Source organism: Artemia sp. Qi Xiang Cuo, chromosome 16 (genome assembly GCF_049724085.1).
Source record: "Artemia sp. Qi Xiang Cuo chromosome 16, ASM4972408v1, whole genome shotgun sequence".
NCBI lineage: Eukaryota > Metazoa > Arthropoda > Branchiopoda > Anostraca > Artemiidae > Artemia > Artemia sp. Qi Xiang Cuo.
Window position 1 is genome coordinate 46,384,041 of NC_142809.1, and position 144,179 is coordinate 46,528,219.

At 35.0% G+C, this 144,179-nt stretch overlaps 3 protein-coding genes across 5 annotated transcripts in view; 1 reads left to right on the forward strand and 2 right to left on the reverse strand.

Annotated features, from left to right (window-relative positions):
* Positions 1-2,497: 2,497 nt before the first annotated feature.
* On the reverse strand, positions 2,498-120,151 carry Cul1 (cullin 1). 3 transcript variants are annotated; one of them, XM_089102016.1, is made up of 14 exons: positions 120,133-120,151; positions 98,328-98,465; positions 93,613-93,802; positions 89,301-89,410; positions 85,030-85,238; positions 83,071-83,222; positions 71,290-71,583; positions 59,058-59,321; positions 53,575-53,754; positions 45,044-45,187; positions 39,070-39,188; positions 23,576-23,797; positions 16,473-16,692; positions 2,498-2,821 (listed from the first exon to the last, which is right to left on the reverse strand). In XM_089102016.1, exons 2-14 carry the CDS (start codon positions 98,453-98,455, stop codon positions 2,741-2,743), a joined length of 2,313 nt encoding a protein of 770 aa, XP_088958142.1. In that variant the 5' UTR covers positions 98,456-98,465; positions 120,133-120,151; the 3' UTR covers positions 2,498-2,740. The 3 variants fall into 3 exon arrangements, with proteins under 3 accessions (XP_088958142.1, XP_088958141.1, XP_088958140.1); XM_089102015.1 differs by lacking the exon at positions 120,133-120,151 and adding an exon at positions 109,466-109,606; XM_089102014.1 differs by lacking the exon at positions 120,133-120,151 and adding an exon at positions 107,982-108,118.
* A 3,981-nt stretch (positions 120,152-124,132) lies between these two features.
* On the forward strand, positions 124,133-130,483 carry LOC148942962 (GPI alpha-1,6-mannosyltransferase 2-like). The gene is made up of 2 exons (XM_089102412.1): positions 124,133-124,239; positions 129,151-130,483. The coding sequence occupies exons 1-2, from the start codon at positions 124,133-124,135 to the stop codon at positions 130,481-130,483; spliced, it is 1,440 nt and encodes a 479-aa protein (XP_088958538.1).
* Positions 130,484-142,102: 11,619 nt separating this feature from the next.
* LOC148942963 (uncharacterized) overlaps positions 142,103-144,179 on the reverse strand; it is a 2,538-nt gene continuing 461 nt past the window's right edge. The window contains exon 1 of the mRNA XM_089102413.1: positions 142,103-144,179. This exon is cut by the window's right edge and continues 461 nt beyond it. Within this exon, the coding sequence (XP_088958539.1) occupies positions 142,103-144,179 (2,077 nt within the window).

Genomic DNA, 144,179 nt, shown 5'->3' on the forward strand with positions numbered 1-144,179 from the left:
ACAACATGGACCATCAAACGTGAAAAGGCCATTCCAAACAGCTAAGGTAAAGAGCATGAAAAAATGTGTGACGCAGTATGAACAAAAACGAAGAACAAAGAAATATGCGCTTAGACGACAAGCAACAGCGAGGATCACAACAAATAAAAAACGAACGTGAAGTACAAAGAAATATGTGATTAAAAGGTTTTCCCCCAGTAATTGATTTTGCTTAAATTATCTTGTTGCATAATTCAGTTTTTTGTTTGCAAATTCGTTGCGATTCTCACTCTTTATGCATCATTTTTGTTTATGATTTTAAGTGATACTCACAGTCACTTGTCTTTCAGCCTTAGGTTTTGCTGTTCATCATTCTCATTTGTTGTTCCACATGATGCTTGCTATCGCATGTCTTCTAGCTATAGATTTCGTTGTGTTTCATTTTCGTTCATTATTGACTCAGAAGTTTTCCCCATGCCTTTTACTTCAGCTGTTCGTATTCATTCACCATCTTGTAGAATTTTGAATCAAGTTGTAATTTTGATTTCTCTTCTAACTGCAGATTTCGTTCTGCAACATAAAGCGTCCTATGCAAAAGACACGGAACGCTTGTTCATGTCTTTTGCTTTAGCTGTATGGAGTCATTCGTCACCATGTATAGTTTCGTATGTATTTGCTTCTGATCGATTGATAATACTCTTTGTCACATGTCTTCTAACCACAAATATTTCTTGCGCTTCATTTCCGTTTGGGATTAGTTGTGATTCTAGCTGTTGCTTGTCTTCTAACTGCACATTGTGTTGTGAATCATTTTTGTTCGTGATTTATTTTGATGTTCGTTGTCGCAAATCTTCTAAGTGCATATTTTCATCGGTCTCTGGCACTCGGCTCACGGCAGGCTTGTATAGCCTATAAGTGATTCTCGCTTTCGCTGGTCTTCTAACCGGATATTAGTTTGACTTCTTTTCCAGCTTTTCTCTCGGCCCTTATTTTTGCTTTATTTGTCTTATTAAATAAATCAGTTTTTTTGCTAACAAATCATTGTGATATTGCTCTTTGAACGTCATTTTATTTACGACGCAATGTGATCCTTGCTGACACTTGTCTTTTAACCACAAGTTTCGTTGTCCATTATTTTCATTTGTAATTCGCTATGATGCTTGTTGTTACATGTCTTCTAGCCGCAGATTCCGTTGCGCTTCATTTTCGTTCAACATAAACTTACGACATTCTTTCCATGGATTTTGCTTTAGCTGTTTAGAATTATTCATCATCTTTCATAATTTCGAATGACATTGTTATTTTGAAGTCTTTTAACTGAAGGTTTCATTGGGCAACATTTTTATTTGCAATTCAATGTGTGCTTTGCTCTTACTTTTTCCATGTCTTTTACTTTAGCTGTTCGGAGCTATGCGTTACATTGCATAATTTTGAATGCGTCTGCTTTTTATTCGATTGTTCATGGTCGATTCCACGTTTCTTCTACCCGCAAAATATGCTGTGCGTCATTTTCCTTTGCGATTTGTTATGATTCTCGCTGTCGCTTGTCTTCTAACCATCGATATCGTTCTGAATAATTTTTGTTTGCGATTCATTTTGATGCCCTTTATCGAAAGTCTTTTAAGCGCAGATTTCGTTGTGCATTATTTTGTTTGGGATTCGTCACGCGGCAGCCTTGTATAAATGTGATTCTTGTTGTCACTAATGTGACTAAATGTGCTTTTCCCTAGTTATTATTTTTGCTTTTATTATTTTGTCAAATAGCTCGGTTTTTAGTTTGCAATTTATTGTGATTCTCTGTCATTAAGCATCGTTTTCGTTTACGACGCGATGTGATTTTCGCTATCGCTTGTCTTTTAACCACAGATTTCGCTGTCACTTGTCCCAGGCCATTGTTTTTGCTTTTCAGTCATTGGTCATCTTGTATAATTTTGTATGCGTCAAAGATACAAAAAACGATACGATTACCCTTGGAAAAAATGATGTGAGTTGCTGTTTAAATGATGTAAGTTGCTGCATGATATGAATTTGACGTCATTCACATAAAAAAATATTTTTCAGTTCTAAACGAATTTTCACTCGTAACCTATCTAGATTACTTTTCAGGCCAAACAATCTAAGTGTACCCACTTTCAAAAATATATGGAGCCGTTTTCGAGAAAAATACAAATTAAACATATATATATACACAATTACTGCTTTCTTAAAGATAACTTTATTCAATTATTGCTAGCTCTGATAGCTCGGTAACTAAAAGGATATTCACTAAAAAAAAACCTTAAAATTAGAGTTTACCCTGCCCTCCCCCTCCTAACACCTAATTTTCAACTGCCAAAGGGTAAGAGACAATCTCGATTATAAATCTCATGTACTAGATATCCGCCTGAACAATTTAAAGAAATAAATTAATTAGCGAGACTAATGATTTATCATAAAAATTTTACCAATACTGCACACTATCTTTTCTCAGAACCTCTGACTACAGCTGACAAGTGCATGCAGTTTTAATTTTCATAAAAGAAAATTTACAAGCAAACTTGAAAAACACGCTTTATTTTTGTTTTTTTTTTAGACATAAAATAGTTTCAAAAATATCTTAGTACCAAATACACAAATTCTTCCTGTTCACACTTGTTTTCTGATAATACTATATTTTCCTTGACAGTTCTTGTAACAACAGTGTAATGGACCAGGCAAGTAATAACAATACACCTCTGTCTCTTATACAAAGGCTTCTCAAGGATCGTCTGGAGAAGTAAATTCAGGCTAAATAGCTGTAAGTGTCCTTCTGATCGTCACTTCTTTCCAGGTATTCTTTTTCGATGAGCAAGTCAATACAATTCTGCAAAAGAAAGAGTGGTCAAAACGAAATAAGTAAAAGTAAAGAATACGACACTGAACTTTACAGTCCCTGCCAGCCGTGCTGATCTCCGTTTCATGGCTTTTCAGCCAGGAAGTGCATTGGGCGGCTGGGGGCTCCTGTGTTTTCGCTTCCTGTTTGCCTTCCCAGGTTTATTAAGGTACCTATTTAGAGTTGGGTCGGCTAAGGTCACACCACAGACCCCTGTTCCAAACTATATAGCCAGCAACACCAGGATTGAAACCATTGTCCTCACAGATAGAGAATTTCAAGTTTAGCATGCCAGCCCCTCGGCTAAAAAATGATTATAGGGAAAGGAAATGGTTGTAACAATACAAAAAGAATGAGGGTTAAATAATATCTATGATAATCCACACTAGAAAAAGAAAAAATGAGAGATACCTGCAAGGACTTGGCTCGGTGCCAATTGGTCCAATGGTTTATTGAGGAGCAGTACATTAAAATAAACGTAAGTTTTGGTTCAAAAAAATATACCAGGGCTAGTGAGACCATTATGGTTGGCCACTTATACATGCTAAGCAAATGAAAGTTGTACGAATAGATTCCTTTCCTGACTTAAATTTATTGCCCCTTAATTACTGACATTAATCTACCTTAACGTTTACGTTTGGATTCGGGCCCATTCATATTTTTCCGCTATGGTGGCGCTATTTGCAACTTTGATCATGTTCTATAGGTTTCACCCGGTACAGTTTATTGGTCAAAAGTAAGATATAGGGCGAACCCACGCCAACCAATGAAATTCATTCTCGTTTAACATCTAGACCTGACATTTCGCCAAAGTACGAAATTTTAGCGGAGATTTGACTACGATATAAGAGCCGACGACTTTTGGATAAGGTATATTTTGAAGTAAGATTGAAAAAAAGAAAGAAATGAAGGATAAGGAGTTTCTAGTGCCTGGTATTTTTTACTTGTTTAGCTGTAAATATGAAATGCTTATTTTAAAATCAAATTGCCAGTTTTTCCCCGTCGCGGATGCTTGCGCGATATAGTTGACTCGAGTAGGCTAGCCATCTCCGGGGTGATCAAAAAATTTCTTTCTAAAGAAAGAAAATTATTTCTTAGACCACACTGCCTTTTAATTTACAAAAATGAAAAAGATAAAAATGGGTTTAATTTAAATAAAGCTTGATCCCACTCAAGAATTACGCTGTGTAAAATTCAAGAACAAACCTAGAACCGGTTATTCTTGTGTCTGTTTTAAAAGAAAATTAGCTTATACTAAATTAAAAAAACGTGGCGGGTGACAGAATACATGAGAGTTATGTAATTTGGGCTATATATTTGCAAATTAGGGGGGGGGGGCTAAAGTATTTGGATAATATGAAATTAGAAAACAATTCTTATTTCATAATATGCAGAGTAATTGCAGGTAATATATTTTGCATGCAGACCCGCTATATTTTAACCCCACCCCCTAGTGTGTAAACATTTAGCCAAATTTGTTTCTAAAGAATTATATTTTAATCCCGTTTTTTTTTTTTTTTAGGAACTGCCTAACTTTACTTATTGAGTCGGGCTGCTATAACAGAAAAGTACTAAACTGTTTTTTATCTCTCGAGTTTTTAACCGGAGAAAACATTTTTCTGCAATTCGAAAATCGTTTCCTTTTGTAACATGAAATATTTTATTTACATACGTACCAGAACGAAAGTAATTGAAATTTGAAATGCTATTTTTAAGTCAATAGCCACTAGGTTGTTTTCCCCATCAGTTAAGCTAATACCATATTGTTGACTAGCTTTTTTGGGAGTGATAGGTTTTTTATTGCATAAAAAAGTATTTGTTCAAACATTCGTACCAGAACGCCAGAAACAGATCATTGCTTTTTAGAAATATCTAGATTTAGAAGTGCAGACCTCAAACAATGTGTCAAAGAGGGATTGACCGCATGTCGTTTCAGTGGGAGAATCTTTTTATTCATCTCAAATCATTTTCGAAAATGCAAAAATCACCTTTGTATCGTAAAAACTTGTTTACTTCATAAGAAGACAAGCATAGACGATATTGCGACATGTTATGCCTGGGACGCATCAAAGTCACGTTTGTCAACAAAAAAGCCGAATTTCATTAATGACCAATGCCGTATCCAAGCGGGGGGACTTACAGCGTTTGAATCTCTGCCCCCATTAAATTTTTGTCCTCCTCGCACAAAAGTAACAAAAATTTTATATAGTCATTTTTTTGTAACTCCTCCCCCCCCCCAAAAAAAAATACTCTCATCCCCCCCCCCTAACAACAATCCTGGATGCACCATTGTAAATCGTATGTGGTTTTTCTTTATTTTAGCGTCAAACTCGTATTTCAGAAGCAGAAACCTAATATCTAGATTTAGAAGTACTGATCCCAAACAATGTGGTAAAGAGGAATTGACCACACGTATTTCAGTGGCAGAATATTTTTTTTCAATCTGAAATTATTTTTGAAAAGGTAAAATCCACCTTTGTATCGTAAAAACTTGTTTACTTCCTAAGGAGACAAGCATAGACGATATTGCGACATTTTATGCCAGGGCTGCATCAAAGTCACGTTTGTTGACTAAAAAGCAAAGTTTTATTAATGATCGAGGCCGCATCCAAGTGGGGAGATTTGCCGGGTTTTTACCCCTCCTTCGGCCAATTTGTTTTGGCTTACTCGCAAAAATGCAACAACAATTTTTAAAAATTCAATTTGAAAGTTTTTTGTAACTCCCCTCCTCCAAAAATATTTCAGCCCCCCAAACAACAATCTTGAATGCGCCCTAGTTAATTATATATGATTTTGGTACTTGTATAAAATATAAAGAAAACTCGAGAACTAGTGCTGTGATTACCCGGTTTTTCACGCTGTCTATACCAGACAATAACCTTCGGCTTGTTGAGAAACCAAATAATAGCTGTTATTTTAGTTTAATATTCAGTTGGTATTTTGGTTAGGTTAGGTTTTGTTAGGTTTTGTTACTAAAGCATTGTATTTTCATCATATTTTGTTTTATTTCAAGCAGTCACCAAATTTCAATTCTCGGGTGTGTTTTATATAATAGACAAGTACCGTGGTTTTTTGTAATTTTAGCTTCTAACTCATATTTCAAAAGAAAAAACCTAAAATGATTCCTAAAGTTGAGAAGTTTCCACACAAGATTACCCCCTTTGGAGACACAAAGCGTAGACAGTAGTATTATTGTTAGACCCAAGATATCGAGCCTCTCTATGGGAGAGAGAGAAAAAGGGAGAGAGGGATTACAAAATTACCTTTAAAAAAGTTTCAAAAATTGATAATATAATGTGTAAAAGTGTGTCGTAAAGCTATGGGAATCGCATAAACTCAGCATTTTCAGAACTAAATACAAAAGCTAAATAAATTTAAATTTGAAGTCTGACTCGATTCCGATAGTATTATCAAATAACCTGATACTAGACTGAAGGATAGCATGTAGAGGATTTAAATAGGATTCAAACTTAAAGATTTTTTTCTAAAAAATCACTCCTTTTCTTTCATAAAGTTCACTGAAATCAGATATACAACTGGGGTATTGGGAGACGCGGCCTTACTGGTGCGCAAGGCCTTGTGCAGCCGGCACTACGCGGGGCCTGACGTTATGGTCGTAATATAGCGGGAGCAATATGGGAACTCAAGTCGTACATTCCACGGTTTTTTCTGTGAGTCCCCTCATGAAGTCACAAAATCACTCATGTGATTGTAATTCATAACATATTTGGCCCTGTTAGCGCGAGGCCCAGTGCGGTAACACCACTTGGCACCCCCAAAGGACGGCACTGGCTATCAAAGGAGTTGGACTCGAAAGTCCATTCTAGATACTTAAGACCAATAATAATCTAGTATGAAAAAAAAATTTGAGTTAAAAGATTGTCCAGCTGTGATGCTAGGTAACTTCATGTTGCTCCATACTTTCAGTTTAAAAACTTTTTTTTTAATTTAATTTCTGATTGTTTTTTTAAACAATGATGTAAAATCCAGCGGCCCCGTCCTTGCACTGTCCCTTCCCCCATGGAAAGATGCTCCCACATAACCCCCGATCCCCCCCACTACCAGCAAAAAAATCCCCCCTGAAAACGTATGTATATTTCCCAATAAACAACACTATATGTAAACAATGGGTAAAGTCCATAACTTTCAGCCCTCCCCCGGGGACTTTGGGGGATTAAGTTATCCTAAAAGACATAGGTACTATATTTTCGACCATGCGGAACAAAATGGCTGTCTCAAAATTTTGATTGGGTGACCATGGGAAAAAATGAGCGTCCGAGGGGGCCTAGTTGCCCTCCATTTCTTTTGGTCACTTGAAAAGGGCACTAGAACTTTTAATTTCCGCTTCAATGAGCCCTTCCACGATATTCTAGGACCACTGGGTCGATACGATCACCCACGGGGAAAAGAAAAAACAAACACGCATCCGTGGTCTTTCTTCTGGCAAAAAATACAAAATTCTACATTTTTGCAGATAGGAGCTTGAAACCTCTACAGTAGGGTTCTCTGATACGCTAAAATTGATGGTGTGATTTTCATTAGGGTTCTATGACCTTTAGGGGGTGTTTCGCCTTTTTTCAAAAATCAGGCAAATTTTCTTAGGCCCGTAACTATTGATGGGTAGGACTGAACTTGATGAAATTTATATATTTGAAATCAGCATTAAAATCTTATTTTTTTATGTATCTATTGGTATTCCGTTTTTTAGAGTTTCGGTTACTATTGAGCCGGGTCGCTCCTTACTTACAATTCGTTACCACGAACTGTTTGACAATATTAGTTTCAGCTCGGTGGGAAACTATCACCCCTGGGAAAAAAAAACAAAAAAATAAACACGCATCCATGATCTTTCTTCTGGCAAAAAATACGAAATTCTAGATTTTTGCAGATAAGATCTTGAAACCTGTTCGCTAGGGTTCTTGGATACGCTGAATCTGATGGTGAGATTTCCATTAAGGTTCTTTAACGTCCATGGGGTGTTTCTCCCTTTTTTCGAAAACGAGGCAAGTTTTATCAGGTCCTTAACTTATGATGTGTTGGACTAAACTTGATGAAACTTGTAAATTTGAAATCAGCATTGAAATTGTATTGTTTTGATGTACCTAGTGGTATGAAATTTTCTTGTTTCTTAGTTTCGGTTACTATTGAGCCGGGTCACTCCTTACTTACAGTTTGTTGCTACGAACTGTTTGACAATATTATCTTCAGTTCGGTGGAAAACGCCATTGTAGCTATATTTTAATTAAATTTTTAGTTGGTATTTTTGGTAATTTAGATTTTATTTTATTTAATGCGTTCTGGGCGGCCCCCTTCCATAATTTATTGTTTTAGTCTCCATAATTTTGGTACTAACCTATTATATTTACACCATATTTTGGTGCATTTCATTATGACTAGCTCATATTCACTTCTGGAGTATGGTGGCTATAAGAAACATGTACCGGAGTCACAGAGCAAACAGTAGTTTGATCTGATTTTGATTTAGCTTTTTTCGCTTATATTGAGTCTGGAGGGGTGCTGTAATAGATTTTCTCACCGAACTGCCAACCCCAGGAACGACTTTGTGATGGAGGAGTGGGGGGGGGGCTGCGGTCAATGTTATTGGTCAAATCTCATGGAAACATCTTAATAAAATAACAGTAGTACTAAAAAATGTATTTTTCCACCTAACATGGTAGCTTTTTTTTAGCAATCCACCCACCCTCAGATGGTTGCCGGTATAGTTCTAGGATATACAAAAAAAAAAAAAATGGAACAAGGTAATTATTACTTCATATTTGCAGTAATTTTCTATTAATCAGAGTTTCATGCTTCCTTCCATTGTTACCCACATAGGCTACATTGGAATGTAGTCAAATAATCTTTGGTCCTTACATGCTATAGTGACAACACCAAAGAATTGAAGTTTTGTTAATAATTTTTAAATATAAAAAAATATTAATTAAAATGAAATACTTTAGTAAAAAAAAAAAAAATAATGGAAAATAAAACCCAGAATTATGGGAAGCAGGACGGCCAGAACACATTATATTTAATACCTAGATTAGACGCCTCTATATATTAAATATTTAGTTAAAATATACCCCCAAAATTGTTTCTCTCGCTCAGGCTAAGCTGATTATCTCCGAGTGAAGACAGAGAACCGATTTCATTACAGATGAAGAACACAGTGTGGTCTCTATAACACCTAAGTACCTAATATACTAATATAGTAATTATATTGAAATTTTAGCGGAAATTGTTTCATCAGGTCAAGAATGTGATAATATTTTATTTATTTCACTTTTGTTGGTTTGACATTACGAACAAACTGTTGATGAGAAATAAGTGGAAAAAATATCAAACAAACAATATCTACAAAGTTAGTTTCTCAACTGGGACTATAGCCAGTCTAGGCATTAGATCCAATTTTAACAGTAGTTATTATTATACTTGAAAAAGCTTTAATGTCAAATTTATAAGTATATTTATTTTTTTTGAAATCTAAATTTAAAAAGATTGGCTGTGAGTAGTTATAATTTGAAAATGTATTAATTAATAATAATATATCGTTTCCACGCCGCATCTTCATTACTTTTCTTGTGTATTGGTAATAAATTCATATAGATAAATTAATGAAACGTATATAATTAAATTATAATTGGATTTGTTAAACAACTTTGAACAAAGTCCAAAGACATAATTTCCATTTTACTGTAACCAAATACATCGAATGGGACATCCAAGATTAGATACTTTTAGAATTGTCTTGAGTTTCGCTTTATTTTCTTCTTCCGTTTTTATTTCCCGTGATGAAACTGTTTAAATAACAGAGTACCATAAATTACGGAGAAGAATATTACAAAGTAGTCTAGTCAAGAACTTTGACTTGTCTATTTGTCAGACCGTAACTGTAAGACAAAACTGCATTTTGTTAAACCACCCATAACCACCTGCTCTAAAGGCATTACATTCACCCTTCATGACGGATCCGCCTTTATTTCTTTGAATGAGAAATAGCGAAGTAGAGCCCATCTAGCGGTAACAATTAATGCTTTTTCAAGCAAGTTTACATTATTTTATACAGAAAATTCAAATCAATTTAAAAAATCTGGCACGGCGAATAAATAGATCTGAAGCTAATGAACAATATGGTATAAAAATCTTGTCATTTCGGTTGAAATAGTAGCTTCAGCTTAGTCGCAAAATTCCATATTAAAAAAAAAAAATAGTTTTCTTAAAAAAAAAAACTGAACAAAATTTTAGAAAAGTAATTCTGTGAATTTATAAAGTTAAATCTCAGATATGGAATAATACCAGAATTTTTACATTTCTTTGAAACTTGAAGACGGTACGCGATCTATTAAAAATCGGCCAAAAACATGGTTGGTAAGCATAAACCTTAAATTCCCTTTCTTTTACTGGCTCAAATTTCGTACAGAAGAACCAATTAGATGGAGTCTAACTTTTGGTGAAATTTATTAGCTTAACCTTTCTCTCAGATCTTTTCAATGTGATGTTTTTTTTTTTTTTAAATGTTGGGTAATTTGTACCTCCAGAAATAAAAAATTAATTTAGGAAAATACATCGTAAAGGTACACAAATGAAATTAGAAATCCTAGTTTCCCACAAAACTACGGGAAATCACATTAATGTGCCCTTTTTCTACTTGGTATGAGATGCTGTGGTATGAGTGACTAGGAAATATTTGTTACTCATTTTTAATGTTGTCTTTTCCGATAATTATGCTTTGATTTACAGTTAGGTACACAAGGGCTTGTTTCAGCGATAGAGTCACTCAAGTCATCAGGCTAGAAACTAATTTACTAATTCAGGCAACCAAAATACCCATTATACCAACTTTTTGTCCAACGGAAGTCAGCACTCGTGTAACGTCATTGTTTTTTGTTTTGTTTTTTCCGGTGATGAAATTTGGGATTTTAGAACCTACAATACTAATGATACAGGTTGGTGCTTCCCAAGGAAAAATGCTAAATAAATGAAAGAAGCACCAATAAGAAGCACCTTATTTTAAAAATTACTCCAGCAAATTATTGATATCCAAGATCCACTATACGGATTTTGGCATGGGTATGTGTATAGTTGTTTGTTTCTTTCAATTTGCATTTTCTTTCCTATAGGGGCGATTTTACCCAGCAATTGCTCATGGAATTTTGAGATGGGTCTCATTTGAACAAAATTGCAAATTGTGGTGGCCTTTTTCAGAGCCGAAAGTGCTCAAAGAGGCACTAGGCCGCCTCCCGTCCCGCGTCACCCTGGAGGTAAATCGAAGTAAAAAATGGTGTTGGACAGAAATCTTAATCAGAAAGTTCAAAATATAAATAATATATCTCTAAGGGTGTCACAATCCGTGCAGCCCTCAGCACAAGGAACATTGAAGTCTTAAAAAATTGCACATTTCCTATAGAAGGATATATCTTCTAGAAGGATAAACGTTACAGTTCTAAAATCCAGGACACATGCAAGAAGTGAAGTTTGGTTAATGCTAATGAAATAAAACAAAATAGGATAAAAATATAATAGTTTATGAACAAATTTGGGCTACATATTTGCACATTTGGGGGGGGGGGGGAGGTGTAAAGCATAGCATATATTAAATACGTAACCTAATCTAACCTAATTCAACCTAGGTACCTTTAGTCCCCCTAAACCCCAAAAAACTAAAGCTTAAATATATAGTTCCCGGAGTGAGAAACCGTTTGTAATGCCTATCTTTACACAGCGTCTCGTATAAGTACCGGGTAGTGCATGTCGGTTTTCACAATACACTTATCACTTCTCGCATGTGTCCTAGATTTTAGCACAGTACCCGATAAACTATTCTGTATATGTGGGGGTACCCCACCACATCATTCCTGCTTTACACTATAATGTGATTTTTTATTTATTTCAAATCTCTGGAAATGAATGCTCTACAATGCTCTAAGATACCTGATACAATCTTTTTTTTTGTAACATAAAAAAAAAATACCGGGATGGCTAGTCGGCTACCCCCTCTCTGACACAAGAGCAATGCGCCAAAAAGTGCGAAAATAATTATAATGTGATCACACTACTTTGAGAAGAAAGGGCTTATTTTTTTCATTTGCGTTCCAAAAAAAGAAAAAAATGTAAAAGGTTTTGAAACTTAATTACTAAATAATACACTTGTGACAATCTGGCTATAAGTACTGCACAACAAAATACTTTCAATAAAGCCACCAGTCACAATTAAGCTCATAAAGGGAGGGGCTGTGAGGTGCAGCAAATTCCCTCATATACAGGTAATTTCAGTTGGTTTTCAGCTTTAATGTCACTCTACTTTGATTTGAGTAATGAAGTAAGGCATGGTCCCCAGCACTGAATAACCTGATTTTGAAAAATACTCCTATATTTGTATAAATACTCTACAATCCCCAGAATGATTTCCTGTGAACTACTTTGTAGAAAAATTACACAGTTTGTTCTATTTTAACAATCGGTCGCCATTTTGATATTTTAAATGTTGGGCAGTTGTGAAATTATCAGACAAGTATTTTCGTTTATCAGTGTGTAAATAAGCTAGCACCTAATTAATTTTGTGATGTTGTCTTGAAAACGACTCCTTTATTTTCTAGCCAGGAAAACAATCTAGATAGGTCACAACTTGAGGAATTCATTTAAACCCTTAGTTTCTGAAAAAAAAAAATTGTAATAAAGACCCAACATTCATATGCATTTAAAGAGCAACTTACTTCATTTTCCCCAAGGATGGTCGTATTACTGAATTATATAACAACGTAATTAAAGCAATTGCAGAGTAAAAGCTGGAAAATAAGTTTTCTTGGTATCTATAAAGCCATGCGAAATTATACAAGATGATGAATGAATCAAGACAGCTACAGCAAAAGGCATGGAAAAATATATGAAAAAATGATGAACGAAAATGAAGCACAAAGAGAGTCACATTGAATTGCAAAAGAAAATGTTACACAACAAAATCTATTCTGTTTAAGCGAGATTCCTCCCTGAAAAAAAGATCTGGATATGTCAGGACTATGGTATAATTCGTTACGAGCCTTAATTTTTGAAAAAAATATTTTCGTAAAAATGATATCACATTCATATGCATTTAAAGTGCAACTTAATTCATTTTTCCCAGGGGTAGTCGTATCATTTTTGATACCTATGACACATGTGAAGTTATAAGAGATGTAGAACAACTCCAAACAGCTAAAGCAAAAGGGACAGAACATGCAACAGCGAGAATCACATTAAATTGAAAACAAGATTGTTGTTCAAGGAAATATGCCGTTAGAAGAAAAATCAAATTACAATAGAATGAAGGACCATGTTATTCTAGCATCTGTAAGGAATAAAAATGGCAGGGATAAGATGTCTGAAGTAATGATGAAGGAAAACGAAGCCCAAAGAAAATATCATTGAATTGCAAACGAAAATGTAGCACAATGAAATCTACTCTCTTTAAGCCAGATTTTACCAGAATAAAAAAACGATCTAGATAGGTTACGACTTTGGTAAATTCGTCTAGAGCCTTAGTTATCGAAAAATATTTTTCAAATAAATGGTATCACATTCATACGCATTTAAAGACCAACTTACTTCATTTTTCCTCAGGGCTGGTCGTACGGTTTGTGGTATCTATGACGCATGCGAATTTACACAAGAACTGCCAAAGCAAAACGCATGGAACAAGCGGCAGTGAGAATCACATAGAATTTATTTATTTATTGAACACCCATCATTCACATCACATGATAAGACAGAGTAGGGAAAAAATAAAAAAGAAGGAAGAGAACAAACACATAACAAGAAATCAATTACTGCATAAACTCTTTTCATGGCACCGACACTTAACAATAAAAATAAACATGAATTAGAAACAAAATATTACGGCATTAAATATAATCATGACACGGACATACAAAAGTACTAAACACTATAGAATTAGAGCAAGATATCAATCATTCTGTAAAGAATTGAGTTTTCGGTTCTACTTGGCTATCAATTTAGAAGTTGCAAGATCAAGGTCAGCGAGTTTAAGTTTTCTGAGCAATTGAGAATTCTGATGCAAATATTTAGCAAAAAAAGCGAACCGAACGAAAATGGGCCGGACTTTCAGACAATCAGTTCTAGTAAACAGCTTCCTAAATGGAGCAATATACAAGATACGAGGGGGAAATGCGGCACTGAAAAGGCTAGCTAATAGCAGGCGGTTGAATCAAAAATTTTCTGCAACAATCGATGCATAAGCAGCAGACAAACGTCGTGTCAGATGGTCTAGGATTAGGGATCGGGTGTGGAATAGCGAGGAAATGATGGGATGTTGAATTAAAATCAAGTTGCTATCAAGCCATTGGCCAATTGGAGACAAAGCCAAGACAGGTAGTCTGAGTGAGAGACGGCAAAGCTGGCATAAGCCTTTTTCAAAAATGATAAAATGATGTAATTTCCACTTGCTGTGAGGCGATCAGCGGCTCTAATAGTGGTATCACCAAGCGCTATAAATGAAAGATCTAAAGCCGAACTGGCCAGCCATGACAAAAAAAAGAGAGAGAAATATCTCAAGATGAAGAAAACAGACAGGACTACGAAACGACAAACTAAAGCAACGCAGATATTTTGCCAGTATAAAACAAGGCGTCTTCGACGCTGAGAAACGAAGATAAAATCTAAAATAACTTAAAATGATATGAAATCTAAAAGCAAGAAAGAAAACAAACAAAATCTACCAACACAATTGTTGCTACTGTGATTGAGCACCAAAAGATGGTAAATAGCCGATATAGGACGATGACAATAGCACAGCCATTTATAAGGATAGAGGTGGGCTAGGGAGCATATTGAAATAAAAAGATTATTCTTGCTAATCTTTCAATAAATAAGGATAGAGCTAATTTAAATATTGACTCAATCCATAACATTCTTCTTAAGAGAGAACCAATAGCTAATGAGGGCAATAATAAGCATTTACAAAATCACCAGGGGACTTGATTAAATACAATACCTAGGAGAATTGCAGCAGTAAAAGCAAGCAAAAGGATTATTTCCTAACAAAATAATTAATTTCATATTCATTTTATTTTTATCCAGTCGCTCCAGCGTTTTCATTGAAGCAACTTTAGGTACGGGTGTACTATATGGGCCTTTAAAGGGAAACCAGTCACGGAAAACCCATTTTTGACGGGTTAATTCAAGAGACCGCTATAGAGTAATGCAATGCATAGCGTGGTTTTCATTGCGTTACGATATTTAAACTGTTGTTTTTTGGGGTTTAGGGGGGGGGAAGGTACATAGGTTACGTATTTAATATATGCTATGCTTTAATATACGTATCTTACAGGCATAGATCTTTCTGTGTATGGTGTTCACAGTACTATATATATATACATCGACTTCCCATCTTGGGGCAAGGGGACTTGATGTGTATCATATTGTAATATATATATATATATATATATATATATATATATATATATATATATATATATATATATATATATATATATATATATATATATATATATATATATATATATATATATATATATATATATATATATATATATATATATATATATATATATATATATATATATATATATATATATATATATATATATATATATATATATATATATATATATATATATATATATATACGGCTAGTCTAATACCAAGACGTTTGCAAGGTTTAAGGATATAAGGACAGCACCAGGAAACCATGCTACGCTCGGTCTCTGGCACTAAAACGCGGCAGGATTATACTTGTACATATGTAATTCTCACTTTCGCTTGTCTTCTAACCAAATATCTTGTTGTGCATCATTTTCATTTGTGGTTCGTTGTGATGCACGCTGTCAGATATCTTCAAAGTGTTCTTGGGATTGAGATTCGTTAAGTATCATCATCACCTCAGATTTTCTTTGCATGTCCTTTGCTTTAGCTGTTCGGATTGGTCTTATTTCCTTGGATGGTTCAGGTTGTTGACAAAAATTTCTTAAATTAGATTTTATATATTGAAACTGTATTCAAAAATGATTATCCTGAAATTTTTTCCCACTGAATTTTGGGCATTTGATTGTTCAGATAGTTGTTCTTCCAGCGACGCATCATTTCCAGCAATGGTTAATTTTCGTTTTTGGGTCGTCCTCTAGACACATTTCAAATTTACACATTTAGCACATTAAGTAATTCAAAAGTGATTACAAAGATAATAATTTTTCTTTGTATTTCTTTTTGTTTTAGTGGGTTGATACCCACTCTATAAGTTTAGTTGAGAAGGATCCACTGAAAATAATTCTTTTGCATTTTCCTCTAAAATATGCAAAGTAGCCATTGTTATAACTCCAAGACCCTGTAAAGAATGAGCTCATCTCTTCAAATGAACCCTTTCCGATCTCATAGGACCATAGGTTCAAAAAGATCACTCTGGGGAAAAAATTCCCAATGTTGTAACCTATTTATATGTTTCTTTTTGGGCCAAAAAATTTTAGTGCGCCTATTTTCAAAAAAAAAAAAAATACTTAGCCAGTTTTGAGGAAAATAACATATATAGACATACACACATATAAAACCAATTATTTCTCATTTAAAGATAGAAGATATGTAAGGATGCAAGACGCTTAATGATATACTGAAAGAAAAATAATAGCAATTTTACCTTAACCTGCTTGACGTTAGGCTTGAACCGGGCAGCTAATTGGTTAAAAACCTCTGCTAATAGCTGCTGGTGCTTCAACTGTTTCCTCATTTTCATTATTCGGACAATAGCGGCCTGAATCATATTCTTCCTATCATCTTCTACAGTCTTTCTCGTTGATTCTTGGTCAACTTTGGCTTCTGATTTCAGCTGCATACTAATGTTGACCCGTAAACGCTTGCTGAGAAAAAAAAATTACTTACAGAGCTAGGAATTAGGGATTGAGGAGTCTCTAGGGGAGAGGTAGCCCACTTTTCAGAGTTTCAACATTTCACTTGGGTTCTTCTTTAGGGCTTACAGTTTATGTGAGAAATCTGCATCAGCTACAAATTTTTTATTTGTAGCTGATTCAGGAAAGGTAGCTATCAATTTGATTAATTTCAGTAGTAAAAAAATATTTGAAGGAAATTATGGGACTTCTTTTTAAGAGTGTGGAGCCAGGCAAACAAAAAACCAAAGTTTTTAGTATTTGTATAAAACGAATTTGGATGGGGAAGATAGGGACAGAGATAGAGTTAAGGGGAAGGAATAGGAAACTGCAACAATAGAAAGGTAGATGAATTAAAAATTCGAAAGAAAAAATATTCCATTCTGCCATTAAAAAAATATCAAAAGAACACATTAAGTTGGTAATAAGAGGAATGGAATTCCAGGGTAAAATAGCATACTTTGTGACCGATTTTGAAGTCCGGGTAACTGACCCAAAAGTGACATGACAACGATGTAATGAAAACTGCAAAATATGCCTAATAGTACAAGACGAAAAAGTGAAATACCATTGAATTTAAACCAAAGTACACTTAGTTTTCTGTAATACGGTTCTATAATAATGCAAACTTATACTTATAAAGAAATTATTAGCATTTATTGTTTTATTCCTCCAGCTTTTTCTCATTCTAGGTTTTTTCTTCGAATTTTTCAAAATTTCTAGACTCAAACCAACTCAAATAGCAATAAAAAAACTACTGCGCCCTGAATAATTCTCATTCATGATTACCAACAGTAAAAAATAAGTATTTATTTATCGAAAACCCAGAATTAGACTTTGAAACCAAGCACGTGTGGGAGTCCTTGTAAGAAGGGGGAAAACACTGGCTTTAAATATACTTAGACAGCGAAGAAGTATAACCAAGGTAATCATAATTAGATAGGTGCTAAGTGCATTGGCTTATTATTGCAAAGGCTTGGGATTAGCTACAATATCGATGGCAAACCTGACTTTGTCTTTAAAATAGCAGAAACATCATTAAAAAGTTATTAAAACTGAAGCAAAATTAGAGGTTAGCTGGGCATAATTGGCACACCAGCGTATAAGGAGGGGATCAGCGCTTTTCCAGTTCTAGGTTAATTTTCCTCTAACAATACCCGCTCCCCCCCCCCCCAAAAAAAAATCCCCCACACAAACTTACCCCTCCTAGGAAAATCCCTTTCCAAAGACCCCTTGTATATTCCCCCGGCATGTAAAACTGAGTAGCAAAAAGTACATTAAGACAAATGAAAAGAATACAGAAAAGAATGGATTCTGGAAAATTCTACCTACCTATATTCCAAAATACAGGTAGAATATTCATTAATATTTTATTATTATTTTTTAATAGTATTTTGTGGCTGAGTTAACCCGTAAGCTGAGCAATAGACGTCTGCTTTTAACCCATAGAGGTACACACAAGATAAATTTCTCAAAATAAAAGAGTACACACCGGATAATGTTTTAACGGAAGTTATAAACATATTTTACTAAGGAGACAATGCGAGAATATGAAACATGGCAAAAGCGTTGTACACATGGGAAAGGATATGCCTGCTATAGCAGGCTTTGCAACGGGTTAGCATGCCAAATGCTTTCCTAAGTTTCTCACTTGGATGTGTGATGAGGAACACCCTCGTCGAATTCACACCATCTCCTATGGGAAGACCAAGGTACTTAATGTAAGAATATAATAGTATATTCTGATTTCCAAGTTGCATGTAGTCGCATTGCCTATAGGTTTACCCAAAGCAAAAACTTTCATCTTCAACACAATGAACTTCAGACCAGTTTCAACATATTACTAAGCATATAACAATTCTCAACAGACGATACGGTTCTATTTCAGTTTGAAACATCATCGGTGTAGAAAGGTCTAATCCTTAAAAATTAAATCAATTTTAATCTTTTTTTGTGGTTCAATCACACTATTATTACACAAGAAGGGCAATTCGAATGAGCAATCTTCCGACATTGGGTTCAATACAACAACAAAAACGCGTTCATGGCTATCCCAGGAAAAAAAAAAATATGAAATAGGGTATTTCGTAGATAAGTGCTTGAAATTTCTGCTCCTGAATTCCTAGGCATACTGAGTTTGGCGGTGCAATTTTCAACAAGATCATCCGTTTTTGGGGGTGCTTTTCTAGACTATGTACATTTTATTTTGACAAGCCCTTCTGCCACTTTGACAAATACTAAGTAAAAAATTATGTATATTTATGGCTTTTCAAGTAGCCTAAAAATAGATCCACAATTCCAAGCCTGAAATACTTGAGGAGCAACTACCGCCGTATTTAATTATAGCTGAAAGAGATCAGATTTTCATGTCTGAATTTTTGCTCTGGAATGCTAGCTGAAAGCCTCGTAGACTTTTTCGTATTTGCAGATGTAAACCACTGCGAATGAAAAAACTACAAGCAGAGCTGTTCAAAGGGGGGGGGGGTGTGCAAGCTGCCCCGAGCACCATGACTGGAAGCGCTGCGGCTTGGGGGACGCTGCAGCTGGTTTTTTCTATTAAGTTTGAGTCGAGAGGGAGCGCCATAATTAATCTCCCCCCGGGCGCCAGTAACCCTAGGAACGGCCCTAACTACAAGAGAGTAGGAAAAGAATGAGCAAAAAGCCTGAAAGCTTTCACGTTTGGATAAAACCCTTTTGAATTCTAATTTTGGCTATACACCACCTTGGGTCTTATTGATACAGAAACAGGTTCCTGAGAAACGCACTTACCCCGGAACATATTTTCCTGGACCTTATTCTTCAATATGCAACACTGCTACAGAGACTGTAACAATCTTGTAAGTAGTATCTTGTAACCGTAACAATCTGTATCACTATATTAGTTAAATTAAAATCCATTTTTCCAAGGGAAATTATGGCACTTAATTTCCAAGACCTGAAATTGAGCCTTAAATCTACCGCAAACGAATAAAAGGGAACAAATAGAACAGTTACATGGCCCCTTTCCACCCTTAATCACACCATGTTCTGTGATTTTTTTTTATTATTAGAGCCCCAGCACGAGATGGGAACCAATTTTTCTTACGCTTAAAGTACCAAAGACATCAAAATAAACATTTTGCCCTTAGTACCCATCTTAACTGATAGTGCAGTGAAAACATGGTTACACCGTTTCCTTTAAATACAGTTTAAAATATGGTTTACGTTAAAAATACAGTTTCCTTTAAATTACGTAAAAATACGGAATAAAATCCAATAAAAATGATTATTATACTGCTCCCTAGAGAAAAAATAGCTAATTAGCATACCATCAGCATCGCTACCCCATGGCGAAGTGGGTCAAATTTGCTCTTCAAGCACGGAGGATAAGGCAAATGATTAAAAAGTTTATTTCGTGATAAGACATAGAAGGGTGTCTTCTATGAGGTAATTAAGGTCATAGAAAACGTAAATCAAGGCAAAAAGCGTCCATCGCCGTATTACAGAGATATTTTTAAAATTTCCCTCTTAGAGTTTGAGGCGAGAGGAGTTAAGTTCAAAAACCCAAGCAATGTACTATTTCAGTGAGTAGAGAGTCCTTTCTAGGGTTTTCTTGATCGTGGTTAACAAAAAATAAAAATTACAAGACACCCACAATTGCAATATTACAGTACATAAATTACACACTTCTTACGTAGAATCAGCTGACTTTTTCTGAAACTGAAAGTCTTAAGAAAAGTCTTGTTTAAGATGGAATAATGATTTAATTATTATTCCTGTTTAATTAAATTGTTATTTAATTATTATTATTATAATGGAATATTATAATTTAATTATAATTAAAATAATTTAACCGAATAGCCTGCTCAAAAGAACAAATTCTAAGGCTTCAAGATATATAAACAGTATAGCTACATTATTTCTACTTTGTCAAACACAAAAAGGGAAGACTTTAAAGAGTTATTGGTATTAAACAAGGCCGTATCCAGGAAATCATTTCGGGGGGGGGGTTCTCTTCGGGTCGGAACTAATCCATGTCTAACGGTAAAAGAAGACCATAGATAGGAACATAAAATACTGTATATTGAAGAAACATAATAATTACAAAATGAATTCACAGAAGAAAATCAATTGGATGTGGTTTTTTTAGTTGCGAACATGTCAATAACTGTATCAGTGTTAATAGCAACATCCCTGTGCACTGACAGTAACGCTAGACCTGTCAAACGTTCTTCACCGGTTGCATTTCGTAGCCATGTCTTAAGCCGTCGCAAGGTAGAGAAGGTCTTTCCGGTGTAGCAGTTAAAACAGGCAAAATAGCTACAATTGTAAGAAGGCGGCTGATATTTGGAAAGAAATCAGGATTGCACGCATCAAGGGGAGCCAAAGCCGAGACTGGTCTTTCTTTGTTGTTAACGTTCTACCACTTCGTTTTCCACAATTTCAGTTCGTCGCTTAGGGTATCTGGCTCTGGTAAAAGGTCGGAGTAAATATCAGTATTCTCACTGATTTCTAAGTCAGACAAGTTTCTTTGGTCTAGGATCGTAGGTATGAAGCAGCTTAAAGTTGTCAAAATTGTATGATGCACCATAAATCTCTCCTTGAGTTATGACATGAAGTAGTCCATGAATGGAATGTATATGGAAGCTCTGGACGGCTCTTTCTGTAAACCGATTTCATAGTGGCCGTTTCAAGACCACCAACTTTTGGAAACGTCAATTTTATCTTCAGTTCTCTGGCATAATCTTCAATTTATGAAACAACAATTCAAATAAGGAATCTGCGTTTTCGTATAGGCCCACAATTGTGTGCACCACAGTTTCAACGTGGTCGCATGCAAGCGCCAAGTCACAGTCAACAGCTTGAAGAACTTTACACAGCGGCAACGTAAGACCAAACTTCTTTTACTATGAATAAACTGGTCAGAAACTGTCCTTACTCCATTGAGCTTGCTAACTGATGGGCCTTTGCGGAAGTCTCAGCATTCGCGTTTCCTTCTTGAAGCTCTTCCAGTGCTTCTAAAATTGGCTTATACAGGTCCACAGGGCGGTTAACGGCATCGTGCCTCTCCACCCACCGTGTTTCACAAAGGGCAATGAGAGTAATTTTCTAGATTCTGGCATGCATTGTCGAATTCTGTCTTTGAGTTCCTGGGTACGGGAGGGGGATGACCCAAAAAAGTTGCAGATCAGAGATATTGTCCCAAAACCCGTTTTCATGACTGGAATGGAGCAAGTGGAAGCGATCGCCAGGCTGAGTGTATATGCTCCACAGTGGACATAAATTGCTCTTGGATACTGCTCAGGCGCCCACTCATAGCAGCTGCTCCGTCATATCCCTGTCCTACAAGCTTGCTCAAATCCAAACCCTTTTCTTTTCAATATTGTGGTGGCCAGACCTTGTCCGGTTAAATCTGATACGGGAACAAACCCAAGAAAATCATCGCGCATAAATCTGTTTGGACCATACCGAACCCCAATGGACAGCTGCTCTGTGTCTCTTATGTCAGATTTTTCATCCGCTAAAACCGAATAGCACACACTTTCGTTTACCCTTTTAGCAATATCAGCTTGAATAATCTTTCCACAAACACCAATAAGCTCATTTTGCACAACTGGGGACAGGTACATCCCGTTTCCCGCACTATTTTCAATATGCTTTTTCAGCTCGTTATTACCACATCGCATTCTCATTCTCAAAAGAGCACGGAAATTTCCATCGTTTCAAGCTGGTTCTTTTTCTTCAGGACGCAGAGGACCGTGATAATTCTTACCACGAAGGGCTAGCTGATGTCGACCACAAAAAACAATAGTTTCTATAACCAGTTTGAGTCTCATGTGATTTTCTTTTGCTTGAGCTTTTCGAGCATCATCTAACTTGAAGAGAGTATTGTCTTGCTTGCCTTTCTATAAGGCTACAAAGCCCTCAACAAGTACAGCACTTTCTATATGGAAATTCAATTTACTGTGACAAGCGAAAACTTCAATCGCGTCTTTCCACGCTGTAAATGGTTTTAGGACCAGTGCTCCAAGCCTTTGATGATTTCCTTTACCGGAGGATTCAGCTGCAAAGATTACACAGTATTTGCAGAAAGCACCCTTAAATTTATCCGAGTACACAAGCCACGGAAAACGAGCCAACCAGCTTCGCTGACACTTTAAATTAAGTTTGCCTGATTCTGGAAACGAGTAGCTGTCGTCTGGCAGCGACGGAGATTCAAGTAACTGCAACTTCGCAGTAACGTCTAAATCCCAGACCCTGTTGACAGCTTGTCCAATGTCGTTTTATGGGATCTAAAGATGGTTGCTGCCTTGGGAAGCCTCCTGCGTTGACGAGTCGTCGTCCCTGGAGAAAACCTTCGAGGTTAGAACTGGTATAAGGCGTTTCCAAAGCTACACCTAACAGTCCTACGACAACGATCCCCGGTTCAGTAACAGTTTTTCAAGATAAAACGCTCAGGCACTCAGTACAACTAACTTGACATCTCTGAAACCAATATTTTTATCACGGGTAATAAAGCAACTTCTTTATACCAGACAATTAGGTTTGGCTTGGTTGGAAAATAAATTGTAGCAATATTTTATTTAAGTATTTATTTGGTATAAAAAAAAGGTAACAAAAGGTAACAAGATATATATATATATATATATATACATATATATATAGACATAAAACTAAAAAAGAACACATTGTAAGAGACTTTGAAGAGACTTAAAAAGGGAATTGTTAAAATGAAATTTTAAGACAGATTTTAAGATATTAAACTATGACGGGTATTTTGATATAAGATTGACGAAGAAAACAAAGTATTCAAAACAGACGCTAAAAAAAAAGAAATTAAAGAGAGAGATAGAGAGAGGGATTCTCAAAACCTTACTTTTTGTAACCACTATTTAAGGCCAGCTTTGACGGGGGACTGATACATTCTTCACTATCATCACAAAGTAGGAACTTAGACTTGACAAGTACTTGAAGGACCTGGACCAAGGTATCTGGACTGATCCCAGTTCTTTCTGATATCTCTTGACAGGTCAGTGAATCGGCTTCGTTGTACTGAAGTAGAACAGCCATTTGAGCTGTAGATGCTTGAAGGGTATACCTTAAATAAGATTAAAAAAATATACGCTTAATAAAGATTTTAAAATTAAAAAAAAAAAAATCTTCAGTTACCAGTACCCTAAAAATGTTGGTTCTAAAACAACACGATTTCTAAAATGTAGAGGCAAGTCTGTTTTGACTTTAACGGTCATATTATTATCCCGAGGCTTTTGATGAATAAAACTTTATCCTTAGGGAAAATTGTTCCATGATATTCATATTAACGGACAATTTAGATAGCTAAGAAACAAACTTGCCTCTAGTATCAGAATTTCATCCTGAATCCAAATATGAAATTCGTGTCCGTCGCAAACTCTTTCCAGAAACACTTTTAACTTTCTTGTTTTTTTTTTTTTTTTTTTTTTTTACAGAAAAGCAATTTTTTCGAGCGGCCATTTTATGTGTCATTAAATAGAAAAATACAAAATTTTGTAGAGCAGTTATCGAAATATTTAACAACGATAAAACTAACAGAAGAGAGTGCATTTAGTATTTTTCTATTTAATGACATATCAAATGGCTGATCGATAAAATGGCGAAACAAAATAAAACATGGGAAACAAAAATTGAAAATTAAAAGTATTTCTGAAAAGAATTTGCGACGGTAACAAACGTCATATTTGGCTTAAGGATGCAATTCTGATTGCAAAGGTAATTTTGTTTTCTTAGCTATCTGAATTATCCGTTAATATAAATATTTACCCAATGATCTGAGGTTGGATAGACATTGAATGTCTACCTTTTAGACAATGCTCTAAAAGCTGCTCTAACATTGCTCTAAAGGCTGCTCTAAAAATGCTCTAAAAACAGAACATTTAAATGTCCCAGACATGCATGCTAGTTTTAGCCAACCTCTGCTGAATTTGAAAATCACTGTGTTGATGACATAAAATTCCTTGACTGGCTGGGTAAATTTGGAGACCTTTCGATTACTGAGCTATGAATTGTGCAAACATATTATTTCATGTATTCAATTTTATTCAATTCTTTATACTCTTTCCAAATATAATAATCGCTTTACTCTGAAAAGCGTATAACTTTGCTAAGTTATATAGCCTACAGGCACTGATTTTTCACGATTCAATCGGATAAACAATTTATAAATCATCTAATTCTGCCATGTTTATTTTACGCCCTTGAAATTTATCTACACCTTCTTCTGTGGGCTTTGATAATTTCTTGGCAATGTTTAGCACTCAAAAAAAGCAAACACAGCCTTTAATATGAAGAGAAGGGCAAACAGCATAAAGCCCAGCAGAACAAAATTAGAAAATCTTTTATTCAATTGGATCATAATGAATCAATTCCTGTGGATTGTATAACTTTAACAAGAAGAACTTAAAATCAACTAGTTAGTATTTAACCAATACTTTAAATCTATTGGAGGGGAACTGCGCCCCCCTCGAACCCCACTATTTGCGCCAAAATATGATCTTTTTTTTTCACAATGCTTCAACAATAAATGCTTTGATAGAAGAGCAACGTAATAAGAATTTTATTGAATCTCATTTGCTTTGATCAATAAAACTTTTATTTTAAGATTTGAAAAGGCATTTGGGAGACAAAATGCCTTCATTTATTAACCGGCTATATTTTTCAACCAAATATTCTTGAACTTGATTACAAGTCAAAAATTAGCGTAAAGAAGGTTGAGGGATAAAGAGATAGATAGATGGATTTATTTTCCATAATACAATACAATTATAACACTAAAATCTACAAATCCCCACAAAAGCTCTATGGTCTGTAGGAGGGATAGCGTTCCTCATTCAAAGGATAATTCCTGTTCGTTTTGTGCTTTAATGTCACTCCTTAAAAAGGCAGATCTAGATGGAAATATTGGGAGGGAGGGTTAATGTGACAAGGGCGCCAATAGTTGACTAAATTAATAAGTTTATTTGAAAAAATGAGTAAAAAAAGAATAAAACGTAATGAGGAAATGAGAAAAGATCTTGAGGGGCAACCCCCAATCTGGATTCGTCCCTGAGTCCTTACTTCAATTGAAAAAAAACTGTTTTGACTATTATTTAATTTTTAAAATAATACTCGATTGGCTTAAGCTATCTTGAGCCATTACTGAGCCATCAAATGGCCCGATTAAACCGTACATAAAAACGTGGCAATTTTTAGACAATCATTCAAAGTGTCACGCTATCTTTCTATGACTTTGAGGTGGTAATAAAAGTTTAAGAGTCAGCAACAAGAGTGTATATGTCATAATATTAAACACACAGTAAAATTCAAATAAAAGTATAAAGCAATGGTAGACCTTAGAATGGGCATATATTATGCCTTATATAGACAATCCTTCGCTCTTTAGCGTATGGTTCAGGCTGAAGAGCGAAAACGGGCCTCAAAGGGGAATGTCCCTCAAAAGACGAGGAAACCGAATAACGACCTCTGTTAGAAAATTTTGTTCAAATGTGATTGTTACTGTCAACAAACCGGAATGGCCCTCTTCCAAACTTTCACTGACTATTCTCAAGTTCATCCTTATTCTTAGGTTAAACTCTTGGGTTAATGATTTGGAAATGTTAGAAAAATATTTGATTCTTTAAACCATGGTATTCCTTTTAAAAGAATGCAAAATTCAGGTTAGAGAGAGAAATAGAAATAAGGGGTCCTTCCGGCCAGTTACGAGACAGAGGTCAAGAAAACGAAAAAGTTCGCTTTAACATCAATATTTTTTAATAAAAGGGGCAATTATATTGTTAGAAAGAGACTCCAAGCTCCTGGTGCAAAACAAAGTTGCTGGTGGTAGAATAGAAATAATAGAATAGATATAGAAACAAATAATAATATAAACAATAAATAGTAACAATAATAATCAATAATAGAAATAAACAATACAAACACTCTGCTGGTAATTTGTCCTTGTCATCATAACTCTCAACAAAATTAGAAGTAATAATGAAGAAGCCCAGCCTCGAGAAACTTTAGAACAGATGAGAAGAAATTACTTTCAGCATTATAAAAATAAAATTAATTTCGCCTCTGAATATGGCATTTAAACTCTCACCATATGCAAACAAGGCTTAATGTTGCTTAGGATACGAGCATCAGAAGTTCAACAGCAGAAATCAGTCGAGTCAAGCCCAAATAAATAGATCCCACGAAATATGTTTACTGTAGATTCAACTCCTCTTGAGAATTCAAATAAGTCAAATCTCAAAATATATTTTTATCTTAATTTCTCCCCCCCCCCCTCTTCAGACGATATCCTTTGATTTTCCACATTTCAAATCAGATTTCTTCCAGTCCCCGAATTTCAGGCAAACCTTGAATCAAGAAATAGAATTAAACTTGCGGTGGCAACCCTGGTAATAGATTTGGAGTTGAAAGATCCTGGCAAGGAATTTGGCAGCCTCGGAGTCGAAGGATTTGAGGAATGAAATCTTTAGAGGCAATAAATGGAGAGAATTTTAAAAGAGCATTAGATAACTAGATATTAAAAATAGGGAATAGTTCATTCTTGTAGCAATGCACAACAGAGAGAAGATTTTGGGACACTGGAGGATCGAAAGGGTAAGAAAAGATGATTTTGTAACGATAACTATTTATATAGCGGGTATAAAGCTGTTGCTCTATCTTTGTTCTTTGTGTTCTCTTATCTTCTTATATAGCCCATGTGGCTCTAGTATTAGAATATATTCAAACATGTCAAATAAGCCGATTGGATTAAATTTTTAGTCGAAAAACTTATTTCTAATAGCAACTAAACAATTGCGTTCTATTAGCAATACTGCTGTGAGGGGCTCATTCCAGTTCATATTTCTTTAGTTGCGACATTTAATTTTTCTGCCAGTGGGAATTGCAAATTACTAATAGCATTGAAACAATAAATACAAAATCAACTGGAAGCTGTTATGTGAGTGATTCTAACACGGCAGCAATATTAACAGAATTCAAATGGGCTCCATATGTTATGACTTACCTATTTTTGAAGCAGTGAGTAACAAGTTTCCCTTGTTACTCACTATAATCAATGCAGTCACAGAGCAAAGTTCCCCTTGTAATCAATGCAGTCACATTTTCATCCTTTCTTGGAGCAAGAAGCAAAGATAAAAACTTATAATGTAGCAACAGCACAAGTGCAATAATTTTTCTCGAAGACGAAAAAGCCCAATAGTATTGACTACATGCAAAGACTATCTTGGCTTCCTTTTTGCCTTGTCTTATTTACAGAATTCCAGGTTAGTTTAGCGGCTTCAGAGATAAAAAATTGACGCTTCATTTTGATGCTACTTGGGGTATTATACGCAAAATAGGTCATCCCCACAAAAGGAAATACCTATGCACGTTAGTTTCTCCCAGTGGTAAGAAAGGAATGTCACGTCCATCAGTTCATTCAATGCTGTCAGTCGGATAATATTTTATTGCATGAGCCAGTTAAACAGTTTCAAGTGAACAACACCCCTGTGTGTCGCAATCAATTTATTATTGACTATCTTCTTAGGCAGTGCTTACTAATTTGTGTAATGGGAAAAGGAAAGAAAAAACAGATTGAATTGGAATCGTTTCGTGTCTCTACTGAATCTATTTTCACACATGAAACAATCCAAAATATTGCAGCTAGTATACAGCAGATTTTATTAACTGTTAAAATTATTCAAGATGAAGTACAATGTCTAAAGAATGAAATAACAGAAATTAGATCTGAAATAAGAAATGTATCGTCCCGAATCCTCACAGTAGAAAGCTTAAGTCGAGCTTGTGATGATGCTATCTCAAAGTTAAAAGAGGAGGTTAAAGACATATCGTCAAGTATGTCAGCTGACATTTGTAGACTCGGGCCACTTTCAAACAAAATATTAATGCTACAAAATGCTGAACGGCGAAATAATATTATTGCATGGAATTTAATGTGTTCGTTAAAAGAAGAGAGTCATGATAAAATTAATGAGCTACTGCTGAAATTACATGTTCGATGTGATTTTTAAATCACGGAACAAAACAATAAATTTACCAAGTTCAGACTTGAAAATACAAATAACAAATATATGGTTTTGCAAGCAAATAAAAAAAAATTAGAGACCATGAATTCAGAAAAAGAAATAAAGATTGAGCATTGCCATAATGTCTCAAAGGTTTACTTAACAGATGATGTCAGCAAATCAGTCCAGGAAATTAGATCATAAGATAAGATTTATTGCTGAAAAATGGCTATCACAAGCCCAAAAGGGCCGAATTCGCACTTTAGCGTCAAGAAAACCGAAAAAAGAACAAAAAAAAAAAACAATCAAACAACAACAGAAAATTATAAAAGGGTCAATGTCAAATACGTAAAAACATTAAAAACAAAAACAAAGTAAACTCATAAAATTAGAAGGTCAATGTCAAGTCAGCAAAAATGCCTCCCCCTCAAAAAAAAAAAAAACTCGTAAAATTAACAAGGGGATAAAGTAAAATTAAAACAAAAACATAAGTTAGTTGGTGACTAACAAACATAAATATAAAACCTCCAAATTTGCAAAATGGGCATTAAAATTAATAACTATGAGGTAAAGAGTGAGTGAGGGGGGGGGGGGGCAACGGAGATTCGGTGGTTGAAAATGTCAAGTATATGTAAGGGATAAAAGTTCTTCTATATCTTTCAGTGCAAACTCTTATTGGGGCGAGAAGGGGGATTTTTGTTGACATAGAACGCGGGAGGCGCGGTCGAAGGGGTGAATATTGACCAGGGAAAAGGGGAATTGTTTGAGGGTTATGAAGGGCATTGTTAGCAAAACGCAAGCTAATTTTTGCTCTCCTTTCCTTAAGGGTGACAAGATTAGCTCTCCTAAGAAGGGAAATATAAGGTACTTTACCCTCATTGAAGATAATTCTTAGGCACCTTTTTTGGACTGCCTCTATTCTGTCCGACAATTCAATTGAAATGCCAGGATGCAAAACAGGACAGGTGTACTCAAGGGTTGGGCGTACAAATGACAGGAAATCCTCAAACAATGTGATTTAGGGCATTTAAATTTTTTAAGGATTTTAAGGAGAGAAAATGCGGCATTTGCACGTTTTAAGACGTCATTAATATGACAATCCAATTTTAAGTCGCTTGAGATGGTAACGCCCAGTAATTTCATGGTGGTAACAGACATTTCAGGTGGGATTGGACAGGAAAAAGAAGGGGGAGTTTTAAGGAAATTAATAGTACTAACAGTTGACTTTAAAGGGTTGACTTTCATTTCATCAGTAAGAGCTTCGGCTGATATCGATTCCAAGATGTACATTGGGTTGCTTTTGGAATTTTTGGAACATGTCTCTAAGACAGTTAAATCATCAACGATTTTCCATCTATCCGGGAAATAAACACCAAGGTTGTTTATCATTGTAAGAAATAAAATTGGACCTAAGAGGGCTTTTCTAATAGTATATTGTGGTTGATTAAATCAAAAGCTTTTATGCAAGTCAACAGCGATAACTCTTCTAAAGAAGAAAAATTAGCTCAAACAGAAAGGCTCAAAAGCCATGGATCTCACCAGAAGTTCCCCCTCTGTTGTGTCACATCAATAAACTTGACGTCAAACAGAAATGAGATTGGTTCCAGTTGTGATCGGCTGACTATTATGAATATTTATTCTGTGGTTTGGTCGGGAAGTAAATTTTGTTTTTGTTTTTCTTATTTTGTTTGATTTTTCGAGTGTAATTATCTAATCTTCGTATGCTGAGAAGGAGGAAAAAAATTCCTTTTTTTTATCAATGTCTAGGTGTTATTTATTCTATTATGGCTCACAGCAGAGTGTTGTTTTCCATGAGAAAAAGCCCATTCAGTGTGATTTTCAATGTTTTTCGTTTCTGCCTGGGGGAGACTGGGAGGCTATCTTTTCGCGTGGCACTAAATTATGATAATGGATAGTGGTTTCAATGAAATCCCGTTATCAAGGTTAGAGGAATTAGAAAGAAGGTCAGTCTTATTTGGTTCGGTTTTTTAAGATCATTTACATCATGAGATTAAGGATATATAACATTATTTTTATATTCCACCAAATCAATATGTATTTTTTAATGACATTACTCAAAAAATTCTTTTTCTAGGAGGATGCCGTTTTAGAACTGTCGGGGAGGGGTGAGCGAACGGGGTGTGATCGTAAAGTTTTGATTTGGTTCGGGTACTTATATTTTAGGTCCTCGTGGGACTTTCCTTGATGATGTTGCTGCAAATAAAATTGATCTCAATGATAACCATTTTTTTAATAGAAATAGGACTCAGTAAAAACATTGTTGCTGAGCTGTTTCAATTAAAAATTGTATCCCTGTACGAATGAGAGATGATGTCTTACGGTTTAATTCTGAACTGGATTTTGAATGTTGTGTAGTTGAAGGTTTTTTGCCTAATAATGAAAAACTTTTAATTGTAGTGATATACCGTCCCCTTTCTTCTAGTTTGACAAATTTCATAAGTAGTTTGGAAAATATGCTAGTTTACCTTTCAAGTCCGCGTATTCCATTCATGATCCTTGGCGACTTTAACATAGACCTAATGAGATGTTTACCTTCAGATCATCATGGGGTTGATAATTATGTATTACAGTTTTTAGAATGTTCTGTTTCTTGTAATTTATATCCGACTTTTTTTGTCCCGTCACGTGTAGCCGACTCATCCACTTCGCTTATTGACAATATTCTTTCGCCTTATACATGTGAGGGAGTCTTAGTTTAGCTTTCAAGGTGTGAAGACCTCTGTTACAGAAAGATTCAGAAAAAAGTGGATGTATCGCTTAGCTTTCAGTGAACAGTGATAAAAGTTATACTACATTGTAGACAATAAAGTGCAGTACAGGATGGCCCAAAATCCGTCACATTATTCGAATTAATCACCAGCAAATTATGAAAACAATCCAGTAAATATTAGCTTCTCAATGCATGACCATAGTTTCATTAACCGGGTTTGACTTTCGCTTTCACGAGTGACAGTGACTATGGCTTCGAGCAATGATACCGGCGGCCAAAATGAAGACGAAAGTTTATGCCCCGTCGATAAACAAAAAAGCGTCGTTGCATCACTGAGACTTCTGAAAGAGGTCTTCGGAAACGTTAAAAAAAGTCCCTTGTGGGAAAGATAATGTTAGAGAAATATGCGACCGGATCCTGGCTCTGCACCAGACTGTAATAGAAGAAAATTCGGAGCTTCTCCGCAACAAGAATAAACACCTGCAAAAAATTGTCAAGCTACAGACCGAGTTGCAAGAAATTTGTCAAAGTTCACCCATCATTCAGAATTAGACCCGGTCATATGCCAGCGTAGCAAAAGGACCCGAGTCGCATTGCCTGGTCTTCGAACCAATGAACACTACCTTAAAGAACCAAGATGGAAGGAACAGATCTCAGAGAAATCAAAATACTGAACATGTTACCAAACAGATATCCTAAGTGCTAAAGGGGGATAACATAAAGTTCGCAGCAAAAAAATTGTACCGGGACGAGGAGGTAAATATATTCTTGAAATGCAGAGCAAAAATGACTTAAATGAAGCCTTCATGGTTTTAATAGAAAAATTCGAACAGTTGCAGTTCAAACCAAAACTAGTCACGAAGCTTCTCCAACGAATGGTAGTGAAAGAAAAACCAGGTTACGCAACACGCAAAGCTTGCATGAGTTGTGTGATGGACTCGAACTCCTCAGTTAAAGACCTCGTCGCAAAAGGAGAAACCTTAAAGGTTATCAGTACCGTGGAAAGAGGAACGAGAAAAAACATGATTATTGAAGCCAGCCCAGCATTACGGAAGGAGATCATTTCAAATCGTGGACTTAAGTTCGGGTTTTTAATGGTTGAATGCGAGGATCACATCAACATCACTCGATGTACGAAGTGCTGTCTCTATGGACTGAAACGTTCGGTTTGTAAGGGTGATGTTGCGTGCTCATGGTGCATGGGTAACCATGCTTACGAGGACTGTGAAAAACAGTTTACAAGTCGCCCGGTGTGTCGGTCATGTAATAAAAAAATGTCAAATGTGAGCCACATGCATCCTATGAATTTAAAAAATGCCCAATTGCTCGCGAAATCATGGATCGTCTCAAGAAGAACATTCAGTATAATTGAATACTCAAAATGACTTACTTAGCGCAAACAAACTGACATTTTTTCCGATTAACCTTCAGCACTCTTATAGTGCACTAGTTCAGCTTCAGAAAACACTTTGCGACTTAAAACCAGATATGGTATTGTTACAAGAACCGCATGTCAACAAGTGCGGTAAAACAACATTTGTTCCAAGTGATTATACAGTATTCTAAAAGTTCTATTTTGAGAAAAGGTTCTTCATTGCTGCAGTTTTAGTTAAAAAAGAATTTAAGTGCGATATTCATTATGAGTCTACAAACGAGTTTGTCACCGTATCTATTTATTTGAAGTCAAGAATCACTAGAGTGTCATCAGTATATTGCTCCCTTTCGCTCCAGTCCCTAGATTATCAGCTGAGTATATTGGATAGAATGTGTAATTCTTTTTATGTGATAGGTGGGGATTTTAACGCTAAAAGTCCAATGTGGCTAAACGGTGTCTCTACTGATCATAAAGGAAAAGAATTAGAGGATTTTGTAACTTTTAAAAAACTTGTTGTTATTAATGATCCTGATTCACCCACATATTATCATCATTATTCTAGCCCAGATGTAACGATTGCTAGTATACAACTTTTGACATATATTGAAAATTGGAGAGTCCTACAAGACCCTCCTTCACTATCAGACCATTTGTATATAAGTTGAGATCTCAGTTTTAATGATGAGATTAGAGATAAAAATATGAACCAGCGATATAATTTTAAGAAGACTAATTTGGGACGTATTTAGTGCTTTTTTACTGAAGCGTTCTGATTAATTTTTTGCATTTATTCTGGATTCAGAATAAGCAATCGATTCATTCTTTGATCATTTAACTAAATAATTACATAATGATATAAAACAATCGACTCCTATGCGTCCCAACAATTTTTTAAAAAGATATTGCCGCTGGTGGACACCACAAATAAGTGAACTAAGGAAAGAATATTGATGTAATACGAGAAGCTTTAAAATGTTAAAATACATAGAAAGAGAATTAAATACGAAAAATACTAAAAGTAAATATAATAGGGAAATTTTCAAGGATAAAAAAGAAGATTGGAGACGTTTTTTTGTAGAAAAGGGGCCACCGGATACAGTGAAAACAAGTAAAAATATTTTTATGTTTTAGGATGGAAAAGCAAAGACTATACATATTAAAAAGAGTGATTGTACTTTGAAGAATTAAAAAGCTGAAGCTGGGGATTTACTTTTAAATAAGTGGTTCACGAAAGATATTAGATGACAATAGCTATAATCATATAATTAGACAAGTAGTAAATCAAATGTTAGAAGAAGATATAGAAAATAGCGAAGTTTTTCACTTTCAAGATCACTTAGAAATTATAAAAAAATTAAAACCAATGAAAGCCCCAGGCATAGACAGAATATAAAATTTAATTTTGAAAAAAAAATATTAATGTAATTGCATCAGTTCTTTTGAAAATTTAAAAAGTGTGTTTGAAAGTTTCGTATTTCCCTAAAAAATGGAAAAAGGCTATTGTGATTGTAACAAATAAAAAGGGTAAAAAAAATGACGGCAACACCCGATCGTATCATCCTATAAGTCTGTTTTCTAATTCAGGAAACTTTTTTGAGAAGTTAATAATCGGTAAACTGAATAATCTAAGTAATGATAAGAATTGGATTTCTGATATTCAGTTTGGTTTTTCGAAAAATAAAAGCACAGTAGATGCGGCTGATAATTCAGTGACTATGATTGAAAAAAATAAAAAGAAGAAGTTATTTACACTGAGTATATGTTTTGGTACAAAAGGGCGTTCGATAATGCTTGGCATCCAGGAATTATTAAAAGTTTAAATGAAAAAGAAGGCGACTCTGGTTTAAAAAAATTAGTTCATAGTTATTTATCAGATCAATAAGTCGCACACGAAAATAGAAATTTACATTTACTAGAAAAGTCTTGTTCACAAGGTGGAATTCTATCTCCTTTCCTTTGGCTTGTTAATATTAATGACATTCTTGAAATTAATATAAATGAAAATTGTTTGATTCACGCATATGCTGATGACATAGGTGCTATTGTTACAGCAAAGAATGTAAGTACCCTTGAAAAAATAGCAAATTAGATTTTTGAGAGTTTTGATAAATGGGCCTTAAATAATAAATTAACATTTGACACATTAAAAACAGAGGTCATTTTATTTACATATAGACATCAAACACTCCACGTCAATTTAGTATTTGGAGGTGACGTTATTGATGTTAAGGATAAAGTTCAATATTTGGGTGTAATTTTAGATAAGAAACTTCTTTTGACAGAAGATGTAACATGCAGAATTAATGAAGCTAAGAAATATTCGAGCCCTCGTTTAAGCGTGGTAAGGATGACCTGGGGCTTAAAGCCTTTCGCTCATAGAAAATTGTATAAGTCAGTAATTGAAAGGACTATTTTGTATGCGGCTCCAGTATGGATTGTGGCCTTAAGAAAAAAAAAATTCACAAAATATGTTATAGTCAGCACATAGATACTCAGCCCTTAGTATTTCAAAGTCGTTTAGAACTGCTAAAAATCATGTAATTACTTCCATTTCAGGCGTTCTTTCAATCGGTCTAAGATCAATAGAACTGGCGGTGATGAGGTTTATTAAAAATGGATATCCCCCATTTTGGCAAAGTATTGTGCAGCCTAATTATCCTTTAAATAGATATTCTCTCGATCATAGTGTTTAGACCAATGAAATAGTTGCCAAGCTGCTAGGAGTTGGGTTTCTGATGGAAAATTATTTGTCACCTTTCAAAAAGAACCTTAGTATTTTAAGAAATGTTCTATATAATAAACTGTATGTAAGATTTCAAAACTATACAATTTGTTGTCCTATTAGATTTTTCAAATGTAAACGAGCTTTAATTTGTGCGCAAAAACGTGAACCAAGCTATATCTTAACTCAGTTTATAACAGGCCATTCGAAAATGAATTATTTTTTACATAGAATAGGCATGACGCATAGCCCAATGTGTAAATGTGGATGTATAGAAAACTGTGAGCATGTCCTGTATGATAGTCTTTTTTATGTTCGTCAGAGGTTTAATATGATTTTTGAATTGAAAGAAGGTAATGTTAGCTTCCCTTTTGATTTAAGTTTGATAATTGGTGATAAAAATGTTAGGAACATAGTGAAGAAATTCCTGTATAACACAAATAGATTTGATGCTTGAGGTTATTGTGAAAGTTCTCTGAGGAGTGCTTAGTGAATGTGTAGTTTTTTTTGTAAGTATTTTAGTGTTTGTGTATAAATGTAGTTATATAGTATTGTAGCGTGAAATACCTGTTTGGTGCAGTCACGTAATAAAATCATTCATACATGTGAGGCTACGTCTGTGATTATGGATGAATTGTCAGATCATTGCATGATTATGTCGGATTATAAGACTCAAAAGACTTTGATTAGGGAGATCATTACAAGAAAGAGAAATCTTTCACTTAAAAATATACACAATTTAACAGTAGTCCTTCGTGACGTAGATTGGAGTGAAGTTTTAGAAGAGAGAGATCCTAATAGATCATTGGATATTTTTTATAGAGTACGAGTATTAAATAAACGATTAGACCATCATTGTCCTTATGAAAAAATATATAGTAAAAAAATTCACGAAAACCATGGATTAATGAGTCACTCCTGAGATCAGTTAATGAAAAAAAATCGTCTATATAAGATAAGATTGAAATATCCATAGCCTGATAATATTATACGATTTAAAAATTGTAAAAATCAGTTGGTGAAAACTCTTAGAACGAGTGAAAACAGGTATTTTGAAAATTCTTTTAGGAATGCTGATTCACCGAAAAAAACATGGGATCTAATTAAACAAAAGATTGGAAACAATTAGAATAATTTTATCCAGTATTAATAATAGATAAAAATGGCCTTGAATCAAAGGGAAATGGAGCTGTTGCAGAATCTTTCAGTGCTCATTTTGCTAGTATTGGTTCTGATGTTGCTCGTGGTCTTGGCTCAACTTCAGCTCATTCATATAAAGAATACCTTCGTCAATCAGAGGATACAAGTATGTTTTTGACCCCAGTTAGTCTTGATGAATTCCAAAAAAACATAGTAGATTTAAATAGAGGTAATTCATTAAGTTTGGATAGACTTTCAACTAATCTTTTGAAACACCTTGCATCTGTAATTCATACACCTCTTTTTTATATTTTTAATTTGTGTTTATCTTCTGGGGTATTCCCTACTAAATGGAAAATTGCCCGAGTTATCCCATGGTATAAAAAGATGATAAAACTAATATTGATAATTACCAACCTATTGCAATACTTTCTCCTTTGTCAAAGATTTTGGAAAAGTTATTTCACAAAAGAATTTTGTCTTATTTAGATAAAAAAAAATCTTTTAACAAAAGCCAGTTTGGGTTTAGACCAGGTCGTTATACTGAACAAGCAGTTGCAGCCCTTTTGCTTAAAACTAATGATTAACTGAATAATGATAATTATGTATCATGCATTTTCTACGATATAAAAAAAGCATTTGATACTCTAAAACATTCCATTTTGTTTGAAAAACTGAATAACCCTGGATTTCGTGGAAAGGCATTGGATTTAATAAATTCATATCTACGTAGTTGCGGATTCCAAGTAGACCTGCGAGGCCATCTATCTCAGCCTAACTCCATGGATGATATTGGAGTGCCCTAGGGGTCTTACTTGGACCGTTACTATTTTTGATATACATAAATGATCTCCCTAATTGTCTATCCTATAAGGATAGCCTAACAGTTATATTTGGAGATGATACAGTTGTTTCTGTTGAAGCAAAAACTCCTTCATTATTGGTCGACAATTTGGCGTCTGAAATGAATTCAGTTATCCAGTGGTTTTCTTGTAATTGTCTAGTTCTCAATTTGTTTAAGACAGAATTTATGGTTTTTGGGAGATGTAAGCAAGGAGTTGCTAAAGTTGGGATTGATGAGTTAGTTGTTTCTGGGTGTAGAATTAGATGGTTTAAGATATATAGATATTTGGGGATTATTCTTGATGAGCTTTTATGTTTCCGTAGTCATTCTGACCATCCCCGTATAAAATTAGCCCAAAATTTAGGATGTTTACATCGATAAAAGTATGTTTTTCCTTTTTCAATTATTAAAATCCTTTATCATTCTTCAATAGAATCATACCTAAGATATTGTCCCATTATTTACCTAAATAAATTCCTTAATCATTTTAAACCCCTCCATACATTTCACAACAAATCCGCAAGGATCCTTGGTACTTTATTTCATTATCGTGCACGACTTCAAAATCTTTCTGAAAAAAAAACTTTATTTTTATTTATTCATATATTAAACCTTAATCAACTTAGGGATTTGCAAATATGGCTCGGGTGTTATGATATTCATTCTCCGGGGAGTTATTTTTATGAATCAGGAATTGTTGTTACCCCTCCCTATTCGCTCAATCGCTTCTTCGTCGGCTCGTTTTTAAGCTTATTGAATCCCTTTGATTAATTGTGAAAGAGATAAATTTTCATTAAGATACCAAATCCCTTATATAGCAAATAGGCTAAAACTAAATAGTAAATTTAAAAATCTTAATAGCCGATCACTTTTAAAGACTAGATTAGTAGAATATATTATTAACCTTTGATGACGGGGTGATTCTTCTTGATAATTTGTTTCTTAGCATTATTTTTAGATTTTGCCGTGCTGGGGTAGCCTCCTTTGTCCTTCTCCTTCTATATCTTATGATGTTTTTTGGTTTATCTTCTTTATATTTATATTTGGTGTACTTGAACTCATTGTAATAATTGTTAGCCTTCCTTTCGAGCTTAGCTCCCTGTTGGCTTTATTTAATTATTTGTGTTGTTTATATTTGTATGAAATACAATTTATCTATCTATCTATCTATCTATCAGTTTTATTGGCCGATTTTTCTTTGTCGTCTTGTGTAATCGTCTCTACATCAGTTTTATTGGCCGATTTCAATTTTTATTGGCCGATTTTTCTTTGTCGTCTTGTGTAATCGTCTTGTGTAACCGCTAAACAACATATTATGTTGTTTGTTATCTCGCAAACTGAAATTCGTAAAAAGTAAACAAATTGGTTGGTAAAGTTTATACGTAAATAGATTCATTCAATTCGTAAATAAAATGTAAATTCCTTAATGCTAACACTGTGACAAAATAGTAGCTCTTATATAGTAGCTGTGACTAAATAGATTTAATAGTAGCTGTGACTAAATAGTAGCTCTATGTTATGACATACCTATTTTTGAAGCAGTGAGTAACAAGTTCCCCTTTGCACATGTGATAAAGCCAGCTAAGTTTTCTGCCACTATGCTGGGTCCCGTAAAATGAGGCAAATCTTTGTACACACCTTTCAAGCTGTAATAAATACAAACTGAATCAATTATATTACTTTTAAATTCAATGTCCCAGGACATAATTAGAAGGAGATGTTCAAATTCATCTGTGACAACGGGTCATCAGGCGTCAATTGGTCAATTCAAAAACATGACTGGGACATTGAATTTAAAAGTAATATGATTGATTCAGTTTGTTGTAATAAATACAGTTAAGCTGTAATAAATAAAAACTGAATCAATTATATTACTTTTAAATTCAATGTCCCAGAATATAATTAGAAGGAGATGTTCAAATTCATCTGTGACAGCGGGTCATCAGGCGTCAATTGGTCAATTCAAAAACATGACTGGGACATTGAATTTAAAAGTAATATAATTGATTCAGTTTGTTGTAATAAATACAGTTAAGCTGTAATAAATATAAACTGAATCAATTATATTACTTTTAAATTCAATGTCCCAGAATATAATTAGAAGGAGATGTTTAAATTCATCTGTGACACCGGGTCATCAGGCGTCAATTGGTCAATTCAAAAACATGACTGGGACATTTAAGTTAAAAGTAATATAATTGATTCAGTTTGTTGTAATAAATACAGTTAAGCTGTAATAAATACAAACTGAATCAATTATATTACTTTTAAATTCAATGTCCCAGAATATAATTAGAAGGAGATGTTCAAATTCATCTGTGAAAGCGGGTCATCAGGCGTCAATTGGTCAATTCAAAAACATGACTGGGACATTGAATTTAAAAGTAATATAATTGATTCAGTTTGTTGTAATAAATACAGTTAAGCTGTAATAAATATAAACTGAATCAAATACATTACTTTTAAATTCAATGTCCCAGAATATAATTAGAAGGAGATGTTTAAATTCATCTGTGACAACGGGTCATCAGGCGTCAATTGGTCAATTCAAAAACATGACTGGGACATTAAATAAATACAAACTGAATCAATTATATTACTTTTAAATTCAATGTCCCAGAATATAATTAGAAGGAGATGTTTAAATTCATCTGTGACAACGGGTCATCAGGCGTCAATTGGTCAATTCAAAAACATGACTGGGACATTGAATTTAAAAGTAATATAATTGATTCAGTTTGTTGTAATAAATACAGTTAAGCTGTAATAAATACAAACTGAATCAATTATATTACTTTTAAATTCAATGTCCCAGAATATAATTAGAAGGAGATGTTCAAATTCATCTGTGACAGCGGGTCATCAGGCGTCAATTGGTCAATTCAAAAACATGACTGGGACATTGAATTTAAAAGTAATATAATTGATTCAGTTTGTTGTAATAAATACAGTTAAGCTGTAATAAATAAAAACTGAATCAATTATATTACTTTTAAAATCAATGTCCCAGAATATAATTAGAAGGAGATGTTTAAATTCATCTGTGACAACGGGTCATCAGGCGTCAATTGGTCAATTCAAAAACATGACTGGGACATTGAATTTAAAAGTAATATAATTGATTCAGTTTGTTGTAATAAATACAGTTAAGCTTTATTAATTACAAACTGAATCAATTATATTACTTTTAAATTCAATGTCCCAGAATATAATTAGAAGGAGATGTTTAAATTCATCTGTGACAACGGGTCATCAGGCGTCAATTGGTCAATTCAAAAACATGACTGGGACATTGAAGTTAAAAGTAATATAATTGATTCAGTTTGTTGTAATAAATACAGTTAAGCTGTAATAAATACAAACTGAATCAATTATATTACTTTTAAATTCAATGTCCCAGAATATAATTAGAAGGAGATGTTCAAATTCATCTGTGACAGCGGGTCATCAGGCGTCAATTGGTCAATTCAAAAACATGACTGGGACATTGAATTTAAAAGTAATATAATTGATTCAGTTTGTTGTAATAAATACAGTTAAGCTGTAATAAATAATTAGAAGGAGATGTTCAAATTCATCTGTGACAGCGGGTCATCAGGCGTCAATTGGTCAATTCAAAAACATGACTGGGACATTGAATTTAAAAGTAATATAATTGATTCAGTTTGTTGTAATAAATACAGTTAAGCTGTAATAAATAATTAGAAGGAGATGTTCAAATTCATCTGTGACAGCGGGTCATCAGGCGTCAATTGGTCAATTCAAGAACATGACTGGGACATTGAATTTAAAAGTAATATGATTGATTCAGTTTGTTGTAATAAATACAGTTAAGCTGTAATAAATACAAACTGAATCAATTATATTACTTTTAAATTCAATGTCCCTGAATATAATTAGAAGATGTTTAAATTCATCTGTGACAACGGGTCATCAGGCGTCAATTGGTCAATTCAAAAACATGACCGGTGTCATCATCATAGCTGTTTAAACTTAAAATATCTGGTCCATTCGTAAGGCGGTTTCAATAATACAAAAATTTAGCCAGTTCCTAAACCAGGTGTTATCTGATCCTAGTAATCAGATTTAACGCAATGGATAATTTAAACACTGAAATCAACTAATACCATATTTACCCTTTGCATTTGTCCTTGACTTTATCTTAGATCTATTATAATCCTTTTTTCCTTGTCGTGTAAATATTTTTGAGATATGACGAGCTCCGATAGCTCCTCTCAATTTTTAACTTCTTTTTTATCACATTTTTTCTACGTATCATCTACTTTTGCAGTTTTATCTATCTGGACAAAGTTAGGCATTAGCCATTCCGAAAATTATATGAAAAAGTCTGATTGGATAGGCCTTAATCGAGTTCAAATCAATTGAACTTCAGCTTTGGTTAAATTCGATGCTGGACGCTAGCTAAATCCCTATTGTGAATGGATTTAATGTCAAGTGATTCCCGACATTAGTGCTAACTAAATCTCGATGTTAATAAAAATCTAATTGTGAATGAGCCGAAAGCGTCCAGGAAATAATAACTGGACACGAAATAATAACCGAATTGCCTTTCTGATTGTGTGCCTAGACGTAGAAAGAATTTAGAAGTACCCTCTTTGTCCTGGAATCCTGTAAAATTTTAGTTCCTTAATTTAGTTAGCGGGTTTATTTTTGACTAATCAAAATAGTTAAAAACAAGAACTGTATACTCCTCGTAGAATTGCCGTAAGTATGCCATTTTGTAAGTTAATTTTCAGTAATTGATTCACATTCTTAAAATCATAAATACTGACATTTTAATCTCGGCTACACGATATATAATGTACGATATACTTTACAGCAAAGCTGCTCAATTACAGATTTTCACGAAATTCCGAAATCATTTCAAATTCTTTTTGCCACGACCAGGGGCGTATCCAGGTTTTTTTCTGGGGGGGGGGGGTGTTACACAAAAAACCTCAAAAAAAGCATAACAAATTTGTTTATATCGTTTTGTTACGTTTTGATGAGTCAGACAAACATGTGGGGGGGTGGCAAACCCCCTAACACCTTCCCCCTGGATACGGCCTTGGCCACGACTTTTATTGGCTAGTTCTCGTCTAGGTGTTCGAATGTTCCGGCTTCCCAGACGAGAGACTTTCTATCAACGGGGAAATAAATCAAAACTGCTTGATTAATTTAACAATTAACGCATTAAATTAACTTAAATTAACGTTTAACTAACAGTATCCGTTAATTAAATTAACGCATACTAGACTACTACTACTACTACTACTAACAACTCACCGCAGCGCCAAGCCGCCTGGGCCAATACAGCTACGCACGCCCCTCCTCCATCCCAATCTATTTAAAGCCTCCCTTTTTACACCCTCCCATGAAGTTCCCATTTCCTTTAAATCTTTCTTTATAACATCCTCCCATCCCAGACGAGGATGACCTGCTTTCCGTTTAGCCCTAGACGGTTGGCCGAAAAGAACAATCTTCGGCAATCTGTCATTCTTCATCCGCCCAACGTTCCCTATCCCCCTCAACCTTTCTTTCTTTATAGCCCTAGAGAGCGGTATTGAACCACATTTTTCGTATAGCCTATTATTTGAAATACGGTCAGTCAGCCGGGTACCCAGAACAATCCTTAAGCAATTTCTCTGGAAAACATCTAGCAAATCTTCATCAGTTTTTCTGAGCGCCCATGCTTCATAGCCGTATTTGACCACTGTAGCTTCTAATATTCTAATCTCAGTTTGCAGACTTATCTTCCTATTCTTCCAAACTTTTTTAACTCGTGAGAAAACACCCTGAGCCATGGCTATTCTACTTTTAACATCGTCACTGCTTCCACCATCTTTACTAATAATACTACCAAGGTAAGTGAAGCTGCTCACCTGATCAATCTTTTATTATCCAACGTCACCTTTTCATCTTCACTTATTCCTAGCCTTAGTGACTTAGTCTTCTTAAAATTAACTTTCAAACCTATTCTAGCACCCTGAACTCGCAAAACCTCTAAAACTTCATTCATTTTGCTCATACTTTCATCTAGGATGCTTAAATCATCAGCATAATCTAAGTCCAGGAGACTTTTTCCTCCCCATTTGAATCCGTGGTCTCCCATTGCCTTTCCTGTGCTCTTTGAGACAAAGTCCATCAAAATAATCCATATAAAGGGGGATAGAACACAACCCTGCCTAACTCCTGATTTAACACAAAACCAGCTGCTAACCTCATTTCCTACCTTAACCGCAGTAGTGTAATTTTCGTACATAGCACTAGTCGCTCTAATGTATTTGTCTGGTATACCATACAGGGATAAATCCTTTACTAAAGCTCTTCTATCAACAGAATCGAACGCTTGCTCATAATCTATAAAACTGAGGACCAAAGGTGTTTGACAACTTAGGAACTTCTCAATTATTAGCCTAAGAGTGAAAATTTGGTCAACACATCCTCTACCTTTTCTAAAACCGCACTGTTCTTCTCTTAAAACTTTGTCTACGGCATCCCTCAGTCTAAAAGTATCATATTACTAAGTAATTTCTGCCTACAGAGACTAGACCAATGCCTCAATAATAACCACACTCATTCTTATCACCTTTCTTATAAAGTGGCTTAATGAAGATTGTCCTAAAATTATTAGGTACTTCCCCTTTCTCAAAAATCATATTTATAATCTTCATTAACTTATTTCTAACCTCAGAGCCACCCACGCATACTAGACAGTAACTAAAAAAGATGGGAGAAACACAAACATTAGACAAAGAAAAAGAGAAAAACAATATGAACTTGCACAAATTAAAAGGGAAAAACTTGGGTAGACAGTGACTAGTAGCGTATTGAAGTTATCAAGTATTTTGAAGTAGGTTGCATAGGTTGCATCAAGACATGGCTAATTGTAGACAGTGAAAGTTCTTAGCGGCCGGAACAAATATTGATAGCCCTTGACGCGAACCTGACATATAGCCAAGCCAAAATTCAATGTGAACACTGTGAAGAAGCACTATCACGAAAAGGTTTGATTGAGTGAGTGGAAGCTCAGTTAGCAAAATATATGAAAAAGAAGTTTTATTTTAAATCAAGTCAAAATATTAAAATTAAGTTTTATGTTAGGCTAAACCACGAGATCAGGCAATAGTGCGGGCGAAAAGCATCCAAATACTTCCGTGTTTGAGGAAAACACCAAAATTGGCTGAGATGTACTTTCGAACATGCTCTTTAATATGGCTCGATTATGCAAGCGAACTTTTTTTTCTCGGAACGCCGCTAGGTGGCTTCAAATCCAAGATGGACGAAAATACAAAAATTTGCCATCTTGGATTTCACGCCACCTAGTGGCGTTCCAAGGAAAAATTTCGCTGGCGTTATCAAGCCATATTAAAGAGCATGTTCGAAAGTACTTATCAGCCAATTTTTGTGCTTTCCTCAAACACGGAAGTATTTCGATGCTTTCGCCCGCACTATAAGTAGTAAAAACATTTATTACGCAAAAACTACTAAGGTGAATTACCTGTGGAGGCAGCTGAAAGACGATCCCTTGTTGAAAGAGCCAAGATCCAGATGATAATACTTGAATACTGAAATCAATTTCTAGAGGGGATGTTACTTGTGATCGCTTGAAACTCTCATTAAGATCTTTGGATAAGCCGACATCCTATAATACATATACATTTAACTATAAGCATACCTGATCAGAAAGGTAGGGATTTCCCATCCCTCTACAAACGGTACTATCATGCATGAAGGATAAAAATCTGGAATGAAAGATAAATACTCATGGAAGCTTGAGATTGTTTGAGCAATCAATGGGAATATATGGCTTCCATGAAAGATTGTTAAGGTGACAGAAGAAATAATATGTACACATAAAGAAAAGATTCATTTTTTTTTTTTCAAATCTCCTGAAAAAATTAACCACATCATTGATTTTTACCTGCCTTTCTGGATGAACTGGACTGACTGGAGACAGAGATAGAAAAAAGAATAGAGGGCAGGTTTAGCAAAAAGCGTTAGTCAGAATTATCCGTTTACCCAGTCATGCTAGTAGCCGTATCCAGGGGGGAAGCGGGTTTTGAACCTCCCCCCCCCCCAAGAAAAGAAAAAATCTCCGACTTGTAAAAATGTAACAAAAATGCAAACAAAAATTTTTTTGACGCGTTTTTCATAGTTTCATTTGTACTCCAAAGTCCCCTCCCCCACGACCAAAAAAATCCTGGATACCACCTTGATTACGCTATTTTTATAACGAATCTATCATATAAATAAAATAGGCAGACAAATCTGTTTATGAAGAGTCGAAGACAGCAACAACGTTCAAGAAAGTAGAAACTTAAATTATGGTTGAATCCACTTGGATAGATAGTACTCCAAGTTAGCATAGATATTCATTTAACGTTTCTTTTCGAAAAAAAAAAACTTTTGTGATTCTGTAGGATTACCAAGAGGAATGCTGGATGATATTTGTACAGATCTATAGTGGTGTAAAACCTGTTCTTCTTCACTAGAGGAGACAGGGGTAGACCTACTGCGGTTTTGAAAAGTATTAAAAGTACACTACCTATATATATATTATTTGAAAAAAACTACGTTTTCTAAAGAGTTAAAGAGGCTGAGTTACAAGGTCGAACCTTAAAACGTACAGGGATTAGGAGGCACAGTTGGGGCTGCCGCCCCCAAACCCCCGCTTTCGCAGCCTTTAAATAAAAAAAAAAGTTTTTAAACTGAAAGTAAGGAGCGACATTAAATCTTAAAACGAACAGAATTATTCCGTATATGAAAGAGGCCGTCCCTCCTCAACGCCTCGCTCTTTACGCTAAAGATTTGACTTTTCTCACAACTCTTTTTTTAAACAATAAAAACTTTAGCGTAAAGAGCGAGGCGTTGAGGAGGGCGCAGCCTCTTTCATATACGGAATAATTTCTGTTCGTTTATATATATATATAAAACGAACAGATATATATATATATATATATATATATATATATATATATATATATATATATATATATATATATATATATATATATATATATATATATATATATATATATATATATATATATATATATATATATATATATATAAAAAAAAAAAAAAAAAAAAAAAAAAAAAAAAAAAAAAAAAAAAAAAAAAAAAAAAAAAAAAAAAAAAAAAAAAAAAAAAAAAAAAAAAAAAAAAAAAAAAAAAAAAAAAAAAAAAAAAAAAAAAAAAAAAAAAAAAAAAAAAAAAAAAAAAAAAAAAAAAAAAAAAAAAAAAAAAAAAAAAAAAAAAAAAAAAAAAAAAAAAAAAAAAAAAAAAAAAAAAAAAAAAAAAAAAAAAAAAAAAAAAAAAAAAAAAAAAAAAAAAAAAAAAAAAAAAAAAAAAAAAAAAAAAAAAAAAAAATATATATATATATATATATATAATTCACGTGGCTCTAGAGAAAATAGTTGACAGTAAACTCATTCACTTCTACAGATAAATACGCCAGATGTATAAAAGGATCTAATAAGCTCTGTTAGTTCATTTGACGGAACTTCAAATTTCTTGAAAAAAACTAAATACTTTCGAAATTCATGAAGAAACTAAATCAAACAGTTCTTGGGAACGAACTGTAGGTAAGGAGGGACCCGGCTCAACAGTAACCGAAACTCTGAAAAATGGAATACCAGTAGATACATCAAAAGAATCAAATTTTTATGCTGATTTCAAATATATCAGATTCATCAAGTTTAGTCTTACCCATCAAAAGTTACGCGCCTGAGAAAATTTGCCTTATTTTCGAAAAAAGGAAGAAACACCCCCTAAAAGTCACAGAACCTTAGTGAAAATCACACAATGAGATTCAGCGTATCAGAGAACCCTACAGTAGAGGTTTCAAACTCCTCTCTGCAAAAATGTGGAATTTTGTATTTTTTGCCAGGAGAAAGATCATGGATGCGTGTTTATTATTTTTTTTTCCCAGGCGTGATCGTATAGACTCAGTGGTCCTAGAAAATCGCGGGAGGGCTCACTCGAACGGAAATTAAAAGTTCCAGTGCCCTTTTGAAGTGATCAAAAAAATAGAGGGCAACTAGGCCCACTCCCACGTTCATCTTTTTCCCAAGGTCACCCGATCAAAATTTTTAGATAGCCATTTTGTTCAGCATGATCGAAAAATATAATAACTATGTCTTTGAGGATAATTAATCCCCCAGAGTCCCCAGGGGAAGGGCTGCAAGTTATGAACTTTGCTTAATGTTTACGTATAGTATTGGTTATTGGGAAGTATACAGATATTTTCAAGGGGGATTTTTTCTGGTAGTGTGTGGGGGGGGGGGGTCGGGGGTTACGTGGGAGGATATTTCCATGGAGGAAGTTTTCATGGGGGAAGGGACATTACTACGAAGGGGGCACCGGATTTCCCAGCATTATTTAAAAAAAACGATCAGAAATTAAATATAAAACAAAAAACAGTTTTTTCAACTTAAAATAAGGAGAAACATCAAAACTTAAAACGAACAGAAATTATTAAGTGTATGATTGGGTTCGCCCCCTAGTCCATACCACGCTCTTTACGCTAAAGTTTTTTTTAGTACTTTCATAAGAGCTATTTATTCTTATTGACGGCCTTTGTGATTAAGAGGTAATTCTTAAAGAATTGGAACAATATTTGAACTTTAGCGTAAAAAGCGAGGTATTGACTAGTGCGCGAACCCCCTAGTATTCATAATAAAAATATACGAATATAGAAGTTCGTTACGTAAGTTAATTGGTAAGTTACGTAAATTTATTACTAATAAAAAAGCTCGTAAATAAAATTATACAACTTTTGAGAAAGCCATTTAACCAAAAAAAAAGTAAAATTAATATACAAATTTCGTTTTATTTATTTATTTACGGTGAGCCAAAATCAAATCTGCATTAATTCAAAAATGTTCAGAAATTAAATAAAAAGAATTTAAATGAAAGTAAGGAGCAACATTAAAACTTAAAACTAACAAAAATTATTCCGTATATGAAAGGGGCTGTCCCCTCCTCAATGCCTCGCTCTTTAAGCTAAAGTGTGACTCTGTCTCACAACTTTATTTTTTTTAAACAATAAAAAGCATTAGCGTAAAAAGCGAGGCATTGAGGACGGGACAGCCCATTTCATATACGGAATAATTTCTGTTCGTTTTAAGTTTTACTGTCGTTTTTTTTCTTTCAGTTAAAAAAAAATGCTTTTTTATTTAATCTTATAAGAGACAAAAATAATGAGAAGCTACTGCCATTCTGAAGTGGCAGTACTAAGTAATGCCAATCTAAACCTTCTGTTATAAAAGACTGTTCGGTTGTGTTATTTCACAGGCATTGTTAAATAGTTCGTTATTTTTTTTTAGTAAAACTGGTATTCTTACCTTAATTTATTAAACAGACAGCACAAGGCTGGTTCATTCGTGTTATTGCATTATATTCAGTTCTAAAGAAAAAAAAAATAAAAGCTTTGTTGATTCTTTTTCAAAAATACGCTTTATTCTATTATCTCATTCATAGAAGTAGTGAGAAGATCGAGATATCGATAGCAATTTTTTTTTTTTACTTGCTGTATGAGCAAATGGTTTTTAATGCAAGTCAAAAGCCACAGATAAATTTGTTTCCCATGAATATTGCTAAATGTCTTAACCCGTATATCTTGGGACACAGCGCTTTTTCGTTGCCCCAACCGTGTTGTTATCAGTTTCTTTTTCCAAAAAGGCTGTCATCCACTAACTCTCTGCTCAGTTGGTACCTTTTACTAGGAATTTTTTTTTTTCCCAAAGGCCGTTTGTTGATCTTTCCATCAGACCTGAGAGACTTTGGATGATTCACAAAGTTATTTCGACGATGTTTGATTGCCTTTTGTCTCCCCTTTTAGGTGTAGTTATTTAGGGTGGGGGGCGTGGGTCCCCTCCCCCTATATTTTAAATCTACAGTTTTTGAGAGGGCGAAAAATTTTTAAAATTTTTTAAGAGGGCGATGCTTTTTTGTCTCAACTATTTTGCTGCTTCTAAAGATTTTTTTTTTTTCGTGATTGTTAATTTTTTTTTTTCTTCGAAATCGTTCAACCGAGCATGTTTGTGCATATTTGTTGACCTATTTTCATTCTGCTATATTCTCCTATTTGGTTCCTGCTGCTTAATTATTAGATATGCGTAAAGCTTTTGATTCACTAATCCACAGTGTTCGTCTCTCTAAACATTCTCATTTTAGCATATAAGGTAGTGGATTTATTTGGCTTGTCTTATGTGTCTGGTGAAATTAATCTCTTTTGATCCAGTTTCCTACTCACTCTCAGAAGTAGACCAGGGTGTCCTTCAAGGATCAAGCGTGTGGCCGGGATTATTTTAATCTATGTAAATGAACTAATTTTCGCACTTAGAGATGAGAATCTCGTATATTTTTATCGTCTATGTCATCCTACATTTTCCGATGCCCGTAATCATCATTGGCAGAATTCCGATCCTGTTGATGCTTTTGTTGGTGATAGCACCCTTGTTACTTCTGGAAGAACGGTGAGTGAAGCTGATGCAAAGCTAATGGACTTTTTGAGAAAGTTTTACTTTGGTTTGGTGCTAACTCCCTTTCTCTAAATGTTGCCCTGTCTTGCCTTAAATCTAGTTTGTTTGTTTTTTCTCGTTTATCCCAGGTTTAGCTCAACTATCTGAAAATCATCTATCCAACTCCCTTTCTCTAAATGTTGCCCTGTCTTGCCTTAAACCTAGTTGTTTTTTTTATCTCGTTTATCCCAGGTTTAGCCTGAATAGATTTAGCCCTTTCTCTAAATAATGCCCTGTCTTGCCTTAAATCTAGTTTGTTTGTTTTTATCGTTTATCCCAGGTTTAGCTCAACTCTCTGAAATTCATCTGTCCAACTCCCTTTCACTAAATGTTGCTCTGTCTTGCCTTAAATCTAGTTTGTTTGTTTTCTCTCGTTTATCCCAGGCTTAGCTGGGATAGGTTTAGCCCCTTCCCTAAATGTTGCCCTGTCTTGCCTTAAATCTATTTTGTTTGTTTTTTCTCTATTATCCCAGGTTTAGCTCAACTCTCTGAAATTCATCTATCCAACTCCCTTTCACTAAATGTTGCTCTGTCTTGCCTTAAATCTAGTTTGTTTGTTTTCTCTCGTTTATCCCAGGTTTAGCTGGGATAGGTTTAGCCCCTTCTCTAAATGTTGCCCTGTCTTGCCTTAAACCTAGTTTTTTTTTTTATCTCGTTTATCCCAGGTTTAGCCTGAATAGATTTAGCCCTTTCTCTAAATAATGCCCTGTCTTGCCTTAAATCTAGTTTGTTTGTTTTTCTCGTTTATCCCAGGTTTAGCTCAACTATCTGAAATTCATCTATCCAACTCCCTTTCTCTAAATGTTGCCCTGTCTTGCCTTAAACCTAGTTGTTTTTTTTTATCTCGTTTATCCCAGGTTTAGCCTGAATAGATTTAGCCCTTTCTCTAAATAATGCCCTGTCTTGCCTTAAATCTAGTTTGTTTGTTTTTTTCTCGTTTATCCCAGGTTTAGCTCAACTATCTGAAAATCATCTATCCAACTCCCTTTCTCTAAATGGTGCCCTGTCTTGCCTTAAACCTAGTTGTTTTTTTTATATCGTTTATACCAGGTTTAGCCTGAATAGATTTAGCCCTTTCTCTAAATAATGCCCTGTCTTGCCTTAAATATAGTGTGTTTGTTTTTCTCGTTTATCCCAGGTTTAGCTCAACTATCTGAAATTCATCTGTCCAACTCCCTTTCACTAAATGTTGCTCTGTCTTGCCTTAAATCTAGTTTGTTTGTTTTCTCTCGTTTATCCCAGGCTTAGCTGGGATAGGTTTAGCCCCTTCCCTAAATGTTGCCCTGTCTTGCCTTAAATCTAGTTTGTTTGTTTTTTCTCGTTTATCCCAGGTTTAGCTCAACTCTCTGAAATTCATCTATCCAACTCCCTTTCACTAAATGTTGCTCTGTCTTGCCTTAAATCTAGTTTGTTTGTTTTCTCTCGTTTATCCCAGGTTTAGCTGGGATAGGTTTAGCCCCTTCTCTAAATGTTGCCCTGTCTTGCCTTAAACCTAGTTTTTTTTTTTATCTCGTTTATCCCAGGTTTAGCCGGAATAGATTTAGCCCTTTCTCTAAATAATGCCCTGTCTTGCCTTAAATCTAGTTTGTTTTTTTTTTTCTCGTTTATCCCAGGTTTAGCTCAACTATCTGAAATTCATCTATCCAACTCCCTATCACTAAATGTTGCTCTGTCTTGCCTTAAATCTAGTTTGTTTGTTTTATCTCGTTTATCCCAGGTTTAGCTGGGATAGGTTTAGCCCCTTCTCTAAATGTTGCCCTGTCTTGCCTTAAATCTAGTTTTTTTTTTTCGTTTATCCCAGGTTTAGCCCTTTCTCTGAATGTTGCCCTGTCTTGCCTTAAATCTAGTTCCTTTTTTATCTCGTTTATCCCAGGTTTAGCTCAATTATCTGAAATTTATCTACCCAACAGCTGCATTATTATTAAGGATGGTCATGTTCATTTCTTATGCATTCTTCTTGAAAAAAAAATTATCTTTCAAGCACTATATTGATTCGACAAAAATGAAGGCATGCAAAATCCTTCATTATCATTCACTATCATCCTTCACTATCATTCACCTCCCCGGTGATTTTCCCAGGTGCCTCATTTACTTCATCTTTTGTATTTTTGTCTTTTTTATTTTTTATTCATCTTTTTGTATTTTGTTTTTATCTTTTGTATTAAATTCCTAGCTCCGTAGCTATTAGAACATTCACATTTCGCATGATCCCAGATAGAGATTACAATCCTTTGGTTACGTGCCATTTTATATGGAACACCCTTCCTGATTCGGCTTAAGAATCCACTCAGTTAGTACCTCCAAAAGACATGTAACAAAAAAAAAAAAAAAAGTTTTCGTTTCTGACAGAGTTTTTCCACGTTGGTTGCCAGTCAAGTTTTTGCTTAGTGATCAGAAGAAATTTTTTAAACAACTGAAATCTTTCCCTCTCTCTCCCTCCCTCGCTGTCTTCTATTAGTTTTCTTTTCTGTATCTACTGAATAGTTAGTGTTAAATAGTAAGTGTGTTTTCCCCTCCTTTACAGGCCATGGAGCCATTGTGGAGATCAGTGCATTATACTTGTTTGAAGATTTTGGGCTTTTTTTTGCAAATCTATCTTATCAATCAGTTGGACTCCATTTACTACCCGTTTCTAGTCGTGCTTTCTCCACTAGCAACCTACTGATTTTTTTTTCACACGATCTACAATGCTAAACGATATTTTGATGATATTCTAAGAACTCCAAATTCAAATTACTGTAGTTTATTTTCGGTTCTGGAATTACCATAATCTGGACGCTCGGTGATTATATTGCGGCAAAATTATTTAAAATTATTTATGTTGCGGGATATTATCTTAAATTGGAGATTCAAAAGGACATTATAAGGTAGGCCATTTCAGAAAAGAGTATTTCTATACTCTTTGAGGAGAATGCATTTAGGGAGGTTTGGGTTGAGGAGTGGTCAACATTTTCTCCAATGTGTTGGGACTATGATTTAGAGCAGCCTGTGAGCAATTGTTAGGAGCACGGCCGCCATTCCTTGGGATTTTTCATCAAACATTACCGTCAAAAAAAAAAAAATGTCAACTGTATATTACAGTGCCATTGTAAGGAGGTGAATATATTTGTGCCGTTGTAAGGAGTAGGGTTGCCACTCCTTGGGATTTTTCATCAAAAACACAAAGCTAATTAATTCTAAATATTCAGCTTACTTGGAAAATTATTTGAAGCTTAAGTATACTGTAAACCACAAGTTTGTTTCAACTTGGATATAAGAGTTACGTCTGCTTCATCACTGGCACTAGTGTGCCGCACAAACCTCATTACACAAACCTCAAAGCTAACTACTTTTAAGTATTCAGCTTACCCGGAACATTATTTGAAGCTTAGAAGTATACTCAAACACGCAGACTTGTTTCAACTTGGATATAATGGCTGCGTCTGCTTCATCATTGACACTAGTGTGCCGCACAAACCTCCTTACACAAACCTCAAAGACAACTGCTTTTAAATATCCAGCTTACCTGAAACATTCTTTGAAGCTTAGAAGTATACTCAAAACCACAGGCTTGTTTCAACTTGGATATCATTGCTGCCTCTGCGTCATCACTGGCACTAGTGTGCCACACAAGCCGCTTTGCTAATTGTCCACTATAAAACTTTTGAAATACGTCTTTATCTTCTATATACTTAAATACTACCATCTGGAAAAGAAAAAACAATCAGCAAAAGCAAGCCCTGAAAATACTCAAATTTATACAAATGGGCATTGTTACTTTTGAGCTTTTCTTTTTTAGGAACGTTTTCAGGAAAAGTCACTTCAAGCACGAAAATTGAATTATTGGGCCTACGTTTTGAAACATCAGACACCACTCTGAACCCTCCAAATTCTTTATAATTTACATCTACTCTTGGGTTAAAGATTAAATTACGAACAAACGAGCAGAAATCAAAGTAAGCTCTATAAGGCAAAGCAAAGCTCTAATAATAATATCAACAATTTTTTATTGAAAAAGAAATCAATGGATAACTTTACTAACTATGATTTATTTATCGTGTATTTCTCATTCATTTACACTAAAACATCAATAAAGCTTAAGAAATACATAGAAAGAAGTTTTGTATTCTTGAAATTAGAACACATGAACAGACAATGCAATAAGCTATCCCAATTCCTTTTATTTACAAGGAGGGCTTTACGTTTCAACACGTATAGAAAGTTAAGGTCCTGTAGGAAATTCCTTTTTCTTGTTCAAAAGAAAAAGGCATATTTTATTATCATTATTATAAACCCCCTAATATCCTCTCAGTGAAACCAACATCTTTAAATTTAAAAATTCTTAACTATATTTATGTGTCGCCTACACGTAATAGCAAACAAACTAAAAGTCTTTACCACATCAATTAATCCTAATATTTTAATTAATCCTAACATTAATCCCTATATTTTAGCAATTAAAACTCAGCTGATTTGAAATTGAATGATTGTGATTGGTGATTGATTCTACAACCAATCACCATTGTCAAAAGTCTGCCTAGTTGGATAGCGGGGTGCTCTTCCACAATGGCGCTAGGAGAACAGAGGGCATCTTCCAGTTTTCTTACAAAATGTACAAATGAATACAATTGAGAGTTCGTTCTTGGCCACAGAGCCTTACGGGGGAAACAATGTCCGCATTTTTTTTGTAGATGTAAATTTATTGTTTAAAACAAATGAACTCAGAACAGCTAAAAAGAATTATAACCAAATAGAAATAATATTCCGTTTTTTGAATAGCATTATGGATGTCTTATACTAAAAAGTTTAAGAACCCATCTGGAATAGGAGCATTTTGATAACTAAAATAGCAAGAAAGTAATAAGTAGGTCAAAGTAAATAATGATAATATATTTGAAAACCCATCAAACTCAGCAAATGTATAATGTATGAGAAAAACACAAACAAAAAAGGCACTTAAAAAACAGCAGAAATAATAATGCAATAACTTGCCAAAGAAAAGAAAGAAAAGAAATGTATGAGAAAAACACAAACAGAAAAGGTACTTAAAAAACAGCAGAAATAATAATGCAATAACTTGCGAAAGAAAAGAAACGAACACAACACTTTTCGCTGGCTAAGAAGTTTTCAACGGTTAAATTCAGGTCAGCTAAGTTGTAGTAACAAATTAGGCAGCTATTTTGTGTGAACATTGGCGATTCCAGAAGGTGCTTGGAAAATTGGAAATACAAAAAGTTAATTTTAGACTTTTAAAGCTTTGCCAGAAAAGCTTCCAGAAAAGAATAAAGAAGATTAACACAAAAATAAAATATAACGCAATGGTATTTATTGTCTTAACTTGACGCCTCTGATGTCTCAGCCACATACAAGAATACCTTGAAAATACAGTATCAAAAAAAATTATAAAGTGTTTCCTGTTGCCACTGTGGAGAAATGAAGCTGAAAGTCAAAGAAAACCGGGTTATACAACATAAAGTACGACTTTGAGCCGACTGGCACGTTAATGAGCCATGGCTAACATGGGGATCGAGAATGGTTGCCAATTGTCGACCATTCACGAGCGTATGGAAAATCTTGAACCGAAAATTTCATCAGATCTCGAGTGCTACCAAGCCGCCTGAGACCAGCACAGCTACGCATGTTCCTCCTCCATCACAATCTATTCAAAGCCTCCCTCTTATACCCTCCCAGGAAGTTCCTATTTCCCTGAAATCTTTTTCTATGACATCCTTTCACCCCAACCGCGGTCGACCGCTTTCTGTTTAGCTCTGGAGGGTTGGCCGAAAAGGGCAATCTGTCATCCTTCATCCGCTGAACGTGCCCTAGCCATCTCAACCTTTCTCTTATTATAGCTCTAGAAAGTGGGACTGAACCAAACTTTTCGTACAGCCTTTCGAAGTGCTACGAAGATCCCATAACTTAAAACAAGTACAAGTAAGTAATAAGCACGTTATGATACAGTAAGGGTAAGGAGGGGGAGGGGTTACTAGAGTTCCCTTGATAACAGTATTATACAATATGGAACATGACCTGTGACATACTTCATTATAACGCATATGCCTTTGCTTTATTCAAAGTACTCGATTCTTTTTTTTAATTTGAGGTATGATCGCGACCACAAAAATGTAAAACATTGTTGTTGGCCATTTCAACAAAGTACGAAAGAAGAAATAACTAATTCATCACAGACTTGAAAAGCCATTTTGCAAAAACAAATTAAGACTAATGTCTTATTTTAGTTTTAGGCTATCGCTACTATTAGGCTAACGCTTTGAATACAGATAGACCTTTATGAACCGTCCCAGTTTTTATAGCTTTCTAAGGTCTTATCCATACTTGAACCTCTACTTGGTTTTAGTATCTATAAATTCTTCTTTTAAAAGCACCGAAACCACAGAAGAAAATATACCGGAAGTATCTTCCTGATGTGTCCTGATTGATAAAATTCTGTACTTTTTTTGTTTTAATAGGGAATTCTTTTATATAGGAGCTACATATATTTCTTTTGTTTTCAACTCGGAATAACGACTTGTTCACCTGATTTCGGCTAAAAGCCCACCGCGTTGGTTTTTGGCTATTTTTCCTTGATGCTGAATAATCATTCAAGGGAGTATCCCCATAGTACAATTTTGCAGTATAGTAAGTTACCACTCTGTTTTACAGTTTCTTTGTAAAATCTTCACAACGACTTTCAACGAATTCTATTTTCTTCATCTTGTATGAGAATGGCAGTGGCTTGCAGTGATACTAAGGCATAAAAAAAAGCAATAAGGAAAAGGATAAAGGAAAATGAAACTATAACGAAGCAAAAAGGAAAAAAGTTTTCTTTTGAATGATAGAATTCTGTAAAAAAAAAGAAAGAAAAAAGGGCAATTTCGCACTTGAAGTGCAACTTTGAAGTGTAATTGAAATACATTTTTATTTCGTTAAGAATAATGTTGTAGTATAGAAAGCAGTTAGTACTATATTTTATTGTTTCTTTGTTAGATGTTGACAACCACTTTCTACGATTTTTATTTTCTTCATCTTGTGTGTGAATAGCAGTGCCTTGCGGTGACACTAAGGCATACAAATGAAGCAATAAGGAAAAGGATAAAGGAAAATGAAGCTATAACGAAGCAAAAAGGAAAAAAAGTTTTCGTTTTGAATGATGGAATTCTGTAAAAAAAAAAAAAAAAAAAAAAAAAAAAAAATTACGCAACTTCGCACTTGAAGTGCAACTTTGAAGTGTAATTGAAATACATTTTTATTTCGTTTAAGAGTAATGTTGTAGTATAGAGAGCAGTTAGTACCATATTTTATTGTTTCTTTGTTAGATGTTGACAACCACTTTCTACGATTTTTATTTTCTTTATCTTGTGTGTGAATAGCAGTGGCTTGACACTAAGGCATAAAAATGAAGCAATAGGGAAAAGGATAAAGGGAAATGAAGTAATGAGGAAGCAAAAAGGGAAAAGGAAGCTTTCCTTTTGAACGATGAAATTCAATAACAGTGAGTTTTTCCAGCGCAATTCTGCACTTGAAGTCCAACTTTGAAATGCAATTGAAATGCACTTTTGCTTTGTTCAAATGTAATTTTATAATACAGGAAGCAGTTCTTACCGAATTTTATTGAGTTATTCGTTTTTATTTCATATCAGATCTGAATAACCTCTTTCTACGTTTTCTATTTTCTTCATTATGTATGTGAATAATAGTTACTTGCGGTGAAACTAATGCATGAGGAAGCCTTTTCGAATGCCGAAATTCTAGCATTTTGACTGCTCTAAGGATCTTTTTGACAGGTAAATTACAACGGCGTTCGGTAATATCAAGGAATGTGAATTCAATAAAGCCATTCGAATGATGAAACAAAAGGATTATTCAAAAACTAAAAGCACACCTTTAACTTCTGAGAAATTTTAATGACATCCTTGTAAACACACAATTTGCACTTTTCAAAGTTAAAATCCCGTTTCAGAACGTAAGATCAAATAGAACACACCTTACAGAAGAAAAGATTTAAGTGCTTCCCTTTGATAATAAAATATTCTAAGATTCTAAAAGAAGTGAACAAGTCATGTCACGAAAAACTGACGAATATGGGTATTTGTTGAAGTATAAAAAAATTGGCTCATTTGGATGAAAGGAAATAGAAAAACAAAGTGTCAGACATGGAAACGAAAAAAAAGAAAATACCCGAAAACAAAGCAATTCTCTCCTCAGGAGGAAACTGTTCCAGTCAAATCCCTCCAGGCATAGATTACTTGAGAGTCGGCTGGTTATTTTCTTTCGATCTTGCTACTGTAAAGGTGATAAATCGGAGTCAACAGATTAATAGATGATATCTTATAAACAGATCTAAAAATACATACAGTCATGTTATGAAAAGGTAAAACACTAGTCAGAGATTTAACAAAGAAGTTGAGATTCAGAGATGTTGCGACATTTTTTTTATGAAAATCTAAGCCCTACCTTCCCGCCTGCAACAGACTGTCGTAAAGTCCCCAAATTGACTCCCGTCGCTGCTAAACATGTAAGATATCGCCAGAGTTTTGTTCCGAATTTTGGTTTTTATCTTTCCTCTAGTGGCCATAGTCTCGTTTTGTTTGTTTCTTCATTGAACTTGGTCTCTTTGTTTCTTTGAGATGGCGTAGAGGTTTTTCATCAACACTAGCGCTAGTTTCCACTCTTGTAAGTTGTGCATACCCTTTGGAGTGAGGTATTGCAATAGAGTACGTGACTATTAACACAACATAAAGAAAGAAAAACGAGCAAAAATGGGGTTTTTAAAGGCCAAATGAAAACACTGACAAAACACAACAAAAGCGAATATTTCTTCGGCACTCTCATTGATTATATTTTATCGTTTCACGCTGATGACGAGAGGCGTTTGTCCCCTCAAAATATTCGTTTTGTTGTGTTTTGTCAGTATTTTCATTTGGCCTCAAAAAACCCCATTTTTGCTCGTTTTTCTTTCTTTATGTTATGTCAGGCCAATGTGGTTTAAGAAATTAACTATTAACTTACCACTTGATTCAAAGTATCTTCAAGTTCAGCTTCATCAGGATTCCGGCTACTTTTCTTCAGAAGTAAATCACAGTATTTGGCAAGTAATTCCGGACTTTTACTAGAACTGCTAGCTGCTTTTGTAACAGCATTACTATTAATAAATCTCCCACAAGCTTTATCAAGAGCCGCTACAAAACCAGGATCATTATTGAAAGACGTTAAAACTAAGGTGTTAAACTTCTTATGGACGTTTAATATCGTCGTTACGTACGTCTTGGGATCCTAAAAGAAAGCAAAAAGATCCTCTTCATTAAAATACATTCACTCAATTAACATCCATTTAAAAAGGCACTGAGAAACAAAAAAAATGCAATCTTTTGTTCGAACAAGCAATATCAGTTCGGCTGTCTTCCCCCAAAATCTAATATCAAAATGTTTCAATTTTTCAACAAAATTACTTTTTCACTTAGACTGCTACTACTAACTGCTCACTGCAGCACCAAGCCACCTGAGGCCAACACAGATACGAACGCTCCGCCTTCATTCCGATTTTTCCAAAGCCTCTTTATACCATACCAAGAATTCCCTATTTCCCTTAAATCCTTCCTTACGACATCCTCCCATCCCATTCGAAGACGACCTGCTTTTCTTTTGATCCTAGATGGTTAGCCGAAAAGGACAATCTATGCCAATCTGTCATTCTTCATTCACAAAACGTTTCTTAGCCATTTCAACCTTTCACTCATTATAGCCAAAGAAAGCGGGATAGAGCCACATTTTTAGTACAGCTTATTATTTGAAATACGGACTGCTGGACATAGTTACCAGGTTCTATACTTGTAATATGTCTGTTTTAGATTTCGGCTGAAGAAAACCGTTAAATTCTATTTATATTCATGTAGACACTAGGTAGCACCCCAGCAAGAAAATCAGATAGAACAATACTGAACGTTATTCTATTTATATTCATGTAGACACTAGGTAGCACCCCAGCAAGAAAATCAGATAGAACAATACTGAACGTTCTGTCAGACCCACCGAGTCAATATTGGAGGTTTATCCTTAATTCAAGCCAAATTTTTGCGTCGATACTAGGTCTTAGCAGAATAAGTTAAACGCACAGGGACAGGTCGGTTGATTTTAATCCAGAAGTCCTTGTGAGCCAACTCTGTTTCAACTTTGACAGCAAGTACTTATAATGCAGGAAAAAAAATCGAAGAAATAAGACGAGTGAAACGAGATAGAAGTTATCTGTCGATTTTCATCCAAGTCACAGCAAGCACGAGACAAGAGTACAGAATGCAGCTCAACAAACGACTGTCAAAGATCTTGCAAGAAACACCTGATCTGCTGAGTCCAGCCGACATCGATCTACTTGTTTCGAAAGGCAGCCTGGCCATATGCAAGACAGCTGAGCTCGTCCTCGGCCGTAAATCTGCAGAAGACAAGCCATGGATTACCCAAGAGATTATTGATATGTGTACCGAGAAACGAACTATCTAAAACAAGCAAGATCGAGAAAGCAAGGATAGATTCAAAAACCTTAAACGTCAAATTGAGAAGAAAACCCGCCAAGCACTAAAAAACGTGATTACTCAAAAATGCAGGCAGTGTGAGGAGGACTCCCGTAGGGGTAACTCACACCTCATGTTCAAACGGGCCAGAGAGCTGACAAACCGCAAAGAAGCGAAGTGCCTCAATATCTTAGATAAAAATGGACACAAAATCACTACTTGTGCCGGAGTCCGAGATCGCTGGAAAGAACACTTCCAGGAAAAGCTTAATCTCACAGTAAACCCAGATCCTGAAGTGCTTCGAAAGTTTCCAGCACACAGAGATGAGGAACCACCCTCACCACCCTTAAGATCAGAAGTAGAAGCTGCACTCAAATCCCTCAAGTCAAATAAGGCACCCGGAATAGACAGTATACAGGCAGAACTTCTAAAAATGGAATCTGATATCGTCGTTGATCTGTACCAAAAAATAGCAACAGCTGGATGGGAAATAAAAAAATTCCCCGAGTCTTGGTCAAAATCTGTCATAGTGCCCCTGCACAAGAAAGGATCTAAAAGTAACTGCGACAACTACAGACCCATATCGTTTACTTGCCAACCAGCTCAACTCCTTACGAAAATTCTCCTTCATCGGATCAGAAACCTGACAAGACACGTAATCCCTGAATATCAAGCTGGCTTCCATCAAAACCGATCCACCATAGACCAAATTTTTGTGATAAAACAGATTATGGAAAGATACCTGGAATTCGGGAAAGAGCTATACCAGCTGTTTATCGATTTCAAACAAGCTTTCGATCTAATTTGGCGAGATGGCCTATGGCACATCCTGGCACACTACGGTATTCCCACTGACATTATTGACATTATCAAGAGCATGTACGAGAAGTCGAGAAGCATGGTGCAGACCAGCGAAGGCTTTACTGAAGAATTCTCAACCTCTTCAGGAGTGCTGCAAGGATGCCTACTCTCCCCCACTCTGTTCTGCCTATTCCTGAATGCTGTACTGGCACTGGTGCCCAATGACACGGGAGCACTCATGAGTGGACACCTCTTTGACATGCTTGCATACGCTGATGACATTAATCGCCTAAACGAACAACTAGAGGAACTGCAATCAAGCGCTAACGATATTGATCATGCAGCTAGTTCCTTTGGGATGAAAATCAATGCTAACAAGACAAAAGCCATGAAGGTAACGTGGCATATAGATACAGGCCTTCAACCCAGCAAAATTATGATCCCGGGGGAGCAGATCGAGTGGGTTGAACATTTCGTTTACCTAGGAAGGGAGCTGACGTCCACGCAAGACTCCTCAAACGACATTAAACGACGCCTCGCCCTTGCCTCAGCATGCTTCAAGTCATTGCGATCGATCTGGAAAAACAAACATCTGTCGCTGAAACTAAAAACACGCCTTTTTCGAGCTCTTGTGGTTCAAGTAGCAACGTACGGAGCAGAGACATGGACCTTGAAAGCAGAAGACAAATGCCGGTTGGCGGCCTTTGAAACAAAATCCCTCAGGAAGCTTGCTGGCATCACCTACCTTGACCGAACATCAAACGAACGGCTATTGTCTTCGCTCAACTATTCCCAGACCATCATGCAGACCATCCAGCTTCAACAGCTTCGATGGTTTGGCCATGTTCAGCGGATGTCCCCAGCCCAACTTCCAAAAATTGCGTTTGAAGGAAGGATTGATGTCTCCCACCCAAAAGGACGACCTCCCAAGCGCTGGAGGGAAAACTTTCCCAGCCATCCCCTGTCGGTACTCCTTCAGACTGCAGCGAACAGGGAATCGTATAAGAAGCTCTACCATAGTTCAGTCAGAGGAGAAGCCCCGAGTCGGCCAATCCGGCCGGATGGGAGTTAAGCAAGCAAGCACAGCAAGCAATTTCAATCCTTTTTAATTTGAAGGCAAATACTTATAATCTGAGAAAAAAGGCAGATAAAATAAATGAGTATACTTGAAAACTACTGAATTCATAACCATACACGATCCTTTAAAAGCTCACAGCATTTTCACTTTTCAGAATTTCAAACTAAACAACACATTTACACTACCATCACTTCATCTCGTTCCAAAATTGGAAATGAGAAAAGAGTTATTTATTATAGGATCTTCACTTTCCAAACATGGAAATAAGAGTAACGCTAGGGCAGTGAGAAAATTAAGCCTAGTTGTGAGTAAAACAAAAAAAGAACTTGAAGAGACCAGCTCCTCTAAGAACTTAAACCCCAAATTAATACCGTCAACAATTGACTGTTAATGCAAGAGAATTGACGTTGCAAATATAACTTGATAATTTAGGACATAAATGCGCTACAGATGTAGATGCATGAGAAAAAATTACCACTGCTTACATACGGTTCACCATACATGAGCCATACAAGTCAAGTGCGATATGAGTTACCTATTGACTGTCATCCAAGACGTAGTAAACATCTTCTTTACTTTTTACTTTGGAGACAAATACTTATAATACGGGGCGGCGAAAGCTTCGAAAACCTTATCAAATCAATATGTATACTCGATCGTCTAAAAGCATCGGTTTATGGTCATCTCAGAACTTGCCTCACCAGTGTTGCCACCCTGGCCTGGAAGAACTTACTAAATCTGAGAGGAAAAATTTAAATCGCATCTGTTTTTACTAAATACTCCAAAAAAATCGTCCTATCGTCCAAAAGATCGTCAGAATGAACAAATAAAACCAAGCCTTTTGCATTGTTATGGGTTAAGGCGCATTTCGAAATCAGCAAAATCATTCGGATGATTAAAAAAAAACAGTAAAATCATTCAAAATCATTTAAAATAATGATACAAAATTGGAATACCATTCGGATAAATATTTTATTCCACACAGCAATAAATAACTAAAATCTTTCCCTTCTGCAAAGAAAAAAAAAATTATATTTGTTTACACTAGTATCGCGTTGTCTCTTTGAAGGCTTTGAATAACTGAACAGTAAAAAACAACAACAAGAACATACATTTTTTTTTATTCTTTAATCGAACAAAAAACAAAATCTTTCCCTGCTAATGAAAAAAAAAGTTGTTTGTACTACCGTGGAGTTGTCTTTTTTGAAGTCTATAAAATAAGTAAAATGTAGAAAGAAAAAAAAAGAAAAAAGCGAGAACATAAAACTAGGTACAAGAGGAAATCCCAGGGTTGTCGAGTCGGAATCAGAGTTTAAGTAATTTTTTTACTGAATGGAGCCGGAGTTAGAGACGGTATATTGAAAATGTTTGGAGTCAGAGGCGGAGTCAAAGTCGGTTAAAACTTATAAAATATTGTAAAATAAAGCTTTAAAATAGGTCTGTGGAGTAAGAGTTTCAGGAAATTTTTGCTGAATGGAGTCAGACTTGGATACAGCAAATTGAAAATGTTTGGAGTCAGATTTGGAGTCAAAGTAGGTTAAAACTTATAAAATATAGTTTAGTCGGCATTCAGAAAAAATTTTTATTCTAAGAGCATTATTCTCGTGGATCTGAGGCAAACCATAAATTTTCGGTGCTGAACAACCTCTGGAGAAAAATTTATTATAAAATTTTTCATATTTCGCATTGCATTCAGTTCTAAAAAAAAAAATTAAAAGTTTTCTTGATTCTTTTTCCAAAATACGCTTTATTCTATTATCTCATTCATAGAAGTAGTGAGAAGATCGAAATATCGATAGCAATTTTTTTTTATCTTTGCTGTACGAGCAAATGGTTTTTAACGTAAGTCAAAAGCCACAGATAAATTTGTTTCCACAAATATTGCTAAATGTCTTAACCCGTATATCTTGGGACACAGCGCTTTTTCGTTGCCCCAACCGTGTTGTTATCAGTTTCTTTTTCCAAAAAGGCTGTCATCCACTAACTCTCGGCCCAGTTGGTACCTTTTACTAGGAACTTTTTTTCCAAAAGGTATTTTTTTTATCTTTCCATCAGACCTGAGAGACAACTGTGGCCAAAATCGTATGGTTTCAATTTCACTTTGGATGATTCACAAAGTTATTTCGACGATTTTTGATGTTACAAATTTCACTAAGATCCACAAGAACAATGCTCTTCGCCCTATTGTATCAACTATTCATTCACCGGTTTCTAAATTAGGAACATGGTTGTCAACTGCATTTCGTCCGCTTTTAGGGACTCAAATATCTTACTTGAGAAATTCAGTTGATGTTGTAAACAAACTAAGAAATCATCAAATAGACAACAATACAATTCTCTGTAGATTTAATGTTGTATCCATGTACACAAATTGTGATTTTAAAAAACGTAAACCCATATTAAAAAACAAAATACAAAAATATTTTGAATTGATAGAAGATGTAACGTTGGCAACTCTGGACGTCGAAGTCATTATGAAATTGGTCTCGTTGGTAAACAAGTATTCCTTTTATTACGGTTTTAGAGGAGAATTTTATCAACAGGCTTTCGGTTAAGAACTGGACGCTCCTTTAAGTCAAGTGCTTGCTTATTTATTATTTTATAGAAATGTCCGCTATTTAGTGTTTTTGTCTGTCTCCTTGTTTTTGGGTTAGGTGTGTGGACGATGTTTTGTGTTTTTGTGAACATGGATTGAATTTCTTAAATTTTTTTTTTGACTATTTAAACAGGTTAGACAAAAATATTAAATTTACTCTAGGGCTAGAAAAACAAGAAATGCCACCCTTTTTAGATGTTTTATTAATAAAGAGTGATAATGGTTTACTTTCTTCAATTTATAGAAAACCAACTCATAATGACAGGTATTTAAATTTTCGTTCATCTCACCCAATTTCAGTAAAAAAAAAGGAACAGTCATATCATTATTTGATAGAGTTTTTAAAATTTGTTCCCCGGAGTATATTGATAGCGTATATGGTATTTGAGAGATATTTTATTTTGCAACGAATATCCTGTAAAACATGTAAATAAAATAATACAGAAAAGGCAGATTAAGCCTGAAAGAGGCAATTTAATCGAGGGTTCTCAAACCTTTGGATCCTACATTTGCCAATAGATACATTTCAATGCCTTACACACCAATTCTTTGGGAGAAAATCAAACGAACTTTACTCAAACATATTTCAACTTGTTTTAAATCAATCTGACCATTAAGTAACTTTCTAAATTCTGGAAAAGATATAACACGGAATGGTTTGGCAAGTGGAGTTTATAGCATCCCTTGCTCTTGGGGAAAAATTTACATCGGTCGAACACACCAGCAATTTGTGGAACGATTTATTGAGGACTGGAATTCAATAGATAATGCTCTACAAATTTACAAAACCTCCAGAAAGTTTCACTTCAGCCTCAGCAGAGCATATATTTTTTAATTCGGACCATTTTGAGCAGTTCAATGAGCCAACAGCCGTTTCCAATGATAAAGGTTTCACGCAATGGGCTCTTAAAACATTAGAAAATTAAAAAACATATTTTTGCAGGTTCATAATTAATAGAGATACTGGAAATATAAATATTGATCCTATTTATGATACTATTTTAAAAAATGAACCCATATTTAAAAATAAAAATAAAGAATTGCAAAATGTACCAGGGGTTAGTTCAAATAATAAACCTAAGTGAATAGGGGCATCAAAAGCTTTGCATACAACGTCACAATAACTTATTCCTTGTTCATTTGTTAGGTTAAAAGGTTTAATCCAGTTACTTTTGTGAGGTGATTTCATGAAGGTAGCTCCAAAATTGCAGATTTTAAGCAATTGTATACTATATTTTTAGGTGAGTCTAATTTACTTTTATGTATATCTTTTAGTTTTAGTTTATTTTTTTCTCTACGCTGAAGACGCCTTGTTTGATACGGGCGAAATGTTTGTTTTTTTTTTGTTTTTTTTTCGTTTTCATTTACTGGCCATAGACACGTTTGTCGTATTTTATATAAATTTTTCTGTCATGACTGTCCAGTTTGGCTTTAGATCTTTTAAGGTGTAGTTTTGCACTGACTAGACTCTTTGCATTTGGTTCAAGTTTCATTCGTCTTATTTTGCATCTCCATACTTCAAGATGTCCACTGGCACCAGTGGAAGGATTTAGCTGACAAGCTGCAAAGTCCAGCCGTTATTTTTCTTTTTTTAATCAGCTAAGGCTGATCAAAAGACAAAAGTTTCGGAAGAGTTATGTTCATTTGTGACAATTTGTCACATTTTCCAGCGCCAAAAATGTGCTCAGGCTTTCTATTGTGAAACAGAAATGTTTTTTTCTATTTATATTCAATCTTATGCTTCCCTTTAAGCTATTCAACTTTCAAGCTGAGTTCTGACGAGTCAAACTGCCCTTTGGTAGTCAGATTTCAAATCGCCTGATGATAAAAAAAAATATCCATATTGGCAAATTGTGTAAAGATAAGCTCTGACATAGGTCAGAGTCCGCTTCAATAGCCAGATTTTAAGTCGCCGGATGATAAAAAAATACTCATATTGGCCAATTGTGTAAATATAAGCTCTGACACGGGTCAGAGTCCGCTTCAATAGCCAGATTTTAAGTCACCTGATAATAAAAAAATACCCATATTGGCAAATTGTGTAAATATAGGCTCTGACACGGGTCAGAGTCCGCTTCAATAGCCAGATTTTAAGTCGCCTGATGATAAAAAATACCCATATAGGCAAAGTGTGTAAAGTTAAGCTCTGAGAAGGGTCAGAGTCCGCTTTAATAGCCCGATTTTAAGTCGCCTGATGATAAAAAAATACCCAGATTGGCAAATTGTGTAAATATAAGCTCTGACACAGGTCAGAGTCCACATCAGTAGCCAGTTTTAAGTCTCCTGATTATAAAAAAAAAACCCGTATTGGCAAATTGTGTAAATATAAGCTCTGACACGGGTCAGAGTCCCCTTCAATAGCCAGATTTTAAGTCGCCTGATGATAAAAAATACCCATATTGGCAAATTGTGTAAAGGTAAGCTCTGACAAGGGTCAGAGTCCGCTTTAATAGCCCGATTTTAAGTCGCCTGATGATAAAAAAATACCCATATTGGCAAATTGTGTAAATATAAGCTCTGACACAGGTCAGAGTCCACTTCAATAGCCAGTTTTAAGTCGCCTGATGATAAAAAAAATACTCATATTGGCCAAGTGTGTAAATATAAGCTCTGACACGGGTCAGAGTCCGCTTCAATAGCCAGATTTTAAGTCACCTGATGATAAAAAATACCCATATTGGCAAATTGTGTAAATATAGGCTCTGACACGGGTCAGAGTCCGCTTCAATAGCCAGATTTTAAGTCGCCTGATGATAAAAAATACCCATATAGGCAAATTGTGTAAAGGTAAGCTCTGACAAGGGTCAGAGTCCGCTTTAATAGCCCGATTTTAAGTCGCCTGATGATAAAAAAATACCCATATTGGCAAATTGTGTAAATATAAGCTCTGACACAGGTCAGAGTCCACTTCAATAGCCAGTTTTAAGTCGCCTGATGATAAAAAAAATACCCTTATTGGCAAATTGTGTAAATATAAGCTCTGACACGGGTCAGAGTCCACTTCAATAGCCAGATTTTAAGTCGCCTGATGATAAAAAATACCCATATTGGCAAATTGTATAAATATAAGCTCTGACACAGGTCAAAGTCCGCTTCAATAGCCAGATTTTAAGTCGCCTGATGATAAAAAAATACCCATATAGGCAAATTGTGTAAAGGTAAGCTCTGACACGGGTCAAAGTCCGCTTCGATAGCCAGATTTTAAGTCGCCTGATGATAAAAGAAATACCCGTAATGGCAAATTGTGTAAATATAGGCTCGGACACGGGTCACAGTCCGCTTCAATAGCCAGATTTTAAGTCACCTGATGATAAAAAAAACAAAAAAAACACCCATATTGGCAAATTGTGTAAAGGTAAGCTCTGACACGGGTCAAAGTCCGCTTCGATAGCCAGATTTTAAGTCGCCTGATGATAAAAGAAATACCCGTAATGGCAAATTGTGTAAATATAGGCTCGGACACGGGTCACAGGCCGCTTCAACAGCCAGATTTTAAGTCGCCTGATGATAAAAAAATTACCCGTATTGGCAAATTGTGTAAATATAAGCTCGGACACAGTTCAGAGTCCGCTTCGATAGCCAGATTTTAAGTCGCCTGATGATACAAAAAAAAAACACCCATATTGGCAAATTGTGTAAAGATAAACTCTGACACGGGTCAGAGTCCGCTTAAGTAGCCAGATTTTAAGTCGCATGATGATAAAAAAAAATATCCATATTGGCAAATTGTGTAAATATAAGCTCTGACACGGGTCAGAGTCCGCTTCAATAGCCAGATTTTAAGTCGCCTGATGATAAAAAAAATACCCATATAGGCAAATTGTGTAAATATAAGCTCTGACACAGGTCAGAGTCCGCATCAGTAGCCAGATTTTAAGTCGCCTGATTATAAAAAAAACACCCATATTGGCAAATTGTGTAAAGATAAGCTCTGACACGGGTCAGAGTCCACTTCAATAGCCAGATTTTAAGTCGCCTGATGATAAAAAATACCCATATTGGCAAATTGTGTAAATATAATCTTGACACGGGTCAGAGTCCGCTTCAATAGCCAGATTTTAAGTCGCCTGATGATAAAAAAAAATACCCCTATTGGAAAATTGTGTAAAGCTAAGCTATGACACGGGTCAGAGTCCGCTTCAATAGCCAGATTTTAAGTCGCCTGATGATAAAAAAATAACCGTATTGGCAAATTGTGTAAATATATGCTCGGACAAGGGTCAGAGTCCGCTTCAATAGCCAGATTTTAAGTCACCTGATGATAAAAAAAAATACCCATATTGGCAAATTGTGTAAAGGTAAGCTCTGACACGGGTTAGAGGCCACTTCAATAGCCAGATTTTAAGTCGCCTGATGATAAAAAAAAAACCGTATTGGCAAATTGTATAAATATAAGCTCGGACACAGGTCAGAGTCCGCTTCGATAGCCAGATTTTAAGTCGCCTGATGATACAAAAAAAACCCACTCATATTGGCAAATTGTGTAAAGATAAGCTCTGACACGGGTCAGAGTTCGCTTCAGTAGCCAGATTTTAAGTCGCCTGATGATAAAAAATAATACCCATATTGGCAAATTGTGTAAAGGTAAGCTCTGACACGGGTTAGAGGCCGCTTCAACAGCCAGATTTTAAGTGGCCTGATGATAAAAAAAATTACCCGTATTGGCAAATTGTGTAAATATAAGCTCGGACACAGTTCAGAGTCCGCTTTGATAGCCAGATTTTAAGTCGCCTGATGATACAAAAAAAAAACACCCATATTGGCAAATTGTGTAAAGATAAACTCTGACACGGGTCAGAGTCCACTTTAGTAGCCAGATTTTAAGTCGCCTGATGATAAAAAAAAATATCCGTATTGGCAAATTGTGTAAATATAAGCTCTGACACTGGTCAGAGTCCGCTTCAATAGCCAGATTTTAAGTCGCCTGATGATAAAAAAAAAACCCATATTGGCAAATGGTGTAAATATAAGCTCTGACACAGGTCAGAGTCCACATCAGTAGCCAGTTTTTAAGTCGCCTGATGATAAAAAAAATACCCGTATTGGCAAATTGTGTAAATATAAGCTCTGACACGGGTCAGAGTCCACTTCAATAGCCAGATTTTAAGTCGCCTGATGATAAAAAATAACCAAATTGGGAAATTGTATAAATATAATCTTGACACAGGTCAAAGTCCGCTTCAATAGCCAGATTTTAAGTCGCCTGATGATAAAAAAAATACCCCTATAGGCAAATTGTGTAAAGGTAAGCTCTGACACGGGTCAGAGTCCGCTTCAATAGCCAGATTTTAAGTCGCCTGATGATAAAAAAATAACCGTATTGGCAAATTGTGTAAATATAGGCTCGGACAAGGGTCAGAGTCCGCTTCAATAGCCAGATTTTAAGTCACCTGATGATAAAAAAAAAGACCCATATTGGCAAATTGTGTAAAGGTAAGCTCTGACACGGGTTAGAGTCCACTTCAATAGCCAGATTTTAAGTCGCCTGATGATAAAAAAAAAACCGTATTGGCAAATTGTATAAATATAAGCTCGGACACAGGTCAGAGTCCGCTTCGATAGCCAGATTTTAAGTCGCCTGATGATACAAAAAAAAATACCCATATTGGCAAATTGTGTAAAGATAAGCTCTGACACGGGTCAGAGTTCGCTTCAGTAGCCAGATTTTAAGTCGCCTGATGATAAAAAATAATACCCATATTGGCAAATTGTGTAAAGGTAAGCGCTGACACATGTCAGAGTCCGCTTCAACAGCCAGATTTCAAGTTGTTCGATGAAATAAAGAAAAATCGTCGTAGAGGAATTGGTTTACTTCTGTTCTGGAATAGGGTAGAGAAACTTTTCTTTGGCAGGTAAATAACTTTCATTCAGATGTAACTGCCGGTATTTACATATCGACGACCCATGGTCGTCGATATGTGCCACAGACAACCGTCTGCTAGAATTTTGCTAATCAAACAAGACTAGCAACTACGACAAATGGCAGATCTTTGCTGGTAATCGCGAGAAATGGTTCATCTGCGTGGTTTTGCTATAAGAAACGTAGCTATGTAAATCCAGGGTTGTATTTCCTTTTTAATACGATCTTTTTACAATGAAAGTTATAATGCACAAAATTCAAGAACTTGGTTTCAACTCGTGGAAAGAGATACAATGTCTTCGGATCATGGATAGCCTATGAATGAGAAAAAAATATACACTATATAGAAATATGAGAAATGACTGAACAGAAAAAATAAAACAAATAAACACCCAACTTACATCTACCGCTTCATCACCTATCTTGAGAATTGCTTCATGTCCTTGGTTTGTGATATGACTCTCTAATAGCGATTTGAGCAAGGTTAGTCCGTTCATTGTCCGCTGTAGAAGTGTGTACATTCGTCCCAAATCTTCATTTTTGTCATCATTTAGCAGGTTTTGAAACTCAGATTGAAATATTTCAAGGTGGTTTTCAATCAGAACACGCTCGCAAGTCTTCATCAAACTGTCCAGGGTTGTCGGATGAAGGTATAGCTGAACACGAAGCTGTTCCTCGTCTAATCGTTTTTCCACCTAAAGAAAATAAAGTGATAAGAAAATTTGCGCTGGGAAGGACCAAAAACGTGTGCTGGGGGAAGAGGCTCCGGGCAAATGCCCCATAAAAAAAATTCCAGCAGCTAGCCAAAATGTAACTTCGCAGGCCTCGTGGCTAGCAAAAAGTCAGTAGTTTCTACAGGGATAAAAACTTATAGGTTCTTTAATAAAGTTATTAAGGACTCGCCGAAAAATCTAACTATTTTTAGCTTAACGTCTTGAGCTTTTAATCGTCGAACCAAACATTGGCAAAAGAAAACATCTACTATGATATTCCCCATCTTTCTGGGAAATATCTTCAACCAAAATGAAACGCTCTTTTCTGACCACATTCTCTAAACTAATCGGTTAAGGAATAATCACTCGTCATATACAGACAAATTTACTTTCAAATATCGAACCATAACCAATGCAAAATGACTTAATATTGCAAAATATGATACAGGAAAAATCAGTCATTTAATTGTTGAACCAGAATTAAATAACGCTTAATTTGCACTTGAACGATTGTAATGATTGTAATAATACAATTTGTGTATCAAATCGACATCAAAGTAAATCTGTATAAAATTACGAATGAATGAAGAACGCTCAATTTGCATTTGAACAACTGTAATTACTTTGAATATTATATATTTTTATATGATATTATAATATATTATATTAATTTATAATTATATTATGTTAATGTAATATTATATACAATATTTATATATATATATATATATATATATATATATATATATATATATATATATATATATATATATATATATATATACATGATATATTACAATATATTACTAATGTTATATAATATTATAATTAGCCTATATATAATATATTATAATGTATAAAATATTATATATAATATATTGCAATTTTTGATGTATCGTCTGCTTTTTCCTGCAGCCTACGGGTTCAGGCCTTTAATCTTCCTTTGAATGTGTGTACATGTGTGAAGTTTTGTAACTCATTTATTTTTGATTTGGAAAATATACATCTACAAAAAGTTCCTAAGAATTTCTTTTTAAATGTTTTTTATGGGTGAGCATCTCCAATGCTCACCCAACCTAAACAACATTAAATGGTATAAATATGCAATATCTAAGTTTGCTCAAAGAGGTACTATTGCTCAGTGCTCAAACATGCATCAGGATCTAGTGAATAAATTAGAATCATTTTGAACACTGAAGTTCGCAAACTCAAAATTCACATCCACACTATGATGACTTACTCGGAAATAGCAATAAATTTTGACAACAATAAAATCCTAGATTTACAACCGACTGTACGGTAAATTGAAAAAAAAAACAAAAAAAAAACACGGATTTTATTTGAATCTTACCTCTAGACTCTTAGAGTCTCCCTCAGCACATAACTCCTCTGAGGTCAATCATTTATTACTTCCTATGCGTACACATATCCACTATAAAGAACATAACATTCTAAATTTTGTCATCAATTATTTATGGGTGGATAAACAAACATAAGACCCATTTTAACTTGGGGGAGGGGGTTATAGAAAAACTTTAAAATCGTATCAAAAATTAGTTTCCATTCATTTTTGCTACTTTTTACGAGCTGGACAAAAGTTTGGGGGGGGGGGATCAAATCCGAAAATCCTCCCAATCCTAGATATGGCCTTGATAACAGGCCAGTATATACCAGATTCCATTACTGAAAAGGTGAACACACTGCTTGATGCCTAAACATGAATGTACTAATATAAATATAATAATCGTTTCCATCGTCAAATAAAATTTAAGGCTTAGAATGGACCGTAAAGTGAAACCTAATTCCTTCCGTTTGGAAACTTCTTTAAAATATCCTAAACTACTTACTTATATCAGTTCTAAGTGCGGACCAATAATTTTTACCCCCCCCCCCCCCCAGCTCCACAATGGGAAAATATATGGCACAAATGATATATACTCATGAATTTTCAGTAGGGCGACTCTACGTTTCTTATTAATAGCCTCTCCTAAATATCATCTTCAGATTAACCCTAGCCACTACTAGATGGTGATCTTTACTCTTAAATTCTCACTAGCCAGTTTTTTTAAACACGTTTTTATTTTATTTTTTTCGGCCATGGCTTTTCCTTTACTAGGTTGTAACTACCGCTGCAACCATGATTAAATATCGCACACTGGATATACTCGAATATAGCAAAGAAGGAGCCACAATTAAAACAGACGTTATCATACAGTTTTACTATAATGTCATTTATGGTTGTAATCAAAGGTTATGACGTCATTTACGCGACTCTTAAAATCTCACTAGCCAGTTTTTTAAAACACGTTTTTATTTTATTTTTTTCGGCCATGGCTTTTCCTTTACTAGGTTGTAGCTACCACTGCAACCATGATTAAATATCGCACACTGGATATACTCGAATATAGCAAAGAAGGAGCCACAATTAAAACTGGCGTTATCATACAGTTTCACTATAATGTCATTTATGGTTGTAATCAAAGGTTATGACGTCATGTACGCGACTCTTAAAATCTCACTAGAAGTTTTTGGTAAAACACGATTTTTGATTACGTTTTACGGCCGTGGCTCGTCCTTTTCTAGGTTATAGCTACCGCTGCAACCATGATTAAATATCGCACACTGGATATACTCGAATATAGCAAAGAAGGAGCCACAATTAAAACTGACGTTATCATACAGTTTTACTATAATGTCATTTATGGTTGTATCAACGGCTATGACGTAATTTACACGACTCTTAAAATCTCACTAGCCAGTTTTTTGTAAAACGCGTTTTATAATTTTGTTTTACGCCCGTGGCTCGTCCTTTTCGAGGTTATAGCTACCGCTGCAACCATGATTAAATGTCACACACTGGATATACTCGAATATGGCCAAGAACGAGCCACAATTAAAACTGACGTTATCATACAGATTACTACAATGTCATTTATGGTTGTAATCAACGATTATGACGTCATTTAAGCGACTCTTAAAATCTCACTAGCCAGTTTTTTGTAAAACGCGTTTTTCAATTTTGTTTTACGGCCGTGGCTCGTCCTTTTCTAGGTTATAGCTACCGCTGCAACCATGATTAAATATCACAAACTGGATATACTCGAATATAGCACAGAACGAGCCACAATTAAAACTGACGTTATCATACAGTTATACTATAATGTCATTTATGGTTGTAATCAACGGTTATGACGTCATTTACACGACTTTTAAAATCTCACTAGCCAGTTTTTTGTAAAACAAGTTTTCAATTTTGTTTGACGGTCGTGACTCGTCCTTTTCTAGGTTATAGCTACCACTGCAACCATGATTAAATATCGCACACTGGATATACTCGAATATAGCAAAGAACGAGCCACAATTAAAAATTACGTTATCATACAGTTTTACTATAATGTCATTTATGGCTGTAATCAACGGTTATGACGTCATTTACGCGACTCTTAAAATCTCACTAGCCAGTTTTTTTGTAAAGGCGTTTTTTAGTTTTGTTTTACGGCCGTGGCTCGTCCTTTTCTAGGTTATAGCTACCGCTGCAACCAAGATTAAATATCGCACACTGGATATACTCGGATATAGCTAAGAACAAGCCACAATTAAAACTGACGTTATCATGTAGTTTTAGTATAATGTCATTTATGGTTGTAATCAACGGTTATGAAGTCATTCATCATCTTGTATATGAAAATGCTATTATTTTGTCAGAAAATGGATCTCATTTTTAATATTATGTTTTTTTTAAATACGATAGCCCGTAGATACAAAAATTTTCTTTAAAATTAATTTTTAAACAGTGCTCTATGATGTTCCAGTGCCCCGCTAGCAGTGAAAGAAAAAAAGAAGAAAAAAGAAAATATCAGTGCAACCAACGCAAAAAAGTGACGTTGACGTTTCTTGTGTAGGGTTTTCGGTATTGGCAATTCCAATGGTGTACCTTTGTTTCAATCTGATGCCATTTTTTGGAGTTTCAGGCTATTTTTAGAAATTCCCACAAATTTGTTTTCGAAATAACATTCCTATCACGAATAATCGAGACAATAGTTACCATTTAGGATTCAGTTGCAAATTGTTATTTCTCCTCACTAGCCAGTTTTTTTAAACGGGTTTTGTAATTTTGGTTACTGTCCTTTACTAGATATGGATTTTTTTTTAGCTGGAATAGTAAAAACTGAACCACAGAGAACAAGGCAACTACCACTGCAACCACGATATAGGTTTAACATTTTAAGTAATTTTCAGTTACTATAGAATAGAGTTCGTTCTTACTATAACCTTTATATAATTTCAGCTACCTCTGCAATTATGACACAAATGAAACCTATATAACCCACATTTATCATGAACAATACCGATCCTTTATGTAATTAATCAAAAAAACTTTTTGCACAAAATAAGTTTTCAAAAAAAAAAAAGAGTAAAGAGCTCCATTAAACATAAAAATGAACAAAAATAGAATCAAATTAGAATCACTAATCCCCATAAAGGCTCCGTGGCTGCAAAGGAAAAATCTTTGATCTTTTAAAGACAAAAAATACTGATAAAAATGAAAAAATAAATCCTAAAACGACTAGAGATTAAACAGAATACTCAAGTCAAACTTAAAATGAGCAAAACTACCATTAAGCAGATTTTGGTGATTCAACCCCCCCCCCCTCTTTAAAAAAAACTTAAAAACATTTAAATGAATATACTGAAAAAAATGTACATTGTCAGTTTAATATACATATGATAATATTTATTCCGTAGAATCTTAATTAATTTTTTATTTCTTAAAGTTATAAAAGTGAGAACATTTGAAAACAATTTTTTTAAGTAAAGTACAAATTATATTCTGGCTTTTGGAAAGCATAGGGTTTAGAACCCTACTCAGACTAATTTCTGCTCGTTTTGAGTCTGACTTATTTTAATTTTTGTTTGTTTTGGGTTTCATTTATTTATTGATACTGATTTGTGGTAGTTGTATGCTTGGAAGATTATTTGATTCTATGTTTGTTCATTTTGGTTTAATGGAGTTCTTTACTTTTTTTTGAAAAACTTATTTTGTACAAATTTTTTTTTGATTAATTTCGGTTCGTTTTATATTGACATAGTCTTTTTCAGGGAGAAAGACTGAGCCTCTTCTGTAATTAAACAACCATCCCTTCCATAAGAACCTTAAATACCCTCTGGGCATAACTTACAACCCTTGCCTCTAATCTCTTGGGTTTGTATCAACCCCAAAAGCATTGTTATATGATATTTAGACTATTTATCTCAAAATTTCTATTAGACACATTTTGGGACAAAACAACGTGTGTATGTGTGTGTGTGGGGGGGGGGGTTAGCTGTCCTCTGATCCCTTTGACTCTTAAAAAGAGCACTAGAGCGTCTGATTATCAATCCAATGAGACCCCTGCGAAGTTTATATGACCACGCTTTTTTATAAAAACCCTACATGTCCCAAGGGCATAACTTACAACCTATATCAAAATTTTGATTGGATGTGTTTGGAGAAATGATAGGCGTAGAGGGGAGTATTTGCCCTCTGATCACATTCGACTAATAAAAATGGCACTAGTCCTCTCAATTTCCAATCAAATGAGCCCTTTTTGAAGCTTTTACGACAAAACTTTCATAAAAACCTTGTATGCCCCAAGGGCATAAATTACGAGCCTTGTCCTGAGGGCTATGGGGGGAGGGTTGTCATCCTGAAAGACACAATTTCCAGACCTTTTAACTACATTGAACAAACTGATCATATCAAAATGTTGATCGAAAATGTTTGGGTAAATGATAGGTGTGGGGGGGGCCGATTATCCCTCTAATTAATTTTGACTATTAAAAATAGCAATAGGCCTATCAATTTGCAATTCAAAGAGCCCATTTTAAAGTTTTTATGACGCAGCCTTCTATAAGACATTATAGGCCCTCAGGGTATAACTTACACCTTAGCCCCGAGGGCTGTGGGGGGTTTTCATACTCAAAAACATAATTCCCGGACCCTTCAACTACGTTCAACAAAATGGCTATATCAAAATGTTGATCGAAAGAGTTTTAGGAAACACGGGGCGTGGGGGGGGGCATTCGCCGTCCGATCGCTATTGACTATTATTAAGGGCACTAACCCTCTCAATTTCCAATTGAATAAGTCTTTTCTGAAGTTTCTATGACAACGCTGACAAAGATCTAATTTTCAAAACTATCAACAACGTTTAATAAAATGTCTAGCTCAAAACTTTGATTGGCTAGGTTGGGGGAAATGGTAGGCGTGAGAGGGGCGTTAGTTGTCCTCTGATCACTTCCGACTATTAAAAAGGGCATTATTCCTTTCAATTTTCAATTGAATAAGCCCTTTTTGAAGTTTCAACGACAACACTTTCTATTAAACCTTATATGTCCTCGGGGCATAAATTACAACCATTGCGCTGAGGGCTGTGGGGGGAGTGTCATCCTCAAAGACATAATTTTCGGACTTTCAAACTATTTTGAACGAAATGGCTGTCTCAAAATTTTTGTTGGATGTGTTTGGGGAAATGGTGGGCGTGTGAGGGGTGTTAGTTTTCCTCCAATCACTTTAGACTATTAAAAAGGGCACTAGCTCTTCGAAGTTTGGAAGTTTTCGAAGTTTCTATGACAACGCTCTCAATAAAAACTTATATACCCCCAGGGCATAACTTACAACCCTTGCCGTGAGGGGTGTGGGGAGTTTATCATCCTCAAAAACATAATATCCAGAACTTTCAACTGCATTTAAATGGCTATTAATGAGCTGAATCACTAGCCCTTTCAATTCCAGTCAAATGAGCTTTTTTGAAGTTTCTATAAAAACGACAACACTTTCTATAAAAACCTTATATGCCCCCAGGGCATAAGTTACAACCCTTGCCCTGAGGGCTCTTAGGGAGTTATCATCCTCAAAGACCTAATTTCCACAACTTTTAACTACGTTGAAAAAAATGAAGATCTCAAAATTTTGATTGCATGCGTTTGAGGAACTGGTGGGCGTGAGAGGGGGGTTAGTTACCCTCCAATTACTTTCAACTATTAAAAAGGGCACCAGCCCTTTCAATTTCCAATCGAGTGAACCCTTTTTAAAGTTTTACGACAACGTTTTCTATAGAAAAAACCTTATATGCCCCAAGAGCATAACTTACAACCCTTGCCCTGAGGGTTGTAGGGGGAGTTTCATCCTCAGACATAATTTCCAGAACTTTCAACTACATTAAACAAAACATCTATATCAAAATTTTGATTGGATGTGTTTGGGGAAATGGTGGGCGTGAGAGGGGGGTTAGTTGCCCTCCAATCACTTTTGACTATTAAAAAGGCCACTAGCCCCTTGAATTTCCAATCGAATGAGCCCTTTTTGAAGTTTCTACGAAAACAGTTTCTATAAAAACCTTGTGTGCCCCCCAGGGCATAACTTACAACCCTTGCCCTGAGGGGTTTGACGGGTTGTCATCCTCAAAGACTTAGTTTCCAGAACTTTCAACTACGTTGAAAAAACTGGCTATCTCAAAATTTTGATTGTATGTGTTTGCGAAAATGGTGGGCTTTAGAGGGGGGTTAGTTGCCCTCCAATTACATACTCTATTAAACTATTAAAAAACTATTATCGACTATTAAAAAGGACACTAGCCATTTCAATATCCAATCGAGTGAGCCCTTTTTGAAGCTTCTATGACAACGCTTTCTATAAAAACCTTATATGCCCCCAAGGCATAACTTACAACCCTTGTCCTGAGGGCTGTGGGGGTGTTGTCATCCTTAAAGACATAAATTCCAAAACTTTCAACTACGTTGAACAAAATGGATATCTAAAAATTTTGATTGGATATGTTTGGGGGAAAAGGTGGGCGTGAGAAGGGGGTTAGTTGCCCTCCAATCCCTTTCTATTCTTAAAAAGAGCACTAGCCCTTTGAATTTCCAATCGAATGAGCACTATTTCAAGTTTCTACGACAAAGCTTTCAATAAAAACCTTACATGCCCCCAGGGTATAACTTATAACCCTTGCACTGAAAACTCTGGGCGATTGTCCTGCTCAAAGATATAATATCCAAAACTTTCAACTGCGTTAAATAAAATGGCTATCTCAAAATTTGATTGGATGTGTTTGGAGAAATGGTGGGCGTGGAAGGGGTGTTAGTTGCCTATCACTTTCGACTATTAAAAAGGGCACTAGTCATTTCCATTTCTAATCGAATGAACCCTTTTTGAACTTTCTATAAAAACCGTATATTCCCCCAGGGCATAACTTAAAACCCTTGCCCTGAGGGCTGTGGGGGGGGTTGTCATCCTCTAAGACCTAATTTCTAGAACTTTCAATTAAGTTGAACAAAACGGTTATCTCAAAATTTTGATTGGATATGTTTGGGGGAAAAGTGGGCGTGAGAGGGGTAGGGGGGTAGTTGCCCTCCAATCACTTTCGACTATTAAAAGAGGAATTGTCCTTTAAATTTCCTATCCAATGAGCTGAATTGATCTGAGTCGTGTTATTAATAAAACTAATCTGAGTAGGGTTCTAAATCCTGTGCTTTTTAAAAGTTTCTACAACAACGTTTTCTATAAAAACCTTATATGCCTCCAGGGCATAGCTAAAAACCCTTGCCCTGAGGGCTGTGGGGGGGGGGGGGTTATCATCCTCAAAGACCTAGTTTCCAGAACTTCTAACTACATTGAACAAAATGGCTATCTCAAAATTTTAATTGGATGTGTTTGGGTAAATGTTGGGCGTGAGACGGGGGTTAGTTGCTCTCCAATCACTTTCGACTATTAAAAAGGGCACTAGCCTTTTCAATTTCTAATTAAAAGAGCTGAATTAATCTGAGTTCACTAGCCCTCTGAATTTTCAATCGAATGAGCCCTTTTTGAAGTTTCTATGACAAAGCTTTCTATAAAAACTGTATATGCCCCCAGGGCAAAACTTACAACCCTTGTCCTGAGGGCTCTGGGGTGAGTGTCCTCCTCAAAAACATAATTTATAGTTGGAAATCAACTACGTCGAACAAAATGGCTATCTCAAAATTTTGATTGGATGTGTTTTGGATGTTACTAGGTTTCTGCTATTTCTACAACCATCATACCGATGAAACTCACATAATATCCGTTTATAACAAACTTTGCCGACCCTTTATGCAAAACACTAGTAAATTAACATAGTCTTATCTGTACTCTGATTCAAAAATATTCAATTCAACAGTGTCAAAGACTGCTATTACAATCCCTTTATGAAAAGTATCTGAACAGTTTTGTAGAAAAATAAACTATTGAACAATGTCACAATGCAGTGGATTAAAGCCTGCTTCTGGATCAGAGGTTTGCTAGTTCAATCTCAGCTGTGGCAGTGGACGCAATTACGATCCCAGGGGCGCTGGGATTTCACCATCTGGTGTCTCTAAGTAGCAGTTTCAGCTCAATTAGCTTTTGCATGGATAAAAACCATTTTCATTGAGAGGAGTCTTTTAGCATGATTCGTTATGTACCAGCTTTCCAAGGTTAGTCCAGGTACGATTTGACTGCTTCTCGGGCAATATTCCAGATCTATGAAGCAGTAAGAAAAAAAAATATATTTTCTTTATCCCTTCTTTGTATACATTACTAATAAGTTCCCAAAAGAAAGGCACTGAAACAAACGCGTCCATGGACGCGTAATCCACCTGTTTCGTTGTCAAGCGCAGTGCTTCCCAATCACTGCAGACGATCTTTCTTAAGGCTTATGCCAAGGATTTCTTTAGAGAGCCTTGCTAGTCCCATTCACTTTTTAAGTTTTTCAGTCGTCTGATTAATAGTAACAAGATGGCGTAAGTCTAAACAACCACGAACAGACCATTCGGGTTTCGTCTCAATCGCATTGCGTTACCTAGTATTTCAACTCCAATTTTTATAATTTCTTGGTCTTCAATTATTTCTTTGATTTTTGGCAGAACTTGTTCAACTCTACGGATTCGGGCTAAAACACATTCTCCATAATGCGAAGAAATTTGCATTAACGCCCACTCACTCACTGTCCAAGCCGAGAATCTTGCATTCCTTGACAGACCTAAAAAAGAATGGTGGAATTTTCAACGTATCCTCAAAAGTTTCCATCATAAAAATCTACAGTCCTTTCTTGTAAATTACTTCTTCACGTTTCTTGCTTAGAATTTGAAAAAAATTCTTGTGTCTTAATAGCTTCTTCAGCTGGAGGTATTTGGATTTCAACATGTTCATTTCCTAGATTATTTTTAATTTCTAGTACCCCGGTATTTTCCAAGACCGGTTTGAGTACTTCAGTGCTTTCCATCGTCGATAGCGGGCTCTTCAGCACTTTCCTGCACGGGCAGCACTTCGGTCTTAACTTCTCCAAGTTTTTTTCTCAAATCACTGTTCACTATTATTCGTTTCTTCAGCTGGGGGCATTTTCAGTAATTGAGAAATTTCTGGTGCCAGTTTTATTCTTTCAATGCTTATAGGTATCGGCAGTTCTTCTTTAGAACTTTTTTGTATGGATGGTTCTCCAGCCTTGATTTTCTCGAATGATTGCGTTTCAGTATCAAATTCATCAGCTGGAACTATTTCAGGCAGCGAAGTCAGTTAAATATGGCACCATACCCAGAGAAGCAACTTTTCAAGATATTTGTGTTATATAATCTTGTTGAAAAATAAGCATGTATTGCATTATTATGTATATAATTATCTATTTTAGTACTTTAGTTACTATTGGCTATACTTTGTTCTTTAATATAATTATTGCTTAATTTTTCTAAAGTTAGTGTTGAACTAGGCACAACATTGTTCATTTTGCATGTAAAATACATTTTCTAATAGATATACTTGCATCAGGTGAGGCTGCTTTATATACATTTTACTATGGGGTAAGGTTCGTTCCTTATTATGGGGTAGGGGGTAAGGTTACTATGGGGTAAGGTTCGTTCGTTGTGACATTCCTGATTCAGTGTTAGATGGCATTTTTTTCAAATCAGGCAGTTTTTTCTTTTGGTTACAATGGGCTGTGGTTCGCCATTTTATAGGTTACAGCTACAGCTGCATACATGATCCGTATACTACGATAAATATACTGCACGCACGGAAAACCCTATGATCTTTTTCTTATTTGGAATCACAAAAGACGAACCAGAGGGAATAAGGCAACGAAGTCAGTCAAATATGGCACCATACCACAGAGAAGCATTTTTTCAAAAGATGTTACATTTACTGATGTCAAAAAAGGTGTTATCATGATGCATATGATTATTTAGTTTGTGTTAAAAACTAATAAGCAAGTTTCCAAAAAGTAAAGGATTAGGTTTCACTTTAGATAGCAATTAAAGGCATTAAATTTGATTTGCAAATGAAATGATTATTGTGTTTGGAAATAGCATTAAAAAATGCATCCAGTAGTGTTCGCCTTATCCCTATATCAGTAATGGAATCTAGTATATATTTACCTTACAGTACAACTATTACTCAATTTCAGACTTTTTTCCTTGATATTAACGGTTTTTTCTTACCTTTTTTAGATATTCTGTAACAGGATTTTGAAGTAAAAATTCGAGACTTTCTTTGGTGTAGTATTGCTCTGTGCTCTGAAGAAAGAGATGTTCAAACGTGTTTTTGTAAACCTTCAAAGTCCCTCCGGTCTCTATTGATTCTTCATTAACGCCTAGAAAATAAATTCAAATGATACTGAGATGATAATGATGCGGTCAACCTCATATGCATGGGTCAGAATGCAGAAATGAAAAGGAAGAACATTGAAAGCAGCCTTCACATGCCTGTATAGTTACACTTTCTTCTAGACTTACTCTTCTAGACTAGGTTACCCTTCTAGACTTACTCCTTTTGTCAGTGTTAATTTTAAAAAAAATGTTCTGTAGAAGTAGTTTACAAGGAAAAGTAAAGATCATTATTAGAACTTAAGACGTATTAATAGTTCTTATAATAAACTCTCATTATAAAGTCCTATAATAAACTTAAAACGACCAGAAATTACTATCCAAGAATGGATGAAACCAAAAATAAACAAAAATTAAAATAAATAATTACATCAAACGTAAAGATGAAAGATACTGAAACAGGTGAATAAATAATCATAAAACGAGTAAAATTTAAAATTATTACTCAATTAAACTTACGACAGACGAAAATACTACAAACATGTGTTTAGCTGCTGCCCCTACCCTAAATTTTATCGTGTCACTTATATTTATTGAAAATTATATGTATTTTAAACAGCGTGTTTTAATTTTTCAAAACATAGAAGAAAAAAATTTCTTAATACACTTTTGTTTGTCAATCATTTGCTCTTCACCAAGCAGCTATTGCTTCAACAATGACAAAGAAACTTTTTGACAACACTTAAAATAATCGGCTATTATCCTCACAATACTTATATTAGGAGACAAACAAAATTACAATAATATTCAAGGGATTGGAAAGACTTAATGGAAACAAATTGAATGTCAATATATAATTATATTAAATCGTCTAAATTTCGGCAATTAAAGATTAAAGACATTATTTAACAGTGATTTTTTTAATAGTTATACAAAATCTTTATTTTCTTTATCTCTTTATTAATCTTTATTTGGAGAATATTTTATTTTCAGTAAAGTGCAGATGACACAAAATACATTAGAAGATGTGCACTTAGGGCGGCGGGCAGTAGCCAAACTTTAGATTGTACTAAATTTCATTCGTTTTAAGATTAACCTCAGTATTGGTTTTAATTTTTACTCGTTTTAAGATTTAACTATTCAACTATATCAGTATCTGTTAGCTTTAAATTTGATGCGGTTATTTATTTTGATTTCTGTTCGTTTTGGGTTTCATTTATTCTCTGATACTAGTTTCTGAGCGTTTTGGGCGTCTGAGCGTTTTGACTTATTATAGGACTTGATTTCCGATCGCTTTAACCTTTAAAAAGGAACTTTACTTTTCTTTTAAAAATCCTTTTGTGATGTTTTTTTTTTATCAATTTATGTTCTTTTTTTTATTGCCAACGTTTGATTTTCGGCTAATATTATGAATATTTCTCTTAATTTTCACCTTTTTCGGTTAAGAATTAGAATGTCGAATTCTTAAGTAAACTCTCATGTTGTATAAGATGACCTGAGCGCTTCCCTTGATTGTGTTCAATACAATTATTGCATAAATGTTGTTTAATTTGAAATCAAGGTTTGGAAAGGTTCATGAACTAAGATTTTCATTCAACAGCAATTTCTGAATAATATACTAGAAAGAATCCTCCAGAAAGAATATTCAAAAGACCACATATGAATGAAAATTCAATAAGAGGGTAAATATACATCAGACAGTTCTTCTTATTTTTGAACTAAAATTCTTTTATTTGTAACTTTGATAGGTTCTGAATAAACTCTACGAAGGAGCAGTGGGCATGACTGTGTTGGCTTCAGTACAATGACGAGTTGTTAATAGTAGTAGTGTTATAAGAGACACAAAGAACCTACCTAATTCAACGTAACAGTTGATAACTCCCGTGATAAAGCTGGAATTGATGCTTTCGCCGTTTCTATCACGCTCTATCAATTTTAGCACTGCGTCTGTTGCGGTTTTGCTCAATTTGCTAAAGAAAATGTCTCTCCATGTAACAAGGGCCAATTGATACACTTCGTATATACCAGGACGGCATTCTTCTACTTCTCTTTTGACCCAGTGTCTAAAAAAACAACTTTCCAGAATATCTAACGCTCATAAAGCATGAAAACTATTATTAGAGTTTAACAAGAACAAGGGACAAGCCTATTTGCCACAAAAAAAAAATAATAATAGATACGTCTCACCCAAAAAAGGAAATTTTTGATTTAAAACTAATATAAATTTTCAGCTTTACAGCAAAGCAAATAGTGTTAATAAAAAAAATGAAAAAGAACAAAAAAAAGGAAAAAAATATATTTCCAAAGGCATACTTTTCCAGAACATAGGGCAATCCTGTATTTTTGTTTTGTGCATGGATTGGATGCTTTCTGTAAAGCTAGGTTCCACAAAACCGTCACATCCATACCCATAATGTACAATTACTATTTAAATAATTAAAATTAGTAATCGTTGACTTAACTGCTCAAATAACTTACCGTTTTATTATTCAAACTAAGAATTTAATCCGAGAGAATTTATAAACTTATTGCCCTTTCTTAAACTAACAATTCCAACGATTTGGATAGTTATGTTGTAGCGTTTCGTTTGAGTAAAAACTAAGCAAAAAGAAACAAACAAGCATAGTTGGATGAAACATTAAAGTCCTCACAAAAAAGATACAGTTTGGTGATGCTTCATGGACAACCAGAATTACTTAAAATTACCCGAATTTTACCAGAAATTACCAGAATTACTTAAAAATAAACAAACAAGCACAGTTGGATGAAATATAAAAGTCCTCACAAAAAAAGATACCATCTGGTGATGCTTCATGGACAACCAGAATTACTTAAAATTGCCCGAATTTTACCAGAAATTACCAGAATTACTTAAAAATAAACAAACAAGCACAGTTGGATGAAATATTAAAGTCCTGAACAAAAAGATACCGTTTGGTGATGCTTCATGGACAACCAGAATTACTTAAAATTACCCGAATTTTACCAGAAATTACCAGAATTACTTAAAAATAAACAAACAAGCACAGTTGGATGAAATATTAAAGTCCTCACAAAAAAGATACCGTCTGGTAATACTTCATGGACAACCAGAATTACTTTAAATTACCCGAATTTTACCAGAAATTACCAGAATTACTTAAAAATAAACAAACAAGCACAGTTGGATGAAATATTAAAGTCCTCACAAAAAATATACCGTCTGGTGATGCTTCATGGACAACCAGAATTACTTAAAATTACCCGAATTTTACCAGAAATTACTAGAATTACTTAAAAATAAACAAACAAGCACAGTTGGATGAAATATAAAAGTCCTCACAACAAAGATACCGTCTGGTGATGCTTCATGGACAACCAGAATTACTTAAAATTACCCGAATTTTACCAGAAATTACCAGAATTACTTAAAAATAAACAAACAAGCACAGTTGGATGAAATATTAAAGTCCTCACAAAAAAGATACCGTCTGATAATGCTTCATGGACAGCCAGAATTACTTAAAATTACCCGAATTTTACCAGAAATTACCAGAATTACTTAAAAATAAACAAACAAGCACAGATGGATGAAATATCAAAGTCCTCACAAAAAAGATACCGTCTGGTGATGCTTCATGGACAACCAGAATTACTTAAAATTACCCGAATTTTACCAGAAATTACGAGAATTAATTAAAAATAAACAAACAAGCACAGTTAGATGAAATATTAAAATCCTCACAAAAAGGATACCGTCTGGTAATGCTTCATGGACAACCAGAATTACCTAAAATTACCCGAATTTTACCAGAAATTACCAGAATTACTTAAAAATAAACAAACAAGCACAGTTGGATGAAATATTAAAGTCCTCACAAAAAAGATACCGTTTGGTGATGCTTCATGGACAACCAGAATTACTTAAAATTACCCAAATTTTACCAGAAATTACCAGAATTGCTTAAAAATAAACAAACAAGCACAGTTGGATGAAATATTAAAGTCCTCACAAAAAAGATACCGTTTGGTGATGCTTCATGGACAACCAGAATTACTTAAAATTACCCAAATTTTACCAGAAATTACCAGAATTACTTAAAAATAAACAAACAAGCACAGTTGGATGAAATATTAAAGTCCTCACAAAAAAGATACCGTTTGGTGATGCTTCATGGACAACCAGAATTACTTAAAATTACCCAAATTTTACCAGAAATTACCAGAATTGCTTAAAAATAAACAAACAAGCACAGTTGGATGAAATATTAAAGTTCTCACAAAAAAGATACCGTCTGATAATGCTTCATGGACAACCAGAATTACTTAAATTACCCAAATTTTACCAGAAATTACCAGAATTACTTAAAAATAAACAAACAAGCACAGTTGGATGAAATATTAAAGTCCTCACAAAAAAGATACCGTCTGGTAATGCTTCATGGACAACCAGAATTACTTAAAATTACCCAAATTTTACCAAAAATTACCAGAATTGCTTAAAAATAAACAAACAAGCACAGTTGGATGAAATATTAAAGTCCTCACCAAAAAGATACCGTTTGGTGATGCTTCATGGACAACCAGAATTACTTAAAATTACCCGAATTTTACCTGAATTACTTAAAAATAAACAAACAAGCACAGTTGGATGAAATATTAAAGTCCTCACAAAAAAGATACCGTCTGGTGATGCTTCATGGACAACCAGAATTACTTAAAATTACCCTAATTTTACCAGAATTACTTAAAAATAAATAAACAAGCACAGTTGGATGAAATATTGAAGTCCTCACAAACAAGATACCGCTTAAAATCTCGTTTGGTGATGGTTCATGGACAACCAGAATTACTTAAGATTACTGGGTTTAAGGACGACGTTATCAAGATATGTAAAACATTAAAAACTATAATTTATCACCCCAAGTTTTCTAGGTCAGAAAACAATGCACGGAACAAAAAATAAATAAATTAAAGAATGATTAGCAGTATCAACCTACGATAATATTGAGAACCCCAGAGCTACCCATTTGACCTAAAAGCGAAAAATTATAGAATCAATATGAATTATGCCAGATATGCTGATGATTTTCTAGCGGCAAATCAGATATTAAAACGTACCTGACGCCACGAATTTTGGAATAAAAAACCTATATAACTTCTAAATTGGCATAAATCGCTGAGTATGGATAGGAGTAGTCTCAATGCATAGTGATGTCAAAATATAGGGGTAAAGGCTTTAAAGACCTGTGAAGTTGATGAATAGGATGAAAAAAGCGAGTACTTATAATTAACTATCCAAAAATTGTTGGACGACAGTCATAAGATGAAAAGCTGTGGCGTACTCTTTTGTGAACATTGGAGAATAACTGTTCCCCCCCAAAAAAATTCAAAGTACCCCCCCCCCCACCCAAAAAAAAGTTTGAAAGATATAGCCTTGGGATTACTCACCTGTAAAGAGAAAATACCCCCCCCCCCATATATAAACCTTTCATGAAACTTTTTATCCACCAGCAGGCGCATTTTAATATAGTATCGATTTTTTAATCCACAAATGTAACTCTTACCCAGAATATTCTCAGCCTTTGCTTCTTTTAATATCGGGGGGAAAAATCTCAAGTGAGACTCGAACCCACTACCCTTTGATTAAGTCTTATCGACTAAACGCTCAAGCAAACTACATACATATATGTATAGAAATAAAGTGGAATTTCTTTACACAGATTTTCTTTGGAATAGAATTAGATGGCGCAGCGGTGTGCTTACATATTGAGACTATACGACAAAAATAACTGTTGTCAAGTGTATCAGTAAATCCTTTTTTGTATAAAACAAAATCTTTTCATTTTAATTTTGAACTTTTGATTTTCTCGGATTTAAAAACGACTTTTTAATACTGTAAAAGCAATTTTTCAAGGGCTTTCTCCTTCTAAACTAAAAAAAACGGACAGGGTACATAGCGAACAGGGGTAAATTAGCAAGATAATCTGGCTGGATACTATTACCAGTGCAAATTGTGGGCTCTTTTTCGATTGTATCCAAATCTTCTATTGCCATTTTCATCACAGTTTGAATCTAAGATCTAGTGAAGAACAGAATCACCACGATTTGTATTAGTAAAATTAGCATAAATGCTTCCTACATACCGATTTAGGTAGGCACAGACACCATTCAGCACTTTGGAACTGAACTGATATTCCTCCCATTTCTTTGTGTAGAACTGTAAAACGTCTTCATCGAGCAGTCCCACTCCACTCTGCAACAAATATGTATAGTTATTGACCTTTACTAATTACGACCCAAAAACTACATCAATTTCTTTGAAACAAGAAATTTAAAAATATAAAACCCTGACAGGTACCCAGGACCTTATTTCAGGAGGAGGAAGGGAAATCTGAAAAAACCAAAAAAATAAATGGATTGCATGGAATTAGAAAAATTCTATGGATAATTTGGATAAAATTTCGAATTTTCTATGTATAAAAGGATGAGTTGCACCTTAATGAGGTCTGAAGCACAATAAGCAAATAATTAATTGGAATAGATTGCAATAAGCAATTTTGAACGCAATTCAGTAATTGCAATTGGCTATTGAACAAACAAAATTACAATAATTGATAATAATAAGCTTATTGAACGCGTAAATCCAACAAAAATCCATCAGTTTTTCTTAGCCCGTTACTTTTACCCTGTTACTACAAATTACTGCTAAAATGAGCCAATAAGACTTTTATAGATTTTTCTTATTCGCCGACAACTTTTACGACAAATTTTATTGGCTCAAATGGGCGGTAGCAGAATACTGGTAAAATCTTCACTGTGAATGGGCCTTAACAAGTTTAATGAAAAACAAGCAACATAGTCTATTAGACGACAGTCAGAACAAAGGAAAAAACCGTTGCGCATGCTTTTCTATGGTAATTAGAGAAAAATACTACCCAAACACAAATTTCGAAGTCGTCTTACCCTCCCTCCCCCCCCCCCCCGAGATTAAAAGAAGTCTCCCCAGAAGTTTCAACTCGATCCCAAGCCATGAGACAAAACAGGGCAGATTCATCAAAACTATGGGCTGTCGAAATTTGCATTTACGAAGACAGTGGGTATTTATTACCAACACGCAATCAGTTATATATAGTAGACAGAAAATAGACATAAATCAATATTGGAAAATACCGGTTAGGTGTTTAACCGGCCATTGAATGGAAGTCATGGAGTTTTAATCTTCATGGACTAGATACAAAATCATGGAGATACAACATCTTCTTTTTCTTCAGATCATATACCTCATAGGTTTTGGATTTATTCTAGTTTGCTAACCTGCAATAATTTCTTATTCTTTTTTAACACAGAAGTTGAAAACATTGTAAAAAAAATGGCAAAATACTATGCTGACAATGGCAGATTACCGTAAACGTGTCATACGATAAAATAAACTTCTTTCAAACACAAAAGCCTCACTATAAGGAAAGCTTTCTAAAATGTCAAATTATAAAACTTAAGGCGAAAGAAAACGCTTCGAAGCTGATTAGAGTTTTAATAAATTGAAACATTAAGAGAATCGAACATACAATGTAGTTCTCTTTGCTTATTACAATCCTCTTTAAATGGTCTGATAGGATTGGTTGTAAGATTGGACAGCATTCGACATCAATACATGTGATAAAATATCCGCATCAAATGCAAATATCAACATCAAAAATATTATTTAAAAAGTTTCGCCCCATCTTCTCTAGAGATTAGAAAGAGGCCCATTTTCAAGTATTGTGCTGCAGCTGTTGACAAGTTCCGCCAGCTGTCAGTGATATTGACCGAAGATAAACAAAACCGATCCGATTAGTCTCGGATTTGAATCTCGGACAGTTCAGAAAGCGTGATTATGGCCCTTACTCCTTATTCCAGTTGAGCACCACCATACAGTTAAAATGGTCCTTACTCCTTATTCCGTTAGCGCGATTATGCCCCTTACTCCTTATTCCAGTTGAGCACCACCATACACTCAAAATTAGCCATTTTTTCTTTAACATCAAAGTTACACATTATGTCAGGTTCAGAGGAGTGAAAGGTGGATTGGATGAGGTCCAGAACCAGGCTTGAGGTGCAGAAACTCATAAGAAATGGAATCAGAGTATTTTACTAAGGAGAGGGACACACAATAGTAATTTATTAGCCGAGATTAATTTTTTTAAGCAAAGTTTTTCTGATGAAAGTAAAGAGCGAAGTTGAAACTTAGGAACGAACAAAATTACTGCTTCGCAATTTGTGCAACGTATTTTTGAAAAACTCTTTCAAACAAAATGGCACGTGATATTTTCCAATAGTTGTAGAATTCTGAAAAACTAACGCTTTACTGAAAACACAAAACCGAGGCAACAAAAAAAAAGGAATAGAAACAGGAAAATCCTTAACTGGACTGCAGAAAAAAAATAATAAAACCCTATGTAGTCTTTTGCCGGGCATGAAAAAAAATACGACACGATTTTAATTTTCTAAAAACTAAAAAAAAGCTTAGTTTTAAGTAAAGCGCTAGTTTTCATACTTCTGCAAATATAGGGAATGTCACGAGGGCCCAAGGTGTTTGAATGCCACCACCGCCCGTCCTCCTTTATGCCCTTTAATACCTGCGGTTACGCCGCAAGAGCCCCATCCGGAATAGCTTGGGGGATGGAGTAGAAACCACCAGAGAGAAGTCCTTGCTTGTTATTCAATTTTATAAAAGCTGCACCAACAATCCTTGGTCTTAGCACTGACTCACTGACTTTTCAGAGTTATTCCGAGTTGCAAGTACTTCCTTTAGGTTTAAAAGTGCTTCCTTTTTTTATGCTTTTTTATACTCCTTTTATTCCCTTCTCTCTGTGATGAAATTCCAAAGAAACAGGAAAAAGGGAAGCCAAATAGTCTTGATTTTTTAAAACCTGATGTACAAGTAGTACACTGATGTACACTCTATAGGTCACTAGTCCGGTATATCCTAGAGTAGAGTAAATAGTACCATCTAGCCTTTATTCAAATATCTTGATGCTCTTGAGCGAGTCCAATGAACGATAACTACATTCTCACCAAGCCTCTGGAACCTCCCCTACCAGGACTGCTTCCAGTATCTGAACCATAAAACCTTCCTTAGAGATTCATACATGGTGATTTGATGTCATCGAGCGTACGATGGGCTTGCGGGTAAGATAATTAACTTTGACTAAAGCCGCCTGCGAGACCACAATTTTAAAATAAAAAATGAAGCAGGTTCACCAAGGCATCAGGCGTTATACGTCATAACGATAAGAGTTGTTATACGTCAGCTTTATTTATTGACCCGTGGAAAGCTTTTGACTGTGGAAACTTTTAGTTTGTGTGGAAACTATGAAATACGCATCAAAAATTTGTTTATATGCATTTTTTTTTAGTTGTACAACAATAGGGGGTTCCAGCCTAGTACCCCCTCCCCCCCCGAGATACGGCCTTTCTTAAAGTCGTCTGTTACATTTTTACCGGAGTCTACAAAATCGTTTAATGCATGTGTGGAACCATTTACCACCTGATGATGTAACGTTTCTCACGATTTCAACCTTAGAACCAATTTGACACATTATTCTATCTTGAAATGTACGACATCAACAAATTGTCAAGAGATGTTTGAGTTGAAGAGTAGCGTAAAAACTACGGCATAGAATTTCTTTATATGATCAGCATAGATAGTAGGCATAAAGAACCAACATCCCTCCCTCAAAGAGTCAAAGATAATTTAGGGTTGGTCTGGCCTCTAGAAAAGATAGAGCAGTTTCTGATAGAATTCCTTCCTCTGAGATACTGATAATAATAAGGAAAATGTTGCAAATTTGATAAGCTGGCCAAAATCGCTAAAAGTACATTTTGAGGTCACTCTTTCTACGGAGGGAGAGGCGTTTCTTCAAACAAATCTCATGGAGTATATCACCCAACCATACATGCACAAGTCTTATCCACATTAATACATATATATATATATATATATATATATATATATATATATATATATATATATATATATATATATATATATATATATATATATATATATATATATATATATATATATATATATATATATATATATATATATATATATATATATATATATATATATATATATATATATATATATATATATATATATGTATTAGAAGATGTTTTGGCAACATCTTCTGAACTCATTAAATGAGATATATTTCTGCAAGTCAGAGTTAAGCATTTAATGAGAATCAAAATATATTTTAAGAAATACGAGTAATCATATGTCTATTTGTTCATTGACACTGTTTTGATATACATAAACCACAACAATAGTTTCTGAAGCTTCTAAATTGTGCTTTTGTAGTTTTTTTTTTCTATGATTCAATATTTTGTTTATGGCTTAAGTCTTGAAAGCTATTATTATTATTAATGCAATATCCGTACTGTGCTGTCAAAAAATTAGCATCCACTTACCTGTGACAACGCATTCAAATATTTTTCAAGGAATTGTTTAAGTCGGCGATAGAGTTCAAATCCAACGAACTGTGCTCCTGCCCCTCCTCCGCCTGCTTGAGCATCTTTTCCTTTCTTTCCTTTCCCTGTGGCTGATTGGCTGCTTTTCGGGACGTGATTATTAACTGATGTGCAGTAATTATACACGTGACTGAAAAATATATTCATCTTGACGTTCATTATGATTAATAGTAAACAGCATCAATATATGCGCAAACACCTCACGGTCTCACCATAAAATACACAAAAATACTGATGTTAACGAAAAAACTAACAAAATATATAACAGCAATAATTTATAATAATCAAGGAATTATAGATAATAGCAATAATAATAAATAATAACAATCACAAAATCTTGTTTTCTGTGACAATGAAGCAAAATAAAAATGAGGATATTCCGACTGTCGCGTGAAGCACTTAAATCCGAGCACTTTTTACCGTGGGGGGGGGAGGTCCAAATATAACAAAAGAAATTTCGTTGTCATTAACGTTCATTTCTTTCAGTAGGGTCATGTGGTCTGCAGAATTTCGGTTACTTGGTGCAACCGCAATCCAAGGCCTAACACAGTGCAAAAGCACGAATTCAAGGCTGCAAACAGGCTGGATGCAAGAGCTAGGCAAGTCTTAACTCGGTGCAAAAACGAGCTAAGGCGTGACTTGAAGACATAGAAATTGAGGGCCAAACTTTATGTCCAAAATATTAGTAGCAAAAACACGAATTCAAGGCTGCAAACAGGCTGGATGCAAGAGCTAGGCAAGTCTTAACTCGGTGCAAAAACGAGCTAAGGCCTGACTTGAAGACACATAAATTGAGGGCCAAACTTTATGTCCAAAATATTAGTAGCAAAAACAACCTCAATCATGATTTAAAAATAGTCATATACATCACTATCTTTGAAAAAGTAAATTTAGTTTACTAGTCTAACATGCGATTAATTTTCGACTAGGTTTTCACTGTTAAAATGATCTCTTTCAAATAAATATAAAATAATTGGAGAACGCTTATTGATCTGCCAATTCAAAATGCCACTCTAACAAACTGAACAGATAGCTCCATAAACTATCATTTGACTTTTTGAGGTATTATCTAGACATCACAAATATTTTCCACAATCGCATGTAATATTATATAGGTAGAACATACCAGAATTTCGAAAAGCGCATACAACAGCATAAAGATGATATAGTCAAAGCTCTAAATTCTAATATTTCCGCTGTTTCATCTGATTCTGCATTAGGCAGCCATATTTTTGAAAATCCTAGCCACAATATACTTTTTGATGAATCCGCCCTTATTAGCAATGACCTAGGCATAAAGCAGGTAGTCCGAGAATCAATTGAAATCAGACTTAAGATTAATAATAATATTTCCTTAAATAGGGACTTGTGGGAATAAACACTAAATGCTCTATACACAAATTTAATTAAAAATGATCTTACAAAATATTTTAAAAAACCGATAGACACGAACACAGAATCGGCCACAAAAAGATCTTTGATGCTAGCTGCCAAAAAGGCTGGATTAGCAATAAGAACGTGTTTTTAATTTATTTTTCTTTCATCTCATTGAATCGCCTTGTTTTAACTTATTTTTTATCAGTCCTGGTTGAACTTCGCTGAAGTAAGGATGCTAGGACTGTTTTGAAAAATTTTTACTTTTTAGTTTTATTGGTCGCATGTTCTTGTGAGTCTTTTTTCTTTCATATATTTTTGTCTTGCTGAGGACGGCCCTTGGACATAGGGCCGAAATATTCATTCAAATTATCTCCACTGTCTTGCAAAAAGATTTCCCAATTGTTATTCGTACTTTTGTTGTTTGTTATGGAAAGGCAGTGTGGTCTTCGTCGCCATTTTTATCTAGACATCAATTTTTGTAGTTTAAATGGGAATGAGCAGAGTAATAGCGACGAAAAATAATATTCTTTCAGAATAATAAAACTAGATAGAAACTCAAAAATATATTTATCCAAAGAAATTCTTTGTTTTCTCCTGCAAACTTGATATGTATGACAAAAAAAACGTACTTTAAAAATAAATTTTACTTTCAGTTAATAGCAAACGACACTAAGGTACAGATTTAATGTTTGATTAGAAGGTACAGACAGGAGAAAAATTTGTATCCTTCTCACAAGAACTATGCAACCGTAACAGAAAAAGGGGATAAACCCCCCTTACTTTCACATTCAACTTGTTCAAGAGCCGAGATTTCCGCCTTCAATGTGTTAAATTACCAAAATTCCCGTTCTTTTTGAAACAGATAGTTACGGATGCGTGTCTTTTTTTGAATTGAAAATCAAGTACTTTGCAGGTATCAAGACATGGCTAATAGAAGAAAAAACCAAGACAGATAGTCCGAGTGATTGAGAAACAAATCTGGGATAAGCCCTTTTTAGGATTGTATAAAAATTATGTTATTTCATTTGCTGATAGATAAGTCTATCTATCATCCATACATATGTCATTCCTTGGGCAAAACTAAGGTAAGATAGTCATAGAACAATTCAAATAGTCAACAATTTTTTTTAACGCATCAAAAATTTGTTTATATCAATTTTTGCTACGCTTTTACGAGTCGAACAAGCATTTCGTGGGGAGGGGGGGGGGTCAACCCCTCCCCCCCCTGCATACGGCCTTGCCCTAGTAATAAGGATCAAAAGTATAATAATAGTACAGTTTAGTAAATATACCAAGTAACCAAAGAGGGTTCCAATAATGATGTCTAAAGCTTTCATTTCTCAAACTTTTTTTTGTGTCATGGTACCACTACTAGAATAAATTAGTCGTCCTACAATCCCGTTAATGTAAATAATAGTCGCACACCCAAATTATGTATTTTATCAGTAGACCCTAATTATAATCTCATTAGTTAATGATTGCCATGTGCATTTTAATTTTCCAAATGTTTTGTGTAGCATTTATATGTACGAATCCCCCCCTAGCCCCGGAGGTCTACGCGTGCAAAAAAACTGATATTTCCTTTTTCAGAATAACTAATGGCTTAAATACAGGCATTAATTAAGGAGGTTATTCAATATAAGATCAACCAAGGTCATGATACCCATGGTCTCAGAAACTAACGAAACACTATGTTTATTTCTTTCATGAATATTAGCAGCCTTTTGGGTTTTTTTCTCTTATTTCTCACTTTTGGTTGATCGTTCGTTCGAAATTCTGAATCATGTAACGCCGATATTACATTGTTTCTTTTTAACAATAATTTGTATCATCCTTACTAGAAACTACCTTTAGTGAAAACCATTATAAGTTTCAGTAATATATAGGAGTCCCAAACAAATAAATTTAGTACCTAGATACTCTCAAAATGCGAGTATCTAGGCTTTATCTGATCCGATTCTTTTTAATTTAATTTTATGCTAGATCTTAAGAATCTTTTGTGATGGAGCTTACCGATTGGGTAGGGTGGTTGGAATTCCTCCTTAGAACAAATTTTGAAACTAGCTTCACAGCAAAGTTATATAGATATAAAGATGTAAACGTATGGTTATATACACCCCCCCCCCTCCTTACATCAACAACATCGTCCTTGTTTAAATACGAATATTTTAAAGTTGGATTCAGACAAATAACATGTCACTGGAAAGCTCTTAGCAAGCAAACTCTGAATGTAAAAATGTCTAGGATAGGTATGCATGCAGGAGCGGATGTCCTCATTTTTCAGGAGGGAATGGAGGGGAGGAGGATTCTCAAAACCGAAGGAATGGGTAAATTATGCTAGGACTAATACAAAATAAGTGACAATGCGTTAAAGTAGGGATTATTTTTTGAGAGATCACAAGTGCAAATCCACCCCCCTCTTCATATATACCTAAACCATGGGGTTAAACTCAATTACGAATATTTCCAAAAAAGTTACGAGAGCAAGCAAGTACGTAATGTTTCATTCATAAGATGTTTTAATTTCTTTTAAATATTAAAATCACTATTTACTTTTATCTCTTTGTTTCTTCTTTAGTTTATTTCTAGAATTATAATCATGGGTTTTTTTTCTATCTTTTGTCTTCAGCACTTATCATGTCAAACCAGTCGTCAAAGATTATCCAAAGAAACGTCATTCGGACAGAAACTAAAAGTATTCAGTGTCACTAATTGGGGCCAACCGGTCCCGGGATCTTATTGCTCCTGCCCCTAAACTTTGAAAAATGCCTTCTTTGATATGCTCATTGAAAAAAATAAACTTTTTGGTATTGTTTTCATTGGCGAAAAATTAGAATAAAATTGCCCCTCCCCTAGATTTTGACAAATACATTTTGCAGCCCCCCGACAATCTTTGAGAATGGGCGCCACTAAAAACGCTAGTGCCCTTTTTTTATTTATCACTGACTACATACGGTACTTTCTTTATTTCTCATCACCAAAACATTAGTGGACACAAACTTAAGATCTTCCTCAAGGCCATAGTCTCGAATGTGAACAGATTACCTTCAGGGTAATCAACAGGCCAGTTTTTCGTAATTTTGTGCCACTGTTTTCAAGAATACTGTTTTCTAAATACACATTTTTTTTCTACTCTACTTCAAGAGATCATTTGGTCTCAACATAGAATCTCGAAAACCCTTGACTTGATTCCCCACGCTCCTTCACATTTTGTCTATAAAACTAAAATAAAAGAACTTCCATGACCAAGTATACATTCAGACATAAAAACCACTTACGTATACAATTCCATATATCGATTTTTAGACATTGTCTCCCTGTTATAAACTTGCTGTATTCCATCGTGAAGATCTTCCCAAATAATATCGAGGTCAGATGGCCTTGAACTGGCAACATGATTGGTCATGACTTTGCCTCTAAAATGAGTATACAATAAGCTTCAAGGTCATTAACTAACACTTTTTTGGGAACAATCCTCTATGGGACTTCTTCATTAAAATCCTAACTAATCTAAAACGCCAGAAATACATCATTACAATCTTTCTTTACGTCCTCAAGAAAACCCACCAATAGATTTATTTTCCCCTTTAATTTAGTGAGTTATCAATACCAAATCTCATTTGAGATATCCTTAGATAACAGATTACTGACTTTCCACAAAGCAACTTCTCTATATGTGTAAAGAATTGAAGGGTGGGGGTGAGGACAGAGGGGCATACTCCGGCCTTGATTTAGAACAAATGCCTTGTTTGTGTGCTGTTGTTTTTTTTTGGGGGGGGGGGATTTTCATTGAAAATACCTCCTTTTGTATGTGTGTATACTGTATGTGTACGCTGTGCTGGGCCGAGGCAATCCTTACTTACAGTTCGTTTCAATGGACTGTTGATATAAGTAGTATGTCCCTGAAAAGAACTTCTGATGCTATACCATATTGAACCTCGGTACTGGCTATTGCCGGGTGAGGTTTCAACCATTCCACTGTCACTAGGAAAATGATACAGATATTTAGATAATGCATAAAATGGATACAGAAGATAAGCAGTTCATCTCTGAGAAAAAAATGAATGCACACTATACAAGAAAGTGTTCGACTTTTTCTTAGCCAAAACCTAGTAAAGAGCGACATTGCAACTTGAAACGAGCTAAAAATTCTCCTGTATATAAGGGATGGTGAGGAATAGAAAGAGATTCCTTTTGTGCATATATTGCTTCTAAAATTCCATTTTTTATAGTTTTGATTACTGTTGGCACGTAACGCTATTTATAGTTCACTACCACTAACTATTTGATGGGATTAATTATAAAACTGACAGTCAGGTTGTAGGATTTCCATTCGCATTGACGAATTAACTGCAACAATTTGATTGTTACTGACTATCCTACAACCCGATTAGGAGGGACCACAATGAATTTAATTATAGGTTATGAGACTGAGGGGGAGGGAGAAGAAAATTGGGTGTCCAATTTGTCAAAGCAAACCATTTCTATGGCAATTATACGGTAAGTCGTGGAAGTACCAGACTGGAGGAGAGAGTGGGGGGACTGCAACTTTAATTGCATAAAGGCCATCAAACTGCATTGTGAGAAAGCACGTGGACTTCAAATTTAAAAAAAAAAACAAAAAAAAACAAGTATCTTATCAAGACAAGGTTAGGATTTAATATATTCTTACGTGTAATTTTGTGCTTGCTCATTATACTTATCAAGCCAATTAAAACCTTTAAGTTCAGTATTCAATCTTCAGACACATAGAGACAATTACACTAGTATTGCCACTTTAAGCATAAATAGATTTCGGTAAAAAGAATCTTGCAAAAAGAAAAAGAATCCTTCACAATTACCTTTTAAGCATAAAATAAACCACAGAAAAAACTTGCTAAAAATATTTTTCACAGCAAATTTGCAATATAACGGCTCAATAATCAAGAGTTAAAAGAAGTAATTTTACAGCATAAAAATATTAGTATTTTCAAACCAAAAACTGCAAATTCAAATTAGATACCACTAAGGTTTCAAGTGGCATCAAGGGGGGGGGGGCTAGAAGACATGAGCCTCCTATATTTTGTAACCTACCATTGCTGGGTTATTTTCATTGAAAAATGATTTTTGTTGGTATTTTGATTATAAAAATTGATAGAACGACATCGTCACCCATTAATACACTTTAACCCCCCTCCCTCTCAATAAATTTTCGTGAATTGACACCACTAAAGGTTTCACCATACTGATGGTAATCATAGTCATACCTGGGAGCCTCTCCTCCTCCCTCTCCTAGGATTGGTCTGAAGGATCCTCCTATCCAATAAAACATAAATGGTGGCCATCAAATGGGCTTCTCCATCCCCCCACTCCTAACAAAAACAACTATCATACCCATCCTCGCCTACACTGATTGATATACGAGTGCAGTTTTAACAGCCCCATTTTCTTGAATTTAGCAATAGAATTTTCAAATCTAAAATTATTTTCATTTCATAAAGTTGCCTACATTTTGATGGTTCCAAATTTACAGCTTTTATTGGGTTTTGCACTATTTATGTACAGCAATTTAGATGAGAAATGATGGTTCAGTTAATGAAATGAATGTCATCTTTCAAAAGATGATTGTTATTCATCTTTCAAGATTTTCCAGTGGGGGGAGGGGGAATTTCCATGTGGCAAATTTTCTGGAGGAATACACCAGACCCCTCCCTATATATCCCAAAGGATATAATAATAATACTTTTGTATTTCCAAAAACCTTTTTCTTCTAAATTTGTATTCTTGGACATATTTTCTATCAAAAACAAGCAGATCATTGCATTTCTTTGACCAATAAAAGGAAACTCTTCCTATACTGAACACTTATCTGAGAAACAGAGTTTCCAAGAACCAAAATAGTGGACTGTAACCTCTTTAGCTCCTGAAAGTAGCAAAAAAGTTCCTACTTTAGGGCGTTCCTTAACGCTATTTTGATGTCGGAAAGCTCTCTAATAATGGCTATCAAAAACGGAAAATAAGTGAATGAAAAAGACGTCTTTTCAAGACCTTGACATTATACACATTGACTCTATTCCATGGAACAAAAGAGCAAGTCATGTGTCCAGGCAAAAATGTCCAAAAGCTGTTTCAGATTCCGTTGGTCAAGCTGAAAGTGTACCACATCTCAAAAATCATATTCATAGTTGTTGGTTGTTTTTTTTTCAGGAGTTTTGGAACATTAAAGGTTTTGAAAGAATGTTATTTTTTGATATTGTGATTTGTTTTTTCACTTTTTGTTATTTCTTCTTTAACATTATTATTATTGTTACCCCTATTTTTTTCTCTTTTATTTGAATTGGTAAGAAGAATCAGCATTATAGTACAGTAAAACTACAAGCAAAAAGGCCAAGCCTCAGCATTTAAGCAACAGAAATGGTTTTGGCACAAAAATGTCTGGAAAAACTTGCTTAATAACAACCAAAATTGGGCCCTGCAGAAATACATTTTTTGGGTGAGGGGGAGAGGAGGGAAAGGGTGGAAAATCCTGAATTTAAATCTCTGCAATATTTTCTGGATTGAAAGGTTTCTTCCTATAAATTCAACTCTGGAGAGACCGAAAATGACATCAGAATTGGAAAATGTCATCACTTAGAACCCCATTTCCACCCAAGCAGGGTCAGAAGGGGATGAAAAATCAAAATCTTAATTTGTGCAGTATTTGGTGGATTGAAAGGTCGTTTCTTATTTGTTCAAGTCTGGGGACACCGAAAATGACATCAAACACTACAACAACATCACTTAGTAACCCATTTCTACCCTAGGAGAGGTCAAAAAGGGTAAAAATACCATTTGTGGAATTATAATGATATAATACATAATTGAAAAATACAAAATTGAAAGGTCGTTTCCTATTAATTCAAGTCCAGGGAGACCAAAAATGGCATCAGAACTGGAAAATTCCATCATTTAGTACCCTATTTCCCCATTTTTTCAATTATGTATTATATTTTCATAATACCACAAATGATATTTTTTTCCCCCTTCTGACCTTGCCTAGGGTGGAAATGGGGTACTCAGTGATGGAATTTCCAAATTATAATGTCATTTTCAATGTCCTCTGACTTAAATTAATAGTAAACGACCTTTGAATTAAGAAAATACCGCAGAAACTTAAATTCGAGCTTTTCTCCCCTTTTCTCTGAAAAAAGAGGTATTTCTGTGCAGCCAATTTTGGATATGTTATTAAGCAAATTTGTTTGAACATTTTGTAGCCAAAAAACATCTCTGTTGCTCAAATACCGGGTTAAAACCAGTTCAAAACAATTATGTCATTATCCACACTTTAAATCCTAATTTTACATCAATTAGTTGGGATAGTAGAAAATTTGCAGAACTTAATACAATTACCTATAAAAATCACTTCCAAATATTTGTTGATGGGTCAAAAATGAATGAGCAGGTTGCAAGTGGTGTTTTCCTTCCTCACCTGAAAATTGCAATGGGCGAGAGATTATTTAATAATTTATCTATAATGTCTGATGAGTTAAATGCCATAATCATGGCATTAGAACACCTTAAGCAAAACCAACCTTTGATTGCAAATTCGAATAATATTATCATCTATTCTGACTCTTTATCAAGCCTTGAGTTGCTGGCCTCAGCTCCTCAATATAAGTTGGACATTGACACTTATCATTGTCTCAGTATTATTGATAATCTTGCTTCAAGTGGCATAAAAACTTATTTTCAGTACATTCCTAGCCACTCTGGCATAAGTGGTAATTATCAGGTTGATGAAATAACAAAAAATGCTATAAATATTGACCAGCCAAGTGGGAGACCAATCCCAATTAGAGATATTTACCAATGGAGGCTATCAGATATTAATTTTAATAAGATTAATCCTATCCTTTCCCCCTTTCCCAATAAGTATCTTTCTAAAATTTATCATATAATTTGTTCTGGAACAAATGGACTAAATTTCCTTGCATTCTCATATAAGCTTTCTAATTCAAGTGGTTCAATTCCCCTGTCCCCTCTTTGCAGGCATTGTAATATGAAAAATGAAACAATTGACCATTGCCCATTTGAATGTAATATGCTGACGTCTGCACAACATACCTTGCTTTGTAAACTATTAAAATACTCCAAACACCACAAAATCTTACTATCAGCCAGGAGCCTAGCCAACTATACCTGCACACAGAGCACAGAAATTGATATCTATCATCTTATATTTGAACTCCTTGAGCCAAAAGATCTACTGAAAGATATCTGAGAATATCTAATAAATAAGAGACAACCAAGACAGTAGCTCTGTAGCCCACAGAGTGAAGCAAAAAGAATAGGGCTAAATAGTACCAACTGAATAGACCGCCTGCTGTGAATTAGAAGAAGAAGAAGAAAATTTTGATCACTATCATTTATATAGTGGACATAAAAAAATGGCATCTATAATAACAACATCTGTTGTTATTTAGTGGACATATTCTGGCATATAGATGACTAGGCCTTATATATGACACTTGGAATTGATTACTTATGGTCTATTTCATGGACTACCACCATCATCACTGAAGAATGATCATCTTCATCCAAAGAATCTGTTTTTATTAATGGCAAGTATGATTTTAAGCAAGGAATTTAAGCTGGATAGAGTACGGTTATGCATTTTGCAAATTGATCTTAAAAAAGAATTGAATATTCTCAACATTTCAAGGGCTAGTGCAGGCATATACTTACTCATCAGTTTCCTCATAAGATAGTTTAAAAAAAATGACAAGCCCCTAAAGCAGACCTACTAGCTTTACCAGGCAAGAAATTTGGACTCTTCATCTATAAAAACCACTAACCAAATAAAGGCTGTCTGTTTTAAGAATAGAAAGCGATTGTCTTTTTTTAATACATTTTTAATAGCAAACAGCAAAGTTATCAAGAGAATCACATAGGAAAAAAAACATTCCTCTACGTTATTCTTTGTTTAGAACTTAATAAAGAAAGAGTCCCAAAAGGTGAAACCAGTCAAGATTAAACATGAGAAAAGGCCTTAAAAATAGAAAAGTCTTTAGTACTATCTTTTGCTGGACTTAGCTTCACTAGACTATTTGCTGCACTTAGTACAACTTAGATACTTAGATATGTTCAGTGACCCAAAAATTTTACCAGAAGGAGAATGGTCACATTTCAAGCCCTAGTTTTTGTGATGTAGATAGGGTAGATTAAACAAAAATTGAATAAACTATCTAAATCATTCTACACTAACAAAGTATCTAAATCACCTGCAAAAACAAGATGCATTTTCACATCATAAGCTAGCACTTACAAAATACAGTTACTGGTAGACAAAGGTAAATCAATCATTAAAAAAAATAACAGAAAAGGACCTAAACTACTTCTCAGTAAACAAGACTAATCATAGAAAGCAATTAAAATAAAATGTTACACACCATTGATCATTCAATACTGATACCTATCATGCAACAAATTAGGAATCCTACAAGAAACTAAATTTTCAATTTTATATGTTTTAAATTCTTTAACAAGTGAGCACTTTTTGCCAAAATGCTTTGAGACCTTGGAAAAAAAAAAAATTTCTAGCCCTTATCAGTCATTTACAGAAAGTTGTTCAAAACTTTCTGAAACAGTGTTATAGAAAAATGAACAGAGCTTTCTTTTGCAATTTCAAATTTTTGATTTACCTGTTAAATGAAGCTGACATCCCCTTTCATGATTATGAGATTGTAGATAATTTAAGGTAAAATAAAGAGAAAAGAATTGTTGCTGCCTTGTCATAATGCCAATATCATTAATTATAACTTCAATTACATACTGTTTCTGTCCTACTTGTTTGACCCTAGTAAAGATAAGTTTAGATTACTCTGGGCCAGGAGTGTTTAGAAAAGCACTTTGTCCTTTACTAAAAATCTAAATTGGCTCTGTCTAGGCAGTGCAATGTAGTTGCAATTGAAGATACAGACAAATTGGTCATGGACAGTTATGTACATTTATCAAAAAGGCAGGCAATTGATATTTTTTTCAATTTTTTCAACAAAACTACCAAACAGGCATTTCTCATACAAGACAAAGGTATTTCTCAGATCCAGGGGACAGTGCATGCACCCCCCACTCCCACCCAAATGATGCCACTGGTAATTTTGTCTTTTTTCCAATTTTTTTGAATAAATGGCTTTTCAAACTATGTTGATAATATTAGGAGGGGAGAGCAAAGTTGAATGAGACACAGGGCTGATCTGGACAGTCAAGTATGCACATTAAGTGTTTTAGCAAAAAAAAAAACGAGAAAAATATAACATGTGTGCCATCTATTACCCTATTATTACACCAATTTGGGCCTAGACACACATATCTACTTGTTTCCTATTTTGCAAAAAGATTTTTTTAAGATAAGAATTTTTCTTCTCAGGTTCTCTGTTTGGAGTTTAATTGAGTGGCCCAGTCTGCTGAATTTGCAATACATAATTCTCAGGGGAAATTGACTCACTAAGGAAGATTTTAGAGTAGACAATAGTCTATTTGACTTTTTTTTATCATTACTTTGAAATTGCAAGACAACACATTAGGTTGAGCCAGACATGGCAATTATATATATACATATATATATATATATATATATATATATATATATATATATATATATATATGAAAACACAAGGAAAACAACTTAATAAAGGGTAATTTCGGTAAAAATATGCCGTCAACTTTTGCCTGCATTGCAAGAGTACCCATAAGCTGATATATGAAGCCACTATATAACCAGAGATGTTTCCACTGAACGGAATGCTGGGAATTTTTGTATTTTCCCCTGAACGGATCAGTTTTTTTGTGTATTATTATCATTTTTTTCAGAGAGTAATTGTATTTATCTAATTGTCACTTTGAAAAAGATTTAATTTTTTACACTTCTGAAGTAAAAGGCGTCAAATATATTGGTTTTTGGTATTCAAAAAATGTTGAATTAAAAATGTTTATTTAATTTTCTTTATTTTAGTTTTAATGTTTTACTTTGAACAAACTACTTTGATAATGCTTTACTTTTTATAAACAATTGAGTCTAAAGTTATTAGATATTTTGGTGTTTGATAACCAAGTTCACATCTGTCAATATTTTTAAAAAAAAATATTCATCCAAGTCTTTGGCATTGCTCAACAGAACTGAATGCTGGGAGTTTATATCTTAGTTTTTGTAAGTAGGCTATTGTTTTCTGTATTTTTTTGTAATTAATTACTTTTTTTCATTTTTATATACTTTTAATTTAATTGACATACTTTTTCCATTGATTTTAGAAAAAATCTTTGTCTCTAAACTTCATTAAATAGAAAAAAACAAGCTTTTTCAACTGAAAGTAAGGAGCAACATTAAAACTTAAAACAAACAGAAATTATTGCAAATATAAGGGGAGTTGCCCGCCTCCTTGACACCTTGCTCTTCATGCTACAGTTTTTTGGCCCTTTAAAAAAGACTACATATTATTCTAATCAAATGACCCTTGTGTTTCAGGAGTTATTTTTAAAGGATTGGGACAAAATTTAAACTGTAGTGTAAACAGCAAGGTGCTGAGGAGGAAGCAACTCCCTTCATATACGTAATAATTTCTGTTTGTTTTAAGTGTTAATGTTGCTCCTTACTTTCAGCTTCAATTTTTTTTTTTATTAAATTTCTGATTGCTTCTTAAATAATGCCAGGATGCTTGGCTTCTATTCCATGATATTCCATGCTATTCCATGATATAATTTAGCTAAGATGAAAGTGAAAACATCATTTGATGTTTTTTTATGCTCTTTCATAATTCAATAATTGCTTCTGGGGCTAATTGCATCTTGAGCCCTTAAAGGGGAACTGAAGGTAATTTATATAAATTATGAAAGAGCATTAAAAAAACATCAAATAAAGTTTTCACACTCAAGATGGAATTAGCCCAAGAAACAATTAATGAATTATGAAAAAGCATCAAATGAAGTTTTTCTAGTAAATTTCAAGGTGGCACTATAATTTAGCTAATATGAAAGTGGAAACATCATTTGATGCCTTTTTTATGCTCTTTGTTAGGCTAACTTAATAATTTTTTCTGGTGTTAATTGCATCTAGAACCCTTATAAGGACTCCAAAGGTATTTCATTTTTATAACCACACAAAGAAGTTTCAACACTAGTTAAGTTATTGAAAAAAACATATCACTAGTTTACAAATAAGTTGTTCAAAAGTAATATATTCCAAAAATACTTATTTATAACAATTCAAATCTCATTATTAGGCAACTCAAATATAAACCATTTTCCTACTGTTTCAAGTTTTCAAATGCCATCAACAAAAATAGCACTGAATTTTATAATTCAAAACTTTGTCACGAACAATTCAGGGTATATATTTGCAAAATAGGGGGGCGTGAGGGGGGGGGGGATAAAGTTTATAGTAAATTTTCAGTAGGCCATATAATTTAGCAAGGATGAAAGTGAAAACATCATTTGAAGCTTTTTTTATGCTCTTTTCTACTTTATATGAAATACCTTTGGGGCCCCTTTAAGGGTGCAAAATGCTAATAGCCCCAGAGGTAACTATTGAATTATTAAAGAGCATAAAAAAGCATCAAATGATGTTTTCCTTTTCATCTTAGCTAAATTATAGTGTCACCTAGAAATTTACTGTTTTTCTTTTCATCTTAGCTAAGTTATATTACCAACTAGAAATTTAGGGCAAAAGACCTCTTTTTAGGAAAGTACTTTCCTTTGACATTCTAGAAAAATAACATTGGCTTTTTGGACCACCCCTATTTTGCTATACCATGATGCAATGTGAGGGCAGTTTCAAGAACCCTGCCTTCTTGGAAAAATTTTCACCTATAATTTTGCAGCATCAATTAAAAATGTGGTCTCTTTTTTGACAAGCAATTTATAAGAAGAAATATATTTAATATTTGTGATTTAAAGAGTAGATATCAAGTAATAAAAGTTACATTTTTAGAATTAGAAGAAAGTCAGCTTTCTGGTAAGCAGTGTTCACAAGCATGTCTAGCTAGAATCCCATGTCTAAACTTGTGTCTAGCCAGAATCCAATGTCTAGGCAACAACCATTCACAAGTAAAATTTAGCACTTAGCTAGACATGCTAGACAAAGCGCTTGGCTAGACATTGAGTTCTAGCCTCTAGAACTCAACGTCTAGGATTTTTGATTACAGCCAATCAGAATGTGTCAAGATCCACTATTTTCATCATTTTTGTTTACATTTGTAAACTGAAATTTAATTTTTGTTTTCTCATTAATTGTTTTTTTCATTTTAGGCAAATATGCAACACCAGACATAATAATGAAGCACACTAAGGCAATTGTTTTGCTTATCTCATCCATTAGCTTGGGACAGTAAAATAGAGATTATAATATTTGAAAGTTTTGCCTGCATAAGTTCTGTTGATTGGCTAATTTGAAACTAAATTTGTAGTTTTAGCTAAGCACCAAATTTTACATGTGAACAGTTGTTGCCTAGACATTGGATTCTGGCTAGACACGTGTCTAGAAATGGGATTCTAGCTAGACATGCTTGTGAATGCCACTTTAATGTGTGACTATAATTGAAACAATAAAAGGATATATAGGCCTACATCAAAATAGAATAACTGGTATTTCCAAAAAGAGGTCCTTGTAGGGGTTAAATTTTTGATTGTTCATATTATTGACTTATGAATAAAGTAAACATACCACTTGACGCCTTTTTTATGCTCTTTTCAAATTTATAATCATTTTTGTTGGAAATGAATTTAACTCCCACCCTTATATAGCCTATACCAATTCAGGGTATATATTTGCACATTAGGGGGGGGGTGAATTTTATTTCTGATGTAAATGAGAGTAAGTTTAAACTTCCCCCTTCCCCTAATGTGCAAATATATACCCAGAATTGGTATATATGGGTGGGGGGTAAAATTCATTTCTGACAAAACTGATTATTAGGCCTATATTTGGAGAGAGCATAAAAAAAGCATAAGTGATATGTTTACTTTATTCATAGGCCCTATGTCAATAATATGAACAACAACAAAATTACAACAAAAATTGTAGGTAAGTCAATAAACTAATAATTTCAACTGCTTGCTTTTAAACAATTTTGATAATAACCATATTGATGCATAGCTTAGATTTTTAGCTTTTTTCTTATATGTACAATTTTTCCCAATTTATCTTTGGTAACAAGATGTAAGAGTTTTAGTTTTACATAATTTTGCTCCATTGGATACTGGTTTTTTACCCTACCCAATTTTGACTATAAAGGTAAGTTTGAAATTTACCCTTATCCCCCTAATGCGTAAATATATATCCTGAATTGGTATATATAGAGGTGTGGGTAAAGACCATTTCTGACACAAATGCATGTTAAATTTGGATTCAGGATACAATTCTAACTATAGAGGTAAGTTTATTTCTAGTCCATAACATAAATCTTACCCCCAAATTCTTTTTCAAGCAGTTCCTGAGTTTGCTCCAAGGTGACAAAATATCTAATGATCTAGAGTATATTCAGTTAAGGGTTTTAAGCTTGGAGTAGGCTAATCCTTTTTAGATATGATATATGAAAGCTTCCTAACCGTTTTTGTCCGCTTACCGCTTAATCGACAGGGTCACAGTGTTTCTACCAAAGTATAAAGATATAGCAGTAAGTTTACCGCAGATAATTTCTGGCTCTTCATTCTCGGTGCGAACAAACAGCTCCCCCCACTTATTCTTGCATTAGCGCGTACAAACAGCTCCTCTCATTTGATCTGCCATCAGCGGTCCAATTACCCTGGAACACGTATTTTGGCAGAAACTTTCTCAAAATGCCTTTGAAACCAACTTGAGACTTCGAAACCTACTTTTACCTTAATTACCTTAATTCGCACTTCGGAGCAAATTAAGGTAAATTAATTCTTTAAAACATCTAATAATAACATTGCACTACTAATTACCGACTTTCATATATGTATTATAATAAATTAATTTAAAATTAGTTTCTTCAAAATTTAGTGTTCCAACTCTGAAGCCAAGTTTCGCGTTCAAGAGAAATCTGACTTGTCCACCCGTGAAAAGATCTAATGTCGCTTATGTTTTTACGTTCTCTGGAGCACTCGCACCTCGGTCCGGGTTTTTATAATGGGTGAGATAGGGAAAGATCATACTGCCTATAATTTATATACTGTGGTTTCCATACTTCTTTTCACGGAATCTGTAAAATTTCGCTAACTCTTGGTAAAAAATCAATTTCTTTCGGAATTTTATAAATTTTCGGTAAGAGTGTTTTTCATTTTATATTGTGTTTTTTCCCCACGTCATATCTTCGATACACCTGGGTATGTTTCGAAGAACAATTAAAAATGAAAATTAAGAAAAACATCGTTTTATGTTGTTAAAGTGGCGCTCACATGCGTGTCTAACTCGAATCCCATGTCTAGACATATGTCTCGCCAGACATTATTGTCTAGACAACTATCGTTCATAAGTAAAATATGGTGCTTGGCTGAACAAGTTACAGCTAAGCACCCAGTTTTAGACTCTAGAACTCAAAGTCTAGGATTTTCGATTACAGCCAATCAGAATGTATCTAGTTCCATTATATGGCAATTCTTTGGCTTGTCTCATCCATTATTTTGTGACAGTAAAAATAGGGATTACAATTTTGAAAGCTTTGTCCGTATAAGCTGTCTTGATTTGCTAGAAAAGACAACTCTAATCTATTTGAAACTATGTTTGTAGTTTTAGCTAAGCACTGAATTCGTCTTGTGAACAGTACTTTTCTAGACATTTATTTCTGCCCAGACACGTGTCTAGACATGAGATTCTAGCGAGACACGCATGTGAACGCCGCTTAAGATACAAGTTTACTGATAGTTAACAAGTTAACTGAAAGTAAGTAGCAACGTTGAAACGTAAAACAAGCAAAATTATTATAGGCAGTGCAATAGCAAACAATGTTTGCACAATGTATTATTTTTTTTAGACCAGGGCGCTTCGTATTGAAGGAGTTTTCGTAGAAACTACGAAAAGGGCTCATTCAATTGGATATTGAAATATCTAGTACCCTTTTGAATGGTCAAAAGTGATTGGAAGGCAACTAACACCCCTTCCACGCCTATCATTTCCCCAAACACCTCCAATCAAAATTTTGAGATAACCATTTTGTTCAACGCAGGTGATTTCCAAATAGAAATTACATATTTGAGGAGGACACCCCCCCCCCTCATTGCCCTCCGGGCAAGGGTTGTAAGTTATGCCCTAGGGGCATATAAAGTTTTTTATAGGAAGCTTTTTCGTAGAAACTTCAAAAAAGGCTCATTCGATTGTGAAATCAAGTGGCTAGTGCCCTTTTTAATAGTCAAAAGTTATTGGAGGACAATTAACCTTTGTCCCAAGCACATCCAATAAAAATTTTGAGATAACTATTTTGCTTAACGTAGTTGAAAACTCTGGAAGTTAGGTTTTTGAGGATGAACAACCCCCGCCCCAAAGCCGTCAGGCCGCTCAGGGTAAGGGTTTTAAGTTATGCCCTGGAGGCATATAAGATTTTTATTGAAAGCTTTGTTGGAGAAACTTGAAAAAGGGCTCATTCAATTGGAAATTAAAAGGGCTAGGGTTCTTTTTAATAGTCGAAAGGGATTGCAGGGCAACTAACCCTCATCTCACGCCCACCTTTTCCGCAAACACCTCCATTCAAAACTTTTAGATAGCCATTTTCTTCATCGTAGTTGAAAGTTTTCAAAATTAGGTCTTTAAGGATGACACCCCCCCCCCCACCCCCTCCACAGTTCTCAGGGCACGGGTTGTAAGTTATGCTCTGGGGGTATATAAAGTTTTTATTGAAGGCTTTGTCATAGAAACTTGAAAAAGGGCTCATTTGATTGAAAATTCAAAGGGCTAGTGCCCTTTTTTATGGTTGAAAATGATTGGAGGGCAACTAAACTCCCTCTCACGGCCATCATTTCCCCAAACGCATCCATTCAAAATTTTTAGATAGCCAGTTTGTTCAACGTAGTTGAAAGTTTTCGAAATTAGGTCTTTAAGGATGACACCCCTACCACCAACAGCCCTCGGGGCAAGGGTAGTAAGTTGTACCCTGGGGTCATATAAGGTTTTTATAGTAAGCGTTGTCGTAGAAACTTCAAAAAGGGATCATTTGACTGGAAATTGAAATGACTAGTGCTCTTTTTAATAGTCAAAAGTAATTGGAGGGTAACTAACCCCCCTCATACGCCCGCCATTTCCCCAAACACATACAATCAAAATTTTGAGATGGCCATTTTTTTCAACGTAGTTGAAAGTTCTAGAAATTAGGTCTTTGAGGAGGACCACCCCCACATCCGGCAGGGCAAAGGTTTCCCTTGGGGTATATAAGGTTTTTATAGAAAGAGTTGTCGTAGAAACTTCAAAAAGGGCTCATTCGATTGGATATTAAAAGGGCTAGTGCTCTTTTTAATAGTCAAAACTGAATGGAGAGCAACTAGCCCCCCTCCCACACCCACAATTTCCCAAACACATTCAATCAAAGTTTTGAGATAGCCATTTTGTTCAATGTAGTTGAAAGCTCTGGAAACTATGTATTTGAGGATGACAAACTCCCCAGAGCCCGCCCCCAGGGCAAAGGTTGTAAGTTATGTCCTGGGGGCATATAAGGTTTTTATAGATAGTGTTATCGTAGAAACTTAAAAAGCGGGTCATTTAATTGAAAATTGAGAGGTCTAGTGCCCTTTTTTAATAGCCGAAAGTGATTAGAGGGTAACTAACCTCCCTCTCAACCCCACCATTTCCCCAAACACATCCAATAAAAATTTTAAGATAGCCATTTTGTTCAAAGTAGTTAAAAGTTCTGGAAATTAGGCTTTCGAGGATGACAGTCCCCCCAGAGCCCTCAGGGCTAAGGTTTTAGGTTTTGACGCGGTAGGTTTTAGACTTTTACAGTGAGAGAAGGAGGCAATACCCAAACACTTGTTTGTAGTGATTTTTGTTCGTTTCAAGCTTGATTTGCATATTCAATTTAAGTTTCACTCGTTTTAAGATTTATTTATTTATTTACATCTGCGTCTGTTGTTCGTTCGTTTGTTTTGATAGTTTGTTTAATTCCTGTTTATTTTGGGCTTCAGTTATGTATAAATATCAAAATATTTTTTTTCTTTTTAAGCTTGTTTTGAGTCTTCAGTTTCAGCGTCATTCGCTTAGATATTTATTTATTCATTCATATTATTACTTGTTTTATATGTTTTGTTATGGTTATTTATTTTATTTCTGTTCGTTTTGGGTTTCATTTATCCTTAATAGTAATTTTTTGGTGGTTTTAAGTTTAAATTCTAGCAGGTATTTGTATCTGCTGATCTGAATTTTAGAATGGTCTTTACTTTTCTTTGAAAAATTTCTTTCTTGGAAGTTTTTTTTAATTATTTTTTGTTCGTTTTTCATTGCAAAAGTTTCAAGTATTTAAAAATCCCTTATTTCAAATTCAAACTGTTTTTTTTTTTTAATATCAAATGTACTAAATAACATTCAAGTGAATTTACTGAAATAATGTGCATTGTCAATTTAATATACATATGCTGATATTTATTCCTTAAAATCTTAGTTAATTTTTGTTTTCTTAAAAGTTATAAGTGAAAACATGTAAAATAATTTTTTTTTTCAGTAAAGTACAAATTATATTCTGGCTTTTAGAAAGCATACAGTTTAGAACCCTACTCAGATTAACTTCTGCTCATTTTGAGTTTGATTTATTTGAATTTCTGTTTGTTTTTTGTTTCATTTAATTACTGATCAATTAAAAAACTTTTTTCCACAAAATAAGTTTTTCAAAGAAAAGTAAAGAACTGCATTAAACAAAAAATGAGCAAAAATAAAATCATATAATCTACCAAGCGTGAAACAACCATAATTCAGCATCGATAAATAAATGAAACCCAAAACGAACAGAAATTACAATAAATCACCGAGTCAAACTCAAAACGAGCAGAAATTAGCATAAGTTGGGCTCAAAACCCCTATGCCTTCCCAAGGCCAGAACATAATTTGCACTTTACTGAAAAAATGTAAATGTTTTTACTTTTATAACTTTAATAAATCAAATAATATTAACATTTTGATTACTAAATATCAGTATATCTATATTAAACTGATAATGCACCTTCATTTGTATTTTTTCCAGTAAAGTGCAAATTATGTTCTGGCCTTGGGAAGGCATAGGAGTTTTGAACCCAAACTTATGTTAATTTCTTCTCGTTTTGAGTTTGACTCGGTTATATACTGTAATTTCTGTTCGTTTTGGGTTTCATTTATTTATTGATGCTTATTTGTGGTAGTTTTACGCTTGGTAGATTATTTAATTTTATTTTTGTTCATTTTTGGTTTAATGGAGTTCTTTACTTTTCTTTGAAAAACTTATTTTTTGGAAAAAGTTTTTATAATTAATTTCTGTTCGTTTAATATTGACGTAGTCTTTTCAGGGAAAAAGAAAATAATACTTTACAACTTTTCGTTTTTTTAAGACTTTATAGTTTTGCCTGCTATTTGTATGCTGGAGAAAAATTTTCAGCTATTTTTAACTGCATACACCCTTTTAAAAATCTGGACACAAATAGTAGTGTTTAATTTAGTTTCATGCCTCCTCTAGTTCACCTGAAATGGAAAACTTGATACCATTCGCAAAAAAATCTCTTTACTTTCTTTGATAGCTTGGATACAAAGATTGAGGAAAACCTTACCTTAAATCTACCTTAAATCTTAAATCGCACTTGCTAGCGATAGGACGAATCCAGTGTCCACCAGCTTTAGTGATGAAAGTTGATCATCATTTGTGGCGTTCCACCGGGTTCACCACGGTGTGTTGAGCCTCTTCCTGTCCACTGATGACTCGAATATATACACGCTATCAGAGGTTACTTTTTTTTCACTTAGTGAATTCCACAGAGTGGCAACTCTCTGTGATAAGAGCTTTTTCCTTAGTGTTGTGTTGGCTTGTTACCGGACAAGCCTTTGAGAATGATCACCAGTTCTATTTGAATTGTCTGGTTGAAAATGGCCAGGAATGGTATCCTCAGCATTTAGAAGCTTGTATGCTGTTATCACATCGCCTCGTTTGCGACGATATGTTAGAGATGGTATTCTAAGCTTACGGAGACGGGATGGATAAGGGACATCATAGATGTCTCTAATACATTTCGTTGCCCTCCTCTGGACTGATTCTAGAGCTGCTTGGTCTGTCATATTGATTGGGCATGCGATACACGTTCCAAACTCTAGCCTTGGTCAAACTAGACTCTTGTATAGCTTGGTCATAACAGTTGGAGATCTGCTAGTGAAGGTTCTTTTGATTAAGCCAAGAGTCTGATTAACCTTTGCAATAGTCGCTTGTGCATGAATATGAAATTTCAATTCGTCGTCTACCAGGACACCAAGATATCTCTCCGCGTGGCTACTGGAAATGGCATTTCAGGACCCATCCCTACAATCCAAATGGTACTGAGTATGTGGGTTTTTCTTCCCAAGGTGGAGAGTCTTGCATTTTGATGCGTTGAATTCAAGCCTCCAAATATTAGTCCAGTGAGTGAATGTATCGAGGTCCAGTTGGATCGACTTAATATTCTCCGCTGTGTCTGCACGACCGATAAGTTTCGAGTCATCAGCGTAGAGGCTTACTTTGTTGTTTAGGATTTTTGGCACGTCATTTATATATATATTAAATAAAGTCGGACCCAAAACTGTGCCCTGGGGGACACCACTTCCAACAGCGGCCACCTCGGAGAAAAACGTCCTTCCATCCTCACCAAATACTTTAACCGTCTGTTTCCTATCTGTTAAGAACTGCATCACCCACTCAACCACACCACCACTCACCCCAATAGCTTGGAGCTTGATTCGAAGTCTTTTATGGCAGACTTTGTCAAAAGTCTTTGCCAAATCGAGTAGTATGATGTCGACTGGGAACCCCTGGTCTAGAAGATTGGTGATATAATTATAAGAATCAATAAAGTTTGTTTCAACCGACCGACCAAACCTAAAGCCATGCTGACATGATGAGAATAGTTTATTGGTTATCAAGTGTTTCAGGATTGCAGTGTTAACAATCTCTTCTAGTAGATTCCCGACTGCAGAGGTGACGCTGATTGGCCGGTAATTGTTTGCGTCCTCTTTGCTGCCACCCTTATGTATGGGGGTTATCTGGGCCGTGAGCCAATCCTGCAAGATACACTTTTCATCAAGGGATTTCTGTAAAAGGTGAGTGAGCGGGCCTGATAGTTCAACATGCAATTCTTTAAGAAGCCTTGGGTGTACACCATCAGGTCCCACTGACTTATTTGGATTCAACTTTTTTAGGCGTGCCTCTACATCTACCCTATTGACTGTAATCGGGGGCATAGGGGTTATGATGGTATAAGTGGGGGGTCTGGAAGAGGGGCATTATCAGGTGGAGTAAATACAGATGTAAACTGCCTATTTACGGCATTGGCAATTTCTATTGGGTCATCTATTATACGGTCATTATCTTTAAGTCGCGTAGCAGAGTGTCTACCAGGTTTACGGGCTGAGGCATAATTCCAAAAGCGTTTTGGATTTAACTTGCTTGCTGCTGCTACAGCCTCCTCATGCTGTTCAAATAACTTTCTGGATAGATTTCTGACTTGATTTCGTGTCTTGGTACATTTTGTGTAGTGGTTCTCATTGTGTATATTCTGTATATATAGTCTCCAATACTTTTTCTTCTTATTTCTTGCTCTCTTCAATTCTTTGGTCATAAATGGTAGCGTTTTGGGTTTACGAGCCCATCTTACTGTAGTATTTTTCCCTGAGACCTCTAGCAGTATTTTCTCCATCATATTCCACGATTTATCAACATCATTCTCAGTGATAAAGGACCATCCTGGCCCACTAACTCGTGTTACATCAGATGGCAATTTCTGGACACATGTGTGGTAAAAACTTATTTTTCTGGATAATGTCTAAGTAAGGATGGTATATTAGCGGGATTGCTAGCACCAAAGGGTAGGCGTGGGGCCACGGTTCAAATCGGTTCCTGGTTATGTAATCTTAAAAGGTAAAGCCCATACGGGGGGTGGCCCACCCCGTGCCTAGGAGGAAAATTTAAAGCGTGGTAAAGTGAATAGTTAGCTAGACACTCAAGAAGTGGTACAACTGATTTCTGTCAAGAATGGCCACAGCCATCTATCCATTGGACGGAAGGTAGGTTAAAATCCCCGACTATGAGAAGGTTTCCTGTCAGCGCTACTTTTCTATCAATTGATTTTACTACTTCAAAAAGGGACATCTCTAAATTTGGGGAACTCGGACTTCTGTAAATCGTACCAATCTGTATTGGCTCACCAGGTAGGTTTATAGAAATCCACACTTGTTCTAGGTAAGGCTCATATTCAATATTAATATTTCTTACCTGGAAAGTATCTCGGATGTATAGGATAATTCCCATTCCTTCCTGCTTTGATAGGTTGCTGATTATTTTGTATCCCGGTATCTGTTTCTGTTGTTCCGTCAGAGGGATAGTAGTCCTTTTTGGTTTCACTTCACAGAAGGCATAAATATCTGAAGCGTCTGATGTAATAACACACTTAATTTCTTGAAACTTTGAAGTTAGACAGTCAACATTGCTGAAAATAACACTTAGAGCACTAATTTTCCCAGAGCTTCCACTATCAGAGGGAGTTTATGATCTTACAGAACTCAGCAAATCAATGGTTTGTTCAGTTCTATCACTATAAAAACAGTCATCCGACTCCCCAATAGCAAAATTATCACTTACGTCTAATAATGTACTAGAAGAGAAACTATGTACAGGTTTCGGCAGCCCACTTAGAGTTCCATCTGAGTTGGAGGGGCTGGAGGTAGCAAGTTTTTTTATACGATTTTGCCAACCCGAATCACAATATCCGTCTCTACATTTGCTCGCCGAGCTTGGATCTCTTCATATAGCTTGGTTCTTTTAGTCCGGTCTGCTTTGGATACGTCGTTTCTGAACTGAATTCTGCCAGTTCCTCTCTTTTCATATGACTTCTGGATAATGTGTCTCTTTGTTTCATGGTTGACAGTAGAAAAAATGATAGGTGAGCTTGAGCTAGTTTGGTTATTTAGCCTAGCTAAACGATGGATATATTTGGGAGGCTATACTCTTGGGACAAATACTGCTGGATAAACTGTCCGTCGTCTGGTTTTGCCGGCCCTCCAAAGACATCAAGGTTCAGTTTACGTCTCTGTCTGTCTCTATCTTCGACTATTAACTGCTTCATTTTGTTCTCTAAGTGGCTATCAAGATTGCTTTTTAAAGCCTGTACCTGCGAGACTACAAGACTATTCAGCAAGTCCAGGTCGACGGCGGCGCCAGATGTTTGCTTGAGGGTATCTATCTGTGTCTCAATGGCCTGAAATCTATGATCCATGTCTTCAATCACTTCATGCTTAAACTCACTAAGAGAAATTTTGACGGCATCTATAATTTTCACATCAAGATCCTGAATGACTGTTAGGGTAGGTTGAAGCCTTTCAAGGGATTTGGTAATAACATTTTGGATATCCGATGCATTTAGTCTTGCTTGTTTGTCACCTTTACACATAGGACAATGCCACTCGCATCCGATACGCCTTGTCATCTTTGTTAAGAGAGCATACTCCGGCTCAGTCATTTCAAGACAATCTATACAAGGCCATTGATTGCAACCATCACAATTCATCGCAGTTTATTCTTCATCTAAATTACAACCACAAGCTGCACACTGATCAGGTTTTTTTTTCGGACTCTTGCGAAATCGTTTTGGCAGCATTTGTACAAGCATAGGACGAATAGCGCATTGTGGTTTCACTCTATTAGTACCAAATTTGAAAAAGCGGGATCACGTGAAAAATGTTCTGGACCATCAATGTTTACAAACGTACTTCACATGTGTGTATCTCGTCGATGCTCAGAACGCTAAATTTATTGCCTTGACAATTTTCGAGGTAGACAGAATGTGGGAAGTGCAATACTCAAATCACCTATTCCCAGCAGTTTAAGGATTAAAATCCCTCTGGTACCAATTCGGCCTCTTGTTTGTTTGCTATTGCTCCCTTCTGCACAAATTATCTTCCAAAAATACGCAAAAACGGACGAGCCAACGTAATCAATGGTGTTTTTAGTATTTAGCGTTTGGCAACTGCGCTTTATTGCTGGCTGCAAATTCGGAAGAAGGAGAAGGACACTGAATTCAGCCTGGCCTTTTACTCTGGGACATTTAATTTATCTCTGGGACATGAACCTACCCCACACGAATCTACAATATGCTGATGATCTGGTGCTATGGTCATCTGGTAACACCTTTCAGATAGCACAGTCAAATCTGCAAAAGTCACTTTTCCAGTTTGAAAAATTCTCTCAACATTCAGATTTACCCATTGCACCCACCAAGTCAAAAATAATCCAATTTCACCGGAAGCGAAACCATGTTAATGCAAAACTAACTCTAAATAAAACAACTATTCCAGAAGATAATCATATTAATTACCTAGGTCTAATGCTTGACCAAAAACTTAATTTCCACCTCCACATTTCAAACACAATAAAAAAATGCTATAGAAAAGCAAATATACTAAAAAGGCTTCTTTCCACACCCTGGGGCTGTAAGGAGAAAACCTTACTCCAGTCTTATAAATCACATATAAGACCCCATATTGACTATGGGCTCATCGTCTATGGTGCATGTGCAAAGACCCAGATGCAAAAAATTGAAACAAGACAAAATGATATAATACGTCTCATATTTGGTCTTAGAAAACCAACAAGCACCAAGTTTCTGCTTATGGAGAGTGGATTAACAACAATAAGGGAGAGACGTAGCTTTCTCTTGACAAAAAATCTTACAAAAATTGAATCAAATAGCTCACACACATTACATAATTGGTTAAGAAATCCAGCCATGTATAGAGGTATTGCAGATGAGTATGCCAATATTCAAAAGAAGTTCCCTGTACCAGCAAAGTCCATTGCACTTACTTTCCCCCAATCCCCTCCATGGAATTGGTCATTTCCCATAATAAATACTGAATTTTCAAAATGGAATAAAGATTTAACCCCCATTGCTTTTGTCCAGAAAAAAATTTGCAGAACTTAATACAATTACCTATAAAAATCACTTCCAAATATTTGTTGATGGGTCAAAAATGAATGAGAAGGTTGCAAGTGGTGTTTTCCTTCCTCACCTGAAAATTTCAATGGGCAAGAGATTATTTAATAATTTATCTATATTGCCTGCTGAGTTAAATGCCATAATCATGGCATTAGAACACCTTAAGGAAAACCAACCTTTGATTGCAAATACGAATAATATTATCATCTATTCCGACTCTTTATCAAGCTTTGAGCTGCTGGCCTCAGCTCCTCAATATAAGTTGGACATTGACACTTATCATTGTCTCAGTATTATAGATAATCTTGCTTCAAGTGGCATAAAAACTTATTTTCAGTACATTCCTAGCCACTCTGGCATAAATGGTAATCATCAGGTTGATGATATAGCAGAAAATGCTATAAATATTGACCAGCCAAGTGGGAGACCAATCCCAATTAGAGATATTTACCAATGGAGGCTATCAGATATTAATTTTAATAAGATTAATCCTATCCTTTCCCCCTTTCCCAATAAGTATCTTTCTAAAATTTATCATAGAATTCGTTCTGGAACAAATGGACTAAATTTCCTTGCATTCTCATATAAGCTTTCTAATTCAAGTGGTTCAATTCCCCTGTCCCCTCTTTGCAGGCATTGTAATATGAATAATGAAACAATTGACCATTGCCTATTTGAATGTAATATGCTGACGTCTGCACAACATACCTTGCTTTGTAAACTGTTAAAATACTTCAAACACCACAAAATCTCACTATCAGCCAAGAGACTAGCCAACTATACCTGCACACAGAGCACAGAAATTGATATCTATCATCTTATATTTGAACTCCTTGGGTCAAATAATCTACTGAAAGATATCTGAGAATATCTAATAAATAAGAGACAACCAAGACAGTAGCTCTGTTGCCCACAGAGAGAAGCAAAACGAATAGGGCTAAATAGTACCAACTGAATAGCCTGCTTGCTGTGAATTAGAAGAAGAAGAAGAAGAATTATTTACAAACAAACAAACAGCTGTTTATTAGCAGACAAAGGACAAGTCCCTTGGGAATAGAAAATAAAAATTTTCAAATATCAAAAATCAGGTAAATAAAGTGAAACACCAGGGAACACCTCTTAAAATGAAACTTAATATCAAATATAAACAGGTAGGGTAAAATATTTGTAGAAATAAATGTTCTTTCTCACAAATTTGGTCAACAATCCTTTATTCACTTTCACACCTCCCAGTTGCTGTTGTGTGACAATGGAACTCAACTCAATAAGCTGCAACCTTCAGTTCATAAAGCTGCAAATGACGTCAAAGCAAAACTGAGGACATTTTGGAGGGGTTCCAGTGTTGGAAGGGTTCCAGTTCGAATATTAAAGAATAAGAAATTTTGTAACCCCTTTACTGAAGCATTGAAGGATTGTAAAATGCACAGAGGTGTCTTATAAGCCTTTTTAGGTACACCTTTTGTATTATTACTTGGAATTATATTCCCAAGTTATTCATATTTCAAATTATTCCTAACCTTCTTTAATTTTTTTTATGGGATTACTTTGTTGTAAAGGTTAGCCAACAAAATGAAAAATAAGCCACGTCTCAAAAAACAAAGGTTTCACCAGGAATCGAGCCTGAGCTTGCTCAACCCGCTCTTCCGTAGATGCTACCACTACATCATGAGACCTGATCTAAGTTTTAAGTGTAACTTGCTATGTTTAAGGAATTAGAATTTACATTTTTTAAAACAAGATAAGAAATATAACTTCAAGATTACGCTTTTCTTTTGATCTTTAAGATATAAAATAGATATAGACAGCTAAGATTGTTTTCAGGAGTGACTCCAGTATGTTTATCGTGGTGGTAAGAGGGGTCTATATCTGGATAGTCAAGGGGTATGGGATATATAATAATTTTTTTTTCTCCACATTATTGGGGAGGTGTATCGTACCCCTAAACGAAAATACCCTCCCAAAGAAAGGGCCTTTTCTGTGGGGGGGGGTATGATAATAACTTTTATTCACTACTGCTTGAAGAAAAATGGGCTAGTAAAGACTGCCACCTTTAATTTTTTACCATTGGGTGTTTTGTGCCCAGTATGAAATAATCTCCCAAAATAAGTTTCGGAGACATTTTAAAAACCCATTTAGGCTTGTATAGTTCAGACATGTTCCAACAATGCTTTCCTCAAACAGCCACAAAGCAGTGTTTTCATTCTATGGATCTCCCCCTATAATAGGGGTTTTTGAGGTCTCTTAGGGGAAAACTTCTTGATTTAGAAATTTGGGGATTTTTAAAAGTCTTCTGGATTGTCTAAGGAATTTCTAGTTTCCTCCCTACAAAATCCTCTTCCACCTTGAAAAAAGAAAATGGAACGGAATTAGATTTTGGTCCCATTTTCCAGAAAGTTAAATATTAAATTGACCTAAAAGTCAAGAGTAGAGGGGTCCAAAATTCTTTCAACACTACTAATAGTTTGAAGAAATACTGGCAAAAGTGCAGATTAGAGACCCCTGCAGTCAAAGGTACAGAGGTACTGCTCAGTTAAACCTGGACTTGCAGTAAGAAAATAATTGTGTATATCCTCCTTCTATAGGACAGCCCTTTACACCTTCAGAACCCATTAAACTGAATAATATATAGTAATAAATAAGATGTTCTTATCAGGATTCCCTTTTCCTGCCCTTTTCTGCAGCTTTAGGGAAAACTTGGTTAGTTATCCAAATAAGAGCAATTTTCGGGTGATTTTCACTAAAACTCCTCTTGTTTCTGGATTTTCTCTTTTTTCTGATTTTGATACTTGAACTGTAATCAATAGCTACTGTTACCCTCTATTGACGCCAAAAATTGTGTAAAATTTTGGATACCAGGTGATCTGTCATCTTGTACTTTTACACATTTTGTCTTTCCATAGAATCATGACTTTCTTGTCAATAGAGAATGCTCTCATTTACAAGATGATTGTTTAAGGTGATTGAAAGTCAGTTTAGTACAAAAAATAACCCTCCAAACAAAAGTTCTGAATACATCCCGGGGTTTTTATATAAATTTCAACCTCCACCCTCCCCTCGTCTCTCCCTTAGAATTGATTTTGTATTTATCTAAAGGTTCATTAAGAGTTGGGATGTTTTAGTCTTCAAATGCACCCTTAGAGGCATATCCCTCCCTCCCTAACCACAAAACAATAATAGAATCTCATTGTAGAAGCTTAAATCCCTTATGTGCAAATTTCCTTAAAAGCTCTTAATATGGCTTAAATTTAAGTCTAATATCCACTTGCCCTCTGGAAATGATTCCTAGGGAGAGGGTGAAGTGCATTGTCTGGATATTGTGAAATAGTCATAAGTTTATCTAAAAAAAAATGGGGTATTTTCCTTTAAATCTCTTAATATGGCTTAAATTAAACTCTAATATCAACACACCCTCTGGAAATGATTGCTAGGGGAAGGGTGAGGAGTAGTGCCAGGATATTGTGAAATATTCATAAGTTTAGCTAAAAAAAAGGGCTATTTATCTTAAAAGCTCTTAATATATCTTAAATTTGGATCTAATATCAAACTTTATTCATTGAAACAATTACTAGGAGAAGGGTGAGGTGCATTGTCACGATGGTGTGAAATCTAACATCCCTCTAAAAAAAAAATTTCATAAAAACGTTCTTAAGAGAGCTTAAATTTGCATCTAATATCAACCATATCCCTTGGTATTGTATGCTAGGACCCTTGACTTTCTATGATACAGGGTTCTTTTTGTATATGTTACGATACGCGTTTTTTCACGTTTCATTTTTTGTTTATCAGGTTTTTAACTGTTTTCTTCTGTGGTTTAATATTGTTGTAAATTTTTTTGAAACAGTAAAACTTTTATTTATAAAGTCAGTGTTTTTGAGATTTATTGTTTAGCATGATCAAGGTGTTTACACAGTTTAAGCATCCCTTATTCTTTATCTTTAGGAATACATTTAGAGCAATTTTGCCTAAAAATAAACATTTCCTCTGCGTGTTTTGCATGATTGATGTTGCACCTGGCCCGGAGAAGATCGATATGAGCTTGGAATCCCGCCAGATATGCCATGGAATAGACAGAGTTGTGTATTGTGACGTCACGGGAATGTGGTATTTCTTGAAAGTATTTCCCTAATACAGAGTATTGGGATTGGGAATTAAGTTGTGTTTCTTGGAGTGCTTTCCGTGCTTACCTATTGGAAGAAAATTGACTAATTTAAGTCCTACTGAGGTTAAAGAACTAAAAGAAAACAAAGGATGCTTTGAACATTTCGGGCAAAAAATAAATGCCAAAAAAAGGTATTACAGTTTTGCGCGCCGTCATTACATGAAAGTGTGTTCTGACCTTACATAAACTGTGTGCCGTCGTTAAGTTAAAAGAAAAACATGCTTTGTATGTTTCGTTCGAAAAAAATGTCAAAAACGTATTACCTGACAGTGATAGTTGTGCAATAATTACGTGACGTCACATAAAGTGTTTCCCGTGCTGAGTTAACATCGAGGGATTCTCCATGGGTTTTTGACACAAGGTTACATAGAACTGCGTCAAGCATATTAAATCTGACCGTTTAAGAGGGGGTAAATCATTTGATGTCATTGGAGCCCAGAGGGGAGTGTCGTGAGAGTCTTGCCAACTGTGTTCCCTTTAATAGATTACCTGAAATTAGGAGTCGCATCGCACAGGTGCGACGGCCTGTGAGTTTGGTAGTTCCAATTATCTGACTTCCAGAAGTCCCATGTTAATCTGCTATGAGAACTTTAGAAAGCCGTGAGGGTGTGTCGTTGTGTCGTGGTGTCAGAGGGTATGTCACAAAAATCAAATACAATTTTCCCAATGAACCTGTTTGAAGTGCGAGAACTCTCACGGGAATCTTGCCAGCTGACCACTAGAAACAGGATGCCGTGACGTCAGAGCGCTGTCATAGAAATACCATATTAATCTACTATCTGTGTCGTAGAAAGCCGTGGGGTTGTGTCGTGACGTAAGAGGCCGGGAATCTTGTCAGCTGGAAACAGGTGACCGCATTGCTCAGGTGCGATGGATTAAGAGCTCCACTTATCTGACTTCCCAAGTTAATTTCCAACGGATTTCTTAACGCCAGAGGGCTGTCACGGGAATCCCAAGTTAATTTCCTATGATCCCATTTAAAATTCAAGTATTTGTCATGTTCAATTTAAAAGAACTGAGGAACTAGTAACTATTTATTAGTTCTTGTGCATTATCCCCACCACATTCCAAGTAATTATCTTAAAAAATGCTGAAACATCTCGAATCCCAGGAATCTTGCCTGGAAACAGGGGTCCCGTGGATATCTTACCAGGGATGTCGTTACGTCAGAGGGCTGTCTTGACGTAACAGGGCTGTCGTAGAAATCTGCAGAATGCTGTTGTAAAAAGCAGAGTTGGGATTCTACTAGTGAATTTCATCTTTTGTTGACTTGTGGTTTAATTTTTATTTGAACAAAACATGACAACTATTCTCTGCTTGTTGACGATGTAAAGGCTCCGATAAGAACGCCAGATCTTCTGACATATGTATAGATATAAAACTGACAGTTACAAATGGAAAGTAATCTGCCATTTTTAGAGATTTAAATTCCTTATAGTAAAGCCAGATGATACAAGAGCAACCACGGTTGCAGCAGTAGCTGCAACATACTAAGGAGCAAATCACGACCAAAGTAACCCCTTTTTATAATTTTGGAGAGAAATTGAATTGAAATAAAAGTATACAATTGTAATTGTCATGGGCAAAACCCTATAAATGAGACTTACAGTCTTCTTGCTCGAACAACAAAGAAGTTTTTGCATGGGAGGCACTGATCTTTCCTTTTTTTCGCTTTTATTGGGCTGATGACAAATTATAAGGAGTTGTTAAATCACTGATTTTAAACTAAGTTGCTACGTCTACTTGGTGTAATAAGAAAACTAAATGCTCTAAAATACAATGTGTTCTTCGACTTAAAACCCTATCTCTGTATATGTGATGATTAATGACGTAAAATCGTAGGTTACAACCATACATGATGTTAAAAACAAAAACTATATGGTAATGTCATGAACATCTATAATTAGTTCGCGAAGTTTATACAAGAATATATTCCAGCTTATCTATTTTCGTAAGCCGTACAATTAGAGATAAATTTCATAGGAATATGAATATGATTTTGTTTAATGTAAAGTACATAATAATTTCAGAAAACTTTAATCAAACCCCTTAATAAGAAGGAACGTGAGAGCGAGTTTTTAGTGAGTTTTTAAAATGCAGTTTTTGGTTTGTTCCCGTTAGGAAGCAAATTACTTAGATTGATTCAAATGTTCTTAGTTTGCTTTTTGAGCCTCAAAACGCACCAATGAACACTTGAGCTGTCCGCTTCACATGTCTAATGCAAGTGCAATGAGTGATCTGTACATCCTATTATAGCATAGTTTATGAAATATAGATTAATATCTATTTCTATGGATGACACAGAACTATCAATGAAAAATTTAAAGAGGTCATTACCCATGAAATCCTGGTCTACTATATGTAGTCTACTGCTTTAGGCTCCGATCTAATACATTGAAGGTAAAGTAGAAGCCACCATTCTTGTTATAACCTGAACGTGCTTGAAAAATACCCCAAATCAACAAACAGATACTACATGTAAAATAAAATTATAATAGCTACTGGTCCATCCGTTGAAGCTAGCTTCTCCTGCCACTTATCTTACAGCTGGTCCTTCATCTAGTTTTGCAGATTCTTCTCAAAAAGCACTATCAGTGCAAGTGTATAAGAAAACTGACATAGCCAGCCATCTCAAGGTTTTATTTCTATCGTGTATAGCATCGGAGTTTCCGAGTTTTTTCTTTTACTGAAATAATTAAGAACTAAGAATATAGCAATTATTATAATAGTTAGAGCTTAAACGGAATTCGGAATTTACATAATACCTTAGGAATCCAACAGTTCAATGAGTTACCGAACAAATGCATAAGGATTTTGTACATAATATGACACCACTTGGGCTTACAGATACCTCTTAAATTGCAAAATGTCATTTTACCATATGTTTTCTTGCATCAACCAATTTCAATTCTAGGCGACCTCCCTTATGTAACGACCCACTGAATTGGAAATACAGTTGATAGGAACCAAAGCCCATGGTTAAGTTTTGTTTTCACATAGAATGTTGTATTATTTGGCATTTTCTTTACATGTAGAGAATTTCTACGGTAAATAGTCTCCTTCCTGATACTAATAACTTACTTCAAAAATATCGAAAGCGTGTACGAGTATCAAGTCCTTTGGCGTGCCCTAAATACCCGTAAATATGATTTCATGAGCTCCAATAGTCTTACTAAAGTCTAAACTTTCTCAAAACAGAATATCAGTCATTTAAGTTTTTATAAGTCTCTAGTAGACCCACCAAAATATTACCAAGTATGACTTTTGGAACTTTCTCAAAATCCATTGAGATTGTATTTAATTTTAGTGGCTCGGATACCCATGTGGACAACATGGTTCACCAGTTGCTAAAATAAAATAATAAACAAAAGATTCCATATTTCCTGGAAAGGTTTTTCGGTCATATCCGTATCCTTTCTTGGATGAATGGGACTTGGAAACTTAAAGAAATAGATATACTGATTAGGCTAGTCATGGAGAATCTCTCAGGCAATAGCTTGCTTCGTGTATTTGGTTATCAGGGAATGACATCAACAGAAAATCATGGGGGGAACAACAACAACTACGCAGATGCTGCATTGTTTGCGTATAGCAATACACACCTTTTTACAAAGGATACAAACAGAGAAATTCATAGGTGAACTTGGTACCCACAATATTAACCCTTTTTGGTATTCCGATACCTTTTTCTAGCATTCACCAGGTTATAAAAGGACTTTTACCATTATCACCAAAGAACAGACTCTATTTTTTGGCATTGGTTCAAAATATAGCCAAAATGAGGCAATATCTAGATAAAAACATTTCTTACGCACCATCATCCACGAAAAGATTTGAGTTATTAGCTGGAAAGAGTTAGAGTTGGAAATGATATGTTCCAGAGTTGCCACAGTTGAAGAGTTACCTAATATGAGCGAAGTAGGAAACGTATTAAATTCTAATCAGTTGAGGTTCCGGCAGACTTGTGTACTGTTTAACACTTTTTGTATTTTTATTGATTGTTTTCTTTTAGTATTCTTTCGACAGACTGTTTTCTTTTGATTCTTTTTGGCTAGGAATGCAAATTTTTCATCAATATAATAAAACTCTGCTTTCATTGTTTTTTTGTTCATGGCAAAGCTAGAGTTTAGAAGGTACTGATGTATCTAGCCCACCAAGTAGAAATTTCTTAATGATAAGATAGCCTAGGGTTTCTGGGGACTTTTTGCATTTATTTTCTGACCTAGCATTAGCAATATGCAGAAGCTGGAGTTAAGGCCATGAGACCCCTATATGTACTGGTGGGCCCTATTGCTTGTATTGAAGTCAAAACATTACTGATGTTTTAAAGGAAATCATAATTTTCAATTACCTGTCGAATAATTTTGTTGTAAGTTTTTATGACCTAGATTTTCTATACGGAGTTTGTTGAAAAGCTTTATTTTTTTTTATTACTGAGCCTTTTCCTAACAATAAAAATGGGGATGGTCTTAAAATGTCAGTGCGATATTGCAAATGATTCTCTAAGCCGAGTTCTTTCAAAAAATAAAAATTTTTAAAATGCAAAAGAATTTCGTGGAAAAACGGTCCTAGAGAAGAAAAGTTCTACTATGTAAGATATTTCAAGACATTTTAGCTATAAGACATTTCAAGACATATAGACAACTTTAATATTTGCTTTAGATGAACGTAATACATGTTACTTTCCAATTTCAATCTATGCAAAATACAAGCTGGTATATTAAATTTTCAGTTTATTTAGACCTAATTTTAATTTCTATTTCTATATTATTACCTCATATTTTTCCCTTACTTATTTCTGATATCTTCAAGTCTCCAAATGACACCCCGCATATTTTAAATGCCATATCTAGGTGGGATGCAGAATATTTCCGAAGCATTGCTGAACATGGGTATATATATGAAAATCAACTAGCATTTTTGCCTCTACTCCCATTCCTGTTAAACCTTTTTGGAAAAGTCTTGTATTTTTTTTTCTTTGAACAAATTCATTTTTCAACGTGCCTTAAATTGGCAGGAATATTGATGAATTTGAATCTTCATATTTTCACTATTATTACCCTTAAAAAGTTAACTGATTTAATGTTCAGTAGCCAGACGTTTACAGCAAAAACTCTGATTTTCTATTTGTTTTCGCCGGCTAAGGTTTTCTTCATATCATCATATAGTGAGTCTTTGTTTGCTTGGTGTACATTTTCAGGACTCTACTGTCTGAAATCAGATAAACCCTTTAGAGCATCAATATTTTTTTTGTTATCCTGTGCTACAAGGTCAAACGGCATTCTAAATGTTGGATTTATATGTTATTATTGCTTGAAAAGCATTCATATGACTCAGGGAAAGCTGTATTTGCTTAAGGAGGTAATGAGCTGCATAATCCAAACATTATTAGTTGTATCTCCTTTACTTACCTACTTATGGTATGGGTACTACCTTTTTTGTAAAAATGCAACTATTCCTGCTTTGGGTCTTAAAATACATGGCCAAATGAGAGGTTACAATGTAAGAGGTATGTTCAAGCCTGAGTGGTGTTCAAATTATGTTCCAAATTTTTATGCACATGTTCAAAGAACTCATTGGAATGTTGGATTCCTAAGATATTATGAACTTAAGCAAATTCCGAATTTTGCTTTAGCTCTACCTATTATAGTGATTGTTATATCCTTCGCTGCTAACTATTTCAGTAAAAGAAGAGACTTGATTTTCAACTTGGGTTTGATGAAATCCGATTATAAATATAGTAGAGGATTGACTACGGAGTTTCAAATTATGTTGCCTCATGTACACAAGAGCACTGATAGAGAGGAAAGTGTAAAAGACAAATACACAAAACTGGATGAAGGATTAATTGTAAGATCAGGGGTAAAAGAAGCTCACTTCAGATATTTGACCAGAGATTTGTATTGTTTTGTTTTACATGCAGTATTTCTGTGTGGATTTGGGCTATTTTTCATGCACGTTCAGGTTACAACAAGAATAGTGGCGTCATCTTCACCTTTATTGTATTGGATTGCAGCTTGGGTTTGCCAAATAGGCATAATAGACCGAGATATCACGGCTTATGACGTATTGAAATTTTTCATTAATCGTACTGTGTCATCTATAGAAAAAGCAATTAAACTATATTTCCTAGGATATGCTACAATAGGATGTGTAGCTCACGCATTATACTTACCTTGGACATGAAAAGGTGTGGGCTACAGTGTGCATTAGTCCAAAGGCTCAAACGGCTTTCAAATGGCTCAAATGGCTTTCAAATGTCTCAAACTTTTAAGGCTCAAATGGCAAATCAGGGAATTTGAATAGCACTAAGGAATTAACTTCCTAGCATAACCAGGCCAATGTCTCCATAATCACAAAACTCACTCTTTATCATCTTTTTTTTTAAGAATTTTAATTACTGTTTCACTAAAATCGTTTGGCGCTTCACATTCAAATCCCTCGGAAATAAATTTCGAACTCTCTGGCTTATGTAAAAAAAAAACAAGCTCTAAGAAATTCTTATATAAACTTGCAAACTGACGTTATCGTAGTATTACTCATCTTGTAAACAGAAATGCAGGCTTTGTCAACAAATTGATTTTATTTTAAGTTTTGCAGTTTGTTAATTACAACGAGTAGATGTAGCAACTTACAACAAAATGAGCCATTAACTGTGCACTTGTAATTTTGATTCAACTTCTTTCAAAAATTTTTTTTTGGTTACTTTGAGCTGTGAATCGTTCTTTACTATGTTGCTACTCCTGCTGCAACTACGGTTACCCCAAGTACAACATGCATTCTTACCAGAGTCTTTGCATTGTAACCAAGCAACTGAACGACAGTCCTATTTCATTCAAATAAGCAAAGCAAGGATGTTCTGTTTCTATGATCAAAGAAAAATAAGTAGTAAAAGCCTAGCAAACGAAACGGCGTTTGCATTAGATTTTGATGAATAGTTAACTTTTTGTGTTTTTGGCTGACAGACATTTTCTTAGCTAATGTGTATTGTAGATTACCAACCAATAATGAGTGTAGGTATGGATTTAAAAATTATTGAAGTTAATAAGCTTGTCATAGCCTATGCAGGATTATGAATCTCATTAATAGAAGAGCATCGCCAAGCTGAAATTAACATAAAGCTTGGATTTAGAAAACTGATATTTGGGTAGTTCTGATGATGGTCAACTCAAGGATTAGAATTTGAGAAAAACTTTCCAAGAACAGTTGGATACTAAACAACAGTTGGAGTATTCATTTAGATCTTGCCAAGACAAGACGTGATGTGAATTGCCTGCCTAGATAAACCGGTTTAAAGCGGACTATGAGTGCTGCAAGCGATAATGACAGGTATGTTTATTCGCCTGTTTTGAACTTTATCCAAGTGAATTTTGAAGCGAGAATTGACGTCGATATCATCGTGAGTCATGCGGTTGATTGTTTTGAGAATTCGGCTGTTTCAACTGCAAAGATTGAACTTTATTCAGCTACAGTTCCAGATGACTGTTGCCCTAAGCGCGTTGGCAATAAAGCAATTACAAACAATATCAGAGATATGATTGATTTAATCCGGAAATGTGATTCTGAGAACATAACTATTCCTATTTATGTGGTTTGACTTCCAACCGAAGTTCCTACCATACCGGCTGTAGCATATTCACGCTTAGCTACCAAGATTAATAAAATTGACCGAACTCTAGAAGTTATTGATTCTAAGCTCACAAATTATGATATGAATTTCCCGGCATTACCTACTGTCCCCGCGAATGATAATCTAGCCACAGTTGTTATCTCGAATGTGCCTAAGGTTTTGAATAACCCAGCAAAACATAGAGAGGTGATTGACAAGATCTCTGGTCATGAGGCAATTAGCAGCATATGGTCGTCTAACGATAAACTTGTTGTAAGAATCGATAATGTGGCCATGAATGATTTTTGCAAGGCTGTGCCCTCAGTTTTAGCAAACTCTAAAGCCAAACTTATCAAAAAGAAATATTTTGGTCTATTAAAGGGTATAGGCACTGATTACGATATCCCTCGCCTTACTGAATACCCTGGAGTCTCTGATGTAACAGGGCTTGGAACTTCCCATGCACTCAGAATTTCGTTTGTAGATGTTGCACCTAAGATCAATGCCATTAAAACTGGATTGAAAGTTGATTATGAATTTTTGCGCGTTTTTGAGTATCTTCAGATACCGCTTTGTTGCCATAGATGCCGTTCTCCTGACCACGTAGTTGCCAATTGCAGAAGCCCAGTCGTGAAATGCTCCCGATGCTCTGATCCCCACGAATCATCAAAGGACTCTCCCTGTCAGTTGTCCCCTAAATGCGCTAACTGTGGTGGAGACCATGTGTCAAATAGTTTGCGATGTCCCAAGTTGCGTGCTATTGCTACCAAAGGTATTGCCAAATGATATCTTTGCCTATCTCTTTTTTGTTCTTTTAATATTAATGGGACCAAAGATAAGGACATTTGTATTGATAATCTTCTTGATACATTTGGTGTAGTCCTTTTTCAAGAACATTTATTGCCGGCTGTGAGTGTAAATTTCCTTCGACGTAGCCCCGACCACATTGTTTTTTCTACAAATGCCCGAAGAACTGGAGGTCGTCCCTCCGGTGGGTTGGCTTTCGTGCTGAATCGGAAACTCTCTTCCCTTTCCCCACAGTGTTACGGATCTGATGATATTTATTTAGCCGTCAGGATTGGTGATCTTGTACTAGTCAATGTTTATTTGCCGCATAATAAGAATAATCTTGCGTCATTCACCCATTTTGTTAAAGCGTGCAAAAAATTGAAAAATTTGGTATCGGGTATTGAGAAACTTGGTTATGATTGGCTACTAATGGGTGACATGAACTGTGACATGACAATGTCCTCCCACCGATCCGATTCACTGCTCGAGTGCCTCCCCCTTGGTTTCCGGATTCTGACAAAAGATCTTCCATTTACTTACATACATGCCAGCGGCTCCCGGTCTAACCTTGACCACTGTGTATGCTCTGCTGGTGTTACAACTTCAACTGTCCACGTTGATGAAGATAAAAGAGATTATGACCACATACCCATATCTCTGTGTGTGTCAGTAGCATCTAAACTAGTAATAAATGCTCCCCAATCCGCAGAAAAATAGTGGTTTCAACGGCGAAATTGGAATCGATGTGATTGGCCTCTATATGTGGCCACGCTTGCAAGCCTGCTGAGTACCATTAATGTGCCTTATAACCTCCTCTGTTGCGGAGTTACCTCACCCAGTGCTCGTTTGCAATTGAATACGTATTATCATCAAATCATTTTATGTTTTAAAAAAACCGAACAAGTATCTGTCCCAATTGAACGTATTCGGTCCAACACGCGAAAGTTTGTTTGGAATTATGACCCTCTTTTGAAAAAAGTGAAAAATCAGGCCAAGCTATGGTTACGGATTTAGATTGCTTGTGGGCGTCCCTCTCGTGGTACTGTTTTTGATATTAAACGTAAAACGAAAACGGCTTATAAAAGACAACTACGGTCCATCCGTGAAGCTGGAGTTAATTTTCCAAACAGTTCGAAAGAGTGGAAGTTTGTGACGAATTCTTCTAAGTTTACTGATTATAAGAGTGATAATATTCCGCAATCAGCTTGGATCCAACATTATTCTAATATTTTTTCCCGTGTTAATTTCGCTGTACATAGCCGATATTACCAACTCCTTGCTAAGTACCTTCCCGAAAAAATGCAACAAAAGCACGTCCCTCCTGTGTCAGCTGATATAATTACTGATTCGATCAGGCGGCTGAAGTCTCAGTCTATTGATATTGATGGTATAAGTGTTTTTCATTTACGGAAAGATTCTCGGGAGCTAATAAAACATTTGCAGCTACTTTTTCAAATGTGTCTTTGCTGTTCTTTAGTGCCTGATAGTTTCCTATGTCGTACTGTTACCTCAATTGTAAAGAGAGGAAAAGATGTAAATAAATGTGATTCTTATAGGCCTATTACTGTCACCTGCAATATTAGCAAACTTTTTGAATATGTGCTTCTTCCTTATATTATTGATTTTGTGAATTATGATGCTAATCAGTTTGGATTTAGAAAGGGGATTTCTTTTCAACATGCACATTGGGTGCTTGCTCTTCTTTTTAAGGATACACAAACGAAAGGTCAATCATTACATATATGTGCTTTAGACACATCTAAAGCTTTCGACAGTGTTGTGCACCCTCAGGCTTTTTATTCTTTACATCAGCTTGGTATAAACCCATCGATTATTTCTCTGTTACGTTTTTGGTATTCGAATTCATATATGAGATTGAAATCGAATGGATGTGTTTTTGGAAATATTCCTGTTAAATGCGGGGTTAGGCAAGGAGGAGTTCTTTCGCCTCATATTTTTAATGCTTGTATTTCGAGTGTGATTAATAAGATTCCCTCCAGTTGTTTTTTTGGTTTTTCGGAAGTGTCTTATTTAGCATATGCTGATGACCTCCTCCTGATTAGTCGTTCCAAAAGGAGGCTTGAACGGAATGTTAGCATGGTTGGATCTATGCTTAGTGAAAAAGGCCTATCATTAAATACTTTGAAATGTGAATATTTACTCTTCAACGCTGTTAATCCCCCTGCTACTCCCCTTGCTTGTAACACCTTTACGGTACCTAGTGTCCCTGTTATTAAATGGCTTGGTATTTCCATATGTGAATCCGCAGGAAGCATCCGGCGTAAATTTATTTGTGATTCGAAGGATAAGCTTAAAGCTGGTTATGGGAAAATTGTTGCAAACCGTGGACGTTTTAATAGGCATGGTCTTGCTAAACATGGTCTTGCTAAACTCTACTGTAGTTTCTGTGACCATGCGATTTTATCCGCTTCTGGGCTGTATCCGCTTTTTACTAAGCATGATCTGAAACAAATGAAGGTTAATTATTTTAGATACTGTAAGTTCCTATTATATTTGGCGCTTGCTGTGCGCAATAGGCGCCTTGTTGGTCGTTATGGTGCAACAGCAATTCTGTCCTCGCTTGAAATGGTGCAAGCGAAGATCAGTCAGGATGCTAGTTTTCGGTTGGTCCCACATCACAGTCTTATCCGGTTTTTTTTATTAGTGATTATATTTGTGGTTAGATTGTCGTTGTTCTTTTTCTTTTTTTTTGTGTGTTTGTATTACTCCACTATTTTACATTTATTGTACAGTGGGTTATAAATAAAATAATAATAATAATAATAATAAACTGGAGATTTTGAAATTTGACAAATATAGAAGATGGATAGAATAATTATAGTAAAATAGTTTATCAAGTTGCTGATGGTGTCTTAGGGGGAAAAGTAAGAAATACAGCTTGTAATATAAGCGAAACTACTTTATACCTAATAGATGGGAGGAGGGGCGTAGAACATTTCTTTTCTTATTCCCTTATAAGTTCTTTGGTTTTAAAAATCTACATTTCAGAACTTTTTCTAATGAATATAAGATACGATAATCAATAATCAATTGACCATAAGGTAATGTTTACAAAAGAAGGCTCAATTTAAAAAAAAATCAAACTCAAATTAGCATCAATTCAGCCAATAATATTAACTTGACTCGTCTTTATATCCAAAAACAGATTATTTCGGCCTTACAAGTTTCCAGCTGAAACTTGTTCACCCCTCAACCAAATAAGTTGAATGTTTTTGCAGTTTATATCAAGTTCTAGAGGTTTCTGCATTAAATCAGGCAATTGAAGGACTAGGGGGATCACAGGCCAACCAGAACAAAAAACCGTTTGTAAGGTTGGACTTTATGGCAGGATTGGCAAAGCAAAATATAAAAATTTCGATTGCCCTTGAGAAAGGTCTATAGAAGAGGATTTTGCAATTACCATAGAAGTGTCAATGACTCAGTATCTATGATTAGATTGGGAGGGAGGAGGAACGTGCTTAGCTTTGTTGGCCTCAGATGGCTTGGTATTACAGTTAGTTGTTAGTAGTATTAGTAGCAGTATCAGTGACATAGAGCAATAATACAGTGAAAACTGTATGAAAAAATGACACATAGGGATATGACTTTGGCGTCGTGATTACTGTTGAACTTGAATTATCGCTTAAGCTCAATAAAACAAAGTGTTTTCCAACAGAGGGCTCAATATATTCAATCCAACTGGCTTATGAGTTTCAATACACATTTTCACGGACAGCTAGCAAGTAGTACTTTGACAAGCTTACAGCAAAAAACCTGGCAATAAGGATGCCATAAACATGACTTAATTACACCGAGAAAAACGAATTAACGAGAAAAATGACATATGATGACATTTGTGGCTGCTTTGAATGCTTAAAGGAATGATTTGCAATTAAAGGAACGTTCAAAGTCAATGTTGTTCATTCACCAGCAAAACAGTACAAAATATTCATAAATGTGTGGATCAAATACTTAGATGGCATGAATGGATTAAAGCTAATTGGTTAGCTTTTGCATTGCTGACCTAATTAGTTAGCAAAACAAAAACCGATGGGTTTTTTGCATTCTGTTTAAACTCGTCAAATGCATTTAGATGAAAAAAGGAGCATAAAATCAAATTTACATGTAATACAAGGGCAACTATATAGTTTAATACAAAAAATCAAAATGCTATTCTTCCTTTGAGTCAGCATTTTGAGTCAACTTAGGTTTCAGTTAAAATATGTTGTTACCTTTAGGTAACAACAACTATTCTTGAAAACCTCTGATATTTGTTTTTGCTATCATTTTTGCAAAACTGAAATCTTTAGTTTTTCAGATCAAGCTTGATCTGTCAGTTTGTATTTAACTGTCATTTATTTGAAAATTTCTTATTGAGATTAAACTAAAACTCTAATTGTTCTGTATTAATAGTCAAAGGTTTTGTTTTCTTTCGTATACTTACCCTTAAATTCCAGAGAAAATGTGAGTGGGTCCCCCTTGTTCTGGTTGGTGGAACGGTGCCTGAAGCAGAAAAGGACTGCATTGGTTAGGCTCTATGTTTATATGTCGGGTGTTAAACATTTTCCAGTGACACGCAAATAAAATTACTAAGACTACTACTAAAAACTCACCGTAGCTCCGAGCCGCTGCACAGAGCTATGTACGCTCCTCCTCCATCCCAAACTATTCAATGCTTCCCTTTATACACCCATTTCCTTTAAAAAAAATTTATAGACAATCTCAGTAATCTCAAAAACAAAACAAAAAATTTTAAACAAGAAAAACGGGTTTTAATTTTCTATAAAGCAGTGAAATACAAAACAATTAATTATGCACAAAAGCTCCGAATATTTCGGCCCCACATCCGGGAGCCTTTCTCAACGGAAAAAAAAATAAATAAAATAAAAAAAAAAAAAACTTAACTTACATCACAATACTAAACACATAAAGATAAAGAAAAAAAAAACAAAAGAAAAAATATAAATAAATAAGAAACAAAACTCACATATTAAATAAACACTTCCATGCACTGAATGTCTATAATGATTCAACTCGCCTCCTCCCAGTGTATAAATGGAAATATATTAAATAAACACTTCCATGCACTGAATGTATATAATGATTCAACTCGCCTCCTCCCAGTATATAAATGGAAATCTATCAAAAATGAAGAATATATTTATACTTAGACCAAAACAATAAAAGGTCAACTAACCCCCCGGCCCATAACCCCTAATTAAATTTCACAAGTTCATCAACCAATTTATGAATTATAAATTGAATGGATTCGTTTGGTTGCAAGCTTAGCTGCAGTTCGTTTACTTTTCTCGTCATTTAACCCATTCTGACCTTTGTTCGCAAGGTCATCTTTCGTTTCAGAAATATTATTAAAATCAGTACTGGTTGAATATCTTGCCTGCATTTTAATTAAACTATTATAAATTGAATTGATCCCAAATTCCCCTTCATCTTTATTGATACTAATCCCCCCAGATATTCTCTTTTTATTTCTATAATTTCCCTGAAGCTTTGTAAAAGTCCTACCGACGTATCTACTATTTTTGTTTGATCAAATAAAATACTGTGATGAGGAAAGTTAAAAACATGTTCTGCAACAGCTGATCCGATCTTTTCTGGTGTTTTGTTTTGTTTTACAGCGCAATCTATTGCATTCTTGTGTTGTTGTAGCCTATTTTCTAAAGTTTGTTGCGTTCTTCCCACATAAAATTTACCACAAGAACATGTTGTGGTAAATTTTATGTGGGAAGAACGCAACAGATTTTAGAAAATAGGCTACAACAACACAAGAATGCAATAGATTGCGATCTAAAACAAAACATAACAACAGAAACGTTTGAGTCAGGTGTTGCAGAACATCTTTATAATTTTCCTCATCACAGTATTTTATTTGATCAAAAAAAAATAGTAGATACGTCTGTAGGACTTTTACAAAGCTTCAGGGAAATTATAGAAATAAAAAAGATAATATATGGGGGTACTAGTATAAATAGAGATGAAGGGCAATTTGGGATCAATTCAATTTATAATAGTTTAATTAAAATGCAGGCAAGATATTCAACCAGTACTGATTTTATTAATATTTCTGAAACGAAAGATGACCTTACGAACAAAGGTCAGAATGGGTTAAATGATGGGAAAAGTAAACAAACTGCAGCTAAGCTTGAAACCAAACGAATCCATTCAATTTATAATTCATAAATTGGTTGATGAACTTGTGAAATTTAATTAGGGGTTATGGGCCGGAGGGTTAGTTGACCTTTTATTGTTTTGGTCTAAGTATAAATATATTCTTCATTTTTGATAGATTTCCATTTATATACTGGGAGGAGGCGAGTTGAATCATTATATAAATTCAGTGCATGGAAGTGCTTATTTTATATATTTCCATTTATATACTGGGAGATGGGGTTTTTAATCCTTATAGACATTAAGTGCATGTAATTTTTTTTTTAATTTGCTTTTTTTGTTTCTTATTTATTTATATTTTTTCTTTTGTTTTTTTTTTCTTTCTCTTTATTTGTTTATTATTTTGTTGTAAGTTAAGTTTTTTGTTTTTTTTATTTATTTTTTTTTTTTACGTTTAGAAATGCTACCGGAGGTGGGGCCGAAATAATAGGAGCTTTTGTGCATAATTAACTGTTTTGTATTTCACTGCTTTATATAAAATTAAAACCCGTTTTTCTTGTTTAAAATTTTTTTTTTGTTTTTAATGGAAAAGCAGTGTGGTCTAAGAAATTATCTCAGTAATCTCAGGGTGAAAAAACACCCTGAGCCTTAGCTATTCTACTTTTAACATATTCACTGCTCCAACGGTCTTTACAATTTATGTTACCAAGGTAAGTGAAGCTGCCCACCTTATCAATCTTTTTGTTACCAATCATCACCTTTTCATCTTCACTTATTCCTAACCATAGCGACTTAGTAATCTTAATATTAATTTGCAAACCTATTCTAGCACCTTGAGCTCGCAAAACCTCTAAAAGCTCATTCATTTTGTTCACACTTTTATCAAGAATGCTTAAACCATCAGCACAATCGAAGTCCAGGAGAGTTTTTTCCTCTCCATTTGATTCCGTAGCCTCCCATTGCCTTTCCTGTGTTCCTTAAGACAAAGTCCATCAAAACGAGCCATAAAAAGGGGAATAGAACAAAACCAAGCCTAACTCTTGATTTAATTCATAACCAGCTGTTAACCTAATTTCTTACCTTAACCGCAGCAGTTTTATTGTCATACATAACACTAATCACTCTAATGTATTTGTCTGGTATACCATACAAGGATGAGACCTTTGCTAAAGCTTTTCTATCAACTGAATCAAACGATTGCTCATAATCTATAAAACTGAAGACCAAAGGTGTTTGACGACTCAGTCACTTCTCAATTATTAACCTAAGAGTGAAAATTTGGTCGACACATCCTCTACCTTTTGTAAAACCACACTATTCTTCTCTTAAAACTTTGTCTACAGCCATCTCTCAGTCTAAAAAGTATCATATTACTATGTAAATTGCTACCTATAGAAACAAGACTAATGCCTCAATAATTAACACACTCACTCTTATCATCTTTCTTATACAGTGGTTTATTTGAGGTTTTCCTAAAATTGTAAGGTACTTCTCTTTTTCAGAATCATATTCATTCATAAACTTATTTCTAACCTCAGAGCCACCATATTTAAGAAACTCATTTGCCACACTATCAGCACCTGGAGCCTTATTATTTTTAAATCCTTTTGGTACTGTCGTTAATTCTTCCACACATAAAAAAATCTTCCGTGACTTCCAAGGTATCGCAAACTTTTTCATTTTCCTCTGTATCTTTCTCTGCAACTCTATCTCGGTTTACAACATTCTCAAAACGTTTTGCCCATCTCTCTTTAACCCTTTCATTGCCTCTAATTGCGGCCCCGTTCCTATATTTAACTCGGACAAGTCAGGATTGACTACTCCTACTCAATTTATTAACATACCAGCAATTAACATACCAGGCAATTTTATCCATGGCCGCCACTTCCTTAGTTCATAGTATAATGCTTTCTCCACTTTCATTACATTTCTTTCGTATTCATATGATCTATCACTCAGATAATTCTCGTACAAGCCCCTTCTCAACTCAATTAAACATAAAGCTTTTACACTAGTATTCCTAGCTGCAACCCTAACTGTCTTCCCTAAGACACAATCAACAACTTCATAAATTGTTTTTTAAAAAATTATTCCAACCATCTTCCACATTGTCCATTTTTAAACTCTCAAGTTTAGCGTTCAATTGCTGCTGTCTTAACCTTACGTGAATACCATGTTAACAAATAGGCTATTTTATAAACAAGCACTGTAATGGTTATAACTAGATTATTTTGGCTACAAAACTGCAAAAGTCTGTCGCTATTGCTGTTTTCATATCCCACAACAAATTTACCTAGGCTAGGATACCATATATCCCTATTTCTACCGACCTGGGTGTGAAAGTCTCCAAGTAAAACCATCATATTTCTACCTGGGATCCTGTCAATTTGCTCTTGTAACTGTAAGTAAAATTCAATCGAGTCACTAGTATCTCCGTCATTTAGTCCTACAGAGGCACATACTATTATAACTGATAACCTTAAATTTTTAGTAATGAGTTGACCAATTAGTATTCTATTATTAATACCTTCCCAGCCTTAAAAAGACTTAGCAGCTTCCTTATTCATCATTAGCCCTGCTCCCTGTCTATGAACCCCATTCTTCCTACCAGAGTAAACACATTCCATGTCATCAAATTTCATGCTTCCTACCCCTGGGATATGAGTTTCTGAAATTCCTAATAAGCCCAGTTTGAATCATCTGAATTCGTCAGTCAAAATGTCGATACCATTGTCATTTTTTAACGTCGTAACATTCCAAGTTCTAATTTTCTTGTTGTATAAATCATTGAAATTGTTTTTGCTTCCGAAAAATAATGATCCCAGACGCCAGTGCAGAACGGGGATCACAAATCTTCTCAAGTCTACACAAAAGCGCTTAAGCCGGCTTAGAGCCGGACACCAAGAAGCCCGTGGGACCTCCGGTATAAATGGGGGCTTAGTGCAATCCTAGGACCATCTTTGTCATAACATGGTTTTCAGCACGTGGCGATGCTCTTCTATCAACAAGAGTTAAAATCATGCTCAGGCGGTCTCAAGCCTATTACCTCCTACTCATTTTATATTCATGTAGACCATTTTTCTTACAATGTTCACTTGTAGCCTTGAAAATATATCTGGAACACAGTTTTGCCTCCCTGCGCGGAACAAAATCTCAAAATCCAGTTCTTGGATCGATAAAGAACAACGGAATAAATGGTACAATTGTTTACTGTCATCAGCCACTGAAGACTCCGATGATCTGTTTCAATCCTCAATTTTGAACCATACAAATACTGACTATACGACTTTTTGAAACCTACCCCGCTTAAAGTCTTTTCTTCTGTCGATTGCAATGAGCTGAAGATAAGAACCAGCTAAGCAGAAAACCATGGATATGAGGGCTCCAAGTCCCTCAAAAATGAAACGAGGAGCAAAAATTTTCCAAGTCATCAGGTGCCTCCGAAGAATAAAACATGAAACCATGGAACATGAAAGCCTTAGAATAATAGCAGCAATGAAAAAATAAGACTGTTTCAATGGAAGTCTATAACCAGCAACTGTGGCGTAAATCATTTGGAAGCCAAATGTTGCAACTGAAACCTTTAGTGCTTGGCCAACATATTTCAAGATCTTCGAAACTTTATCTTTGCCAGGTAAGAAAGAACCAATAAAAGCAGTATTCCATTGTATTGACGAAAAAGTTGCATTCCTACCCGAAAAGAATCCGTGCCATGATAGAAGAACGAGGAATATGACATCATTGATATTCCCGCTTTCACCTTCAACATACCAGAATTTGTAAGCAAAAAGACACGAAACCACGGAGGGTGCGAGTCCGTCTCCAACCAATAGCATAACCGTCAGTTGAATAATAAAAATTAAATCTTCAGAATCCACATACCCATATAAACTGCAACCACAAAACGCCAGAAAACTTGCTATCACAACATTTGGCAGAAAACTATAAAATGAAGATGGCAGTACCGTTAAGGATTCAAAAATCCAATAAAGATCCACACAAACAATGTTTAAAGCTAAGCACTTAAATAATTTGGAGTTTTTCCTTAAGAAAAGTAATAAAGACGTTGAAATTAATGCAAGTAATAAACGAAAAAAAAGAAAAGAAGTACTACTATTCAAACTAGATAGTGGCTTGTACAAATCATAATGGAGACAATCTGGACCATTTTCTTCTCTGCAATACTCAAAGTATTGATTTAACTGAATGAAAGCTATAGCCAAAACAGCATTAAATAAATTTCTTAAATTTAGCTTGCCAGTTAGCAGGTTTCTATGAAGTATTAGAGCTGAGAGTAAAAATCTTAAAATAAATGGCTCTGCAATTACAAAACTATTAGAAAAATAGACTAAACAGGAGAAAATTAAAATTAATAGGCCAAATTTTAAATGGTCAAAACACACTGAAGAGTGTACGTTCATAAAATAAATAGAAGCAAAACTCATTACACATACTAATGCAGTCTCAATTAAAACAGCTAAGTATTCATTATAAACCAGAAACAGGATAAAAATATTACTTAAAACTATAACTAGTGAAGTAGCTGCATTATTACTCCATCTTACTTTGTTTGAGAATATCAAAGGGTATATACTAAATGCAGAAAGAATGCAGCCAATTAAAATAAAAAGAACATTAAACTGTGTGCAGGCCTGCTGGAACTTCACTTGAATAGATTTCAACACGTTTTCTGCTTCATTCGTATTAAGTGGTTCAACTGAGTTTATTCTAGAAAACAAATTTTGCAACTCTAACCCTTTCATGGCTGATGGTACGTAAGAAACAAATTTGTCTAGGTACTGCCTCACTTGGGCTACATTTTGATCGAGTGCCAAAGAATAGAGACGGTCCTTAGGGGATAGCGGTAAAAGTCCTTTTACAACCTGGCCAATGTTCGAAAAAGGTATAGGAATACCAAGAAGGGCTGATAGTGTGGGTACCAGGTTCACCTGTGGAATTTCTCTATTTGTATCGTTTGTGAAAGGGTGACTATTGCTATACGTAAACAATGCAGCATCTACTTCATCGCTGCTGTCCCCTCCATGATCTCCTGTCGATGTCATTCCATGATCACCAAATACAAGGAGTAGACTATTGGCTGGGAGATTATCCATGACTCGCCTTACAAGTATATCCATTTCCTTTAGTTTCCTTATCATCTCTTGATGATTCGGGCCATACCTATGACCAGCATGATCTACTCCAAGACAATGTGCTATCAGCAGTTTCCAATCATTTTTATTCAGTTCTTCAAAGATTTGACGCTCAACACCTCTATCTACCGTATCCAAGTCCCACACATCAAAGGAAGGATAGGGATAACTCCGTATAAACCTCCTAGGAAATATGGAATCC

Coding starts and splice junctions, on each gene's coding strand:
- Cul1 (XM_089102014.1), bottom strand. CDS start 108,034: ATGCTTGTGAACACTGCTTACCAGAAAGCTGACTTTCTTCTAATTCTA. Junction 71,584..83,070: donor TTACAGAATATCTAAAAAAG/GTAAGAAAAAAC, acceptor TATTTTCTTTAG/GTGGAAAAACGATTAGACGA. Junction 23,798..39,069: donor ACTCACTGCTTCAAAAATAG/GTATGTCATAAC, acceptor ATCTTATTTAAG/GTATACCCTTCAAGCATCTA.
- LOC148942962 (XM_089102412.1), top strand. CDS start 124,133: ATGATTGATGTTGCACCTGGCCCGGAGAAGATCGATATGAGCTTGGAA. Junction 124,240..129,150: donor TGTGACGTCACGGGAATGTG/GTATTTCTTGAA, acceptor TGCCATATCTAG/GTGGGATGCAGAATATTTCC.